Source organism: Balaenoptera musculus, chromosome 3 (genome assembly GCF_009873245.2).
Source record: "Balaenoptera musculus isolate JJ_BM4_2016_0621 chromosome 3, mBalMus1.pri.v3, whole genome shotgun sequence".
In the NCBI taxonomy this organism is placed as follows: Eukaryota; Metazoa; Chordata; class Mammalia; order Artiodactyla; family Balaenopteridae; genus Balaenoptera; species Balaenoptera musculus.
In genome coordinates, this window is record NC_045787.1 from 8599598 (window position 1) to 8743776 (window position 144179).

Genomic DNA, 144179 nt, shown 5'->3' on the forward strand with positions numbered 1-144179 from the left:
GGGGTGAAGGTTATCTGAAGGGCAGAGGTGGCCAGGGCATCAAGAGAAAGAGGTAAGGGCCAGTTAAAACTAAAGAGAGGTGGAAATAAGCAAAGATCACCCACATGAGAAAACAAAGGCTGTTTACGCAGAGCTTGCTGTTCAAAGAGTCAGCAGCCCTCCTGCGTTTGGCAGAGACTCAAGGACCGGGGAGGCGTGGGAAAGCTGCTAACAGAAAAAGGGAAGGCTGCAGGTGTGCACTGATCCGAGGCTGTTGTCCTGGGGAAGCTGGAGGCGGGCGGGAGGCGGGGCCGTCCTGTGTGATTGGCGAGGGTGGCTTATTTGGCTTTCTCTGATTGGTCCTGAATTGGAAGCAGGGCCAAAAAGTAGGGAAGCTGATAGTTATTGATGTGCTGACCGTTCTGGGTTGCTTGCTGCAGTGGTTGTGGTTTGGCTTCCTGGGCTGGTTGCAGCAGATTGTGGGTCAGAGTTCTATTGTCATATATGGCCTGGCTGTTGTCCGTTCGTATATTCAGTCTCAATGAATACCCAGAAGTTAAGACAGTCAAGAGAGTAGTCCTCATGGTCCTATTAGCAACGAAGTGAGGCACTGAGCGGTGTAGAGAGGCAGCTGTGAGTACCACCCCAGGGGAGGTGGGCTGTGGAGCATCACAGGGAGGAAAGTGAGGGAGGTGGGTGAGGTTAAACACCCATCTGATCTCAGAAATACAGGGTGCAGGGGCACCTTTGATGGAGACTCTCAGAGTCCCTTGTGAGTTGGGGATGTGTTCCTGGCACAGGCCCTAGACGCGGTGTGAGGCCCCTTCGGAGGTGTGGGATGTGGGCAACTCACTGAACCTGAGTGCTCCCTTCAGCTCTGGCCTCATCAAACTGCTGAGAATTATTGAGTTAATGTGCGTCAAGTTCACTGGACTGTGCCCAGCACTTGGCAAGTGCTCAATGTTAGATATTATTTTGCTTCAGAATAATTGGTCAAAAACTGAAATTAAATATATTGTTAGGATTGATGTCAAATTGTGTTAATGTAACTGTCAGCTGAAGTGTCGGAAACCTGGCCTCAGAGTAGGGTAGAGAAGGGTGGTGAGTGGATTGAAGGGGCCAGTAGTAGAAACACATCATTCGTGGGCACCAAGAGGGTATATGTTTGGTCCAGCCTAGACTGCATGCCCTTCCCAGGGATGGAGGAGCAAGAGAGGCAGAGGCCAGTGGAAAGCCTGGCAGTTCCCCTAAAATTCTGTGTTTGGAGTGAGGGAGGATCCGTTCTCCGAAAGAGAGGCAGATCTTGTTGCCAGGAGAAGGGGGGATGGAGAGATTTACAAACAGAAATAACACGTATGTGTAGTCATATGCTTAAAGTTTGTGCAAAAAGAAGACTTCAACCTAAGAAATCTAGAAATTCTAGTTAGGCTCCAGAGTTACACCTAAACAGTCAGAATGCTAATCATTACATGGGTTCTCCAAGTGAGGTTGTAAAAATGATTCTTTCGCAATAAAACTAGATAGTCATCCCTAATTCAGTGGTAACCTTTGAAGACAGGAATCAGGTCTTAGACATACCTGACCTGTTTATCTTTGGGGTCTAACAGCATATTCCACAAAATAAGTGCTCAGTAACTGTTTAAAGATAATGAGGGCTTCCCTGGTGGTGCAGTGGTTGAGAATCTGCCTGCTAATGCAGGGGACACGGGTTCGAGCCCTGGTCTGGGAGGATCCCACATGCCGCGGAGCAGCTGGGCCCGTGAGCCACAACTGCTGAGCCTGCGCGTCTGGAGCCTGTGCCCCGCAGCGGGAGGGGCCGCGATAGTGAAAGGCCCGCGCACCGCGATGAAGAGCGGTCCCCGCACCGCGATGAAGAGTGGCCCCCACTTGCCGCAGCTGGAGAAAGCCCTCGCACGAACTGAAGACCCAGCACAGCCAAAAATAAATAAATAAATAAAAATAAAAGTAGCTATAAAAAAAAAAAAAAAAAATTAAAAAAGATAATGAAGGCATACAAGAAGGTAACAAAAGAAATTCAGCTTCAGAGCTTAATGGTTTCCATAGGTACAGGAGTGAGGGTGCCAGATAATCCCTAAAGGTTCCTCTGGGTTCCACAAGATAAAATTTCTAGGAAGAACTTCGCTTAAGGGCAACTACACAATTTCAGGTTAGAATCCGAAATATCGGATGAAAATGTTTATTTCAACAGACTCATTGGGTAAAGAGATCGTCCCTTGGGGCCCCGGGAGCTGCCTCTGGACACTGCATGTAACCATGTGTGGCAGAGGGGGTTGACACTTGCTGGCTCTACAGCCTCTGGAGCCAGCAAGTCAATATTGAGGTTCAGATTGGTGGGGAAGCGTGAGTATTAGTTTGACTGCTGTAACAAATTGCCACAGACTGGGTGGCTTAAAAAAACAGAAATTTCTCTCTCACAGTTCTGGAGTCGAGAAGTCTGAAATCAAGGTGTTAGCAGGGCAACATTTCCTACAGAGGCTCTGAGGAGAATACATTCCTTGCTTCTTTCAACTTCTGGTGGTTGCTGGCGTTCCTTGACCTGTGACTGCATCACTCCAATCTTTGCTTTCATCTTCACATGGTCTTCTCCTCTGTGTGTCTCAAATCTCCCTCTGCCTCACTCTTATAAGAACACCTGTCATTGGATTTATGGTCCACCTGGATAATCCAAGATGAGCTCATCACAAAATCCTTAATTACATCTGTAAGGACTGTTTTTCTAAATAAGGTAACATTCACAGGTTCCAGGGATTAGGGCGTGGATGTGTTTTGGAGGGCCACCATCTGGCCCATGACACTGATCTCCCAAGGCAAGAACATTAAAAAGTTCATAGTTCACTCCTGAAAATGCTTGTTGATGGCCACGGAGCTCCCAAGACGTTCTGGAGCTGAGCCAGTGAGCTCACGTGGGACAGCCCGTCATCCATCCACCCTTGGAGACGGCATTTATTGCCAGCCTGCAGCAATCTGACATAGCTGGGATAGCCAACAGAGCTTAAAGAAATTCCTGGGCTAAAGGATCCTCTGCACGTGGAAGTTTTCATGGCCAACGTAGATACTTTTCTAATCGCAAGGGTGGACCTCTTGGTCCATTTATCCTTGGGGTCCTTGGGGCTTGTATAGTTTAGCATTTTTCAGAGTGCATGCCCAGGCACTCCAGCTGTGTGAGATGGCCTCTGAGAAAAGAGTTCAGTGACCAAGGACATGCGAACAACACTGGGGACCATATTCCCTCTTGTGGATGCTCAACACATTTTAATAGATTAAAGGCACCCAGAAATCCTATGGTAGAGAAGACCAGTATTTCCCAACTTGCCTGCAACTCTTTACAACTCATAAATCATACTTGGCTTTGGAAGGGAAATCTACTGGAAAGTAAATGTATGAGCGTGTGTTTGCACTGTGTCTTCTGTGTTGGCAGAATGAGGGAATGTCAGATTATGCCTCCTTTCTGACCTTATTTGCAATCTCAGAGCTTGTGCCAACCACTGACTCTAATGGGCTCTGGTCTCTGCTCAGCACCAGCTCCCCTGCTGACACGTTGCTTCATCCCAGGATTCAGCTGTGTTTGCCCAGGACTTACTGACTTGCTTGATGTTACAGCAGAGAGCACAGAACTCTCTGTTATGCCAAGTCCTCTGAGGCCCTCCTCACATTCTGCTCCTTTACCATAGTTGAGGGACATGTGGGTGACCTTTGTGTACATGGCACCGAATAAAGCATCTTCTTTATCTGCTTCATTGAGTAGTAAGTTCAGATGTGGCAACTCAATCTAAATTTGTGTGGCTTAAGCCCAACTTCTCTTTTTCTTCCTTTGGTCTCTTCAGAAGGAACTCTCAAGGCCCAGTTATATCACATGGACCGACAGTCAGGACGCTGTCACTTGGGAAGAAACAGCAGGCATCAACCGTGATTTGCCTTTCTCTTTCTCCTTTCTTTCCTTCCTTCCTTCCTCTCTCCCTCCCTCCTTTCTTCCTTCCTTTCTCTTCTTTCCTTCTTTTTCTTTTCTTTCCTCTCTTTTCTTTCTTTCCTTCCTTCCTCCCTCTCTCCCTCCCTCTTCTTTCCTTCCCTCCCTCCTTTCTTCCTTCCTTTCCCCTTCCTTCCTTCCTTTCTTCTTTTTCTTTCCTCTCTTTCTTTCTTTCCAAGAATTAGGAGATTGACACAAACAGAACAAGGTTTTATTTCATTGGAAAAATTACAGGAGACTTTTCTTTTTCTTAATGGCCATACCACACGGCATGTGGGATCTTAGTTCCCCGACCAGGGATCAAACCTGCACCCCCTGCATTGGAAGCGTGGAGTCTTAACCACTGGATGGCCAGGAAAGTCCAAAAATTACAGGAGAAGTTTTTAATAAAGAGCTTAGAAGGTTTTGTAAAATACACTTGTCATTACAAATATCAACAAGAATGTTTTTAATGATAACATGCACTTTCAAATTTAAGAATAATTTAAAATTTTGGCTGTCCTACTTCGTGAAAAAGATATAAATGAAAGAATATGAAGGACTGTGGCTTTCATGTTTCACTCCACAGATTTTTTTTTTTACTTAAAAAAATGTTTTTTTTTTGGCTATGCCACAGGAATCTTAGTTCCCTGACCAGGTATCAAACCCAGGCCCCCTGCAATGGAAGCATGGAGTCTTAACCACTGGACCACCAGGAAAGTCTCTACTCCATGTGAGTAGATTCATGATTAATGAATGGTGAGACTCAGTAGCCAACACTTTAACCAAGTGATCAAACTCGGCATCAGTAATCATGGTCCAACCTGACATTTTGGCCTCCTGATTTGCTACCATATGAAAAACACATCATCTATGAAATATTCTTGCTAAAAAATGTTTAACTTGAGTCATATCAAGCCTCTAGGCTAACTTCCAGTTTATAGGAAATACAGGGGTTAAAGGAACAGTTAAATGACACCAGGACAAATCAATCAGACAAATCTAGAATGAAGGACATTGTATAAAACAACTGTCCTGTGATTTTCCAACAGGGATAGTCATTGAAAAATGAAACGTACAAGGACTGTTTTAGATTAAGGGAGACTATGTAGGCTTAAACCAGTGGCAATGCATGAAGGTCAATTGAACGCTTGTTCAAAAAAAATTCAAAACAAAACTATAAAAGACATTCTTGGGACAATTATAGAAACTTTAGATTCTACATATTGTTATGGTGTGGCAATGGGTTTAAAGGATATTATTCTAACTGTAGGAGATACATGCTAAAATGCTTAGAGGGAAAGTTGTTCAGACACATACTTTCAAATGACACAGAAAAAAAACTATAGTTAAAATACATATGGCTAAATCTTAATATGTTGAATCTAGGTTGAGGGCATATAGGTGTTCATTGTACTATTCCTTCAACTTTTCTGTATATTTGAAAATGTTCATAATAAAATGTGCAGAAAAAAACTGGTCTTGAAGGCCTTCATCTCAGTAACATTTTGGCTTAAATTGCAAGTAATTTTTATTTGAATATTGTATCTGAATATGTTAGGGATAAGAAACACTTGGTACTTTGTTTTGATGATTTGATTTGATTCAATGTAGCTCCTTGTTGAGACTATCTGCCTGAAGCATTGAAATTGAATTCATTATAACTGAGAAGCGCACATGTAGAAGTACAGACACACCAAACCTTATATATCACTGTTGCTCAATTGATATTTCAGCTACCTTATGAATGTGTCTCTTGCTAAGAAAGGCATTCATACACATGTTGCTATTTCAGCAACAAAAAGTATCTCCTGGAAAATTTTGCTTTGTTTATTCAGCCAATATTTATTGACTTACTACTACATGTCCAGGCCTGTGTTGGCCTAAGGGAAACATCAGTAAATGAAAGGGGGCCACGGCCGTTGAAGATCCACAGTCACTGACTTCCAAGTGCGCAAGGACAGATGTAGCCTCATTCATGCTAATGCAGAATTCTCTAAAGATTTTGCTTGTGTACACCCTAAAAAATTATTACCTTCATTTCTTTTTTTTTTATATATATATTTTTTTATATTTCACTGCCTGCAGTGTTGGTTTTTTTTTTTTTAATTTTTTAAAATTTATTTTTTTTAATTTTATTCATTTATTTATTTATGGCTGTGTTGGGTCTTCGTTTCTGTGCGAGGGCTTTCTCTAGTTGTGGCAAGCGGGGGCCACTCTTCATCGCGGTGCAGGGGCCTCTCACTGTCGCGGCCTCTCTTGTTGCAGAGCACAGGCTCCAGACGCGCAGGCTCAGTAGTTGTGGCTCACGGGCCTAGTCGCTCCGCGGCATGTGGGATCTTCCCAGACCAGAGCTCGAACCCATGTCCCCTGCATTGGCAGGCAGACTCTCAACCACTGCGCCACCAGGGAAGCCCTACCTTCATTTCTTGATAAAAATTTTTCATTGTATGTTTAAATGGCAGCAAAGATGTAATTCTGGCATAAAATTGATATTTTAAAATTGTTTCATCACTTTTTTTAAAAAAAGGTCCTAGTAAGTATAATTTCTTTATAACCTTTGTCTGGTAATCCCATATATGAAGTCTTTGTAGGATGGTTTCTGTTATCTGTTGTCTGTAAGTTCTTGTTTATATACATATATATATATCCCAGATATGGGATTACCATATTGTATCTGCCAGGTACTTAGGGGTCCCAGTAGTTCAGGATCATTTTGAACTAAATTTATTGCTTGAGATTATTTGGTTACTGGCGTGTCATGAGTTTGAGGTGCAATCCATGCCAGGGTTGGTTCCTGGGTATAATTTAATAAGGCTCAGCAAAACCAAATTTTCCTAAAAGTTTCAGAGAGGGGTCTACTTTTGGTTCACATTTGGTTCACTATTCCTCCTGAGATCGCAGTTCTGGAGGCCCTGGGGGAGAATCCTGGTAGAAGGTCTCTTAATAGATGTTTCACCGTGGGCAGGCTCTGGGCTTTGACAGTTGTTATTCTTGCCCCTGGAAGCCGTCAAAATTCAGGTTCAAAGTTTGCCTGTAATCAGCAGAGCAAAAGCAACTGCCATGTTCCATTTATATCCCGTCCTTAGATTCTGGCCTGCTAGTTGCTTTACTATTTTTGTCAACTCTTCAGTGGTTTTACAAATATGTTTTTAATATTTTATCAAGTATTTTCAACTGTTGGTCTAAATAACCTAGCCTGCTATATTCTTGGAAAGGGAAGTAAACATCATCATTTTTCTCAATACTTTAAATGAGAAGCTCTTTTAACCTGAGGTTTCTGCCTGGACTTGAAGGCAACCATGAACTCCTGGAAATTGTATGCAACATTTTGTGTTTATGCAGTTTTCCTGGGAAAAAAGCCCACAGATTTTATCAGATAGTCAAAGGTGCTAATGACTGAGACTCCCCAGATCTGAGAACCACTGCTTTATAGTTCCATTAGCACGTAGCAATTTTAATTTTAAAAAATGATTTCAGAATAATTTCAGACTCACAGAAGAGTTGCAAGTACAGTCCAAAAAAACTCCGATATTGCCTTCACCCAGATTCACCAACTTTTAACTTCTCTCTCTCACTCTCACACACACACACACACACACTTAGTCTTTTTCTGAACCATTTCACTACAAGCTTCAGACCTGATTATACATCACCTCTAAATACTCTAATGCGCATTTCCCTAAACAAGGACCTCCCAAGAAGTCAGGAAATCAACACCGATACAACACTACCATTCAAAGAACCTATTCAAATTTTAATTTTGCCAACTGTCCCACAGATGTCTTAGTTTTCAGGTCTAGGATTCCTTCATACATTGCATTTAGTTGTCACCTCTCTTTGGCCTCCTCCAATCTGGAACAGTTCCTCAGTCATTCTGTCTATCATGTCCTTGAGAGTTTAAGAGAATACAGCCCTTATATTCCGTAGGCTGACATTCAACTTGATTCCACTGGATGTTTCCTCATGCCCAGACTCAGGCATGCATTCCTGACAAACTTCACTTTTCTCGTTATGTCAATCTGTCCCATCACTGGTGATGTTGACCTTGATCATCTACTCATGTTGATGTCTTCACTGTAAAACTACTATTTTTCTTTTTAACTGTTGGAAAATGTTCCAATAATATGCTAAAATCCTGTTCCTCATTGAAACTTCACCCATTCTTAGCCTCCACTGACAACTCCAGTCTGAACCACTGTCAGGTTGGTAAGTGATTTTCTGTTTATATCATTCCTTTTACATTTATTGGTTGGAATTATACTGCAAAGTGATTTTCTGTTTTTATCATTCCTTTTACATTTATCGGTTGGCATTATACTGCAAAGGAAGAGCTTTTTTCTCTCCCTACTGATTTATATCATGGTGAGCTCATGGATTCCTATTTTACTTAATAGGTTATAATCTGTTACTGTAATATTTATTTTCATGCTCAAATTGTCGTCAGCATGGCCAACGGGAGCCTCTTTGAGCCAGTTTCTTTATCCTTTTAGCATGGCCCTATCAGTTTTTGAGCCTTTCCTTAATTTCTGCACAAGATGTTCTAGGCTTATCTTGTAGTTTTCCTGCTCCAGCCCTAAAATCTGACATTTCTTCAGAGAGTCTTGGTTCCTCTTTTTTTCCCATATAAATATTTTTTGAAAATTTTGAACTTTATTTTGTTTTAGAGCAGTTTAAGGTTCACAGCAAAAGTGAGAGGGGGGTACAGAGATTTCCATATACCCCTACATAGGCTCCCCCATTATTAACATCCCCCATGGTATATTTACTACAATTGATAGAATTGACACATCATGATCACCCAAAGTCCATAGTTTGCATTACAGTTCACTCTTAGTCTTGTACATTCTATGGGTTTGGACAAATGTCTGATGACATGTGTCTATCATTATGGATCATACAGTCTTGGTTCCTTTTAGTGGAGCATGGTATTAGAAACCAAAATCTGTGTACTCAGTGTGCTCATAGCTACTGAGATATCACTGCATGTCTATCCTCTCAGAGGACAGAACTAGGAAATGTATATAACGTACACATAATATTAAATAATATATATTTCCTAGCGTATGTATTTAATATCTGATATATATTATATATGATATTTACAGACATACATATATAGTTGAGCCTTGAACAACACTGGTTTGAACTGCATGGGTCCACTTATACTCAGATATTTTTTCAATAAATACGTACTACAGTACTACACCTTCTGAGGTTGGTTGAATCCAAGGATGTGGGACCACAGATATGACGGCTGACTATAAAGTTATACTCAGCTTTTCAACTGAGCAGTGGGTCAGTGCCTCTAATCCCCACATTTTTCAAGAGTCAACTATATATATTTCTATATTTGTTTACATTTTTAAAAATGAGTTCCTAATGATACCTATATTTCCAATCCAACACCTCAGGGTTTTTTCTAGCCTTCCCCTTTTCCATGTTAGTATTTTCTCCAACAGTGGGAAATCTGGTCATCATTATTCAACATAATCAATTGTCCAACCACACCAGTCTTCTCTCTCTGCCACCTGCATGTCTCTCCCTTCAGCATCCATGTTCTTGCCCACATTACTGTTGTGTCTCATAGCAGGAAGGGAGGAGAAATGGAATAGAAAAATGGAAGGGAAGGGAAGAAGAGATGAGAGGGAAAGGAAGATAGGAAGGAAGGAAAGAGTTTAATGTTAAGATAATGCCATAAACTGCCTTCAGTAATTTATAGACGTTAACGTTAAGCTTATAGTAAGGCACTTTACTTAATTATCATACGTATACTTGGTAAGCAGCAATTCTGTGCAACTTCTGTGCAACTGTTGTAAACTCTTGGGCTTCTATCTAAACATGGGCTCATGGTAAAAAGTTGAGAGTTTAGTGGCAGTGTTAAGAGTGTGGCTGCTGAGACTTCCCTGGTGGCGCAGTGGTTGAGAATCCGCCTGCCAATGCAGGGGACACAGGTTCGTGCCCTGGTCTGGGAAGATCCCACATGCCGCGGAGCAACTAGGCCCGTGAGCCACAACTACTGAGCCTGCGCGTCTGGAGCCTGTGCTCTGCAACAAGAGAGGCTGCGATAGTGAGAGGCCCGCGCACTGCGATGAAGAGTGGTCTCTGCCTGTCGCAACTGGAGAAAGCCCTCGCACAGGAATGAAGACCCAACACAGCCAAAAATAAATAAATTAATTAATTAATTAAAAAAAAAAAAAAGAGGGTGGCTGCAAATGGTAAACAGGTGAGGTTTAAAAATTAGAGGTCTGGAGTCAGACAGACCTGTGCTTTAATTTTGGTTCCTCTTCTACATATGGCCAAAAGCAAGTTACTTATCAGCTGTCTCAGATTCCTCATCTGTGAAATGGCTACAATATTTGCTTTGCAAGATTGCTATTAACGTTCATTGAACATAATAGGGAGTTAGGTTAATTATTGTTATTGTTAGTTTGTTAGAGTTGGTGCTCAAAAAATTATACTGTTGTCTTCCCACACATCCCCTGTTGCTCCTTTGATTGCTATATGGAAACCCAGAATTACTAAGCTATAGTATCCTCGTGGCACAGTGCGCGCGCACACACACACACACACACACACAGAGGCTGTGTATGCTATACCTTTAAGTGTCTCTTTTGATCAAAATAACTTTTTCTCAGGTTGAAATTCTGTATGAATTCTAACTGGTTTCCTTGGATAAGTTTGGCAAATAAAAATATTTCTATATAATCTTGGTGTCCTTGTTTGAAAACAATGAGAATTCTAATTATAATGCATATCTATTGTTTTGTCCTCCCTTTTCTTGTGGGACGTGTTCTTTCTGCACTTCAGTAATGTAGTTCAATGGCGGTGTACACGTTATGTTCTTACAGACCTTCATCATTTGGTTCAGGGATGGGCACCTAGCTGGACCAATGAACTGTCCTTCCCTAGGAATTGTTGACTTGAGACCAGAGATCGTCACCCTTGGCCTGTCTGATGGTGAGGCTGAAGATATGACCTTGAGAGCTATCAGGGGCCTTGTCCCCAGCCATGTGGAGGAAACTGGTGTGACAACAAGAAGCTGATGTGCAGAGAGAAGCAGAGCAGAGGGATGGGGGCAGAGAGGGGACTCTGGTTCCAGCAATTCCTGAGGCCCACTGGACCACTACCCTTGTCACAGTTTGTTCATGTCGACAGTCCATTCCTCCCTTTTGTCTACTAGCTTAGTTGGTAACCAAGAGAGGTCTGACTGCCTTATGTATCTCAAAGGGTTTGTTGTGAGGACCATTGCCTGGCACATAGTAGGGACTCAACAAATATTGGTTGATTACTCTTAGGTTTAACCTCCAAAGGCTGAATGAAAAAAGGTTGGGGCAATTCTCAACTCTAGAAGTAACCTTCCTTTGAGCATCACAAAGGAAGACACAGAAAGACAAAAGGAGGGAGCCCTCCACCCGCACCGCATACACCCACATCCCTCCAATCCTAACCCAGGTCTACCGCCTGAAGGTTCACATACCTGCCCGGAAAGACCACTGGCACTTCCTTCAGTAAATCTCGAAGTCTACCTCTCAGAATCCTTCCCGCTTTTGCTGTACAACCCGAGGCTGGGTCTGGTGGTCCTGAACTGTGACCCTGGTCTGAGTTGAGTGCTCTGCCACAGGCCTTACAGGGGGTGTGAGTGCTTGTCCGGTTGGGCGGGAGGGGTGGGGACAGGGGTATGAGCCTCCTTCAGATTCCATTTCTTGGGAGATAATATAGTCTAAACATATTTAAGAAAAAGCTTAAATATGCTCAGTTCTCAAGGTCAGCCCTTGAAATCAGCGGGCCTCCATTATCGTGTCAAGACTTTGAATTCTCTCCTACCTTGGGTAACATGAGTGACTCTGGTCAAATCGGTGACATTAGTCTTCAAGGGCTGCTCTCTCTACAGAGGATTCCACTTCATTATTTTTTTTTCTTTTTTTTTATTTTAACAGTTTTTAATGAAAGTTGTATACAAGATTACTTCATTCCTGCATCTTCTCAATTGTTTCTTCCTTATATTTGCCCTTTTCCTTTCCTACTAGGCGAGATTTGGCTTTACGTTCGAGGATCTTTTTGTGGTCTTTGTCCAGTTTTAGTCTGGTGATAACCACCTTGCTGGGGTGAATGCCCACATGGACAGTCGTGCCATTAGCCTTCTCCGGCTGCGCTCGTTCAATGTAGACGACATACTTCTTCCTGTAAACCTGGACTACTTTGCCATTTGCTGCCCTTTGTAGTGCCCTCGTACAACCTGAACTTCATCGTCCTTCCAGATGGGCATGGATCGGACATTGTACTTCTGTCTCAGCTCTTTAGAAAGAGGGGAAGACATAATCTTCCTGCGAATGTAGGAAGGCGCATTGAAATGCCTTTTCGGGTTCTTGCTTCGGTCAGAAGTCACAAAGGGATTGAACTTCATTTCGGCCGCTGGCGCTTCAGCGACGGCCACAAAAGGGAAAAGGGCCCACTTCGTTATTTTTATTCTAAGTCTCATTCTGATTGATGAGGCTTGGGGGAGGGCGTCTTCCCAACTCCTTCACTCACACAGATGGAAAAGAGATTGCTAGCATTCCTGAATGTATCATATATCTAATCTATATGCAAGTCATTTGCATATTCTTTAAAATAGATTTCCTTCGGATTAGAGACAACTTTAGTTCTACTCAGGTGATTCTAAAAGTGGTGACCTTTCTAACTTGTTATTTTCTACATAGTTCTTCTTTGAGACAACAAGCCAGGGATTACGGTGAGGAAAGGTGCTGTACTGATGGAAGCAGAGCTCAGTCCGAAGCAATTTAGCTCCGGCCAGGTAAGCGTCCGACACGCAGTGTTATCAAGCCCTGTCCGTATCTGAACCGATTTCCCTTACAGGAGGGTGTTGCAGCCTCCAGCCTAAGCAGGTTATTGAAGCAGTCCTTCCAGGCAAATGAAGTTTCCCTGGGAGGGACTGTGGTAGAGTTAGAGCTTGCCTTTTTAATTTAAGTGACATTTCAGTACTTCCTCAAAACGTGCATCAGAAGTGCCCGCGTGCGGAACAAAAATGCATATCCCTGGGCCGACTCCAAACACGCGGCACCAGAATCTCGGGGCGGGAGGGAGGGGGGGCGCCGAACTTGTATTTTCACAGGCGCCCAGGTAACTCTTCAGCTCTGAGACCCGCCTTAGTCTGCACCGCGCCCGGGCCGGCGCTGGGCTCGCCACCTCGCCGTCAGGCGCTCGCTCCCGCTGCTCTCCTCCCTCAGCTCCGCGCCTTCTTTGTCGCCTCCCTCGGGGTCATTAGAACTCAGCCCCTTCTAAGGTTTCAGCCCCATTGCCCCGCGCAGCCCTGGGGACAAACCCCGTGTAGTCCGCCGCCCACGAGAGTAACCACCCACTGTCCGCGAAGGGCGCCGCAACGCCCCCGCGGCCGCCGCCGGAAGTGACGGCACTTGTCGTTGACGCGCCCCGCCCCTTCCGCCTCCGCGCCCCGCCCAGGCCTCTCCCCTCCGCTTTCCCCGCCCCTCCCCCTCCCCTCTCTCGCCCGTTTTATGTCAGCCTTTCTCCCTCTCCCTGTCCCCCTCTCTCCTTCCTCTAGCTTCCTCTTTCGCACCTGAGCAACGCACCTGCCCGGGCCCGGCTCCGCTCCCTCCTCTCCTTCCCTTCCCCCCGCCCCGGCCGGAAGGCTCCGGCCTCCGCCGCGGGAGCTTGGCGGCTGCGTCACCGCCGCCCCCCCGCCCCAGACAAGATGGACACCGCCGAGGAAGGTAAGTCGGCGGCGCCCGCGCCCTTGCTCTGGCGCCCGGGTGCGGGCCGGGCCCGCGCCCGGTCCACGGCGCTCGAGGCGGGCGGCGAGGCCCAGGCGGAGCGGCGGGGGCGCCTCGGCTCGGGGCGGGGGCGCGCGGTGACGGCGGCGGGACCCGGCGGGCGGGATCGCGGCTGGGCCGGCGCCGGGGCCGTTTGCCCGCCGAGCGGCGGGCTCGAGGGGCGGCAGGGAGCAGGAGGTGACCCCTCGGCGCCCCCCGCCGTTTCCCGCGCGCGCGCGCGGAGGGCAGGACCCCTGCCCGGGCCCGGGGCGTCGGGCTGCGGCGGCCGCGGCCGGCGTGGCTCCCCGCCCCCTCTGTCCCACCAGTCCTGGGTTGGGGGTGACGGCGCCGTGGTCGCTGCACGAAGTTTGGGGGCGTTTTCCACGCCCTTCCCCCACTCGGTTTTGTCTTTCTTTATGTCGCTTTGCCCCTCGCTCTCCGGGCCCGACCCTTTCACGATAAAACTTCTTTGTTGACTGAAACTTCGCGAAAAATACCCCGCCAGGTGACGGCCTGGTGGAGTGAACTGACCTCGTATTTAAAAACCTTGCCCTCTGCTTGCGTGGTCCCTAGTAGTTTGTTTACTAAGCGAGGCAGAGGCAGGGCCACCGAGGTTATTCGAAGCAGGAAGGCTCTTTGTTTCGGTGTAGTTTATTTTGTGCTTAGTCTCTGGCACCAATAAGCAGAGTTTTGTGTGTGTGTTTTGCTTTGTGAGTGCGTGTGTTTCGGATGTGGCTGTTCTGGAACAAGCTGACTCTTGTGAACTGAATACAGAAGTGAAGACATGACTGAACATCTGTGACTAGTGAAACGCATTTGCTAATCCGTAGAAGGTAGTTAGGTTGTTTTTAAGCAGTTTTATCTTTTTAGAGTTTATCGAATAATTTCGTGAGTCTGTAGAGGAAATTCCTAATCGCTTTCCTGTTGTTGCGGTTATCGGTGAAGATACATTTATGCTTTGGGTTTATTATGTGGGGATATAAGCGTCTTGCAACCTTACGGGTTGCGATTTTGATGATTTTAAATGAAGATCGTTAGGGGTTGTCGTGGTGTGCAGTAATGGGTGATGAAAAGTTTGATGTTGTCTGTATATGTGATGCGTGGAGGGGATCAATTTATCATTTTTTTTAAAGAAGTCTTTCGATAGGAAAACCTCAATTGTAATGATAGTTGCATGTTATACTTGACAGTTTACAAAGCATAGTTACATGCCTTCACATTTGATCTAAGATCCCTATGGAGTAGGTAGGTATTATTATCTTTTATAGGTGTGGAAGTTAGTTATTTTAATAGTTTGTCCAAGTTTCACACCCTCGTAAGAGAAAGATTTGAACCTAGGTATCCTGATTACACAGTTTTCCTTTCATTATGCCTGAGTTGTTTTTATTATATGCTGTGAGTGAAAGGTAATCACCACAGGAGACTCCTTTGGAAAAAATAGTAAAGTGAAACTGCTGAGGAGGTTAGGAATTACTTTCTTTTTGACAGGTGGTCCTAGTGTGTAAATTTCCATCTACATCCATACATCCTTTTGGATTCAAATTTTAATGACTCACTCTAGTAATGAATGTGTTTATTGATTTATCAATTGATATATACTGGCATGTTTTATTAAATTCCCATTCTTTGAGCTTAAGCACTTAGTACTTGCATACACTTACCGTATGATAGTGGTGATTCAGGAATTGCAGAATCGCAAAGGTGGAATCATGAAAGAAATATTTTCCGAGTGCTTCTAATGCACTGCCCACCCCCCTCAGTCGGGGTGAAGTACAAATGATATTTATCTACTGACTTGAACACTGTTCTCTATTGAAATAACTGACATTTACTGAGGACTTGATGGATGGCATGTACTTCACTAAACATTTTATACACATCTCATTTAACGCTCTTAAGACTTTTAGGTAGGCACCATTCCCTTTTTACAGATGAGGAAACTGAGGGTTAGTATGATTAAGTAACTTGCCCAAGGTCATACAGGTAACAGATGTCAGAGGCAAGATTCCAACTCAGGTCTGACAGACTCCGTGGTTAAATTTATAAGTGGATACCCAGTGCCAGTGTTGAGATGACTGTATTTTTGTCACTCCCTTTATAAGATGAATTATCTACATAATTTGACAAAGCTTTACTTTGCATTTGTTTTACGACACTGTTAGTCATGAAATGAAAGTGAATCTTAATACTGCTCATGCCTAATTTTGCATAATTCCAAATTGGAAGTCTTCTGAAATTTTCAAAGTTAGTGTAAATTTAACTTGAAAAAATGCTGGAAGGAAAAGGAGGATTACAGAAGATTTCAGGATAAAAATGACAAAGTGAAGACACCAAAAAGCTTGGAGACAACTTCTGTTTGCTGAATGAGTTATTACAGGTTATTTCTTAAATTAAAAAAATGCAATTGGGTTTTTATTTGATTATAAAAGAAACATTTTTTTTTTTTGGTAGGAGACTTGGAAAATATGGCTAAACATAAAGAAAATAAAAATTTTTTAAATCTTTAAATTTTATCACTCGTTAAAAACACTGTTGATGTTCTTCACTTATCTATTTTTTAATATGTTAATCTGAGCAAACAGAAATCTGAAATACCAACCTGCAAAGAGATTGTTAAGCTCTTCCATCTCTTTTAAAAGTTGCATGTTGCTTTCCTTCTCATGGTACCATATATGATGTTATAATGCTCAGAATGTTTCATATTTGTAGTAAACAAGACTGAATTCTATTAGAAAATGGGTTGTTTGCCAGATGGATTTTGACCCTTCATATTATGTGTTTGCTAGGTATTAAAGATCTCTAAAGTGTTCAGTGTATTAAGTTTTATTTTTGTAAAATCAAGTTTTATAATCCATTCTTATAATACAGCCATGCCTTGTTTTATTGTGTTCACTTTATTGAGCTTTGCAGATATTAATTTTTTTTACAAATTGAGAGTTTGTGGCAACCCTGCATTAGGTCTATAGGTGCCATTTTTCCTGAAGCATTTGCCCACTTCATGTCTCTGTGTCACATCTTAGTAATTCTTTCAAATATTTCAAATTTTTTCATTATTATTATATTTGTTATGGTGATCTATGATTTACTGTTGTAATTGTTTTGGGACACGATGAACTGTGCCCACAAAGACAGTGAACTTAATAGGTAAATGTGTGTATTCTCACTGCTCCACCAACTGCTGTTCCCGTTTCTTTTTTTCTCCTTGGGGCCTCCCTATTCCCTGAGGCCCGACAATATTGAAATTAGGCCATTAATAACTCTGTAATGATCTCTAAGTATTCAAGTGAAAGGAAGAGTCGCATGTCTCTCACTTTAAATCAAAAGTTAGAGATAGGTAAGATTAGTGAGGAAAGCACGTTGAAATCCGAGATAGGCTGAAAGCTAGGCCTCTTGTACCAGTTAGCCAAGTTGTGAATGTAAAGGAAAAGTTCTTGAAGAAAGTTAAAAGTGTTCCTGCAGTGAACACATGGATGATAAGAAACATCCATATTGCTTATGTAGAGAAAGTTTTAGTTGTCTGGAGAGAAGATCAAACCAGCCACAACAGTCCCTAAAGCCAAAGCCTAATCTAGAGCAAGGCTCTAACTCTCTTCAATTCTGTGAAGGCTGAGAAAGTTGAGGAAGCTGCAGAAGAAAAGTTTAAAGCTAGCAGAGTTTGGTTCATGAGGTTTAAGGAAAGAAGTTGTCTCCATAACACCAAAGTGCAAAGTGAAGCAGCAAGTACTGACGTAGAAGCTGCAGCAAGTTATCCAGAAGATCCAGCTGAGATAATTCTTGAAGGTGGTCACACTGAAAAACAGATTTTCAGTGTAGATGAAACAACCTTATATTTGAAGCAGATGCCACCTAGGACTTTCATAGCTAGAGGGGAGACGTCAATGCCTGGCTTCAGAGCGTCAAAGGACAGGCTGATTCTTGCTGGGGCTAATGTAGCTGGTGACTTGAAGCTGAAGCCATTGCTCATTTACCATTCCAAAAATCCTAGGGCGCTTAAGAATTATGCTTAATCTACTCTGCCTGTGTTCTGTAGATGGAACAACAAAGGCTAGATGACAGCACATCTGTTTACAACATGGTTTACTGAATATCTTAAACCCACTGTTGAGACCTACTGCTCAGAAAAAAAGAAGGTTCCTTTCAAAATATCACTTATTGACAATGTACCTGGTCACCCAAGAGCTCTGATGGAGATGTACAACAATATGAGTGTTGTTTTCATGCCTGCAAACACAACACCCATTCTGTAGCCCATGGATCAGGAAGTAATTTCAACTTTCAAGTCTTATTATTTAGGAAATACATTTCATAAGGCTATAGCTGCCATAGATAATGATTCCTCTGATGGATCTGGACAAAGTAAATTGAAAACATTCTGGAAAGGATTCACTATGCTAGATGCCATTAAGAACATTTGTGGGGGCTTCCCTGGTGGCGTAGTGGTTGAGAATCTGCCTGCCAATGCAGGGGACACGGGTTCGAGCCCTGGTCTGGGAAGATCCCGCATGCCGCGGATCAACTAGGCCCGTGAGCCACAATTACTGAGCCTGCGCGTCCGGAGCCTGTGCTCCGCAACAAGAGAGGCCGCGACAGTGAGAGGCCCGCGCACTGCGATGAAGAGTGGCCCCCGCTCGCCGCAACTAGAGAAAGCCCTCGCACAGAAACGAAGACCCAACACAGCCAAAAATAAATAAATAAATAAATAAAAAAGTTAAAAAAGAATATCAGTTTCTTAAAAAAAAAAGAACATTTGTGATTCTAACACAACATTGTAAATCAACTATACTTCAATAAAAAAAATAAAATTTAAAAAAAAGAACATTTGTGATTCATGGGAAGAGGCAAAAATATCAACACTAATAGGGGTTTGGAAGAAGTTGATTCCAACCCTCATGGATGATTTTGAGGGGTTCAGGACTTCAGTGGAGGAAGTAACTGCAGATGTGGTGCAAATAGCAAGAAAAATAGAATTAGAAGTGGAGCCTGAAGATGTGACTGAATTCTGTAATCTCATGATAAAATTTTAACAGATGAGGAGTTGCTTTTTATGGTTGAGCAAAGAAAGTGGTTTCTTGAGACAGAATCTACTCCTAGTGAAGGTGAAATGAAAAGTTGTTGAAATGACAACAAAGCATTTAGAATATTAGGTAAACTTAGTTGGTAGGGCAGGGGCAGGGTGTAAGAGGATTGACTCCTATTTTGAAAGAAGTTCTGTTAGGTAAACTGCTCTCTATCATCAAATATTTGAACTTCAGAGCTTGAGGAGATCTTAGATCTTCCTCATTTTATCGATTAGGAGTCTGATCCTGCAAAGCACTGATATTTTTCAGTTTCAAAAAAAAAATCTGTTCTTTGCTCAAGGATATACATATTTTAAAAGTAAAAGCACTGCAACATTGGAATAAATGTTGCAAGTATTGATGTATGAAACTCTCATTAAGATATTAAACGTTTTGCCATAGTAGTGTGCTCTCAGTGCAGCCCAGTGATATATAGAGCTGACGTTTTTCTTTTTCATTTTTCTAAATTACTGCTCACACTAGCAGAATGTAATATAAAATCTCATCAGCCTGTTTTTATGGACTGCCAAAACAATTGATTTTTATGCTTTATGAATTATATTCATTGGGAAGGGATGAAGCTGAACTTTATCATAATTGATCATGTTCTGTATCTATTATGGTAAAACCTTGAGGTGACTTAGATTTGGAAGTAATGGGTTAAAAGGATAGGAAGTTGTCAGAACCAGACAGCTAGTTACTGTCTTTCTAGAACCACATGGTCTTTCACCTCTGCTTCCAGTAATGCCTGCTTCATTCTTCTTGCCACAGATCAACTTTCACTGCTTTGGCATGCTTATGGGCAAGCATACATGCACTTATTTGACAAGTGTTTATTGAGCACCTGTTACGAGCCAGGCACTATTTTATGCACTTGGGCTAGGCTGGTAACAAAATAGACAAAATCCCTTCTTTCATAGAGCCTATGTTCTTGTTTTTGGCTTGGTAGAGGAGCAGGGGAGGACAGAAAATAAACATGTAATAAATTAGATGGCATGACTAGATGGTTATACGTGCTGCGGAGAACAGTTAGTTGGGAGGGAACAAGATGGGTGAGAGAAGGATGAGATGAAGCTGGATTACAAAGGAGCATGAGTTAATTTTGGTGGTGATGGATATGTTCATTATCTTGATTGTGGTGACAGTTTTACCAGTGTCAAGCGTTATCAAGTGATATCCTCTAAGTAAGCGTATTTTATTGGCTGTCCGTTATTCCTCAGTAAAACTTTTTAAAAATCCATTGTTTTTTACTCATGCATGGCTTTGTAACCTCATGTATTGATCATTTGGTAGCTGTTGAATCAAGTTATGCAAATCTTCCAAAGCTTGACACATTTTCCTGTGTAACATAAAAGTCACATTCATTAAACGTCACCACTTATCTCTCAGAAGGGCTTTAGGTATTGGAGAAGCTGTCGTTCTTATTGTGGTGGATATAGGTTTTCTAAAATCCTAATATTTGCTTGGAAGTTTTATTTTTGTCATTGGCAGCAAATATTGTCAGTGTTTTCCTCGGTTCTTAGGCTCCCTTCATTCTTTTGTGACACAATGCCTGCCGAATACCCAAAGCTGTCTGAATAATTGTCATTTTGTTGTTGTTGTTTTGTTTTGTTTTTTTTATAGTAAAAATGGTGTTTCGTGGGAGGTGGAGGTGGGGAAGCAGTTCAGCTGGTAACTCCAAAGAATAATACAAGTGCTTTTTCTTGAGACAACCACTGCTGTTGAGCCTGAGTCCAGGAGTGAGTCCACACTCTCTGTATTTTTCACTTCTAAAATTTCCACTTGGTTCTTCTTTAAATCTTCTTTTTCCTTTGCACTTTGGATCCAGTGAGGAGGCAGAAAACACAGTAACTTAACTAGAGAAAGTTGAAAGAATTATTAACCTTTGATAAGAGAATAATTATAAAGATGTAAGGACTACGGTAAAAGGTACCCTGGACCTGAGGGAAAATGTCCAAGTTGGGACAGACTGGGGAGGGGTGAGGGCCCCTCCTCACAGCTGTGGTTCAGACCTCATTGGAGGAGTATGGAGTTGTCCAAGCCAGAGCTCGTCCACAGTTTCCGGGTGAGCAGGAAACAACCCTCCAGGGTGCATGCAGGAGACTCAAGGTTGACGGGGAGGCACGCAGACAGAGTTAGGGTACCACTGTGGGCGCAAGGCCTGGAGTGTGTTGAGCTGATATCAGTGGGGCTGTGAGAAGTTGGTTACTAAAGCAAACCTGACAGTGCAGCGGGAGCAAGGAGTGCTCCAGTCCTCCTGTGTTGTTCCTCCAGCACCCTCTACCGACAAATTTATTTTTAAAAACTGTTTAAAAGAGTCCAGTTTCTTATCACTGAACAGGTGGTACTGAAGGATGAATTTGGAGCTGAGAGGAAATATTCAATACATTGATACTTGGCACACTCCTACTAAAACTTGGGAGTTATTGCCTGTGCTGCTGAATTTGCATTTGTCCACTGCTGGCAGAATCCTTACCACGAACTCTGTAACTACTGCAGGAGTCCACAGTACCTGCAGTTAGCTGCCACTGCTGTTTTTAGAGCCAGAAGTAGGAAATGGCTTTACTCCTTCCCTCCATCTTATGATCCCACAGAAGAGCTTCTCATTGACAGCATGTAACTCAAGCCTAGTCAGCAAGGCAGATGTAGTTTTCAGGCTTCCAGGAGCAGTAGTATAGGTGAATGTTAGTTTTGTAATGATCAGTAATCTGGAGAGATAAGAAATAACTAAGCTTTGGGATATATGGAGAATTGGAATTTAAATGTATGCTTTCAAGGCCTAATTACCAAATCCACATTTAAAAAAAAATAGGTATACTTTCACAGTCAAAAAGGAAGTGTTTTTCCACAGAATTTTAGCAGTTAAAAATTTCTTTTTCTTGTAATTGTAGAAGTAGCAATGAAACAGTAGAAACCGGGAAAATGGGAAGAAAATCACCCGTGTTCTCATCTAACCAATATAATGGCTATCATTTTTTTGTATTTTCTCTTTTAGGCTGTTTTGGGTTTTTTCCCTAGTTGTAAGAACAGTGTGTATTCATTTTTTTATTCCTGCTTTGTTTACTTAACATTATGCATACTTCCATATTGTCATATAACTGCTATTTTTAAGGGGCTGTAGACATTCGTGTAGTGAATGTACCACAATTTATGTAGTCACACTTCTGGTTTTAGCTATATAGGTTATCCACAGATATTTTGAATACTGTTTTTTAATGTATTTTTAATATTTGTTTACTGTAATCGTAGCTACTAATTATAAAATTTTTGTTGATAATTAGCTATTAAAAATCCTTTGTTACTACAACCAGGTGAATCAAGGTCAACATTAACAGTCATAAAAATCATGTTGATAATGTACCGTTCATATTCTGTGATGAGATGGCACTTTGCCTATGTGATTTTCCTCCCCAGAACCCACAGCCCCACTCTAATCATGAGCAAAAACATCAGACCAATTCTGGGGACTTCCCTGATGGTGCAGTTGTTAAGCATCTGCCTGCCAATGCAGGGGACAGGGGTTCGAGCCCTGGTCTGGAAGGATCCCACATGCCGCGGAGCAACTAAGCCTGTGCGCCACAACTACTGAGCCTGCGCTCTAGCGCCTGTGAGCCACAACTACTGAGCCCGCGTGCCACAACTACTGAAGCCTGTGCGCCTAGAGCCCATGCTCTGCAACAAAGATAAACCACCACACTGAGAAGCCTGCACACCGCAACAAAGAGTAACCCGTGCTCACCGCAACTAGAGAAAGCCCGCGTGCAACAACGAAGATGCAATGCACACAAAAAATAAATTAATTAGTTTAAAAAAAATCGAAGTCATCAAAAACAAGGGAAGTGTGAGAAACTGCCAGAGCCAAGAGACGCCTAAGGAGACATGACAATTAAATGTAATGTGGATTCTGGGATAGAAAATGACGTTAGGTAAAGATCAAGGAAATCTGAATAAACTGTTGACTTTAGTTAATGATAATGTGTCAATATGGGTTCATTAAGTGTAATAGAACTACCATCCTAATGTAGGATGCTAATAAGAGGGGATACTGGGTACTGTGTACGGGGGAGCATTGTCCTGTCTCCTTATATTTTCTGTAAATGTAATCTGTTCTAAAAAAGTGTATTAAACCCTTTGTTTATTAAACTATCACTAGTTTATCACCAGAAGGAAAGTGGAAACATTTTGAAATCTTATGTGAAAGAACTTTCAGGGTAGAGAATGGCTTAAGAGTTAAGATGTACCCAAAACTTTAAGAGTTGTTTTGCATTTTTTCTCATAGTAGATACTTAGAATATGTTTGGATTGTTGGCTAAAAAAACTAATGGGATGGGCTAGCCTTGAATGGGTGTTGACTTCCACAGCTGGCACCAACTTGATAACCTCGCACACTATTGGGTGTTCCCCCTCCCTTTCATCTCATGGGCTGTCTCCATATTCAGTCACTAAGGACTTGAAGGTTTTGTTCAAAAAAAACTTTACTGAGCTAGGTTCTGTGCTAGGAACTTCTAAAAGGTATGCTTTGTGAAGATATTAAGTATTCAAAGAAAGCAACAAAAGTTGCCATAGGATTTAACAGAAGAAATTTGCCCTTTAAAACCAGGAAGAGCTTTGTTTTATTGTTCTAGGTAAGTTTGCATTCATAACCAGCAGAGTGCGTTGATTTTACTTTGGCCTGAGCAAGATTTGGAATTTTACTGCATGTTAACTTGGTGGGGCCTTACTCCACCACAGAACATTATTTCAGTTTTAGTGAAGGGCCTCAGGCTGCGCCTTTTGTAGACTGCACTCTCCTTTTGTACCCTTGGCCTTGTTATTCTCTTGAGGTTTTGGGTGGTGGGATTGATCCTAGTAAACAAAATAGATAATTTTTTCTTTGACTCCTCCCCCCCCCTTTTCCCCATTGAGGCATTTTATTTGCACATTGTTACATACTCCTAGGAAAAAAATTCCAGGATTTCTCTCCTATGTGTTTTTGTCTTGTTTCTTCATGGTCCTCATGCCAGCTGAGGTTGTCAGTACAGTGAAACCAAGCTAGCAGAATGGAAGTAGGTTATTTTGACATTTCTCTAGATTTTTGAGTTGCACTTCAAATCTGGGCCTGATCACTCCATGCTTGTTTAACTTGCCTGTGAGGTTCACAATAATTTTCCCAGCTCTGTGATCATCTGTGATTTGAAATTTGCCAATGTGAGCATGCTTCATCATTACAGTTAGAAACCAGATGATTTTGGAGCATGGCCTGACAAGAACCTGGCATTTGTCTCTCTTTTCAGCATTGTTAATGCTCTTGAGAGCATCAGCCAGGTCATTCATGCACACCATTGCGGTAGCACGGAAAGATGGTGAAAAGAGTTTTCTTTGACTTTCTGTGCTGGTGGTGGTTGTGCTTGTTTTAGTTTTAGTTTTGTGAAGCAGCTAAGATCCTTTATAAAACAGGATGGACTGATTTATGTCTTAGTCACAAACTTCCCTCAAACCTGAGCAACAGAGGGTTGCGTTAAGTTTCTCACTGACATCACGTCCAGTGTGGCTGGGGAGAGATCCTCCTGCTAATAATGCTGGTCACTTGGAGATCTAGATTGGAGACCATGGCTTAGCACATGATTCCACAGTCGTTGAGGCAAGAAAATGCAGTGTGATGGATTGTGTTCATTGGTGCCCAAAGACTTCTATGCAGAAGTGATGCACATCACTATAACTCACATTTCATTGACTAAAGCAAGTCACATGTTCAGGTATAATTTCAGAGGTGACAGGGGAGTGCAGTACTGCCACATACCCAGAAAGTAGAATGCCAGAAATATTTGATGACCAATGCTGATGATTTCCACGGTCCCTAGCAACATTAATTCCTACCTGGTCGAATGAAATAAATGTGCTCATTGGGATACATTTCAATCTACAACTTCATTAGAACACATTTTAGAGAGGGAACTAATTTTTTTTCATGTCGTTATCTTTTCTCATTTGTTCTTTTTTCCTACATCTGTTTAGACACCAGTACTGTAGAAAACTTTTTGATTTTATTAAAATTAAAGTGTATTTAAAGTTTTCGTTATTTAATGTCTGTGAGTTTTTGACAAATGCAGATAGTCATGTAGCCACCACAATCAAGATATAGTTCTTTCACTCCCCAAAATAACTTCGTGTCTTTTTATGGTCAGCTCCACCCCCAGACCCTGGCAACCACTGATCTGTTTTTGTCTGTATAGTTTTGTCTTTTCCAGAACATCATAAGTGGAATTAAACAGTATGTAGCTGTTTGAGTCTGGCTTCTTTCAGCTTAACATAACGCATTTAAGATGTAGTCACATTGTCGCCTGTATCAGCAGTTTGCTCCTTGTTATTGCTGAGTAGTATTCTGTTGTAGGGATGTGCCACAGTTATCCATTCCCCAGTTGTGGAATGCTTGGGTTGGTTGTTTCCAGTCTGGGAGAATTATGAATGAAATTCACATAGGTTTTTGTGCAAACATAAGTTTTCATTTTACTAGGTTAAATACCTAGGAATAGGATTGCTGGATGTATGGTAAGAGTATATATGTTTTTATTTTTATTTTAATAGGTATGTAGTGGTAATCTTACTGTGGTTTAAACTTTGTTGTTAATGTAAAAAATACATAACAAAATTTACTATTCTAACCATCTTTAAGTGTCTAATTCAGTGGCATTAAATATAAGCACATTGTTGCACAGTCATTAGCATCTTAACTGTGTTTTTAATTTGCATTCCTTAATGAGTCAGCATTGTTTTCATTTGTAGACCTTCTTTGCTGAAGTATCTGTTCAAATCCTTTGCTGAATTTTTTTGGACTCTTCTTATTGTTAAGACCCTAATTAGTAAGCTGGACGAAGAATTTGAATAGATAGTTCACAAAGAGAACGTGGCAAAATGTGGAAATATCCAGCTTCACTAGTAATAAAACTACTTCTTAAAATTAGTTGTTGTACTAGTTATTTTTACCCTTATATTTCAGTAATGTGTTTCATTAGAGGGAGCAAATCTACTGTTCAAAAGGAAGAAAATTATAAATTTGGAGCGGTAGATATATGTAGGATATTGACATTAAATTATGAAAAAATAAAACATTCAAGAAAACTTGATCACATAGCCAGGGTGTGTATGATAAAGTCAAAAAGTTGTCTTTTGGAATTGGGGGTTAGGTTTTAAATCCTCATTTCCTCATTAACTTGCTTGATAATATAGTTGGGCTAGGATTAGAAATAGAGTTTGCTAATCTTAAATCTACTCCCCACTTGTTCTTGACTGTCAGAGGTGGTGGTAGGGTCGAATTTTTTTCTTGTACTGTTTGGCTGGGGTACAGCAGCAGTTACTGTCTATAAAGTTTTCTGTCTTGCTGAGTTGCCCTTTCCTGGTCCTTTGGCTAGAGAGAGCAAGCTTTGGGGGGAATTTTTTTGTCTGTTCTCATTGGTGTTTCTAGCTTGCCAGCTTCTCCACCTCAGGCTCCAGTCCAGGATACTTGAGGCAGAACACAAATCCAGAGAACTCACTGCCTTGTGGTTCCTTGGCGTCCCAGCTTCTTTTGCTGATCTGCCTTCTCTTCACCTTTTCGAGTTTTCTTATGTTTGTTTTGTATATAATATCCTGGGTTTTTAGCTGTCCTTGGCAGGAGGAGTAGGCAGAAAACTACTATTTCATCTTGATCTAGAATCTTCATTCGTTTTCTAGTCTTTATTGCTGCCTTTCTCTAGAGCGAACCTTTATCCTTATTTTCTAGATGATATGTGTTTTACATGTTTTTGAATTTTTTTACATGTGGAATTGTATAGGAGTAGCTACTCTTTGTGTCTGGGGTTCTTTATCACTCAACATCATTTTGTGAGATAAATCCAAATTGTGGTTTGTGGTTTTGGTTGGTTTATTCTTTTTGCCATGAAGTATTATATTAAATTATATGAATATACCAAAATTTATCCAAATTTATTTGCCAAATTTAGGCAATTTGGGTAGTTTCCATTTTGGAGGCATTATTACGAATAGAGCTGCTATGAACATTCTTGTACATGCTTTTGGACATAAGTATATAGGGAACTATTAATTTTAAGTAAGATACTAGCAAAATACTACACAAATATATACAGTTGATACTTGAACAACACTGGTTTGAGCTACTTGGGTCCACTTATATGCGGATTTTTTCCAGTACTTTTATGGTGTTGGCCCCCGCCCCATTCGTGGGTGTCACATCTGTAAATTCAACCAACTGCAGATCAGAATTTTCATCTGAATTTGCTTGAATCCGTGGATGTGGACAGAACCTGCAGATGTGGAGGGCCAACTATGGGACTTGAGTGCCCTGGAGTTTTGGGATACATGGGGGCTCTTGGAAGCAATCCATCCATGGATGCTGAGGTACACCTGCACTATAGGCAACATACACTTATAAAATAAGGAAAGAACTTATTTCCCCCAACCCTGATCCCCCAAAGTAGCAACTGTTAATAGTTTTTTACGTATTCTTCCAGAATAAATGTTTAACTATGACCTTTATATACCTGTGCCTTGTGTCAGATTTTTCTCCTGGAATATAGATTGGCAGGGAAGAACCTTTCATTGCTTCTACTCCATGCACACGGACTAGCTAAGGAAATTGAGTTGAGGATATAGAGCAATGGCAGCTGCAGCCTATCTCTTAGGTAGCTTTTCCTGGCCTCCATTTCCCTGATAAGGGGTAAGCCACTGCGAATCAGGTGTGGCTCGGGGCCTGCTAAACAGCTAAGTGTTTGCCTTGAAGAGTTTTATAGCTGAGGCTTATCGCCATTCTGGTTGATTTATAGCAACAATCTTTGCCTTTCCATTTAGGGAAATATTTATTCATAAAGTACTCTTGAGCAAAACTCAGTCACAACTTCATCATGTGGGGAAAAACAAGAGTCAGTACTGCAAAAGAGATTTGTGATGTTGTTTCTTGGACCAAGTTCTGTATTAGAGTCATTTAGATGAAATGGTTTTAAGTTAGAAATGGGTTGTTGGTTGCATAGTAGTAGGCTTTTAGGAATGTTGAGACAGATTATTTAGATTTTATTTTGCCTTCTTTCCCTGATGAAGATAATAGCCAGTGAAAGTTTTAACACATTTTAAAAAACATGGTCAGTGAAATAGGAAAATTGCTAACATGAGTTTTCACATTTGTGTGTGTATGTTAAATAAACCACATGCAAAGACCTCCTGCTAAAGAACTTCACTGATAAAATTGGACTTGGTGGGTTTCCCTGGTGGCGCAGTGGTTAAGAATCCGCCTGCCAGTGCAGGGGACACAGGTTCGAGCCCTGGTCTGGGAAGATCCCACATGCCGCTGAGCAACTAAGCCCGTGCGCCACAACTACTGAGGCTGCGCTCTAGAGCCCGTGCTCCACAGCAAGAGAAGCCACCGCACTGAGAAGCCCGCGCATCGCAACGATGAGTAGCCCCCACTCGCCGCAGCTAGAGAAAGACGGCGTGCAGCAACGAAGACCCAACGCAGCCATAAATAAATAAATAGATAGATAGATAGACAGATAGGACTTGGTAGTGTTAGTAAAGTTCAGCTATTATATTTACAAATTGCATGTTAACCTTTGATTGTTTTTTTTAAAGTTTCATTATACAAAATTTCAAACTCACAAATAGATTAATGTAATAAACTTCCGTATAACCAGCATCTAGATTCAACAGATACAAGCTTATGGTTGATAATTCTTTTATCTCAGCCCTTTCCCTCTTGCCTCCCCACACTTCTGCTGGATTGTTTTAAAGGAAATCCCAGATACGATATCTTTTCATCCATGAATACTTACGTATTCTAAGAGATAATTTTTTTAAAACAAATAACCGCAGTACCAGTATCATACTTATTGTCTTTATCCTCCAAGTTTTAAAGTAACTATCAATGTTATTACTATTAACATGATGATTATTGAATTCTCTTTAGGATTTCTTTATAGGTCCTTCTGTCTTTGGATATAGCCTACTTGGGGATATATGATCATGTTTTAAAGTCTAAAGTAATTATTTTCTGTGATTAAGCTTGATATACACAGGTTTATTTGTTTGATTTGTTTTTGGTTTATTTTGCATTTGGATTATTATATGATTTCCACTTTTATTATTATGTAAAAGATATCTATGGTTCTAAAACAAAGTGATTCAGAAGCCTAATGTTCCCTTCCCTTTCCTTGTTCTTATATAATCAGTGGAGCTTGTGAAGTCCCTGATACAATAATGATAATTTTATGCATATGTGTATTTTGAGAGAGCCATAGTTATTCTCTGATTTTTTTCAGATGTTCCATGAGCAAAATCTTTGTCTATCTATCTATCAGCATACCTAAACATACCACTACGATAGAGCAGTGGTTCTCAAACTTTTTTGGTCTCAGGATCCCTGTAAATTCTTCTAAAAGATTCAGAAGAGCTTTTATTTGCCGTATAAGAGAATAAAAAAATTTAGAAATATTTATTCGTTTAACACACCCATTATGTGTTAATATAAAATTTTTTTAATGAAAATAACTATATATTCTAAATCCAAAATACTGGTGAGAAGAGTGGATTTGTTTTATATTTACGTACCTTTTAAATGTCTGGTTTAATGGGAGGCAGTTGCATTCAAACAGGTGTCTCATGTAGCCTCTGGAAAACTCCACTGTACAATGGCAAGACAATGAGAGTAAAACACTCTTAGTGTTACGGCAAAAATAGTTTTGACCTTGCAGGGCAAGGTGAGTCCAGTCCTGTACTTTAGACTGTCGAGCAGAGCTCCGGGCCTTGATTTAGATTTGTTGTGTTTGCTTAGTTTTCTGTTTATTGGTTCATCCTTCAGAAGGATGGAGTCTACTGAAGATCGGTGTCTGGTCGTATTCACGTGTTTCTCTGTCCTGCTAGTGGAGGTGCTGTCTCTCCAGTCCCACCCCACTCAACCCCACCCGCCCCTCGCGGTCGTGCTGTGGGAGTGTGGGGAGACATGGTGCCTCCTGCGGGTGGGCACATCCCTCAGTCTCCTGCTGTGACGTCCTTGCCACGGCTCCCTGCGCCACACAGGTCACCTTGTGGGGCTGGTCCCTGTCTAGGAGGCGCCCGGCTGGCGATCAGCCGTTCACACCCGTGTTGATACTGTTTCCGGTGTTTGTCCCTGCGTCCCGCTAGCCGAGGTGTGCCCACAAAGGCTGTCCCTGCCCCACCCCAGTCCATCCCCGTATAACTGGTGGCTGACCAGCCACCATGTTGGTGGAGGGTGACGTGGCGACCCTCGTGGTGACCCTTGTTCGTGTAAGCCCAGCGGTGTCTCTTGCTGCTTCCCTCTGCACTGTGTCTTGCTTATGGGACACCCCTTGCCGCGCTGTGGCTACTGCGCCCTACTTTCTACTCCCGCAGCTGCCTGAGAGCTGGCCGGGGAGACAGGATGAGGTGGAACCACTTTGCCCTATGACTGCACCTGTCTCCTCACACTCGCACTCAAACCCACCCTGAGTGGTTGATCCTGCAGTAGCCCTTGCCTGTCACTAAAGTTAATTCACGGGCGTCTAAGCGCTTCTGGCTTCGATACCCTGATGTTGAGAATGACTTTGAGTGCTTGTTTGGCTCCTACCTACAGAACTGTGGTAATTCTAGAACTAATCCATGCTCATGGGCATCAGCGGCTCTGCTCTGATGATTCTAGATGACCAGGATTGCACGTTCTGTGGCCCTATTAAGGAGTCGTTTTGCGTACCATGGCAACCACCGTGACTGGGAATTCGGGTGATGGGAAATCCGGATTCGATTCCATAGAGAAGCCTGGTAATCTACTACTCCAGCGTAGGAAGGTAGCAGATTTGCCACTCACGACCCGAGGGTGGGGAGGCAGTGATGAAGAACAACACTGGACACTTTCGAGGTCCAGTAATTGGAATGAGTCCACTTAAAATCCTTTAAGGCAGATTCATTGTGTGGCAAAGCTGGTACCGGCAGCTGAGGTAATCCCCAGCTTCAGTGGCAGGGTATTGAATTCGGTGCAGTTAAAATGCTGTATGATCTGCCGCGCGGGTTTGTGGATGGGGAGCCTCCGTTCCTATCCCTACCCCCTGCTTCTCGGCACCCTCCTGGCTCCTAGTCGAGTTTCTGTGGGCTGAAGTGTGCACTTGAAGAAATTGAAGTACTCAAAGCAGGCGCGAGCTGCCTGCACACTGCTGCTGGAAATCCTGGAATGGGAGCGTGGTTCTATTTTGTTTGTGTTGGAGGTTGATTGTGGAGGCCGATCAGACGGGATGGCTGGGATGCTCGTACTGCACCGCTAGAGCTCAGTCTTAGATTGATGCAGGACCGACCAAAGCGAAAGCTTTTGCCGTGGGTGTTTTCATTACTTAAGGAAGAAGGTGAAAATGGGAGGTTTGAAGAGATTCTGATTCCATGTTGTTCTGACCATAAACAATGCCGACTGCCCTCCTTATTTCCGGTAATGTGCCGGTAGCTTATTGCTGGCAGCTTATGGGAAACCGAAGTCCTTCGGATGGTGGTAGCTGGAGTGTCTGGTTCCAGAGCTGAAATGTGAAGGCACAGTGGTGTGATCTGCGCTTAGTTTGACTCAACCTGGACAACCCTACGCGACTCCATCACAGCCAGGATTGGCACTTTGATAGCTCTTACGTGGGTGGTGGTGCGCGGCCTTTCTGTGTTGCTGGAGCGATTTGTCTGGCTTATTGATAACCGGGAGACTAGTGTGCTCACCACTTAGGTTACCCCCAGTGCTTGATATCCCTAACTTCGACAAATATTGCTTAGCCACCCAGGATTGAGCATTCACAAGTCTGTGATGCTCTTAAGGGGCCGTAACTGCGCCACACTTCTCAACATGTGCGTATCCCAGTCTGACGGGTGCTGGGGATTCATTATTAAATCTATTAGTGCTGGGCTCTGGGTTGCAATTATTCCTCATTAATAAGGAGTTCCCTGTAAGAGAGTAGATCAGAAGCTTGCATTAAGTCCCTGCCCGTTGTTCATACTGCCCATTGCCCCTCAGATTGCCCACTTGGGGTTGGCATTTGGTCTTGGTGGATCACCGAGAAGATGGTCTAAATGAAAATCACAACTAGGTGTCGGTAGGTGGTCCTGCGGAAAGACCGCATTAAGGACCGAGCAAGCGAGCTTGAGGGATAGCTTTCGACCATCTGTATGTCACCTGCCACCCCAGGCAAGACTGACAGTAGTGCCATGAGAATCACTTGGGGCGGGGGTGGAGGGAGTGAAGGAAGAGCTGCTGCCCTTTGGTGGCCGACCCGTAGCCCTGAGCTTCCGTAGTTTCTGCTTAAGGTGGCCTCTGGCTCGCCTTTCTCTGGCCTTCGTGGTCTTGGGATGCCCCGTCCACACTCTATTGTGTGTGTGTCTGTTCCTGTCTGTCTCTCCCTCTAGGGCCGCCCTGCTGTTTCGATGTGTTTTTGTGAAGTTTAAACTTAGGACCGGACTTAGGACTTCAGACTTTAAACTGTTAGGACAGGAATGGTGAAGTGATTTTGCATATTTCTATCTATAATCTGTTGGTTATGAGGAAGTACAGTTTCAAAGAAAACCACGGTTTCCGTTATTTTCAATTTTGATTTATTTACAGAGCTCTCATACAAAGGAACAATTGACCTTTTTACATAAAAGAAAATTTTTAAGTTTCAGATATACTAGATTATCATCCTGATCACACTTTTTAGTTCTCCATGATGTTGATTAATGTTTTACCTAGTGATAGAGTCTTGCTTTAACATGCAATATTTTAGTTTTTGGTGGCCTATTATTTTTTTAAAAGTTATAACCAAAGATAATTCAATTTTTTTTTCATTAATAGATATATGTAGAGTGTGTCGGTCAGAAGGAACACCTGAGAAACCTCTGTATCATCCTTGTGTGTGTACTGGCAGTATTAAGTTTATCCACCAAGAATGGTGAGTCATCCTTTTAGAAAATTTTTATGTCTGAGCTTTACTGTCATCTATATAATAAGGGAGACTGTTTCAATGAACTTTCTCTGTAACTAGTTATTTCTTTAAAATTTTTATTGTGAAAATTTGGAAATTACCCATATTTCTTATTACCATGCCGTGTCATTTTGGTATATTGTCTTTCAGATGCACGTGAGTACCCATTTGTTTATTTCTACCATGGAGAGCTAATGTTCATGGGAAGTGTTATGGTGTTCTAGTTTTGCTTGGCATGATTATAGTTTACATTTAGGAAATGCTTTGTGTAAGGTAGTAACTCATTGCTTGTATACGTTTTAACTCATTTAATCCTTAAAACTGCAAGGTGGAGTATAATTATGATTTTATGATTATTCAGATGAGGGAACTGAAGCATTGAAAGGTTAAGTAACTTATTCTAGGTCACACAGCCAGCCAATTAGTGATAGATCTAGCCACCAGGTAGCAGTATCATTAGACCAATATTAGAACTGATGTTGATGCTTGGAGATTCTTCTATATTCAGTTATCTTTGAGGAGGTTACAATTTACTTTGATTAGTTAATTGTTCAGTTAATTGAAACTGCTTTTTAATAGAGGAAATACATGTCGTTTTTATCTTTATCTGTTATAATTCTGTACTCAGAGGGCATCAGTGATAAAAAGTTAATTGTAAAAGTTCTGTGATTTGTAAAATTTTAGTAAAGCAATATTAGTTTTCAATGAAACCTTAAAAGTTTTTTTGTTATAAACACTATACTTATGAATGTATTTGTAATTGCAGCTTAGTTCAGTGGCTGAAACACAGTCGAAAAGAATACTGTGAATTATGCAAGCACAGATTTGCTTTCACACCAAGTAAGTTCTTTCGAAGTTTTCACTGCATTTCTAGGTTATAACTGGCCACATAGAGGTGTTTAAACAGTTTTAAAGCAACTGTGTTCAGCTTAATTTGTTTTTTATGGTAATAGAAAGTATTGCTATAACATTTTGGAAAATATTTTTAAAAACTACACGTCCGCTTTTAACACACCACACGTCAGCTTTTAACACACCACACACACGTGATTTAATTTGTGGGATATTTTTTCTTCTGGACAAGTTCAAACGTGTACAAAGTTAAAATGAGCCTGTATGTATCCATCACTCAGTTTCATCCATTTTCAACTCATAGCCTTTACATGTCATTCCCTTTGCTCTTGTTCGCACCTCTCCATCCTTATTAAAGCAAATCCCATCATTTATGATTTCATCTGTACATATTTTAGCATGTATCTCTAAAGAGTAATGTTTTTTTAAAAAAAAATATAACTATAATACCATTATTTACCCAGAAAAATTATTGATGCCTTGAATTTGTCAAATATCCCATCCCTGTTCAAATTTGGGATATCTTTTGAGTTTAAATTATGTTGGTTGGAATAATAATAAAGACAAATACTTAATTCACTTTTTTAAAATAAGACTTTTTAAGCTCAGTATTTTGTAGGCTTATGGTAAATATTTTGCAGATCTTTAAAATTCTAATTATAACTCCTTTACCTATTGATTGATATTTAATATTGTTCATCTTAAATAAGTAGAGGTTTATACTGGCAAGTTATCAAGAATTTGAAGCACATTTTCATTCTGGGATCCTAGTATATTGCTCTCCCCTTCCCCCAAAGATTTTTTTATGCTTTAGTTTTTGTTTTAAGCATCTTGAGCTGCTGAGTGTAAATTCTATAAATTAGTGTTAGTTTTACTTTGTCTTTTTTTTTTTTTTTTTTTTTAAACTCTAAATAGACCTTTAATGACTGGGGTGTGGCTGGACCTAAACGTTGAATGGTTTAGGGCACTGGGAACTGAAGTCAAGCAATCAGTAGGCCGTCTGAGACTGCTGCTGGCGGTAACCACCCCGGCGCATGTAGCCCTCATTTTTGCGGTAGCCATCCTTCTGGTCTCGGAAGTAGCCACCATAGGTACCCTGCTTGTGGTCAAACACCCGCTCATTGTTTTCCACCAGGCTGCCCAGCTTCTCAGCCAGCTGCAGGGCCAGGTTCTGCTGGGCAGTGGGCTCAGTGCGGTGCATCACCACTGTCTGTGTCGGCTGGTCCAGGGAGGCCATCAACTCCTCGTTAATGATCATCTTGCTGATGATGGAGTGCACAGTGGGCAGTGTGATGAGTGTATATAATTAAAATCATTACAGTTTCACTTTTGAAGCTTTGTATTCATTGTGCTCAAAAAATGTCAATTCTGTTATTTTGTAGTCTTTATTTTCTGTAGGGCATAAAAACTGTACAGCTTAAGGTTTATTGCAAACTGCAAGACTAAATAATTGAATGTCATCATGAAGTTTGATTGATAAGAAATACTCATGTGAGCTTCTTTATTCTGAGGCCAATAAAAGCTTGTGTTTGTACCTTTTAGTTTTCATTTGACAGTCATGTGCTCTGTTTATCTTTTCAAAAACTCTGTTTACTGGTTTAATGACTTGCTCCTGTGTATCAAATATCCTCTTAAAGTACCGATCTTTGTAGGTGTGTTGTAAAAAGTTGCTGTTTGTTACTTGTTCGTTCACTCCTTTGTGTCTATAGCTGTGAACAGTTTTGTAATAGTGCTCTCATAAATTTCAGATCACTGATTTTAAAACTTTATTTATCATAGCTCTTTGTTTTGGCCTTACTGGAGAAAGAGGCCTTTCTTCCTTCTGTATGTTCTTTCTGAGAAACCTGTGGTAGAGCAGTGGTTTTCACTGGAACCATTTACAAAGGAAATCTTTCTAAAACGTGTGTACATAGGTTCTGGTACCAGTTCCAACATGTGTGTGGGGTGGTTTTCCCTACACCAGTAAGCAGTTCTGCAGGACACCAGCTGGGTGTCCTACAATTTAACTCAATTCTGATACTGTCTACTCCAAGATAACATTCGATTCCACAGGTTGAGGGCTCAGTCCTTAAAGGACTGGGATCCCTCAACCCCCTGCATATGCTAGTCGCAAACCCAGGCTGTTAGTTTTGCTTTTGACTTTCTGACCAACTGACTTAAAATCAGGGGTTCCCAATGACCCCTTCCTTGATTTGATTAATTTGCTAGAGTTGCTCATAGAACTCAGAGAAACATTTTACTTATTAGATCATCAGTTTATTATAAAAGGATATAATTCAGGAACAGCCAGATTGAAGAGATGCATAAAGTAGGGTATGTGGGAAGGGAAAGTGCACCATTTTCCCCAGATCTACTTGTTTTCACCAGCTGGGAAGCTCTCCGAACCTGAGGCCTTTCGGGTTTTTATGAAGGCCTCATTACATAGGCGTGATTGATTAAATCATTGATTGTTGGCGATTGGTTCTACCTTCAGTCCCTCGCTCCTCCCCAGAGGTCTGAAGGGTGGAGCTGAAAGTTCCAACCTTCTAATTACTTGGTTGGCTCCCTTGGAAAACCCGTGCCATACTCTTTCTCCCCACCCCCGCCCCAGACAGGTTCAAAAGTCATCTCATTAACATAACAAAAGACACCTTTATGGCTTACGTTGCTTAGAAAATTCCTAGGGTTTCAGGAGCTGTGAGCCAGGAACTGTGGACGAAGACCAAATGTATATGAGAAATATATTTTGGTCATCTGAACGACCAGATATGTATTTTTTATAAATCACAATATTACCTGTGGCAGAACCTCTTTTTCTGAGTATTGAACCACACTTTGCAGAGAAGTGGGAAGACCTTAATTTACCATTTGGAATGTTGATTATTGTGCTAAAATGGGGTGGGGAGTGGCTAACAGACGTCAGTGGGCTGTTTGCTCTTACAGCAAGTGGGTCTGCTGCAGATTGTTGTGCATTTTGAGTGCTATTTCTGAGGCTGGCATGGGAGGAGGGTTCTTTCTTGATGACATCTGTCAGCTTCACCTTTTGCTCCTGTTTGCTTTATGTGATCTTTTATAATTTGAGAAACCAGATAATTATAGTGTTTGAATGCTGAAATATGTGTAAATTAGCCTTACATAAAGTTCCTGGCTATGAGTGAGGGATGTGTACTTCTCTTGAATCTTTTTTCCTGCTCAGGGGCCTGTTTCGTTGGCTTCTACATTTCTTATGTGATTTGCTCTCATAAATGACTTTTGGGTAAATGTAGTATTTTATTGTGATTATTTGATTCATTTTTCTTACAGGAAAAAATATTTAAGTACAATTGCAAATGTTGAAAGTTAAGATAGTGCTACCTGCCTAGAAAATAACCTATTTGAATCTTCATGAAATTATGTGAACTTTTTCCCCCTTATAGTTTATTCCCCAGATATGCCTTCGCGGCTTCCAATCCAAGACATATTTGCTGGACTGGTTACAAGTATTGGCACTGCAATACGATACTGGTTTCATTATACACTTGTGGCCTTTGCATGGTTGGGAGTTGTTCCTCTTACAGCATGTGAGTATTCATTCTTCTGTGGCTGGAGTTATTTAAACATTGCACAACTATTTAATATTATAAAGTAATATGGCATCATAGTTTTGTTCGAATGATATTTAATTATTTGATATTATAATGTCATGTATTAGGAAAACTTCATTTAGGAAACATTATTCACCTGAATTAAAAACCATTTTTTAACAGGTCAGTTTCTTGAATGAATATGGGAAAGAAAAACACAGCATACAGAGGCTAATAATGAAAGTTCATGAAAGAATTGAAAAAGCAAAATCAAACCATAATTAGAAGGAAATAATATTTTATTCCTTGAAGTTTATTAGAGCTCTCAAGGATGACAAAAGATGGGTTCTTTTGAGATTTTTTTTTTTAAACCCCTTTTAAAAAACACATATCTAATGGTGATGAATAATTGGGAAGCATATCTTTCAAATATAGGAGGCTCTTTGGGAGATTGGTATACTAACTCTTAGTTGATTCTTTTTAGGTTCTTTGTGTTCTTAAAGACATGGAGAGGGGTCGATAGTATATGGTGCCAGAGTATATAGATAGGATTCTTTAGAGTTAACCGCAAACAAGATTTTTAAATAAGTATAATAATATCCTCATGTCTCCTTAAAATAAAGTAAAATAAACTTGATCAGTTATAAAAATGAAAATCTTATGAAAGCAGAATAGGTACTATTCACTTGAAGAGTGAATTAGTGAGCTAGAAGATTGGGCAATGAGTTCTCCAGGATGTAACTCAGAGACAAGAAGTTGCAAGTATGAGGGAAAAAACTTGAGAGATGGAGGCTACATCCGATTGTTTCAGTATCTGTCTAGTAAGTAGTTCCAGAGGGTAAGAGATTGAAAGAGAGAGAGCTGACTGTGATAAAGGAAAAAGACAATCCTAGACACATTCTGAAGTTTTCCAGTGCTGAATAGGGTGGTGTATAGATGTTATGCTTTCAGATTATCCTACAAAATCATGAAAATCAGACTGGCATCAGACTTAAAATCAGCAACACTGAATGTTAGAAGACAGCAGAATAGTCAACATGTGGCAAAATTTTTGAACCCAAAATCTTATTATTCTCAGATAGAAGGACAAAATACAGACATTTCAATAGATGCAAGGACGTGGAAAGCTTACTACCTCAAATTATTTATGAAAAAAGTGTTTGAGAATATATTTTACTAAAACGAGCAAAGAAACAAAGACAGGGGAAAGTGTGAGCTCCAGAGAAAAAGAAACAAGTGCTTCTTATAGCTAAGTCATAATTGTTGTTAGTCTACAATAATTAATAATTTTTTAGGTATCAACTGGAAACTAAAATTCTAGATGATCTTAACGAGAGAAATTGTGAGGGGAGTATAGAATTGAGAGCTTTTTAGGCTGTCTTATTTGTGGTGAAATTTTAGATGCTTTAGATAAAACAGGAAAATACAGTGTAATTACGCATTAAAAATACAGGAGTAACCAAGTAGAGTCCAGAACTAGCAAAGGTGATTAACAGCAAAGGTGCCACTGCTGTTCAGGGGAGGAAAGATGGTCTTTTCAATAAATGGTACAGCATCAGCTGGACGGGCATGTGGAGCTAATGACCCACACCATTACCTCCCACCTGACACAGGTTAATTTTAGACGGTCATAAACCTGAATGTGAACATTAAAACCAAAAAACTTCTAAAATAAAGTATAGGAGAACAACCATAAAAGAAAATACTGAGAAATTTGACTTAATTAAAATTAAGAACTTTAATTCATGCTCAGATACCTTTGAGAGAGAAAGGCAAGCTACAGAGTGGGAGACAGTATTTGCAATACACATATCCAGCAAAGGACTTGTATCCAGGATATATAAAGAACTATATAAATCAGTAAGAAAAAGGAAAACAAGCCAATTAAAAAGTGAACAGCAGATTTGAACAGGTGTTTCTGGAAAGAAGATTAAATAGCCAATAAACATGTGAAAAGGTGCTCAGTATCATTAGTCATCAGGGAAATGCACAAGAAGATGCTGCTCCGTACTCAGAAGAATGGCTGAAATTAAAAGACAAGACAGTGCCAAATCCTCCTTAGGATGTGGAGCATCTGCAACATGCATGCATTGATAGTAAGAGTATATAAAGTATAGCCACTTTGGAAAGCTGTTTGATGTTATCTGTCAGTGGTAAATATTATAAATACTTTATGATCCAGTAGTTCTGTCTCTGGGAATGTTGCTAACAGGTATAAGAGCCTTGTGTCCACTAAAAGACGTGTGTAAGAGTGTCGTCACTGCAGCTTTGATAATAGTAGTCTAAAACTGGAACCAACCAAACAACTATCAACAGTAGAATGGTTACAGTGTGACTTATCCCTATAATGGAATACTACATAGTGGTGAAAAAGGAGCGGCTAGCGTGACATAGAATAACATGGATCAACGTCACTTCTTTGAGAAAAGGAAGCCAGGCACAAAAGAGTACGGACTGTAGGATTGCATTTATGTGAAATTTTAAAATAGGCCAAATTGATCTATGGTGATAGAGATCAGAATAGTGGTTACCTTTTGCTGGAGATATTGACTGAAAAGGGGCTTGAAGGAGCCTTCTGGGGAGCTAGAAATGTTGAGAATCTTATCTGGGTGGCAGTTACTTGGATATATACTAATATAAAAACTCACCCAGACACACTTAATATTTATATAAATTTTATCTTAATAAAAAAGTAACAAAACTTAAATTTAAGTAACTGTTAGGAGAATAGAAATAGGATGATGAGTTTTCATCCTAGGGAGCGGGAATAGGAAACAGTAAAATTTGTAAAGTCTGACAAAAGACAGGAAAGACAAGAAGGGAGGGCTGAGGAAGGGGAGTAAAAGAGAAGAAAAGATAAGATTGCAATATCTGTGATCATAGGGTTTAGATAGAGCCTCATAATTGTGTATGTATGAAAGTGTTCCACTACAAGAGATAAGTACGAAACAGCCCAGGTTAATGCTAGAGGGATTTGTTAACAAAGGCTGACAAAACGCAGGAACAGTATTCACCAGCCAGATATTATTCAAGATGAAACACTTTAAATGAGGAACAGCATTTTATTTCATATTAATAAAAGGCATAGTCCACTAAGAAAACTTAAGAATTTCTATGCACCAGCAAACAGGACTTAGAAATATGTAAAACATTCATAGTTGTAGTGGAAGACTAACACTTCTCTGAAATCAGTAGATCAAGTAGTCAAAAATTAAGTAAGGACTTTGAGGATTTAAGTAACAGGTAACAAGCTTGATTTCTGTTCTGACTTGTTTACACACACTCACACACAATTAAAATCTAAATTATGTCACACATTACACATTCTGTAACTTCTTCCTTTAAGTTAGCAATGTACCCATGGCTGTCTTTTCCTGTAGGAATGTGTTGAGCTACCTTATTTTTAAGCACGCTAGTAAGGAGGCCTTTAATTAATGAGTCTGTTTTCTTATCTACAGACAATTGGCTGTTTGTCACTTTTACTTGTTACAAGCATACTTGCTTTGAATGTTTTATACATATATGTAAGTAATTTCTGTTACAGAAAATCTTTTCCTGTCTTTCCATTTTGACTTGGCATTTGAAAACAGCCATTGAAGTCACTAAATTTTTGGTACAAGGCTATAGGAAATGCTTAAACTAATACACACGTACTGGTTTGAAAGGAAACCTCAGCTTTTGGGCCTCATTTCCAAATCTGTTTCTGCCTTTTCTGACTAAGAGGATAAGGGGATGGCTGTGTATTTGCCCTTACTTCATCTTTTCCCTTCATGGCCAGATTTAAGATTTTGTCCTTTTGAGGACCCTTGGATCTGTTTGTCAAAAATTGGTTGTTAGTTTGCTATTCATAGCATTGAAGCATGTACTCTACTGAAAAGTCCTCTTAATGTCAAAAATGTGTACCCCCAAAACTTTATTTTCATGAGCAGACTCAATGAATTTTAGAATTCTAGGTTCAAGAAAATACTCTGTATTATCATTTTGGAGATCTTTTCTTGAGATTGGTTCCCTCCCCGCCTTCAAACATCTAAGCTCATTTAATAAAAACAAGTAAATCTAGAGAGAATCAAAACTTTAAACATTATTGTGTAACATTTACTCTTTACTGTCACTATTTTTAATGCTTGACATTTTTTTTCTTAACTTGAGTATTATGAGGCTCAACCTTGCAAAGACTAAATGTTTATTTCAGTGGCATTCGCAGTGTTCCACTTTACCTCTGTTTAGTTGAGCGACTGTATGAGTTATGATGAGAGTTGTGACTATATGCCATCATGCCCTTTCTTGGTAGGCCGCATCTACAAGTGCTTGTTTACTGGCTCTGTGAGCTCCCTACTGACACTGCCACTAGACATGCTGTCCACGTAAGTATTGAACCTCGTGGTGGTAGAAGGCTGCACATTGTGAATGGTGCTCATTTTTTCTTCTGCATACTTGTGTTTGTTGTAATTTGAAAAGTCCTCCTATTCCAAGGACAAATAATACCTTATGTTACCTATTCTAACGTTACAGCTACAGTGGAAATAGCTGACATATATAAATGTTTTAAAACATACCCATCTTAAAGGACTGTTTGGTAACGGTGGGACAGCTAGTTAAATAAGCTGTCGTGTAGTGCAAGAAATGTACTGTTCCATATAGTGATATGCTGGGGGTTCATTTAAACGTGTGTTTTTAACAACACAGACATTTGAAGTCAAATTTCTTTTTTAAATGTTTTTTGTGATTGTTAGGAGGTGGACTGTAAAAACTTGTTCACTGTGGTGGTTTTACTGTATTTTAATTTGACATAAAGCTTTGTAATTGCAGTTTCTTGGGAAAGACATATATGTGTTTTCAAAATTATTTATGTTAGAAATGCTGTAAATCATTAACTGTATCAAGATGATTAGAATATTAAGTTTGCAAAAGATTGCACCTCTGTTTGCTAAAATCTTCTTTTGTACCCAGTTGACCTTAGGTTTCTGATCCCTATGTCAGTAAAGGCAAAGAACAATATAAGACTGTCTTTTAGAACAGAAGCACGCGGAATATATTATAAAAATAAGCCAAATGGCAGTAGAAGAGAGCAGGAGAGCATGTTACATTTCTGATAGAAAAGAAATCGAGGAGGTCTTTTAAGTTGCTTGTGTCTGCATCATTGTTTTGAATCGTGGCTGAAAATACTTAGAAATATTAGATGTGTTTGCAACTTGGTTTTCCTACTTGCTAGTTTTACCTTTTTTGGATAGAACAGGCAAGTTATTTAATTTATGTGTTTCTTTGGCAGTATAGGGAATAGATAAGGTAAAAGGTTTTGAACTTGAACTTTCTTTACATTACAACAGCCTTCGAAGTAATGTTTATAAGTAGACAAGGATCTTGAAAATAGGGCACTAATAGCTGTGGTCCTCATAAAAAGGAGAAGCAGTAATTTGACGCACTTGAGAATTTAGAAATAGTATAATAAGGTAACCCTTTGTATGAAAATATTGACCTTCTGTGAAGTGATTCAGTGAAACAAATAGGACAACGTTACTATTTCTGGACATCAGATTTTTATATCAGCCATCCAGAACACAGTCTTAGTATAGAGACAAGAAAAATCAATCTTGGCTGAAGTGTCATTCATATGTCTCCACGTATATGATGTAGCTCACCTCCGGCTTTCATTTAGGAATCGTATACAAAATAAAGGCGCATATTACAAGTAGCGAGGGAGGTCAGAAAAAAGCAAGGGGTGAGTGCTAAGAGTGATGGAAGTTATATTTTAATATCTATGAACTAATAAAAGAACCGTCTCAAACAGGGCAGTCTTGTTCCATTTAGCGTGAGGCTAGAGTTGTATTTATCATTGTAATTTTTGAGAGAACAGTGTAGTGGCCAGTCATATCTCAGTTGTTTAGAAGAGGTGACTTGAGGTCCCATCTGTGCTGTTCAGTAAAGTGGAGATGTGTTACTTCTTTAATGGTTTCTGTTTTATGTGGCTAAATATGTTAATGTTTACCAAAGCTTAAATTGGTAGGCTTTGGCTTTGTGAAAAACAGGTGTTTATGGAAGCCATGTCAGTGAAAATTTAGTATTTTAGTCTCAAATAAGGCAGTATTTTACTTGCCTACCACCATTACTTCTTGTTGGCGGAACCATTAAACATCTGGTTGTTTGACAAGTGTGATCACTTAGGTGATGCAAAGACGTAGCTGGTTGTAACAGAAGGAACCCTGACATTGGAATTAAAACGTTGCTGCATCTGCAACTTTTTGGTGACCTTGGGCAAATCATTGGACAGTTCTGAGCCCCTGTTTCCTCATCTGTAAAATGAGGAAGATCATGCCTCAGGGATTTGGGTGGGCTGTTCAAAGATTAAATTCACAAACACATGTAAAAACTGTATGTGAATTTTGAGCACTGTGTTAATACATAGCAAAATTATCACCCAAACTCAGAGCTGTTGCTTGCCTTCTGTTGGCAGGCTCTCCTTTTCTCTGTGACCTGATTGGTTAGTGGGCCACACCTGAGTTGCCTTCATGAGCTTCCTCATTGACATGGGAAGAATGCTGAAAGCTTGGTGGGGATAGTGGAAAGAAATTGTAAGCGTGGTTTGCTTTTATAATCTCATGCTGCCTTTTAGAATTTGAAGAATTGAGCCAGTTTTTCTGAAAGCACTTATAAGTAAATCACTTATTTTTTCTGAGTAATGTTTCATTTTTCTCTATAGAATCCATTTTCTGAAATTTTACTTAAAATTTCTTAATATCTTAGCAGCTGCTACATATTCTGTAGCTCAGTTCCTCAGCTTCTCTAGGCGCAGCCTATCAGTTAACTATTGCTGCAAAACATGCTGTCCCTAAAACTTAGTGGCTTAAAACAACAAACATTTTATTTGCTCATAATTCTGGGGGTTAGCAGTTTGGGCTGGGCTCAGCTGATCCGTTTATCTGTTGGGCTTGCCTCCGTTACACATGTGTGTCACTGGGGTGGGGTGGTCTCAGATGGGTACATTGGTTCTTCCATATGGCCTCTCGTCTTCAGAAGGCTAGTGGGGCTTCTTTACACGGTGGTCTCAGGGCAGCATTCTAAGGGGTTGAGAGTGGAAGCCCGAAAGCTCTCTTCTAGGCTTCAGAACTCAGGACATTGGCTTCCGGTTCAGACAGTTCACAAATCAGCCCAGGTTCAAGGTGCGAGGGAAAAGAAAAGGGTTCTGCAAAGAGTTTGTCACCATTTAAAAATCTACAATAAAATCTGCAATGAGCAGTTGCTGTTCTTATTGCTAATGACAAGGAAGGAGTAGAAAAGGGGGTATTTTAGTCCCAACCTATCAAAATTTTAATGGTCTGGAGGGGTCCTTAGCAAGGGGGTGATCAGTATTCCTCTTTTGATTAAGGTATATTCCAGATAACATCTGAGGGCCACATTAGTTCAGTTTGGAGCTACCAGGCTGAGGTCTCCCAAATTGACCCTTCCTTAAGTTCTCCATGGAGGGAAAAACGTCCATTATGGTAGTGAATTTTCCAAAGGCTACCAAGATTCTTGAGTTACCTTTGAATTACTCTGAAATCAGACATAGACCAGGGAAGGATATGCTCCTTCAGAGAGGAAAAGAACAAAGAGGTGTTCAGTATTATTATACTCTGTGTATTTTCACGTGAACCATACTTGATCTGTCTGGATTTGTTGAGAAACTAATATACTTTTGGTATATTTGCAGTTGGCGTCAAAATTTAATCTGCGTTCTAAATGAGGCATTTGTAAAGTGTACCACAGGCTTCTTTGCCTCACGCATTGTGTACTGTGTGTCTCTCAGCCTTCCTTTATGTTGTCTTTAGGCCTTTCTAGAGGCCCTTCTCCGCCTTGCTGATTTGCTGATTCTGTTCATTTTCATGGGTTTTTAAGTATCAGCTAAGTTGGTTAAACTTGTGTATAAAATAAGGATAAGGATATTCTTAGTAAGGGTTGGACAGAGTCATGTATCGTTAGGAAATTACATATATTTAATATTTGACCTTTGTCAAGTATTTGGCTACTTTCGGTTTTTTGCTTGCTGCCTTCCTTTTTCTCAGCTATGTTCAAAGAGAGGCTGGATAGCCGATTTATGTAGTTCTGATGTTCTTCTTTGCTTTCCAAAATATGAACACATAGTAATACAAATATATAAATAAACATATTTGGCCAGCTTGTAAGATAGATAAATTGCCACCATCCTCAGAAATAATTTTTTTGAGAGACTGATTTTTCACCAGAAAGTTATGACTGACTTTTCTTGTTCTTTTTGAGATTTTTATGTAAAGTGAATGTCGTTACCTTTGGTTTCTTAATTTTAAGTGTTGTTTGGAGTAATTCTATGTACTTTTTTTTTTTTCTAATAGGGACAATTTGTTGGCGGATTGTTTGCAGGGTTGTTTTGTGGTGACGTGCACCTTGTGTGCGTTCATCAGCTTGGTGTGGCTGCGAGAGCAGATAGTCCACGGGGGCGCCCCGATCTGGCTGGAGCACGCTGCTCCGCCCTTCAACGCTGCTGGGCACCACCAGAATGAGGTAACGCCCTCTGTCCCCAAATTCATTGTATTTGGGTAGGACATAAGAATTATTGTCACCCTCTAAGACCCAAACCCTTGACTCCCGTGTCCCTCGTTGCAAAGCAGGACAGTGACAACGTTTGGGGGAAGATGGAAGGAGATGTGAGAAATCAGGAGAGTGCTGTTGTTACCCGGGAACAACACTGGGGGTATACTTCATGCGCTTTCATTCCCTTGGCCTGGGTTAACAGGTTCCTGCCGGCCTGGTGGTTAATATACAGACCTCCCGCATGGGCTTCTGACGTGCTGCATAACATTAAGGAAGCCCCCTTACCCTCTTTGTTCATTAGTTTCTTCATGTGTAAAATGCCTCACCTTTGTTGCTTTTAGTAGAAACATGACCAAAAGTAGAAAAATTGGAGTACTGTTGATAACAGTCTTGTACACTTTTACTTTTTATTTATGAGATGACATGCTTAGATACAAGAGCGTCTGCTAGAGGCATTAAGAAGAGGAAGATATGATAAATGATTTTTAGTATCTTGTTTACTGAGAAATTATAGGGCTGAAAATGTAAAGAAAAAAAAACTGGCTACTTACAATACAAAAACAATTTGCCCTTTGTAAAATTTTATTATGAAAAAATTGACTATAAAATTAACTCAAAGTAATACTTAACGATACTTAACGACTTAATTTTTCATTTAAGGCCCTTTGGCTTTTTTTAGTGTGAAGACTGATTTCATCAAATTCTGCCATACCCTTTTTTCTATAGAATTAAGAGTACAACTTCTCCTTTGAAAACCACACGTATGAAAAATGGGACTATTCAGCAAGGGCGCTGTTTTTAACCTAGTGTTAATACTTTTATCATCGTACCTCATATTTTGAAGCATTTTAATACAGTTCTTTTAGAATCTTCATTAACTCCATAGGAGTTCAGTGTTTTAATTAACTACAACTAGGTCTTTGCATTTGGTGGGTAGCAGAATTCAGGAAGAGCCAGAGAAGCGTGCTTGTGGAAACTGATAAAGTTCATATGGACAGGCTTACCCTCCTCAGCAGAAATGAGAAACCTTTCCTCAAGTGTGAACTGATAACTGAGCATTAAGTTATATATCAGTATGTGTGTAAACAGATACATAAATATATTTTCATCCCTGAAGTGGTCAGTAAAGATAAGAGATGCCTTATAAAGAAGGATTATGGAATGATGTATTCAAGATAGCCAGATTTGTTAACCTGTTTTCTATAATGCTTTGTGAAATGTTAATCTCTAAATTATATTGAATGAATATATACACTGTTAAATGAGTTTATGTTCTTATATACCAAGTTGATCCAAATTCAGATACATTTAGAAGAAATGCCCTTGAGAGGTAGGTTTTTTTTGGAATTTTAATGGAGTTTGTGTCTGTTTTCTAGTTTTGTTTATTTTAGAAGGGAGGGTGCTATTTGAAAATAGAGCAAAACTGAGACAAGTTAGCCAAGTTTCTGGTCTCCTCTGTCATTTTAGGCTCCAGCAGGAGGAAATGGTGCTGAAAATGTTGCCCCCGACCAGCCTGCTAACCCACCAGCTGAGAACGCAGTGGTGGGGGAAAACCCTGCAGCCCAGGATGACCAGGCGGAAGAGGAGGAGGAGGAGAATGAGGAGGAAGATGACGCGGGCGGGGAAGATGCAGCTGATGCCAACAATGGGGCGCAGGGTAATGGCCGCCGGCCTGTGCTCACCCTTCCTCCGTGACCATGAGTCCACTCCCAGCTCACCTTGGGGAGGACTGGGGTTTTCAAAATTTAATGGGTTTGAAGTTCTATTTCTAACCTGTTTTTACTTTATTTTGGCAGACTTGCATTTATGGATATACATATGCATACTTTTTTTTTCTATGAAGCAGGGCACATTTTGTGTTTTACAGTTGTACTTTAGGGACTTCCCTGGCTGTCCAGTGGTTAAGACTCCGAGCTTCCACTGCAGGGGGCACGGGTTCAATCCCTGTTTGGGGAACTGAGATCCCACAGTGCCACGCGGTGCGGCCATAAAATAAAATAAGATTAGATGAGATAAAAGTAAAATAAAATTCTGCTTTACACAGGACTTTTTATAGGATGGATAGGAAGAAATTATTTGTAAGTTAGAATAGATCCTGTTTTTTTAAAATGGAACTTGATACAGTTTTATCTTATTCCTTTGCCATTTTTATTGAGTCAGTGCAACTTTTATTATCAAAGAAGAATTGTTGAAGTGTACTCTGCAGGCCAGATAGCACCCAAAGAAACCAGTTTCTCATTTTCTGGCGGTATAACTCCAGAGGGGTAAAGAACTTCTGAGACCAGCCTGCCAGTCAGCTGTCAGTAGGTCACCACCTTCTTTTCTTTCCTCTGGCCCCAGAGTTTTCCTGTCAAGTGCTGCGCTGTCTCTGGGTCCACTTATCACTGCTGATACCTGAGTGTTTCTTGTGTGCCAGGCACTCAAACACCAGGTCCCTGCCTTCATGGAGTTTCTGGTCTAGTGACGAAGCAGAAATATCCAAGTGAACAAGTTTGTTATGACACATTGTGGTAAACGTGCACGTTGCTCTGAGGGTGCTACTGAGGAGAGACCTACTTTAAATAAGGTTCCCCAGGTATCTCAGATTCAGTGATACTCGAGCTGAGACGTGAAGGATGAGGAGAAGCCAGTTGTGTAATGGGAGCAAGGGGCCTTTGCAGGGAGAGGTGGGTATATGTTCAAAGGCTCTGAGAACGCGGCTCCTGTACCCTAGTGCTGGCCCTTGTTTCCGTCTGTTTGTCTAATGCAGTAGGTCCTGCCTGGTCTTCCTTCTTCCATTCTTGCTCCACTGTATTAGTGTTTGTACTGCTCTCTGCCCTTCAGATCTGTCAGTGATTTCCCCATTGTGTTAAAGAACAAAATAAAATTTGGCTTCACATTCCTCTTGTATGATCTGACCCCTGTCTGTCTGTCATACTGCATCTTCTGCCACCCTCCTCCTCACCCAGAGAATTCTGGTCCCCTGGCTTCTTCACTTTTCTCAAATCCACCGTATTCATTCTTGATTCAGAGCTGTGGAATTCCTCTGTTTCACGTAACCCTGCTTATTTCCTTTCTAGCACTTACCACAATCTAGAATCATCTTATTTTGTATGTTGTATTTATTTATGTTTTTAAAAAATTGCCTAATAAGCAGATACTCAGTTTGGAAAACTTTTACGTGTGGTTTACCTTCTCAACAACAGTTATAAAACACCAAATTAAAAGAGTATATTTATTATTTATAATTCAAGTTCTATCAGTAATCTTTAAACTACAATTATATTTCCAGATGACATGAACTGGAATGCTTTAGAGTGGGACCGAGCTGCAGAAGAGCTTACATGGGAAAGAGTGAGTAAGACTTCTTTCTATCAAGTATCCTAGTGTTTTAATCCTAACATATCTTAAAGTTGGCCATATTTAGATGTATACACTAATTTTCCAGTTACATTTAGTGAAAACAATTACCAGAACTTTAATTTCTAGGGAAAATTAAGTAATGTATTATTTGTGATGAAAATATTAAAAATATTATGATAAAGGTCTGTTGATACCTTTTTCTATCTTCTGGCCTTTAATACAAACCTTGCTCCACTTACAAAATCTTTAACTTGAAATTGTGGACTTTTGAAAATGAAGTAACAATTTAAATTTAAGTATTAATCTGATGCTTCAGTTGACAAAGTAGTACTGTTGTATCATGAAATCTTGACTGGCTCCATATCTAATGAGTTGAAACCCAAGATGGAAAATTTTAACTTTATAATCATATGATTTGGATTAAAAGAAGATCCAAAATATAAAACTCCCATGAACAGAAGTTTTTCCTTCTCTGAAAATGATAGGCTGTATTGGAAAGTAGTGGGTAAATATTATGTTTAAAAATATTGAAAGGAAAATGACCTTTTTTCATAAATAGAATAAAAAATCCTGTTGCATCTTGAATTAATGCATATTATTTATTTTAGATGCTAGGACTTGATGGATCACTCGTTTTTCTAGTAAGTAAAGCTAATTTTTTTTTTAATGTATTTATTTATTTATTTATTTTTGGCTGCGTTGGATCTTCATTGCTGTGCGTGGGCTTTCTCTAGTTGCAACGAGCAGGGGCTGCTCTTCGTTGCGGTGTGTGGGCTGCTCACTGCGGTGGCTTCTCTGGTTGCAGAGCATGGGGTCTAGGCATGAGGGCTTCAGTAGTTGTGGCACGCGGGCTCTAGAGCGCAGGCTCAGTAGTTGTGGTGCACGGGCTTAGTCGCTCTGCGGCATGTGGGATCTTCCCGGACCAGGGCTCAAACCTGTGTCCCCTGCATTGGCAGGCAGATTCTTAACCACTGCGTCACCAGGGAAGTCCAAGCTAATCTTTTTTAATAACAGAATTGCGACTTAATTATTTGTCTTAGTGATTCAGTGATTTCAGATTTACAATATGTTCTGGCTTTTTATATTAAAGGTCAAAATGCTCTGTGATTTTTGATGACTTGATATGTTGAAGAAAGTCTGTTTTGTGCATTGAAAATAACTGGCAAAGCATAAAAGTAATATTATTTACAAAGGAAATTATTAAACATATTTGATTTTTAGAAAATGAAATTCAAAGTTGATGGTAGTTAAGAATACTTGGCCTTCTTTTGAAGTCCCACCTTGTGGGACTTCCCTGGTGGCACTGTGGTTGAGAATCCACCTGCCATTGCAGGGGACACAGGTTCAATCCCTGGTCCGGGAAGATCTCACATGCCGTGGAGCAGCTAAGCCCGTGTGCCACAACTACTGAGCCTGCACTCTAGAGTCCATGAGCCACAACTACTGAGCCCGTGTGCCACAACTACTGAAGCCTGCACGCCTAGAGCCCATGCTCTGCAACAAGAGAAGCCTACACACCGCAACAAAGAGTAGCCCCCGCTCGCCACAACTAGAGAAAGCCCTCGCACAGCAACGAAGACCCAATGCAGCCAAAAATAAATAAATAAAATAAATAATAAAATTTTTTAAAAAATGATTAAAAAAAAAAAGTCCCACCTTGCAGTGTTTAATGCCTGAACTGGTGACAGGTAGCCAAACCCCAGCCGACCAAACCAATAACACAGGAGGAAGTCCAGAGGAAGGATGGGCTTCAGGTGTGCTTGATCCAGGGGCTCAGCAATGTCATTGAAGAGTCAGATAATTTCCATCTGTCTCCTCTGCTGTCCACAGTGTTGGCTTCCTCTTCAAGGCCAGAATAGGAAGTTGAGGTTAGTAGTGTGAGGATTTTGAGGAATGTATCTGATGATAATTCACAGATTAGTAAGAAGGTGATATTAGTGAGCTCCTATTCAAGGCTTGAGTATGGTCAGTATAGAAGGTATTATGTGGCTATATACTCATTTCTGTCCTTTACTTTATCAGTCCCTCATAGATGAGTGATAGAAGTCGTTGAGGCAGTGGTGTTAACTCAAGTCCATTCTAATTTTTAGAAAAAAACCACAGGACGACTTCATGCATTTGTTGAAAATTATTTAATATGTACCATGTGCCAGCTGTGATAGTTATTGGATGATTCAGAAATGAATGAAATAGGGTACCTGTTCTCAAAGACTCTTTATAGTTTAGTAGAGAGAAATGAACATGTAAACAAGGAACTTTAGGTAAAGACTCTGACAAACGGTGTGTATAGGACACGAGAGGCATAGAAGAGGGCTTAGTCAGGCCTTCTTAGCAGAGGGGAGTTGTCAGCAGGGAGTTTTAATAGAAGATAACTAGAGGTTGAGGCACAAAAGATGTTGAGGATAAGGACAGTTTGGGAGCCCTGAAGGCAGAGAAGCTGAAACATTCAAGTGATATGAGCCCACATGCTAAGTAGGAACGTACAGTAGTAGTCCTCTCTTAAACAAACTTATCATCCTCTTGCCACTTGGATTTGTGGCAAGTTGGGAACTGATTAGAATCATCTTTCTAAAAAGAAAATCTTACCATGTTAAGATTCGTAAAAAAAAAAAAAAAAAAAAAAAATTCGTGAAAATCTCTCCATGGCCCCCTTGGAAGGATCATTTAACTTGATGGTGGGGGGAGGTAGTGGGCCTGGGCAAACGGGCTTGGGTGTCCCGATCGTCAGCGTGGTGTGTGACTGAGCACACGCGGAGGAATGGGTGGGCCTCATCTTGGACGCGGTAGTACATAAGCGTGGAGTGTGTCAGTGGCCAGGTGAGAGCGCATATTCTGAGACTTGAACAAAGAAAGCCGTGGGGACAGAAGGGACCAGAGAAGATCAAGTGACCTTAAAGAAGGCAGGAGAACACACTGGACACTGAAAGAAGTGCTGTGCAGTTTACATTGATATGTTGTTCAGAAATAATGTGGTTTTCAAATTTTTCTTTATTTAGAATTTTTTAGTGTCATATGACTTAAATGAAACCTGGCGATTATTTATGAGAATCTGTGTAGTTTGTGGTAGATTATTAATTTCTGAAGAGGAAATGTTTATGGATTGATTTCTTTGATTTTTTTTTCATGTAGACATTATGAACTTTAAGTTTCATTAGGTTTAGTTTTATGAGCTATCTAATGAAAAATGAAAAGTTACACATAATTTCTGAACAAAATCTCAAAATTATAGTAAAAATTTCAGTCTTCTAAATAAATGGATTAAACATAAATCAAAAAGGATATGAATATGTTTTATTAATGCTCTTTTCCTTTAGGAACATGTCTTCTGGGTGGTGTCTTTAAACACACTGTTCATTCTTGTTTTTGGTAAGTGGCGTTTATGCTTTTATTTATGGTATTATGGTAGGAGTTTAATTTTCTAGGAGTCTTGTTACAAGTTTTGTTTTGTTTTTAAACTTAGGAATATATGAAACAGTTTTAGACAGTCATCTGGTATAGGAAGACCCCAGGTATACAGTTACTTTCTTTCCTAAGCAACATTGGCTACAGTTATTTACCAACTTTGCTTCTGTTGGGCACTTCTGTCTCTCTTTGTAGAAGCCAGTTTTAGACTGACTTGAGGATATATAATATTCCACATCTAGAATTAATTTTGTGCTGATTATCTGTGTGTTCTTCCCTATGGCAGAAGATCTTGTTTTCATCTGTTAAAATCCTGACCAAGGCCGTACCAGAGACCTTGGCTCGGGATCTGTCGCAGAGATGGATATAGGAGGCTTGAGGAAAGTGTAATTCCCTTCAGAACCAGATTCCAGCAAAGTTTACTTCCAAACACTTTTAACAACTGTAGCTATGCGGATTCTGTGACAGCACTAAGAGTCCCTCCCATTGGGAGTCATGAGAGTAAGGAAGGCAGGGTTGAGATATAGCTGACAGGTTTTTCTGCTTTGGGGAAAGGTAAGGGAAACAGTTGAGTAAACCAAGGTTTTAGAATTCAGTTCCTCAAGGTGGAGTCTGATAGAATTGGGTTATTGTTAGACTGTACTATTGGTGTCTCATAGGGAGACCTCAGGCTGCAGATCTCTGTATAGGGAATATCTTTGAGAAATTCCTTCCTTAGTGCATATGAGTTACTCCTAAGAAGGAGGAATATTTTCCAAGTTTCTTCCACTAAATTCCAAGTTATTTGCTCTGTGTTAGGGACTAGAAAGCAGTGTTTTCATCAGGAAACAGTTGTCTTCAATAGGAAGCCATATGGTCAAAAAAGACACTGAATAAGTAGATCAAGGATGAGACAAAAAAATTTTCTGAATATTATCTGTAAAAGAGCAAAAGAAATTTATCTGTATCTTGTTGAAACATAGTATCTTTTAAAAGTTCCATTCATTCTTAATTTTTAGTAGATATTTAAGATGGTGCAAATTAACAGGAAGCCCATTCTTTGTTGTTTTCCCTTGCATATGGGGGTGAAAATGTGTCTGCAGATTATTCTGCATTTATTTCTCATTATGTAAATTAATTGATATATAGAGAGTGTGAAACTCTTTTGATCTTGACCAAATTTTCTTTGAGAGGAAAAAATCTATATAGACTTTAGTCTTTGTTCTTGCAAGAAAAGCTTAGTGCTAAATTAATGTTTAAAGGAACAAGTCACCTTTAAAGCATGAATTATAGAAATAAGAACTCTTGTTTATATAAAGCAAATCTCAACTAAGTAAATGTTTTTCTAATCCAACTTCCTAAGCTTATACTGTGAAAAAAATTTTTTTTGTCTTAGCATACACATTATACTTAAGATCTTTTGAAATGAAACAAGAAGTTGTCCTCTATTTAGGAATATGCTTTTCCTTTTCGATGAGCATAGTCATTGGGATTAAGCAACACTCTTGTTTCTTTCTGACTTGGGTTGCTTTACTGCAGTTCCCACTGGCATTTTTGGACCTTTGTGGTCATGTATTATATACTTTGCAGAAATAAAACCTTGCAGTGCCGCTGTCTCAGTAGAAGGGAACAGTCCTAAGAAACTGATCTTAATTTCAGGGTACCTATCTAGTAGTTTCTGCGTAATGGGGTAGAAATTGATTGTTAAAATTGGTGCTTTAGGTTAATATTTATATATATAAATAGAGTTGAAATTTGAAAGTTTGCCTTTCCCAGGGGCCTGCTTGAGTCGTCCTCAGAGTTGGGTGTGAGAATAAAATAGGAAAAATTCTGCATATAGTTATTTCGCACGCTTTAAAATTTTCTTGTGCTTTATAATACACATAATATATTAATAAAATAGTATATGTGTGTAATTTATAAAGAAATTTAAGTGTATTGGGAATACTGTTAAAATTTCTACTTACTAATACTTGGTCAAAAAGGTTTGGCAGCCATATCCCTATAGATTCACTCTGACTTTTGTCTTCATGATTGAGTCTCCCTCTCCCCTTTCCTAATAATCTATACTGTTCAATTATTTTTGCCATAAAAAAAAAGATAATTAAATTTTATTACTGAGAATGAATTACAGTTATATTAACATGGCAAGAAAGACTTGAGGAAAAGAGACTATCAAAATTCTTAATATGAAAATTTTAAGGCTATTTTTTTTTAAAACATCTTTATTGGAGTATAATTGGTTTACATTGCTGTGTTAGTTTCTGCTGTATAACAAAGTGAATCAGCTATACATATACATATATCCCCATATCCCCTCCCTCTTGCGTCTCCCTCCCACCCTCCCTATCCCACCCCTCTAGGTGGACACAAAGCACCGAGCTGATCTCCCTGTGCTATGCGGCTGCTTCCCACTAGCTATCTATTTTACATTTGGTAGTGTATATATGTCCATGCCACTCTCTCACTTCGTTCCAGCTTACCCTTCCCCCTCCCCGTGTCCTCAAGTCTATTCTCTACATCTGCGTCTTTATTCCTGTCTTAAGGCTATTTTCTTATTTAACCAGAATATCATCACACTTTACAAAATTACCAGAATTTAATATTACCTAATAATAGATCATATTAAAAATTTTAGATTGTCTCCTTAAATATCATCTTATAGTTGCTTTATTTGAATGAGAATTCAAATAAGGTCTACCTGTTACCTTTTTTTTTCAGTTTTGGACAAAAATTTCATTAAATTGCGCTAAAGTTCATCTATTTTTAAGACATAGCTGAGAATAGTCAAGGAGATTTTGAAAGAAGTATATTGAGGGAGGTTTACCTTACCCAGATACTGAAATTTTTTTAAACCTACAGTAATTAAAAAAAAATTTTTTATTCTTTTACAATTTTTAAAGGTTACTTTCCATTTACAGTTATTACAAAATATTGGCTGTATTCCCCTTGTTGTACAGTACATCCGTGAGCCTGTCTTACACCCGCTAGTTTACTGTTACTTTTGGTTGTTAAATCTTAAGTTTTTCTGATCTAGAATATTTTTTATTTGCTCCCCTCATCTACCCCCACCCTATTTTGCCATTGATTTGTTGATGACACTAGGTCAGCTGTCTTCTACATGTCTCACTTTCTACTATCTTCCGATGACTTCCTGTTGATTCTGCTACCTTGTTCCTTTGTCTCCATATTTCCTTTAAACTGGAAGTTAAATCTGTGGCCTGATTAGATTCAGGTTCAGTAGTTCTGGGACAAAATTTTCACTGGTCATGCTATGCCTATTACTATGACATATCAGGAGGTACATGATGTCTGGTTATCCACCTTTGTCTGTGGTTCAGGTGATAGTATCTTGAAGCCTCTATTGTTAGGTTTCATTTTGCCTTTAAACATCAGAAAGTAATCTGTGGGAGGTGGTATTTTAGTATTATGCAAATATCTAGTGTTCCATCAACATTTTACCAAATATGTTTATTATCCATTGATACTTGCCTGAATTAATTTATTTTTATTAGGCATTACAGAATGGTGATTTTCAAATTCTGTCATTTTTATGCATTTATTGGCTGGCTTTTCTGTAAAGAAGAGCTTGATCTTAACAGCTAGAACTATTTAGTTAACCTGAATTTGTTTGTTTGGAAGAAGCAGGACAGATGTGCACTTCTTTTCCTTTAATTATTAGTTTTCAGGATAAGGAATTGATGTTATAACTACTTCCCTTAGTGATAAGTGTTTTCTATTATGTTGCTTTTTTCCTTTTGTGGTTTTCGTTTCTGGCTTTCCCTGTTTTGAGTATTATGAACTCATGAATTTGTATGTATTCAGTGTGTTTTCATCAGTTTTGGTTTTGTTTTTTTTTTGGATGCTCATATCGTCTTCTCTTCTCACAGGCCTGTGAGTCTGTTTTCACAATAGTTCTTGTGTCCTTTCACCATGAGTGTATTAGGAGCTTGGTAACTTTTTTGTTCTCTGGTTGTAGAGAATGTCACAGACAGTACATTTTTGGTTCTGGGATCTTCCATTTCTCCAAGAAGCCTTTGTTCCTTTTAGTGGGGTTGGTAGTAGGACTGTTTGTTGTTTTGATTTTGAAGTTTTCATTGAGTTTTCCCCCCCTTTTAGCGTTTTGCCCTTACCACATTGGCCACTTCTCCCTTGTTGGTTTGGGATTTGAAGAACACGTGAGTATGATACTTTTGCAAACTTAATTTTATTAATTACCCCAAATTTGATATATGTTGACTAAGTAATAATATTGTAAAGAGTTACTTCATTTCTCAGTCTGCCTTATACGAAGGAATAGTTTTCCAACACCATCTCGTTCACCTCTTCTAAGCCAGAAGTGGCCTAAGACGTAGTAGGACATGTTGCCAGCTGTGGAAGATGTTCTCTGAGCCCCATGATGCACTGTCTTCCTTCCCGTTGGACAGGCCAGAGACATACTGTGGGAAAGTTTTCTTACAGGCTGATTTTTGACCTGCTCCGTTAGCCTGTGTGCTCCTTTCTCTCCCTTTTCCCTAGTTGCCCCATAGTGAATTCAGAAAGGTAATGATATATTAATCAATTTTTTAAAATGTTGATCTGTGTTGGAATGATGGACTGTGGTATTTTCTACAGAAATTTGCTTTAATTTTGACATTTTATTGCTGTTTTTCAGAACTAGATAAATATTTGGATGGACAACTACTACTATTTTCGGGGGTCCCCAGAAAGATTTAGTCTTTTAAGAAAAGCTGACATAGCTGGAATATTCTGGGCAATTTGTATATGTGAATCCTGAGAGATCACATTCTGAAGTTTCTGAAATGGCAAAGAGACATGTTCTGATATTGAATACAGCTCTCCAAATTCTCACTAGTTGAATGCAAGAACTTGGGCAGTTCAGATAAATGCTTTGATAAATTTTGACTTTGTAAACTATCACCACTTGCTACCTGAAATTCAGGAACCAAAAGGTGATGGTATCTTGGGCAGTATATGTCACTATCCAAACTCTTAACTCTTTGTAAGTTGATAATGAAACAGATTTGGCGAGCAAGGGAACCTGAAACATTGTGGTTAGGAGATAGGGTGGCTAAGATGTACCTGGCCAGAGGACGGCTTGGACACTGTGCTGCTGTTCTCAGCGCTCAGCCTTGAGCAGGTCCACTTCAGAATGGACTGGAGTGCAGACGATTACAACTTTTTTCTTATTTTTGTAAAATTTAATTCACTCTACTCTTATTATTTTGTCTGCTTGAGTAAAGTGTTATTCTTTAATTTTTCCTCATCTTTTCGTAATAAATAGCAGTCCATGGGAGAATCTGGTTTGCAGAGGTGTCATCCAGAGGGGATTTTATAGTTGTTTTTTTAGTTGCAAATTCCTGAGATAGTTCACATTTAGTCTACGTGGATTGTTTAATAAACTGGGGTGTAGGCCATGTGGTGAAATTACATTTTGTTTATTTATTTTCTTATTTCTAGGTCCAAGCATCCCATTTTGAAGGCCTAATCACGACCATAGTTGGGTATATACTTCTAGCAATAACACTGATAATTTGTCATGTATCCTTTAATGAACCAACTTAGTGTTCAGTAATGTTATTATGCTTACCCAAAGGTTGTTCTTATTAATGACAAAACTATTTCTCTCCACTTGTCCTTTTAGTAGAAGTTGTAGGTATTTGTAGTGAGGATGAGAGCTGAAAAAATATGGAATAAATAAATTCTGTCTGTCAAATAATATTAACTGTTACCTAAATAGTTACCTATTTCACTGTATCTTTTTTTAATTAAAAAAAATTTTTTATTGAAGTATAGTTGATTTACAATGTTGTGTTCATTTCTGCTGTACAGCAGAGTGATTCAGTTATACATATATATACATTCTTTTTTTTAATATTCTTTTCAATTATGGTTTATCATAGGATATTGAATATGTTTCTCTGTGCTATATACAGTAGGACCTTGTTGTTTTTCTGTATCTTTCTTTAAATGTTCAGGTTTTCCTTGACTACATGCTGTAGGGCTTGGCAACTCTTGTTAAATTTCATAGGTCTCGTCGCTTGCTGGGAGTCTGCTATATTGTTGTGAAGGTAATTCCTGTTATAACTTAAGACTGGAAACGATTTCTCCCCATTTGGGTGATATTGATGACCTTTGTTTTTACTTAAGGTCTCTTTGTTAGTGGTGGTAGAAATTGGAGTGTTCCCTCTCATTTGCGGCTGGTGGCTGGATATCTGTTCCCTGGTGAGTTTATTATTCATTGTCATACAGTCTAATAATTTAAAGGCTTTTTAAAAAGTGGTCTTTAGGGTGGGTTCCTTTAATGTAAAGTCAATATTTGATAATAGTTTGTTTTTTCTGAGAATGTATCATTGTAGAGTCTTAATGTTGCAAATTTTTCCTGAGTACCTGATTTTTGTGAGGCTCTGTGCACATTTCTGATGTTAAGAGTATTTTGACTGGAACCTTCCTGATAACCAGTGGAGAGTTCTCTTCCTCGTTTAACTCTTTTGAGTTTTATGAAGATGCCAAGACGTTGTGTATAAAAAGAGTAATTCGAGGGAGGTCCTGGTGGTCTACTGGTTAGGACTGGGTGCTTTCACTGTTGTGGCCTGAGTTCAGTCCTTGGTCGGGGAACTCCCGCAGGCAGCACCATGCGGTGCAAAAAAAACCGAAAAAGAGTAATCTGAAAAGAAGACTGCCTTTGTAGTAATTAATTCAACCTAACCATTTGTTTTAACTATGGTGTTCAGTCTTGATTAAAATCTTTAATGACTGTCAGTGATCATCAGTTTTTTCTTTTCTTTTTAAATTTATTTATTTTATTTATTTATTTTTGGCTGCATTGGGTCTTCATTGCTGCGTGTGGGCTTTTCTCTCGTTGCAGAGAGTGATGCTACTCTTGGTTGTGGTGCACGGGTTTCTCATTGTGGTGGCTTCTCTTGTTGCGCAGCACGGGCTCTAGGCCCGTGGGCTTCAGTAGTTGTGGCACGCGGACTCAGTAGTTGTGGCACGCGGGCTCAGTAGTTGCAGAGCGCAGGCTCCGTCCGTAGTTGCGGCGCACGGGTTTAGTTACTCCGTGGCATGTGGGATTTTCCCGGACCAGGGATCGAACCTGTGTCCCCTGCATTGGCAGGCGGATTCTTAACCACTGTGCCACCAGGGAAGTCCAGTTTTTTACTTTTCAAAAAAATTTGAATGTAGAAAAGCTGCCTTTGGTTCTGAGATAACATTTTCTCCCATACCTTTCTATTAAAACTTGTCATGAATTCAGACCTGTAACCAAGAAAGGAAAGTATTATGTTAACCAAAAATGGTTCTTTCACAATAGCAATATTGGTAAAGTTCTTATTCACCAACTGGTTTATCAGTATTGCCTCTGTAAAATTTCTGAAGTGTCATATACATCTTTGAAATGGTATCCAACCTATATCATTTGTATTTCTGTGATACCATGAAATGGCTTTAAGAGAACTGTAATTCTAGAAACATCAGAACCTACATGCATAGTGATTCATTCACTTCCTAGAATATGAAGATATTAATTCAGCAGATGTAAGCAGTCTCTCACGTGTACTGTTTTGATTTAGGAAATGTTTGATGCTACTCTGAAAGATCGAGAACTGAGCTTTCAGTCGGCTCCAGGTACTACCATGTTTCTGCATTGGCTGGTGGGAATGGTATATGTGTTCTACTTTGCCTCCTTCATTCTGTTACTGAGAGAGGTAAGTTCTACAGGGAAGTTGCAACACTGTACATTTATGAAAAGGACTTTTGCCTTAAGCACAAGTCATGCCTTAAAGGCTATGATGATTTCCTAGCTAAATCATTTTCTCTGTTATTTTATTCTAAGAGGGAACAGCTAATAGCCTAGTTTGGCTCAATTGCTTTAAAATGTTTTTTAGTAATTTGTCTCAAAAATTGACAAGTTTTATTACTTCTGTCTAATTAGTTTTGAGTTTGAAAGATGAATAGACTGAGGGATAAAAATTAAATAAAAACACTTGTTTTACTTGGTATATATTTTCACCATCCTCAAATACATATTCTTGGAACTTTATGTGATGTGAGCCTGTCTTGGACTTCATTCAGGGACATTTAATGCTGGAAATACCCAAAGGGTATGGTTTTGCAGGATCAAATATGTAAAATGGTCTTGAAGCAGACACCTAAAGTATAGAATTATAGTGAGGGTCCTTTATGATTCTGGTTCACTCACCAGATGGGTACTTTTACTAATCCTGTTTTCAGAATACAGTCCTTATTGATTTGGGGGCAGTGAAAACAGGGTCAGTATTTGACTAGTATACATCTCATGCTTAGTCATCTGGTGCAAAATGAAGTATAAAACTTGAGTAATTCTGATAAGTGTACTTTCCTCTGTGCATTCTTTCCCCAAATACTACTGCATGCTCACTCTATGCCAAACACTGTGCTGTATGCTGGGGTGATAGTGAGAAACAGAGACACAGTCTCCACTGTCCTTGATTTTTGCATCCTGGGAAGGGATACAGCCATGGAACAAGGCAGCTTACTCCATTGAGAGTGGTGATGGAGATGTGCAGGGCCTAAAGGAGCAGGCTGACGACTAATCCAGTGTGAATGGAATACAGAAGCACAAAGGCTTAATGCAGTTCTTGGTTACTTTGCTCTTTGAGAGATTTGAGGAGTTGGGGGTGAGCCTGGGGGCCAAAATATTCTCCTGAATCATATAGTATAAGTTCAGTAAATTCTGTTTGCAAACAAAGCTTATATCCTTGTTTTGAAATTAGTGATTGAGACTACATTAATAATGTGTTTTTTAAATTGTAATTATACCTGACCTCTAAATTGTATTGTTCAGTGATTAAGTATTTTATACTGAATGTTTTCATTTTATCAGTGTGGTGGTTTTTTGTTGATACAGAATCCTAGTATTTTAGAGTTAGATTGAACCTTAAAGGTCACATAAGAACCCCTTTGTTTGGAAGGTGAAGAAATAGAATTTGGGCAGATGAGATGCTTTATACAGGGTGGCTCAGTGAGTGTGAGCCACCCAGAACTAATCCCCAGACCCATTCATTGCCCATTACCCATAGCCTCTAGGATTGATGATTCCTACTGAGCAAGGGGAAAAGATGTAGATGGTAAAATGAAGATACTGAGAAACTGAAGGTTTTTTAATTAATATAACTCTTTTCGGGAAGTGTGAGACTGAAATCACATCTTCTGTTTAGTACACTTATAAATTGTAACCTAATCCTTTCCAGATTATACAATATAGTGATAATTTTTATAAAAATACTTATTTTTCGAGACTTCCCTGGCGGTCCAGTGGTTAAGACTCTGTGCTGCCACTGCAGGAGGCATAGGTTCGATCCCTGATGAGGGAACTAAGATCCCTCTTGCCACGTGGCGAGGCCAAAAAACCAAACAAACAAACAAACAAAACTTATTTTTCATCTTGGAGATCTAGATTTCTTGACAAATTGTACTTAAATTTTTCCACTGAATGATTAAAAGCATCAAAGGACATCAAACACAGGATAGTTTTAATAAAGATTCTGATTTAGGAACTTCTTTTCCCAGGAAAACTATATGAATTTTCTAGGGCCCATTTTATAAGATGCCAAAATAATTTTAAGAGCTTATTTCTCTATTAATGTTTTAGCTCATATACAGAGCTTGAAGACATTGGTAAGTATTTATAGCATTTAAAATATATTTGCAGGTACTTCGACCTGGTGTCTTATGGTTTTTAAGGAATTTGAATGATCCAGATTTTAATCCAGTACAAGAAATGATTCACTTGCCTATTTATAGGCATCTCCGAAGATTTATTTTGTCAGTGGTAAGCATACTTTTTTATTGTTTTTGAAGTAAAATGGGCTACCCTTTAGATTTTTTTTTTTTTGGTCGGGAGGACTGGTAGAGTGGATTGAATTAAGTTTATCTAAGCCTGTGGAAGTTGGTTATCAAATAGCTGTTTTATTGGTTACTTTGATAAAAATAAAATGTTAGTAGACAAAAATGCCTTTTGGTTCTTTAGTAGTATAATTGATTGCCAAATTATGGGTCTCTGAATTACATTTAATTTGCATTGAAGCAATGGAGACTTGTTAATAGCTTCTAAATTAAACTCTTAACAGAAGCCTGGAAGAAGAAATTACCTAGTCTAAGTTTTTCCAAGATAAAATTCTAAAAGCAATGATGTGTGTCCTTTGGAAAGTTTTGTAGCCATTAGTATGGGTCATGTCTTATTGTTCCAGGTGGTTTATTAAGATGCAGGCAATTTTGATCCTTCATTATGAGTTTCTAGCTCTCTTTTCACATACCATGCAGTGATTATCCTTTGTGGCTCCTGTCTGAGCCTTCGTGTCCTAGAGAGAGAGAGGAGCAGCTGTCCCAGGAATGCAGTCTCCGCATAGAGTGAGCCAAGTATAGTGTGCTGAACGAGAGCACTCAGCGGCCTGGGCACATGTAGCCTTGGATTGTGTGTTGGATGAGCGCGTTCAGAAGTCTGCCTGTCTCTCAGGCTGACAGTGATTGCAGTGGCGCCTGCCCTTTTTCTTGCTGCAGATTGTCTTCGGCTCCATTGTACTCCTGATGCTTTGGCTGCCTATACGGATAATTAAGAGTCTGCTGCCTAATTTTCTTCCGTACAATGTCATGCTGTATAGGTAAGTTGTTGCAATTCAGAAGCTTTACTAATTTAGCTCTGGTAGGGATTTGATATTCAGAGTACATTTATTTAAAACATTCATTTCTTATAGACATTAGAAATCATCTGATAACTAAATTTTGCCATGTTCTAAATCACATAAATGTTAGTTTAGCAGTTCCATGTTCCAAAGAAGGACTGACTTTTCTGCAACTGAAGTGTGCCTTTGTTTAGCATTGAAATGTTTAACATTCCTAATGAGAGATACCTAGTAGCATCATCTTTGTATGAAAAGCACATCATAAGTAATGTAGCCATAGATATACATCTAATTATAGATTAAAATAGGCTATATGGCTTATAAATGGAAAATCTTTTTTTGATTTAAAGACTTAAGTAACCTGGAAACCTAGTCTCCACCATTCCTCCTATAATCCCTTTTTCAGTGATTTGCCTCATCCCTTCCGTCACCTAAATATGCCAGGCAAATTGGATTTCTTCCTCAAATTTACTTGTAATTAGTCTTTAAATCTTGTCAGTTCTAATTCTGTACAGTCTCTTATCTAATTCAACGTGATTTACCACTTAATACCTTAGTTTAGGCCTTCCTGTTTTTTTCCCATTTAGAATCCATCCTTAACACACCTGTCTCTTCCTCCATAATGTACACGATAATATCTGGGTCATTTACAATGACATCCAAGGCTCGGCATCTCACACTGCCTTTCGAGCATCTTGTTCAGCATTATCTGACTTGAATTCTCCTCTCCAGCCACGCTCAGCCTCCATTGAGTCTCCCCATAAATGCCTAGCTGCTCCTGGTCTTTCCCTCTCTGTTTGGAATGACCTTCTTCCCCATGTTTGCCGGGCATGCTTCTGCTGTCTTTCGTCAAAATCCAAATCGAGGTTTTATTCTCTGAGTTTTTCCCTACCTAGAGAAAGTTGGTTCTCCCTCCTTATGTATTTGGGTTGTCACAGTGAGAACCAGGAAGCACAGTTTCTGGCTTTATATATTGTTGGAGTAGACCCATTTTTTGGTAGTTCTTTATACCTAGAATTTTAGCTAAGTTTTTGTAGCAGTGTTTAGTCTGTTCTTCCATTTGGCAAAATTGAGGGCCCATTATATAACAGGTTCTTTTCTGTGTACAAGGGATTAACAGTGAACAAAACAGAATCAAGAAAAATCTGTGCCCTTGTGGAGCTTATATTTCAGTTGGGGAGACAGCCAATAAAATAGATAAAATACATAATATGTCAAAGAGTCATAAGTGCTATGGGAAAAAAACGAAGCAAGGAAGTGACTAGTGAGGACCTGAGGAGGTGACAGGTGAGGAAGGCCCTGAAGGAGGAGGGGATGAGGGAGTGAGCCGTGTAAATCCCTGAAGGCAGAGTGTCCTTGCAGGGGAGGCGGGCACATGCAGTGGCCTGAGGTCCATTGAGGAGCAGCAGGGAGACCAGTTTGGCTGCAGTAAATGAAGGAGGAAAGTAGTTGGCTGTGAGGTCAGAGAGGTCATGGAAAGCCAGGTCCTAGAGAGCCTTGTAAGCCATTGTAAGTAAGCACTTTGGCTTTAACTTGAGTGATTTGGGGGGTTCTTGGAAAGGTTGAGCAGAGGAGTGGTCTGACAGAGGTTTCACAGGGATCACTCTGGAGGCTGTGACAAGAGCCAGGGTTGGGATGGCCAGGGCCGGAGCAGGAGGGCAGCTAGGGGTAATGCTGTGATCCCCGTGGGAGGCGAGGGTGGCTGAGATGGAGGAAGTGGCAGTGGAGGTCATGAGAAGTGGTTAGATTCAGGGTATTAGGGTACAGTCAGTAGGATTCTCTGGCTTGTTTGAATGTGGGGTGAAGAAAGGCAGTCAAGGATCTAGTATCTGTCCTGAGCACCTGGAAGGATGGTGTTGCCATTTACTAGGATGAGGAAGATTGTGGAACAGCAGGATTTAAGGGGAAGAGTGGGAATTTGATATTGAACATGATCGATTTAAGATGTGTGTACTGTGAAACGTTGAGTTGGTACTTTGGATGTATAAGTTAGGAATTAGAGAATATGTCTGAGCAGTATATAGAAATTTACAGAAAGGTGCTATTCGAAGCTACAGGAGGTCGCATTCAGCGACCTTGGAAAGGTGTTGGAAAGGTGTTCATGGAGAAGGTGTTTTGAGGAGCAATGAGCGACCAGTTGTGTAATACGCTACTAATACAGCACATGAGGTGAGGACCAAGACCTGACCGTCACTTTAACAACACGAAGGTCATTGGCAACCCTTGTCGGGAACAGTTTTGGTGATGTTTGAGGGATGTTCCTTGTTCTTCAGGGAAGAATGGATATGAGGTGATAAAGACAGTGAGTTCATTTGACTCTTCAAGGAGTTTTGCTGTCATTCCATTAAATGTCTAATATGATACAGTTATAAGGGAAAATCGAATTCACATTGTAAATTATGGCTTTTCGTAACTCTCAGTGATGCTCCAGTGAGTGAACTGTCCCTTGAGCTGCTTCTGCTTCAAGTTGTCTTACCAGCGTTACTTGAACAGGGACACACGCGGCAGTGGCTGAAGGGACTGGTGCGAGCGTGGACTGTTACTGCTGGATACTTGCTGTAAGTACAGGCAGGTGAATCGTACGTGTGTCATTTGTGTCAGTTTAATAACCTTTCTGAAAAAGTATGCCCCACTCAGGAAAAGTTAGTTTTAATAAGAGACAATTTAGTGTTATCTGCAGGGGTATTGTTTAAAGCTTATCAAAGTTTTAAATTTTTCTTATTTTTCTAATCATTGTGTATCCTTTTATGGAGAAATGTGTACATGTTTTTACCCTCTCACAGAGGGTTGCTGCTGGCCCAGCTTCTTTCATTTCATTACACAGGTAAAAATAAAATACTTTTCAGTGCATTAAAAACAAACCAAGTTACCCTTATTTTAGAAGTCCTAGCCTGATAAGTGAGCTCTTCTCAGATTTGGTTTCTCAGTCATTTAGTCAGCATGATGCATTTATGTTTTTTCAAGCTTCATATACTATATACTTATTTAGAAGTTTAATCTCGGTAGTTTAAACATTTTTTCAGAAAATATGTGGCATCCTGTAGATACCTTAATGTGAAATATAGGCATACTTTCTTTTATTGTGCTTCACAGATACTGTATTTTTTACAAATTGAAGGTTTGTGGCAACCCTGCATTGTCAGATAATTGTTAGCATTTTTTAGCAATAAAGTATTTTTAAATTAAGGCATATACATTGTTTTTAAAGACATAATGCTACTGCACACTGACAGTATAGTATAAACATAACTCTTGTATGCACTCAGAAACCACAAAACTTGATTGCTTTACTGCAATACTCGCTTTATTGCAGTGGTCTGGAACTAGACCCACAGTATCTCCAAGGGATGCCTATATGCATTTGGTTGTATTTGAACGTTTATCCTTCTCTAACCGCTCAGTGCCCTACTGTGAGCCCCCTCCTTCCCCCATCTCATTTGTGCCTTAACTGATTTGTGGCTTGATGTTTTAGTTGAGCTGCATGTCACAGCAGACACAGTAGTCATCTACAGAGAAACAACGAAGTTGATAGTTTTTTCCCTAAAATTCTTCACATAGAGTATCTTGGACATTGCACACTTTTTTTTTTTTTCAGTTACTGATTTCTTCTCAGATACTGGCTGAAGAAAACATAAAATAGATTGAATGGGTATTCTGTATGTTAATTAAGTTTAGGAAGGTCTAATTTAAAGCACGCAGCAACATTTAGAGCTGATTGAGATAATAGTAGTGCTGTGCATAGATTCTACTCGTACATTTTCTCCCCTAAGTAATAATTATCAAGAAAGTAAGTCTCGCGTCTGCTGTTTTATTCTGATCTGAGGTGAGCATTTTCACTGATGCAATTTTTACACAGGGATCTTCATTCCTATTTGTTGGGAGACCAGGAAGAAAATGAGAACAGTGCAAACCAACAAGCTAACAATAACCAGCACGCTCGAAATAACAACGCCCTCCCCGTGGTGGGGGAGGGCCTGCATGCGGCCCACCAAGCCATCCTGCAGCAGGGCGGGCCTGTTGGCTTCCAGCCTTACCGCCGGCCCCCGCAGTTCCCGCTCAGGGTAGGTGCTGCCCCGACTTAGCAGGGGTCGAGCTTTCCAACTTCTGTTGAGGAGTTTTGCTGCTGTTATCGGCGCTGTTAGTATATGGTCCTCTGTGTAGATGCATCTTGCAGTCTCCTGACAAGAACCCACATTTCAGGCCTTCATTCTGCAACACATAATATATGTAAATGTCGGATAAGCTGATCGAATTTTAGATGTAAGCCGTGGAGTCGGGAGTCCATGTGCTCTTGGTCCCTGCTGTTGGAAAGGAACAAGATAGAAGACCCTAGATCAAATAGGAGTTGCCATTCCTGATTCATTTCACCTGTGTGTCAGGAAGTGGAGTGGGCATTTTAGTGTTTTCCTCTCTCTAATCCTTGTAGTATTAATCCCAGTGCTGCAAGGTATGAGTAGTAATCTCTTGTTTACATCTGATAAAACTGAAGACCAGACTGGTTAAGGAAGTACCTGGCTCAGCAAGATTTACCCCCAAACTCCACAAAACTGTTCCTGTCAGGGGTCACTAGTGACCTTCATGGGGTTAAATTCAATGGTCAGGTGTTAGTCCTCACCTCACTTGCTATATTAGTAGCATGTCATATGATTGCTCACTTCTTGCTCCGCAAAACACTTTTTTGAAAGTTGTTCAGGAAGCTTCGTGGAGGAGTTGATAGCTTTAAGTCTTTAAAGTTTGGGGTCAGGCAGATTAAAAAATGGGAAGTGGCAAGGGCATTCCAGGCCTGTGTCAGGACAAGAGGCAGGTTAGCCATGGTAGGTATGGAACTGCAGGGAGGTGAATGTGTGGAGTGGGGGGTGGGAGGTGCAGGCGAGATGCAAGAGCTGGGGAGGGAGCTCTCAGAGATGGGGGTGGAGCTGTGAGACTTGAGGCTTTCGGACTGACAAAAGGTATTTTCTAAGCAGAAGGTACTTCTGGCCTACATTAGAGAGAGAATCACTAAGGGGTTTCTCAGGCGGCGAAAGCTGACCAAGGCTCCAGCCCCCTCTTGGAGTGCTGTCGTCAGTGCTTTCCAGTCTTCCTGCTGGAGCTCTGCCCTTTGGGCTTAGTCAGGTCGAGGCAAGCAGCACTCTGTCTTTCTGTCCAGGGTAGCCACTTCCCTCTTGTCTCAGTGTATTTCCTTTTTATCTGCACTTCTCAGTATAGGAGCCACCAGCTATAGCTACAACGGCTGTTTACTTTTAAACTTAATTAAAAATAAATAGTTTGTAAATATGTGGGGTGATGGATGTGTTAATTACCTTGATGGTGGGAATCCCTTCACGGTGTATACATATATCAAATCACATTGAACACTTTAAATATGTTACAATTTTATTTGTCATTTATACCTCAATGAAACTGAAAAAAGAAAAGAAGGTACATTTCTTGTAGACGACACACACACTCAAAGTAAATAGAATTTAAAATTCCTTTACTCATTCACGGTGACCCCATGTCAAGTGCTTAGTGGCCACTCGTGCCAGTGGCTCCTGAGTCGGGCAGTGCAGGAGTAGACATGTCCATTATCACAGAAAGTTCTAATCGGATAGCACTGTTAGGGAATCAGCTTTCCTTTCATGAGAAGTTCTTGAGAATTTGATAAAAATAAGCAAATATTGTTAGTTTTAATTAATAGTGAGGGAAAATTTAAGCTGATCGTGTTTTATTTTTGTGCTCTCTGATTCAAAATATATTGGTACTTGCTGATGTATCTGATTATATGAAAGTGGGCACAGTTTCCTTTCAGCCAAAATTATAGTTAATATTACCTAAAATGAAAATTTCCTTTTTATGTGAAATGGAAGGAATCCTGGAAATACAAATATAGGCAGATTGTTTTTACTGGGAGAATTGTGTTGATTCTTTGAGGGATGTCATAAAATGCATTGAGCACAGATGAATCCTGTTTATGCACTGCTGTGTTTTGCCTTGCAGATATTTTTCTTGATTGTCTTCATGTGTATAACCTTACTGATCGCCAGCCTCATCTGCCTTACTCTACCAGGTATGAGGTTATCCTAGCTCTCCGCTAATGACATCATGAAAAGATGCTTTGTTTTAAAAGGGTATGTCTTGCTGACATGTGATCTTTCATCACATATAAACTTGAAGTTATCCCCTCATTTTTATTGAATATGGGATACTGTCCTATATAGGGCTCTACATTTCATTGGACTCATTTGTATTGGAGCAGAGGGGGACAGAGTCAATATATAATTTATGATTCATTTTTGGAAGTAAAGTACTCGTGGTCACTCATTTTATATGGACATTTTCTTACTGCAGTATGGGTTCTCAAAAAGTCATCTGTGTGGCTTAAGTCATTTATTTCAAGCCAGTGTTTTGATGTTAATTATGTTTGCCTTCATTGTGTAATTATCTTTCCAGTCCACTGCATGCTGTTGCTAGAGACCTTTATGAAGCCAGGCTGCTTCCCTTTATCACCTGGTGATCATAAATACTAATCACTAAGTTTCAGCTAAACAGAGTTTCTTCATCTAACAAGTAAGAAGCTGTCGATGAATATAGTAGTTTGTCATCTTCTGCAGAGGTCAGGGGTAATTGGGGGTGGAGTCCAAAGCCAGTGACAAAGTGTCAGAAACAGCTTGCTGCCCCCCGGCCTCCTTAGTTAGTGTTTCTAGCAAGCCAGAAAATTCTGAATCATACTGATAGGTTAGCCACTTAAATAATCATTAAGTGGAAGATAATTTTCAGGTCTTATCAAGCCTGTACATGTTATTGAGTTAGTGTCTTGATTATAGCACTAACTCAGTATAACTTTATAAATCAAATTTGTATTAAATACTTGAGTTTTCCCATGAGGGCTAAGGCTGGGGAAGAGCAACTAGTTAATTTCAAGTGAGGTTTCTTAAAAAAAAAAAGAATATTTTCTAATTTGTAAGAGTTGTGATTCACCTTAAACTGGTAAAAATAAAGTTGTTTTGTTTTTCACTGTTTCTGCACAATGATTTTTGACCGTTAGAACTTTGCTCTTAAGTTCACTACTCAGACCTCAGCTGTTAAAATGACAAAGTCTAGTTAACCATTGGGTGCAGTGTAGTAAACATATTGTTGAGAAACTTAGCTTTTGAACTTTGGACAGCTTTACATTTGTGGTTTTTATGTTCCATTTTCATGTTTTTATCAGAAATATTAAAAAGTTAACAAAAGAAGGAAACTTAGTTTTAGTGCTTGAATTTGGCAATACAAGTACTTTAATTTCATTAAAGATCGTTAAGTAAGTATTTCCCTGTTAATCCAGTCCCAGCATCTAGTGGAAGGAAGGAATGCAGTTATGTTTAATCATAGAAATGCTTTTGTCATAGTACACATTTAAGGTGGTGAGGATGCTGTTTTCCCCATAGGTTACTTTCTTGTAGCTGCATTTTAGCTACCATTAAGTTACTGCAAACTAGAAACTAACTCTGACCTCTCAAAAACACTTTAGAAGTATGTAAAGTATGGAATGAAAAGCAGCCTTTAAATTTTCTTTTTTTCTATTTTATTTTTGGCTGCGTTGCGTCTTCATTGCTGCGCACAGGCTTTTCTCTGGTTGTGGCGAGGGGGAGCTTCTCTTCGTTGCGATGCGCAGGCTTCTAATTGCAGTGGCCTCTCTTGTTGCAGAGCACGGGCTCCAGTAGTTGTGGTGCACGGGCTTAGTTGCTCCATGGCATGTGGGATCTTCCCGGACCAGGGCTCGAACCCATGTCCCCTGCATTGGCAGGCAGATTCCCAACCACTGTGCCACCAGGGAAGCCCTAAATTTTTTTTTTTTTTCTTTCCTAAATTTTTTAAAACCAACCAAAAAAGAACAGCAAAAAACCTTGGAGTAGAAATATGTATATATAGAATGCTAGACATTTTTACCGAATTATCAGTGATATTTTGATATCTTTAACATGCACGTGTGTTTATTTCATGTAGATAAATACTTACATGTATTTGTCTTCAGAAAATGAGTTATCTTCATATCCGAGCTGTTTGTGATTGCAAAGAAGTCTGTAACGTTATCAGCATTGTGGCTTGTAAACGTGACTGTTGAGGTGGTTTAGTTTGACTGGAGGCAGTGTGGGTCAGTGGTCAAGAGCATGAGCTCTGTCATGTAGACATGAGTTCACATTCAGCCTCCACCCTTGTGTGACCTTGGTTGGGCAAGGTTCTGTTGCTGAGCCTCGGTTTCTTAGTCTTCAGAGTGGAGGCCATTGCTGCTTGCAGGGTTGTTGGGAGGATTAATGAGAAAATGTATGGAACATGTGCAGCACAGCCACTAGCTCCTTTTAGACATTCCAAGATAACAGATAAGTACTGTATTAAGGAGAAAAAGACACCGGAAATGGGGTCTTCCTCTTTTCTCCAGCCTTATTAAGATAAGTAACCGTGTAAAGAAAGTTACTATATAAATGATCTTGCCTGATAGTTAGATTTTTGTGGGTACATTGTGGAGTTTATTTGTAATAACTCTTTGTGTGAGGCAGTCCCTTAGACAACTTTCACATGTTTCCTAAGTTTTATTATATTTAGATCTTAATTTTTTTCCTAAGAAAATTAGTGTGGTATTCTTTGTTAATGTGCCCACTTCTGATTAAAATAAACTTAGTTTTCTATCTTAATGAATGACCCAATTGAAAGAAAGTTACTCTAAATTATTTGTAATGTTCCTAAATGTTAAAAGTATTGACAGCACAAATAATAGAAAGTAAATTTTCCATTTTTGCCCTGTTATGTGCATAATGATTTCATTTGATGATACAGACAATAAAAATAACACCCCCCCTCAAGTCATTTCAGTCCCCAAAGAACTAGTAATTGGCCTGGCAAGTCAGAATGCATGTCACAGGAGAGCTCATCCCCAGTGACTTACTGTGGTCTGGTTGTATCTTAGTCAAATAATTACATTCTTTTGAATTTGGGGGGTTTTGTTTTTATTTTGTTTGTTTCCTTTTTACAAAGACACTGATATATCAAAATGTGATGTCTTTTTAATAATCACTTAAAATGACTGAAATTTTTGAAAATACTAGTAGTATGACATTGACATCAAGATTAGAGTTCTCGGGCTTCCCTGGTGGCGCAGTGGTTGAGAATCTGCCTGCTAATGCAGTGGACACGGGTTCGAGCCCTGGTCTGGGAAGATCCCACATGCCACAGAGCAACTAGGCCTGTGAGCCACAACTGCTGAGCCTGCGCGTCTGGAGCTTGTGCTCCGCAACAAGAGAGGCCGCGATAGTGAGAGGCCCGCGCACCTCGATGAAGAGTGGCCCCCGCTCGCTGCAGCTAGAGGAAGCCCTCGCACAGAGACGAAGACCCAACACAGCCAAAAATAAATAAATAAATAAAATTAAAAAAAAAAAAATTAGAGTTCTCTTTACATGACTACATGTCTCATACATCAGCTTTTCTATTTTCAGTATCTGCTGGCCGTTGGTTAATGTCATTTTGGACGGGGACTGCCAAAATCCATGAGCTCTACACAGCTGCTTGTGGTCTCTATGTTTGCTGGCTAACCATCAGGGCGGTGACAGTGCTGGTGGCATGGATGCCACAGGGACGCAGAGTGATCTTCCAGAAGGTTAAGGAGTGGTCCCTTATGGTAGGTTTTTCTAGTAAAGACTGATCTTGTCTGACAGGAGGAGTGAATATTTTTCCAGTAATTTCTTTTAATCTTTTCACTTTTGTTTCTTCACTGTGTTGATAGGGTCAAGAGAGTTGATTTTTTTGAATTAGAAAAGAGTATTCATTTAAGACAGTAGTTTTCTGGTTCATTCTGAGAAACATAGTCAGATGTATTTGAGGGTTAAAAGAAAATCATGCTATTAAATGATCCAGTAAGACCCTTGAGTAATAAGATATTCTGTAGAATTTAGAATCAATTTGTTTAAGTAGAAATTTCCTATAATGCTATTTTTTCTAAAATCTGATTGAAAAAAAATTTTTTAATACATAAACTCTTGACTTCAGGATTAAGTCAGTGTTTTTCATATAAATGGGATTCCTTTAATTATAGTCTATTGTTATTCAAGAATGTCCTGGCTAGTGTGAAAGTATAGTAAGTAATGGGAATTATTACTCTCAATAAAGAACTTAATTGTCACAAAGGTGGGGAAAAAATGTCACTGTAAGATGATTGTCCAGGTGTGGTAATTTACTGATTGATCATAATGTTGGCTATGACTGGTAAATATGTTTAGGTCACTGCTTTATGCCTTTTCATTTGTATAGTCAACTCTGGTTTTGTATCTGAATTTATATCTTGATTTCACTGAAAGTTTAATAGCTGTTTAATATTAGTGTTGAAAGAAAAACATAGGAGATGCATTGTATATTAAAAATGGAGGGATTTGATTGCTGTGTGATCCATAAGATGAGACACTTACCTATATTTAAAATACAGAAACTAACTGGTACCACTTTTCATTTGATATTCTTCCATATCATATTGCCATGTAAAGAAGTAGGTACTGCATCTTAATGCACACCATTTTAATCTCTTGCTGTTGAAATGGATGTACTCACTGAGGCTACCTTAAGAAAAAGGGACATCAAGGCCACTTTAAAAACTGATTTCTTTGTCAGGATTTCGTAGTGGCTCTTGCATGTTATCTCTTCTCTTTGTGTCTACTTTATTTTCATTTTGCCACTTTGTCCAAATTCTAGAGCTGTGTTAATAGAGTAGCCCTGTGGCTAATGGCTACCATATTGCACAACACAGATACAGGGCATTTCTGTCATCATAGTAAGTTCTGTTGGACTGAGCTGTTCTCAGGGGAGCTAATTTGATCAGCTTGGTTAATTACCTTAACTGGGGTTATGCAGAGCCCTTCAACTATACCAGTCCACCTCAGGGGTCACAGGTCAGCCCGTGGGTGGACCACCACCGAGTCAGGGGCCTGGGACAACCAGTAGCTTTTCATGGACAAACAAAAGCCTACTCCTGAGACTGAGACTGAGAAAAACAGCAAAGCCACCTGATTAATATATGTAATAAAACGAATTTCTATAATTTTGTAGCAACAATGCATAGTAATCTCATGTTTTTGTTATAGCTTGAGTTTTTATAGTTACACATTCAAATTTCATTTAAACATGTAACATAAAATATAAGTTGTTTAAGGTATATATTCGTTCTGTTAGGCATCAGGTCAAAGAAGAAGAGTAAATTTCCACATGAGATAAAGAGCTTGGCTTAAAAGTCATAGAGTCTCTACTGACAAGGCTTTTCATTCCCTGATAGATAATGAAGACCGTGATAGTTGCGGTGCTGCTGGCTGGAGTCGTCCCACTTCTTCTGGGGCTTCTGTTTGAGCTGGTTATTGTTGCCCCCCTGAGGGTTCCTTTGGATCAGACTCCTCTTTTTTACCCATGGCAGGTGAGTGTGTGTCTTTTGCTCATGATATTTCTTTATGTATTTGGAATCAGAAAAATTCTTAATTGTTTAAAGTGATTTTAAGCAGTTTGTTTAGGAAGACTCCTTAATTTTTTCTATTGTAGGAACTCATATAAAATCGATTAGATAATGCATTTTAGCTTCTGAAATATGCAGGTCATGCAACACCTTTAAAATACCTTGCTGTATAGGTTTAAAATGTCACTGTAGGCTTCACCAGTATTTAAAGATACAAACTAACGTGTTGAACTTTTCACTTTTAGTTAGGGTGAGATATCTTGCTCCTTTTGGCTTTGAGACTTGAAGCAATAACTTACCCTTTTGAAAAATTACAGCACTTTTTCCTACAAAGTCACAGGCTTATTAAAAAGAGCATTCTGAGGGAACCTATGCAGGTCACACCAAAGGCCTTAAAATGCTCACGGAAAAAGAAATTTAACTTTTCTGTCATACTTAGATCCTGAAGTTAACGTCATAGACCTCAAGTTTTTAAGAGGTATTAGGGGAAAGAGCTAGGTATTGACTTCAGTCGTTCAAAGGCTTTTCAGCCTTGTTTTAAAAATCTCCTTTTAGTAGATTATGATGAATTTTTCAGAAGTGAAAATTATCCTCTACTTTCCAGATGAAGAACCGCCATAAACTTCATCTAACAGCAAATATTTACTTGAATGCTTTAATGTACATCCAAACCCTGTACTGTATAACTGAGATGGAAATGAGGCTAATTCAGGAACTTCTCGGGGACCTTAAAGGCTGGTGGGAAAGATGGTAGACTGTGCTGTGATTGGGGCAAGCACGAGGAGTGCAGCATCATGTGGGAGAGGTATTTACCCAGCTTAGGGGGCTTCAGGTGCGGTCTTCTGTAGGAGATAATGTCTAGGACAGCATAATAGAGTGCAGAGGAGTGGGTGAGAAAGGAAGAAGTGTACTCCAGGAGGGAGCGAGTGGGCAGACCTTGAAGTGAGACAGAGCATACGATATAGGGGACCTCCTCTCATCCGTTGTGCTCATAGATTAGAATCAGAGTGAACGGGAGCAAGAAAGGGAAATCGTTAAGCATATATGATGCCTTTCTGTAGGAGCTGCATTGCAGTGTAGTCTAATAGCATCAGTGATTGAAGTAAGGCTAATTTTTCACAGAATAATGCCAGCAATAAAGGTAGAAGAATTAACAGAATTAATTAGGAAAGTTTCTGTTTTGCAATAATTAACAAAATAATTGATTCTAAGGATTGTCAGTGGATTCTGAACCCATCAGGTGAAAGTTGATGGGTCTTTAGCTACTGTGCTGCGATAGCAAGTTACCTTGCAGCTCCAGCTTACTGGCATAAAACCACCATTTATTTTGTCCACAGAGTCTGTGGATCAGATATTAAGACAGGGTATATTGGCTTGTGTCTGTTTCATGTTATCTGGGGTCTCATCTGGGAAGGCTCAGTGGCTGAGTGTGATTTGACAGCCTTATTAGCTGGCATCATTTGGAGACGTCATCAGTCATGTGTGAGGGTTGGTGCTGGTTATTGGTTGCACCTTACCTGGGCTATTGGCTGGAGCCCCTGGATGTACTTGAGCTTTTTTACAGCTTGGTAGCCTCAAGGCACTTGGGCTTCTTAGAAACAGGGCAGACGCTGCATCACTTTTTATGACCTCTTCTCAGAAGTCCTGCAGCGTTGCTCTTCACTACGTTCTGCTGGGTATGAGCAAGTCACAGGTTGGCCTGGATATAAGGGAAGGGGATGTAGACCCCTACCACTCCATGGGAGAGGGATTTGCAGTCATGTTTTGATGCCACTACAATGCAGAAGTGGTTGTTTGCATGGTGACAAATTGTCACCTTACAGATTACTTGCTACCTCAAAGGGAAACACAACTTGATAGGGGAGGGGTCAGGCAGATGCTACCGTAACCCAAGTGATCACTGCAGATGTGGCAAACAGATGGTATATGCCTCCTGAGGTTGTGCAGTACGCGGCACTGAAAAAGAGCAAAACAGCCCCTGAGGTCCAGGAGCTAGGCCTCCTGCTGAATGTGAACAATTGACGGAACATCAGCATCACACAAGGCCACTCTGTGACCATGATGGATCAAGACAAACTCAAGACCCCTCCATAATCATGTCTGAACGCAGGCAAAACATGAGTATTGACCAAACCACAGAAATGCCCAAACATGCCAGTACCCTGGCTGACATGATTGGCTGCTCCTTTGTTTCCAACTACAGTTTGATTAGCCTCAGCCTGTCCCTTCTTCTGGATAAGATTTATTAAGATACCCAAATACAGATTACCTGTACTTTCTAAATAGCATCTGGAATAGAGCAAAGCCCTGCTTCCTTAAATCCTCCCCAAATCACCTCACACAAGCCAGGAAACTGTAATAAGCCTTTTCTAACACTTGTACTGAGGGCTCCAACTTCCCCATGCTGTTTGTTCTCCCTCACTGCATTGAGTGTTGATGCAGCTTGTTCACTTACACTTGTGTTCCTGGTGGTCTTGACGGTGCCCAACATTGTGACCTTGGAGAATTATTTGAAATTATTCAGTTTTAAGAGTGCTATATGTTATGACCCATCAGCTTTCACTTTTCAGAATATCCTGCAAAGAAACATTTACATGTGTGCAGGAGACATGAACAGGGTTGTTCTGCTATTATATAATTTTTTACCGTGTCAGAAAAGTTAGAAGCAACCCAGATGTCCATCAATAGAGAATGACTAAATAAAATGTGATATCTTTGCTTTTGAATCCAGTGCAGCAATTAAAAAGAAGGAAGTAGAGCTGTGTGTTTCTTTGCTTGTTTGTATTTTTGTTTTGATATAGATAGCTCTCAGACGGGTTTTTGAGTAGGGGAAAAACACAAGTTGCAAACAGAGTGTGCAGCATGGTATCCTTAATATTCTGGATAAAATCCCAAAGTTTGAGAGAACAACTTGCTTTTTGTCCATCCCTGACTCTAAGCTGCTTGCCTTTCCTGCGTCAAGTGACTACAGACCTCTGGGAGGCTGGGCTCTTCTTTAATTCTAGCAGAGGAGCTAGTGTGGTATGTCTTTTTTTGTGGGAAAGGACTGGAAAGCAGTGGATCTTGAACGAGCTGGAACCTCAGTGATCTGTGGACCTCCTCAGGCGAACATTAACCTCACTTGGTGCCTTCTGGACTCCCAAAGGCCAAGAGAAAGCTGAGTTGGTGGGTTGAATCTTCCCTGCTTGTGAGCCTGGAAGGATAGAGAAAAAAAGCAAGGAGGCTTTCTCCATGTTCTTATTTGGGAATTGTTGGCTTGCTATAAACAGAGGTCTAACAGGCTAAAAGATCCTTTTGCAGCCCTTTAGGATATTCTCAATCTGAGCCTCAAACCACATTGAGCCAACAGAGAAAAATAACACATGTTTTATGTAAGGGGGCCCAGCAGCCACAGAAAGGAAGGCCAGGCAGAACCATCAGAACACATGCCCGGTGACGGAGAACGGCTTGCAGAGCCGTGAGCATCCAAATAGAGAATAAAAACGCAGGGGTACGTGGGCATGCACGCACAACAGCAGCCATAAAACAGGGTGAAAGCGTCGGGATGTTACATAGCGTGGGTTTCAGACAAATTCAGTAAATGAATTAAAAGATGTGGCTAGTCAGATTGGAGGCCCGGAAGACTGGTGCACAGAGCAAAACTGAAGAATAGGAAATTGAGGGGAAAGGAGGAGTCTTGGAAAACATGAGGCAACACTGAAACAAAAGTAGTCGGAGACAACATTGAAACAAAAATAGGAGACGTTTTTAACTGAATTGAAGAAAGTACTGATCTGTAGGTTGAAGGACCTCATCAGGTTTGGTGAAAAGAAAACTGATGAGAAAAACACATATTTGGGCACATCTTGGTAAAATTTCTGAATTAAATCACAAGCTTCAAAAAAAAGCATACTGGCAGTGGACTTTGTACCACTGAAACCATAAGGTAGAAGGACATTTAGAGACCATTGAGGTAAAAGGGACAAAACCCAACCTTCTTATACCTAGAAAAAATGTCATTCAGCCATTCGTCTGTCAGGATGAAGAGTGATGTTTGAGGTTATGCAAGAATTCAGTGCATGCATCAACCTCCCACCCTGTTTGAAGATGTTTTGGAAGACCAACCAACCAAACCAGAAAATCGGAACAGAACAGTATGAGCAAAATCCATATAAAACTGATACTACATATTTCCTATGGGACATACATGTATAGACATAGATCAGTGCATAAGGAAACAAACGTGGAAGGTACATACCAAATGTTAGCAGTGGTTATTGCTGGGAAGGGATCAGGATTTGGGCTGGTGGTCACAGAGGACTCCGGCCTTCTCTGGAAAGGTTTCAGTTTAATGTAAGAATAGATTTAAATGTCACTTGATACTTTTAAAACATACATGTATATATATTTTTTAAGATAAACAGAACAGGTTATGAAGGACGTTGTGTGCCGTGTTCAGGGTTGTAAGCAGGGAGGTCTCCTTAAATGATCTGACTTGCGCTTTAAGAGATCACTTGGGCAGTGGGAGTGGTGATCCCTTCGGCCGCCTGGTGGGTAGCGGGGTGGGCAGGCCAGAGGCACAGTGAGGAGCTTGGTGTGACTGGGGAGGTCCTAGTAACAGCTCAGCAGAACTGCGAATGCACCTGGCTAGAAGCGCTCTGAGCCTTCAGGAGCCCAAACCAGTAACGGCCCAAGGACGGTTGGATGAAATAAAATCAGGGCACTATTTTATTTATTTGCTTGTTGAGATCTCCATTAAACACTTTTCTTAGTTCTCTTGGGAAAATAATGTAGATTTTTTTTTTTGGAAAGACACAAGAATGAGTTTTGATAGAAACATTGAACTTGAGCTGTTGGGGGAAAAATTCCCTGGATTTTCCAGTGTATTTACTCCTCTGTAAAATTGTTACTAATCCAACAGAACTTTTGTTTTGAAGTTAATAATGCAAGAAAATTGTATAGCCTCTGTGCTGGGTTTATTGCTAAAAACAAACAAAAATCTGTTAAATGATTTTTATTACCCTAGGACTGGGCACTTGGAGTCCTGCATGCCAAAATCATTGCAGCTATAACATTGATGGGTCCTCAGTGGTGGCTGAAAACTGTAATTGAGCAGGTAAGCAAGTTCGGCTTATGGGACTCTTATTTTCCACGTTCCCACTTTCCTAAGTTTTATACATTTTCTTTAATGAGCATATGTAACTTTTTTTTTTTTTTAAGGAGAAAGGCAGTTTACTCATCACCATGAATTTTCATCAGCTACTCTTAAAACTTCCCTTATCTGAAAGTTAACCAGTAGCTTAAAGTACCTAGAACCCTGACTAAAGTAAAGGCAAAATTTAGCATATGTGCTTTTTTTTAGAGGAGTTCTGATGAAGGCTTGGTAGTTGGTTTTGTAAGCCTGTAGTAAGGAAAAGAGTTTATTGTTCAAGGCAATAAATAAAGAAAATGGCAGGAAAAAATAGATTTAAAAAAGCAGAGCTCTTTGGGAATATTTTTAGCTACGTACACCTAAGACAGCTTTGTGTTATGGAGCTATCACAAAATTTGGACATTGAGGTGATAACCTTGAAAAAGATAGATGGTGCTTCTGTACTTTGATAATAAGGCTAGGAAGTAGGATAATTCATTTTAGGAAGATTTCTTCCAAAGTAACCAACATAGTAGATTTTGGTACTTTTAAGTTTTAGTTACCTAGAGAATGGACTTATGGACAGCCCTCTTGTCCTTAGGGCAGCATCAAATTAATAAGGTGTTACAGTTTTGTAGCACTGAAGGTATACCTCCTTTTGATGTACAGGAAATAAAGACAGTAGTTCTCAGCCCAGTATGCACAAGAAGCTCATCCAAAAGTTTCTGTACCTGGAGATGTGTGAGGGTGGGGAGAGCCAGGGAATTGGGGTGTGTTTGCATGCATCTCTCAGGTGCGGGCTGCGTGGCAGCATGTGCATTCACGATAGGAGAACAGACCAATCCGGCCTAGAGTTTCCAGGTGAGACTCTGACCCTTGTGGAGAATCAGCATGTAGTTACAGCTGGGGGCTGTGAAACACTGTTGATCTCTATAATATTTTGCTCTCTGATGCATTCTTTCTCATACACTTGTCTAAGTTTAAGTAAAATGATTGAGAAACACCGGGATGCCTTGCTGCATTAATTTAAATGCATTTGGGTTAAAAGGATTTTGGGGGGTCAGAAGGGGACCTGTGGAGCAGTAAGCCTGTTTGTCATTCACATTGAAATGCTTTGGCCCACTTCCGAGGGACCCGGGGATTGGAGTTGCACCACACTGTGTGACTGGGGGCCAGGAGAGGTTGAAGTGCTGGGGGAAAAACACAAACAACGCTCTGCTGTTTTGTCTCCTTCTGTATACCATCTTTATTTTCCATTATTCCCAAGATTTCCCCACTTCCATCCATTCTTTCCTCTGCAATACTATCCCGTAGAACTTTCTAGATGAGATGAAATATTTTAGAAATTCTTGAATTAAAAAAAAAAATTCACTGTAGAATTCTTTCATACTAAGTTGTTCCATAAAATACCTTTCGATTTGTTGAAATTTGATTTATACAGGCTTTTTAGAAACATGCTTCCTGTTTATAATGTATTCTTATATTCAGATAAAATGAATGCAATCTTGAGTAGTAACACAGGTCACTCTTACACAATTTATGTATGAAGTTACTTCAAGTTATGTAGTCTTCAACTAATATTATTGGATGCCATCTGGTATCGTATAGCACAAGGCCAGTGTAATTATTTTTCTATATTAGCATCTTATTATTTTATCTCTTAGCAGAGTTAACTGCAAAGTGTAAGGAACACCATACTTATGTTTGTGTTCCAGAATTTGCCTTGACTTCTGAAAAAATAACAAGTTTGAACCTTTTGGGCTGGTAGATCCAGCTCCCTGTGCTTGAATTCAGCAGAGATTGCTCTATTAACCTGGAGAAATTTGTCTTGTATCCTTATTCTCATTTTTTACCCCTATGTTTCAGGTTTACGCAAATGGCATCCGGAACATTGACCTTCAGTATATCATTCGGAAACTGGCAGCGCCAGTGATCTCTGTGCTCTTGCTTTCCCTGTGTGTACCTTATGTCATCGCGTCCGGCGTCGTTCCTTTACTTGGTGGGTAATGCTGGCTGAGAGCTTGAGAGAGCACCTTTATTCACATCACTACATTCTTGTCACTTACGGTATCAGAGGTTGCCTGGCTCCAAATGCTTTATTGTAAATATAAATGCAGCTAAAACAATGATTTTAAAAGACTGTTTTTCTTAGATTTCACTAGTTAGGGCAAGATGAGGATCATAAAACGCTTTGGTACAGTATTGTTCCCTAGGCAGGTGAGAAAGTATTGACATTTAAAAAATGACCTTTAGCGTAAAAGAAAAACCAAAGAGGAGATGATAATTTGTGACACTTTAACATCTAGACATTATCAGCTGTGTACTGAAGAATTCTCACACGCCCTTAAAGCCAGCAATATGTTCAGAATTATAAGCACAGAGTTTTCCCCTCCAAATCTTTTGCTTCTGTTGAATTCCTTCTGTCAGTTACTAGCATTATCATCCAACAAGTTGTATAAGTCAGAAACCTTGAAGGTCATCCGTGTCACCTGAGGCTCTCTGCTTTTCATACTCAGCTGGGTTCCAGGTCCCTCTTATCTGACCTCTGGAACCCATTCTCTCATCTTTGGAGCCCTTGCCCGCAGCTCACGTTGAGATGAACCTCAGCTCTCACCTTAACCTCAACCTCAGCAGCCTCTTGTCTGGTTTCCTTGTTTTGAACTCTCCACCGCTAATTCATTCTCCACACTGCGGCCACAGTGACCTTTCGGAAGAATAAATCTCGCTGTTCTCACCTTTGTGGTGAACATCCTTTTGTTGGTTCCTGTGTGCCTTGAGAACACAGTCCAGCTCCTGGGGTAGCTCACAAGGCTCCTCCTCTAGCTGGGACTGGCTCCAGCTTGACGGCACTCCTCGCCTCACTCCATTCGTACAGGATGAGTTTCCGTTAAGCGCCCCTCCCCTCTTCTTAGGAAAAGGACATACTTTCACTTCACTGTCATCCTTTATACACTTAGAGTCTTTCTTTTTTGGTTTTCCAGGTGTTACAGCGGAAATGCAAAATTTGGTCCACCGGCGGATTTATCCATTTTTACTGATGGTCGTGGTGTTGATGGGAATCTTGTCCTTCCAGGTCCGCCAGTTTAAGCGCCTTTATGAACATATTAAAAATGACAAGTAAGTCTAGCTTCATTTGTCTAGCTGCTTTTTGTTAAGATGTTTCATTTCTTAATTATTGTGTCTAATGTGATAAATCACAGGAGGGAAAAGTGCTCAGATTCTGGATGTATTTTGAGGTAGAATTGACAGGATTTGCTAACAGATTGGATGTAGAATGTGTAAAAGGGGATTATCAGGACTTGGTTGGGTCAAACAACTGTAAATATGGAGTTGTCATTTATGGAGATGAAAAAGACTGGGAGAAACCGGTTTGGGGAGGAAGAGTTTTTAATGTCCATTTGACATAATTTTCAGTCTGTTTTCAAATGTTTTGGTCTGACAATATATTAAATAGTTTTAGATAAAAATAAGAAGCCTGCTTTAGGAATTAGCAGTGCCTGCCTAAGCCCTTCTTGCAGCCAAGGGCCATTGGGTTACTCTGACCATTGCTGAGAGGAGCTGTGAGGTTACTGCAGAAGCGTTGTGGCGCCCTCTGTTTTGAGGAAACTCTGCGACCTGACCTCTGAGAAATTGAGAACAGCCAAGGAAAACACCTTCTGGGGTAGCAGCCATTTGACCCTCCATGTCCTAATGGAAGGCCGAGTCCTCTTCTGCTTTAATGGCGCCTCGCAGAGGAAGTAAGTTTGTGACTACCCATCCTGGTTTGCCCGGGAGAGTCCCAGTTTACACAGGCTGCCTGCGTGTCATTACTAACAGTGCCCCCTTTTACTCGTGAGTGCCGGCTTTGGGCGACAGATTATACAGTCACCTCGTTTACTCTGAGGGCTCTTTAAGAGTAATATTTTTAAGAATGAAATTTACAGAGTGTTCAGTCAGGGCTTCTCCAAAGCACTTAACTGATGGTAATAAACACTAGAATGCTTAGGCAGGCAGAGTATCAAGTTCTGTCAACCACGAAAGAATGGGGAGGGGCTTTCAGCGATGAAAGTCAGTTTCCCTCACTTCGCTTGTTTTGGCGGCGCAGTCAGTCCGGCAACAGCGCAAAAGAGACACACCCTCGGGAGCTGCCTGCAGCCCAGTGCACGCTATTGTCTTTCCCCACTGTTGCTTCGTGCAGAAAACCCTTGAACTCGGGCTCGACAGAGGGCATGTCTTGTTCACCGTTATACATCCACAGCATATCTGCCATGGGGCTTGATCCCAAGGAGGTGCCGAGTGTGCGTGTGTGTGTGTGCGCTGGGGGCACGAGAGGCTGCTGGTGTACTAGAACTGGCTATGGGTTCAGAGTCTCGTTTTTCTGCCCCTGAGTTACTTTTCGGTCTGGGGCAAGTTTACCTTGCTTTTCTCTCTGTGTTTGATATCTTGATGTGGTTTGTGATTACGTGTGTGTCAGGTAGTGCCATGTGTACTATCATGTCAGATATTGCTCAGTTGTCATTGTTCAAAGCGTTTACAGAATCCTCACAAGTTGAAAAAACACCGGTTGGTTGGGGGACAGTGGGATAAGGAATGATTAACTTCAGGAAGAGAATCAGGAAGACAGAAAGACAAGGGATGAAACTGAGAGCTCGTGATGAAGAAGCAGTAGGGTTAGTGGAATGTTTTAAGAAGTGAAATGTTAAGCTACTTGGCATAAACTGCCAGAGTACCTCATGAGACCTGTATGTCGACAGAAAAGTGAGAGATGGAAGTTAGGGTGGAGGAAATCACGGTGAAAAATAAAAGTTGCCACCCGGAGCCCTCCACACATGCCAGGCCTTTGTTACCGAGGCTTTTGCCTGCTTTCTGTTTCTTACAGCGATCATAGGACTGTTGTTCTCATTTTATTGAAGAGCAAACTGGGCCTCAGAGACCCCAGCTCCCTGGCAGCCCTGTCACATGCTGGCCTCTCCTCCTCTTACTCAGATGTGTAAAGTCCTGCTGGGCATGTCTTGGTCTGCACTGCTGCCCCAAGTGGGTCCCCGTGCCCGCTTGAAACCGTCACCCACACCGCCCCCGCCCCCCGCAGCTTGTTGCTGGCAGCGTTGTCGCCCACTGTTCCCCCGGGTCAGCCTCTGGGCCCTTCCCCCACGGTCAGCGCGGCCCAGCACTGCTGCTCCCCCAGCTCCTGCTGGCGTCACGGGGACGCCATGTTCTGGTGGAGGACCTCCCGCCCTGTCGTCCCATCCACAGGCACGTCTGTCTCCGTTTCTGCAGTCCTGCTCCCTTTACCATCACCTCTCATAGGTTAGGAACACTTAATACTCTTTCTTGGACCATAACCTCCTACCTTCTGTCAGTCACTTGCATACAATCATTTCTGTGCCATCTCCCTTTGACCTCCTTGAAATCTTTGTCCTTTGATTTCTCCTTTTCTTTAGAACTAGAGCTTTTCAGGTTTTACTCTCCTCCCTACCCAGCTTTCTGATTATCATATTTCCAGTCCATTTCTTCAGATCTGTCCACTTACCTGATTTGTAAAATATGATCCATAACAGATAAATCCCCTGAATAAGTTTACTCTACCTTACCTACCTCTGGCCTCCAACAGTCAGTTTATGAGGGCCCCTCACCTGCGGACCAGAGCCTGTACTCCACTGCACAGCATCTGAGGCCTTCTGACCTGTGCTGCTCTCATGTCTTCCCGTAAACCCATACCTTTGCTATGAGATGCCTGCTTTTGTGCTGTTTGCCGGTATTCATTCTAGACTCCCGTTCTACCTACCTAACTATTGAAGGGTTTTAAGTGGGAGTGAAGTGATCTGATTTACATTTTTAAAAATGTATCACTGGCTGCTCTAAGGAAGAATGTTTTAGTAAGTAAGATCACATAAGAGAGTAACCACCCTGTTTTTAACAACCTAGGTACCTTGTGGGCCAACGCCTCGTGAACTATGAACGGAAATCTGGCAAACAAGGCACATCGCCACCGCCTCCACAGTCGTCCCAAGAATAAAGTGGTTGTCTCAACTACCTTGACCTTCCCCTGCCTTTACGTGTCCTTTTTTGTGGACTTCTCTCTTTGGAGATTTTCCCCAGTGATCTCTCAGCGTTGTTTTTAAGTTAAGGGTGTTTGACTTGGGTTTTCAGCATTCAGCAAGCAGCAGTGCGAGGCTCTGCTGCCCTTCCTGCATCTTCTGACACCATTGCTGTCTGAGGTCTGTGTATGTGTAAATAGAAGCTCCTGGATACCCTGAAACCTTGGATTAAACAGAATGTGCATTGTACATCTTCAAACAAAATGTATATTAATTTATTAAATCTAGTTGTCACTTTATTTTGGACCTGCTGTGATCCTGACAAGAAATGTGCCACAGAGCCATAGTGCAGAGGCAAGACTTTTTAATGACGTCTTTTGGAATGCAATGTCCTGGTGTTCCTAGCAGTTCTTATTAAGTGAACTGTACATTCTGTCTTGGCTGTTCAGACCTTACCAAGAACGTAAAAGGAAACAAGTAGAAATCAACAGTGGAGTGTCTGTTGTAAGAAAACATGAACTTGTGCTTCACTGTCAATCGTTTTTGGAAGTTATTTTGTATAACACCAAAGCTGTTGTACATTTTCTACTGCTTGATTTTTTTTCATGTGTCTGTGTTTGTAATATTGTATAGTATCTTGTGCTAGGTGACGAAATTATTTTTAATTTTGATAATTTAATATTCCTAGTGATCAGCATTGGGAGTTGGGTTTTTGTGCTTGTTAGGGGCATGTCTATACTTAGAGAAAAGAAAAAGTCCAAAAGAAGATTTTTCCTCCAGCCCCCTTTTCCCACACACAGCTGTCTTTTCGTCAGCAGTGGCCAAAAGTCATGCAAGATCATAAATCTTAGAGAATAACATCACCAGTGATACTGCATCTTCCTGGAATAAGGACATACTGAAATGTTTGTCAAATGTAGATGGGGTTTGTGGTCTTAGATTGACAGCATTAGAGAAGACAGGTTAGAACCCCTGGTCCTGCTGGTTAGTGCATCATTGCGTGAGGATTAGGGGCAGTGCATTTCTCCAGAGTTTCCAAAGCTTTTTGTTTACAGAATAAAACTATAAATAAAACCAACTTGATTTTATTTCACCAGAAGGAAGCTGGCTGAGCTGGCCTTTTAACATAGGAGTACAGAATGTATTTCATTGGAAACATGCTGTAAAATCTCAGAAAGCAGAACACTTAGAAACTTGGTTTTCTTTTATAACCAAAGCTTCAAGTTAGAAGTTTAGAGAAATAGAATGGTTGGGCACGTGATCCAAGTGTTTAATGGTGATGGTATATTGTAAGGGTAGTGTTTGTTTTTGAATGATAACTTAGTTCTCAGAGAAAATGGACAGCATAGATCTTAAGAAACCATAAAAGAATTTCCATATAGTATTAAAACCCATAGGCTTAAATCTGAGGATTTTTAAAATATGAGAGTCAGCCAAACATAAGTTACCAAAATCAAAAGCAACACGTTCTGGTTGTTTTATATTTCAACAATTTTTCCTGAAGTGGTAAGTAAGTACTTTAAAACATCAGTATCAAAAAAAAAAAGCTCGACATAGGATTCAGTGTTACAGTTTTTGGCACTTTGTAGTAGCCCTTTCTCATATTTGAAGTAAGGTCTTTGCTAGCCCTACCTTTACTTAGAAATTTAGTCCTACTGTAAAAATTAGCATTTTAAACATAATGCCACCTGTCATGGTGTATGTCTATATCAATTGTTCTCTTTGGGAGAAAAATATTATGAAATTGGGCATATAACTTGATCGTGTTAATTTAAGTTTCTTTTTTAATTTTTCAGAGAATTTGTAGATCTTGATATAAAATTACTGGAACACATTTATCTGTTACCAGAAAGAGATCTAGGCAGATATCACAAAAGATTAAAAATTGTTACTCTACAAAATTTTAAGTGAACCTTATCAGATATTTTGTAAAAAAAACAAAACAAAAAACAACATATAATATACATATGTGTGTGTGTGTGTGTATATATATATGTATATATATATATATATATATGAATGGCCAAAAAATTGCCCTCCATTTCACTGGCAGATAACTTTATCTTGTCTTACTTAAGGATTTCCCCTGGTTTTTCAGTTGTGCTTTGTCCTGTTTTTTTCAATAAGGTGAATACTTTCATAAGGAAAGCATTTGCTGGCATACTATTTACTTGGGTAGCGTCAAGATTTTATTATTAACCAACAGTCTTATAAATATTTAAAACTTCTAGTTCAGCAAGTGCTACTATTGCTGCCCTTCATGTAGAATTAAAAAAAAATAATAGTGTAGTTTTGCTTCATTTTACATTGGGCTAAGACTGTCTTCAAGGAAGGTAATTAGGAAAGAAGACCTTTTTGCTTTATTTTTACTATTTATAAATTGAAGACAAATCAACATTTGGGGTTAGTTTTACATGACCAGTTATCAAATGGTCATAGTATGAAGTATGCAGTTGTTCATTATTAGCAAATTCTGTTTGATTTTTAAACTATTAAGTACTAATAGTTGAGATGAAAACAAGAAAAATGCCAATGTGAAGTTTGTGTATAGCTAGCCTTAAAGAAGCTCCATGTTTTTAGGTGATTTTTTTTCCTGTTCTCTGGAGAAACAGTGGAGATTGGACATCTCAATTCCAGATGTAAATGAAAAGTAATTTTTATTTCAACATTTAATATAACTGTTATTACTGTGGATTCTTGTCTTGTGTTTTTTCTTTCCCTTATTCAAGTAATAGAGAAGAACTTTTTCTCAAATGATTTATCTTAGATGATATGTCCTTTCTGTATTGGCAAAATGCTACTACTAAAGTGTAATTCTTGAATTTAGGTTGAATTGATGACTTTTAAGACAAAACAGTGAAGCACTGGACATTTCTACATTGTATTGCGTTTGGAAACACACACACACACACACACACTCACCCACTCACTCACTCTGAAGAATGTTGCACCAGTATAAGAACACTAGCACTTTTTTAAATGTTGCAAGTGAGCTGCTTACTCTTCATTTTCAGGATTGAGTATTTTAAGCTCTCTACTTACTGTGATAAGTTTTTTATATTGTAAAATTAAATGATGATGTTTAAAATACTCCTTTAGAAGGTTACCTATCAGTTGCCATCAAGAAGAAAACAAATGTCCTACCACAAAGGTATTACTGGAAGCCTCACTTGTGGAGATGCTCTGACTTCCTTGTATCTACTTAATTAACATGCCCCTCAATCAGATGTTTTCCTTTCAGTCCATTACTGCCCTGTGTCATTTTTTTAATCAATAAAACAGCCATCACGAGTAAGGGCTTCTTTCAGGTAATCCCCAACAATATCTTTGGCATTTAATACAACATAAAGATAAGACAGGATACATCTGTTTTCATTCCCATCTATTTTGTATGAGTGCCTCATTTTGTAGTCATGAAATTAATATAGTACCTTAAATGAAAATGTAATGACCATAAGGCCTAGAAATGACTGTTGTAGAAGCTCAATAAATAGAACATTTACTTAGTTGGGATGTTAGTTTTCTATTAAACACCTTATATCCCCAGACCAACTTTATGTGTATATATTCTAAAGTGCTCCCTTTTTTATGTGGTTGTTTGTTGCCTTCTGAGTTGAGAGAAAAATTGAATAAAAACGTTAGTTGTAGCCTAGTTTTTTTGGTTTGTTTATTTTTGCTTTGTTGCAAGATTGCTTCAGAATTATGAAATGTGCATTATTAGTTGGCATAGGCAGATAATCCAGATTGTTAAAAGTATAATAATTATGGAAGAAAAAACTCAAGTTACATATGATTATAGCCCTTCCATTCTAAGTAGGAACTTGAAAGTATAGTTGCAGAAGACGCACCTTCCCCCTCTCTCCCTCCATTGTGGTTATAGCCCATCCTCACTGGGAAGAGCGAAGCCCTTCTTGTGCCACAGGCAGTATGCCACCCAGCTCTGCGCCTCCACTGCAAGATCTGAGCATAAAGTTTCACCAGGTTGTCTTTTAGATGGAGATTTGGATAGAGTAAAAGTCCACTTCACATACTGATCATATGTATCAGAGAAGAAGGAAAGGATTGCTTGAGGTTTTTAAAGTGCCCTTTGTGAAGAGATCCTTTTGTTTCTAATTTTTGTTTATAGGTTCAAAGCTTTTTCTGTGATTTTTTAAAAAATCAAGTGCATTTTTAATTATTTCAAATGCAGTGGTGGTAGGTGAAATGCTATTTGATCCATAGGGCATGTGTAACCTGTGAAGTTGAACTTTATAGCAAAGGAAATTGTACGGTGAATCTCAGAAAGTGGCCATGAATTCCCTCCTCCCACCGTGCAGTTTGCAGCCACTCTTGTTGGGAACAGAGCCAACATCACGAGTGAAATGAGGGTCTGAGGAGGTGATTTCCCCCCAGCCCCACCCTCATTTTTTTTTTGGTGTCTCTTTTGTTTCCAGCACTGTACTTGGTACTGTAGTAGAATGAGGTATGGGGGTTTGCCTTCAGGGAGCCCAGGTGGAATGGAAAAGAACAGAAAAATGAGCAAAAGCTTCCACTGTAGGTATGAGTAAAATGCCACAAGGAACACAGAGAAAGGACCCACTTTGGGCGAGTCTCTGATGACCTGGTGGTGCTCAAGTCCTGTTCTGTGTATCCAGGCGCCCCTCCCACACACCCACACCACGGTTCCTCTTTCACCCTCTTGCAGTCTACTTCTGCTCAGTCCCACACGGCACTACAACTGTCCGTATGTCAACAGCAGTAACCCACTTTACGTTGTCAAATCATCTTTTTGAAATTTCTTCCTTTACATACATAACAGTGCCATGTCTTTCTGCTCCTCCATGTTTGTTCAGTAACTTTTCTCTAGGACGAGAAGCTTCATACCCAAGAACCCCACTCATTCACTCCTTTCTTTGCTTAAATGGAGCAGTCCCTTCTGCTAGCTGCACAAATCCAAAGGTGTGATGGAGCAGAATAGAGAGTCCAGAAATAGACCTACACATATATAGATGGCTGCTTTTTGACAAAGGTGCAAAAGTCAAATAGTGCTGGAGTAATTGGACCTCCAGATACAAGATTAAAAACTGATCCATATCTCAACAGTTGTAAAAATTAACTCATGGATTACAGTCCTAAATGTTAAAACCGCAAACTAACTTCTAGAAGAAGAAAAAGGGGAAAATACTCAACCTTGGGTTATAACCCCAAAAGCACAATCCATAGAAGAAAATTTTGATGAATTGGGCTTTATCAAAATTGAGACCGTCTGCTCTTTGAAATACAATGTTTAGAGAGCAAAAAAGACAAGCCATGGAGTTGCAGAAAATATTTACAAAACATTTCTGATAAAATGCATTCGGAATTAAAAAGTCTCTAAACTCAGTAGTGAGAAAACCTATTTGCCCATTTTAAAAATGGGCAAAATATTTAACATACTTCACTGAAGAGGATATATATATATATATATATATATATATATATATATATATATGGCAAATTACATGAGAAGATGGTCAACAGAATTAGCCATAAGTAAAATGCAAATTAAAACCACAATGAGATACCCGTTCATACCCATTAGAATGGCTAAAACTAAAAATACCATAGCACGTGGTGGTGAGGATGTGGAGGAACTGGAACTCGCATACCCCGCTGGAGGGAATGTAAAATGGTACAACTACTTTGGGAAACAGCTGGGCAGTTCTTAAAAGGTTAAAATCTGTTTACTTACCACTCCTAGTTCTTTACCGAAAGAAAACGTGTAAGTCCGTATGAAGACTTAAACACGTGCTTGTTCATAGTAGCTTTATTTGTACTAACCCAAAGCTGGAAACAATCCTCGTGCCCGTCAACTGATGAATGGATAAATGATTATCCATATAATGAGATACTGCTCAGCAACAGAAAGCAATTCACTATCCGTATATACAGCTTGGACAAATCTCAAAATGATGCTGAGTGGAAGTAAACTGAAAGTGTACTGTGTGCTTTTCATTTATATAGAATCCTAGAAAATACAAAGTAACCTACAGCAATCTAGAAAGCATATCAGTGCGGGTAGGGGTTGGCAAGGAGGGACGTGGGGGGATTTCACAGGCATGTGAAGAGACGGGGCGGGGAGGACGCATGTGTGTGATGGATGTGTTCACTATCTTGATGGAGCTCTGGTTTGAAGTGTCAGGGTTTACCAAACTGTACAGTTTAAATTTGTGCAATTTACTGAATGTTAATTACACCTCAATTTTAAAAAGTAATATGTCCATACATTGTCTTTAACTGACCGTTTCACACCTTCTCTTCCTCAAAGTGCCACCTTCTCCACCTTCCTGACTTTTGGCTGATGATTTTTATTCCTATTTCACTTAGAAGATAGAAGCAATCAGAACAGAACTTTTCACAAGTTCACACCCTCTGCCCCATCACCCCCTGTGTTTATTGTGCTCCAGGCAGCCTCCCCTTTTCCACAACAGGTCAAACCTCAGGGCCTTTGCATATGCTGTTTGCCATGCCTTAATATTCTTCCTCCAAGCTCTCCCCAACCTCCTCGTTTCTATACTAAAATGTCTTTCTTAGGGAGGCTTATCTGAAATTGTAGCTACTTGGGCATTCCTGTCTCCTGCTATATTTTTCTCTTTCATATTAACGTACTGTACAGTTTACCTATCTTGTTTATATTTGCATGTTTTTCCTTCACTTGAATGTAAGCTCCAGAGATTGAAAAAAAAAAAAAAAAAACGATTTGGGGATTACTACTGTATTCCAAAACAGTCCTGGGACATATTGGGCGTTCTATAAATATTGTTGGGTAAGTAAATGAATGAATCAGAATCAAAATAATGTATATATGGTTAAAATAAAACCTGAAAGCCATCCACCAGAGGTGAGCACTGTCAGCTTGGTGTTTGCGTCCAGACTGTGCTCTGCATAAGCATTCGTTCACTGATGCTCTTATCAACACGGGTGGTACGTGCCCTGGGCTGCTCTGCAGGGGGCTTCTTTGACTTTATATTTCTGAGCATCTTTTTATGTCAGTACATAAGTAGCTATCCCATTTAAAACTTTTAGCTGTATTGTATTCCATTGTGTGGATAAGATTATGATTAAAGTTTTCTGAAAGGCAATTGGTTAACCCATTTTATTACATGCTATAGTAAACATTTTTGTCCATATTACTTTACTAGTATTTCTGTAGGATAAATTCCTAGAAGTAAGACTGCTAAATCATCAAACATATTTAAAGTGCCAAATTGCCCCCAAATGTAATAACACTCCTCTCATCAGTGTATGAGATTCCTCGTTTTCCCATATCGTCATCAACATTAAATAGTGCCCATTTTCAGTTTTGCTAATGCTGTTAATTTGGAAACGTGTGTGTCTTCATTTGGTAGGCAAGTTGCCCACTAGAGAAGTTGTGTTTGGGGCTTGATACCTCTAGGGAAGGAAGGAGGGCTTGTCACTGGCCCCTCCTGGAGACAGCTCATTCTAGTACTTCACCTTCGTGTCTAGAGGTGAGCAAGGGGAGGTGGGTCTCAGGGCCTGTTTCATCCAGTGTGGGTGTGAAGAGCAGCTGCAGCAACCAGCCAGGAGACCCCTAAACCAGGTAGGGTTCACACGTACGCGGCCCTGGTCAGCATCCACCAGAATGGAACAGCTTCTCCTACCCTTGGACCCAAAACTATTGTATCGGAAAAGGTAGCTTATCTTCTCCTAGACCCAATTAGATTGGCTCAACCGTCCTATCTTACTTTGGAAAACAAGTTAAACAGAATCTTCTTTTAGCTGGAAACTGCCCACTGTCTAAACTCTTAAGTGGCTTTTGAACTGCCAACTGAAGAATGAGTTCACTAAAGTGGTGCCGATTGGGCCACGGGAGCAGCGCGTGCGAAGGCGTCGAGGTCAGACACGCCTAGGACAGACGGACAGGGGCGTGTGCAGGATGAAGGAAGCAGTCTGGGAAGGCGGGGCCCAGATTCCTTCAGGGAGGCCCGTGCTGCGCGCAGACCAGCCTCCAGGACTTTAACGGCTTCCTACCTTGGAGGACACGAGGCATCTCGTTCCAGAGCTTCACGGAGGCCGTGCAAAGGAAAGGGGGGGGGGTCCTTTGTGAATTCGCCGCTCACATTTGGCAGTCGATCAAAAGGCCCTTTCCTAACGGAAATGTTCCGCTCGTGCAGCTGTGAGCTATCTGTTCATGCAAAGGGGGCGCCGAAGCCACACTGCTCAGGCGCGTTCAGCCCCCTCCTCCAGCACCGTCCAGAGGCCGGCTTCGGCTCGGGGCCTGTGCGCGTGCGCGACGCCAGAGGGGCGGGGCCCGCGAGTGTCTCGGTTGCCTGGATACCGCCGCGAAGCAGTAGCGGCGGCTTGCGCGCCAGTTGCCGGGTCGCGGCCGTTGCTAGAACTGGCGGTCGGTCCTCATTTTCCGAGGAGCCCGAGGAGGAGCGGGTAAGAGCCCTCGTCGGCCATCCGCGCCTCACGAAGCCGGCCTCTCGGGCCAACCCCAAACCTAAGCTTCCGGCCGGGCCCTGGCCCCGGCCCCACCCCAAACCCGGGGAAAGGCGGGCGGCCCGGCCTGGCCCCGTTTAAACCCGGAACCCCGACCTGGTTCGGGATCCCGGACCTCGGTCCCGCCCCAGACCCCTGTCCCCGGCCAGGCTCCAAACTCGGGACCCGGGACCCCGGCCCCTGAGCCCCGTGGCCGCCGCGTCTCCCCCGCGCCCCAGGCTGACCAACCCGCCCTTTCTCGCTCCGCAGCACACCTTGATTCTTCCCAGCTTGGTCCTGGTCTGCGGAGAGCGATGCCGCTTCCCGACACCATGTTCTGCGCGCAGCAGATCCACATTCCGCCGGAACTGCCGGACATCCTGAAGCAGTTCACCAAGGCTGCGATCCGCACCCAGCCCGCCGACGTGCTGCAGTGGTCCGCGGGGTAAGCGCCCCAGGGCCAGCGCCTGGGAGAGCCGGCCCGTCCCCGTGCCCAGTCGTGCCTAGTGAACCCTCCTTCCTGGACCAGTGGTCCAACGCTCGGGACACTCAGGGTACCGGCAAGACTTTCACTTTAGCATTGGTGGTATCTACACCGAAGTATCTATCTAGGAAACATCATGGTTTATTGACCACGAGACCAGAAATTACTGCAAAATGCTCATTTATCTACAAAGCAATGACAGCTCCATTGTTGGAGAGTGGTATTTATGCAGGTAGACTAAAATTTATAAAGCAGTTACCCTGGGTAAAAGTTTCTGCATTGTGTTATAAAGTCAAACTATCACAGTTTCTTTATTTGTGAAATGATTTTTTACAAGGAGGAATCTTATGATTATGTTCCTTGTCTTCAGAGAATCCTCCAGGATTAGGTACCTGTTGAGTTTATTGGAACCAGAAGGACTGGTTCACGTTGGGGTAACCATCCCAAGGCTGTTATAAGGTTAAACTCTGCCCAGCTTAGTTCACAACACATGAGCCTTCGCAGTTTCTTGCAGCAAACATTCTAACCATTTCCAGGAACAGGCATTAATACTTTAAAAGTCACAACTCAACAGACCTTAGAACCATTAAAATAAACCCTGTTGATTTCATAGGAAAGCTCTTTGTCCTTTTTCAGTAAACAGATTCAGACTCGGAAACTCAATTTTGTGGTCCCAAGAATCAGTATAAATTTAACTTAATTTTTTTTAGTAACTAGTGTGTCAAATTTTGCTGACCTTCCCTAAACTGTATGATCAAAGTGAATTCGTTTCCTATGACTGCTGTTAACAGATAACCACCAAACATGTTGGCTTAAAACAAGAAACGTTTATTCTCTTACAGTTCTGGAAGCCAAAAGTCCAAAATCAGTTTCCCCAGGCTACAGTCAAGATACTGGTGGGACTTTGCTCTCTCTGGAGGCTCTAGGGAGAGTCTGATCCCTCCCCTTGCCTTTTCCAGCTTCTAGAGCTGCATTCCTTGCATTGTTTGGCTCATGGCACACCTCCATCGCCAGTACTGTGGCATCCTCACATCTACCTCTGCCTCCCTCTTCTAGGGACACTTGTGATTGCATTTAGGAACCATCCAGATAATCCAGGATGATTTTCCCATCTCAAAATCCTCACTCACATCTGCAAACTCCCTGTTACCGTGTAAAAGAAGATCCACAGCTTCCAGGATTAGGACCAGGATATCTTTGGGGCCCTTATTGCACCTACCACAAGAGGCTACTGGTTAATCCAGCACTTTGCCTTCTGACAAATGCTTCTGTCTATTGCTTCTGAAAGACTCTCTCAAGGTTCTTGCCCAAAATTGTGGCCTCTAGTATTAACCATTATTCAAGCCTAAATAAGAGATATAACTGATTCATAAGAGTTTATTTGTTCTCTATCAAACATTCCAAGATTTAATCTTTTTTTTTTCTTGGAACATTATATTTGGTAACCCTTTAGAGACAACTATTTTAAGCTTCACTTTAATTTAAAAGGCTTAATCAAGAAATTTCTGAATGTTCCATGCAGCTAATTTCTCTTAAGAGCAGTTTTGGAGTTTAGGAGAAAAAGCAAGCATTAGCCACGTGTCCCAACTCTCTCAGAACAGAATCTGTTAGGGAGAGATGTCATTCAGAAGAGGGTGAATTGGTCTTTGAAAGATTTTGTAGTGATTGGTGTTAAGACAAGGCAGAAGAGGAAACAGCATATAACACGAGGGCCACGACAGGAAGGGAAAAGCAGCGGAAAGCAAAGCAGAAAGCCAGGGTGCATCTGGAAGTGACTGCTGCGGAAGGTTCCAGCAGGCATTCAGGGGAGGGTTCTTCTCAAACGAGCCTCACCCCCAGCCTCTGCCACGATGCAGCGGCTAATTGGCTGTACATAATTATGTCGTTGAGTCCTGAAGGCTTGGGCTCACGTGCGCCTTATACTCGAGGGCATGTGACACAAGTTGGCCTGGCCACTCAGGCAGGCTTCCTCCGCCTCGGCTCTATTGCTGCTTTGGAGCGACAGCTCTTTGGGGGCTGTGGGGCTGTCCTGTGGATTAGAGGCTCCTTAGCGGCCTGCTGGCCTGCACCCACCAGGTGCCGCAAGCACCATCCGCCCCAGCTTGTGGCAACAGGAGTGCCTCCAGATGCTGCCAGTGCCTTCCTGGGGAGGGGGCGCTGCTCTAGAGGCTGGGCCGAGCCTGGTGATTGGCTTGACGGGTGACGAGGAGTAAAGTCTGCGAAATCGTTGAAAACCCTGATTAGGAACAACATGGCAAAGTGAAGCACCCCCCGCAGCCTGGCCCTTTAGGTCTTCAGGTCCACGTTTGTCTAACTGCCTGCCTTGTAGCTTTCTCTCAGACTATTAAATTCACGAAATATGACTGGACTTGTCCTAAAAGCATGAAAACAAAGTCGAATTTGAGGTGTGGAGAGAGAAGAAGGGGATGAGATATAAAATTTCTGTTAGCCTAACAAATACCTATTTATCTACATTTTGTTACATCAGAGATGTTTCTATTTACTCATATCTTTTTAAAAAATTTTATTGGAGTAGAACTGATTTACAGTGTTGTGTTAGTTTCTGCTGTACAGCAAAGTGATTCAGTTCTACATATACATGTATGCATTCTTTTTCAGATTCTTTACCCATATAGGTTATTACAGAATACTGAGCAGAGTTCCCTGTGCTCTACAGTAGGTCCTTGTTGGTTATCTGTTTTACACAGAGTAGTGTGTATGTTCATCCCAAGCTCCTAGTTTATCTCCCCCCCCCATTTCCCCTTTGGTAACCATCATTACTCATATCTTTTAAATTATTACCTGTGGCCTTGGATGATTTAGTGTTTTGTTTTCCTGGATATGTCATTTCTTTGATGGAGGTAAAGTCATGGGGGCAGCAAACGATGTGGCTTCAGCCGCCGGCCCCGGCTGACACGTGCCCAAGGGGAGTGAGTTTCGCAGAAGGACCCTGCCTGGCACCCTGCCCCACTCCAGCCAGAGCCCAGGTGTACACCCCCTCCTGACTTGTTGCCCCAAACTGTCTCTGTGCCCCAGCTTATTCCCAATTTAAGCAGTAATATCCGTGTCCCAGAAAGGAACAATTAAGGGAGAAAATACTAAAAAACAAAACAAACAAAAAAAACCAGACAGGAAAAGTGAAGGGTAGGGGGAGGTTGGCACCTGACTTAGCCAAACAGTGATTTCCCTGCTCCGGGCGCCTTAGAGCTGAATAGGCGCAGAGATGCTTGAAATCAAGCCCCTCAAAAAGCAGGGCCAAGCCCCCCAACTGTCAAAGTGGCATGACGGACCATGACCTTGCACTCGGGTCATGCGGGGCCCTGACCTCCACCTCCTCCGGCAGTCTCAGGACTCTGATGGCGTTCGCTGAATAAGCGTAGCACCTGTTACGGGAGCCCCAGGAGCGCCGGGGGTGGGGGGGCCCTGAGACCGGGGCTGCCACTGTCCACGCTGTGCAGACAGAGAAACTGAGGCACGGGTGGAGGTGAAGTCGGAGAGCTGAGTGGAGGGGCCGGGACAGGAGCTGGGCCAGGGGACCCAGCTCTGTCCTCCCTCATCACTGTCGCCCTCTGGGTTCATTGACAGAAGGGCATGAATTCAGGGGCTGATTGTGTGCTGATGAGCCTTCAGAGATGTCTGTCGTCGTTAGGTATTTTTCAGCTTTGTCAAGAGGAGATCCACTTCCTGTAAAAGACAGAATCGAAATGCCCACGGCCACTCAGAAAACAGACACAGGCCTGACTCAAGGACTCCTTAAAGTTTTGCACAAGCAGGTATAAGAGTTTGCTATCAGTCAGCTGAACTTGAGATAAAGCGCCGCAGAAAGCTCCACGATCGTCCATGCAAGCCCTGCCTCCTCTGCAGTAAACCTTCAAGGTTTATTCCAAGAAGGAATCTGGGATTCAGGGCCTTTCTCTGGTTTAAAGAACCCAAGATAGCTATTCATGATTATATAGAAATATAATTTCTTTTAAATACCGAATTAAGATGCAAGAGGCTGCTAGACTAAAAAAAAGATCTGAAAATACGAAATTTTAGACATGGGAGTTGCAAGATCCTTCTTGAAATATGTGTTTATAAAAACGATGCTAACGTGATAATCCGCCACCTTCTTCATCTGAAAGACAGATTGCCCTCGGGCGTCTGGCTTCCAGCCCTCCTGAGAGCCCTTGAGACCCACCATCTCACTTGGAAAGTTCATAGAAAGTGTATTTTATCTGAATGATTGGCTGTGTTGCTAAAAACAACATCGGTGGTATAACCCTGAGTTTTAAAGCGACTCGTCCCCATTATACATCTCGAAGTCCTGTGTTCCTGTTCGGCGTGCGGTGACTTCTGGAGACGAGATTTTCCCATTTTAGTTTTTCTAGATTTTCCCATGTCTAGTTTAAGGGAAAACGAATAACCACGGCAAGGGGTAGTTTGGGAAAAGACACGCTAAAGTTGCTCAAACCTCTTTCACGCAGAATATTGCTAGCAGATCACAGGAGTTACCAATTTTCATAAAGTTGTCTAAAAGTAGAAGGAATACATTTATTTTCAGTGTTGAGATTTACCCCATTTAACTGTTAGCATGTTTCAGGGTTGGATTTTATTTGATTTATTGAAGTTTTATTTGTATTGTGAAGTATTTCAGGCAGACAATAGAGAATCATGCACCCCATGTCTGTGTGCCCATTTTATTAAGTCATAACATTATGCCATGTTTGTTTCCCAGTCCTTTTTTCTCTTGAGAAGTAACTTGTTGCCAGTCTCTAGTTCCCAGTCCCCTTTTCTGCCTGTGCACCCCCTGTCCCCAGACACACACATCCCCCCCTCCCCTCCCCAGGGCTAATGGTGCAGTGAATTCAGAGTTCATCTTTGAAAGGGGATGGGTGCTCTGTTTAAGTCTTCAACAGCGTTATATTACTTCTTGGGGCTTTTAAACTTACGTAGATTGTGTCATGCTGTGTTTTCTAAACAGTGTAGCCACAAGGAACATGTGGAATTAGCAGATCTTGAGCAGAAATGGAAAAATCTGTGCCTGCCAGTAGAAAAATTCAGAGCTCTCTTGCAGTTGGATCCTTGCGAAAACAAAATCGAGGGGATAAAATTTTTAGCGCTTGGATGCAGCATGCTTGGTGGGGTACGTACCTATAAACAGCATATTAATAATTCTGTGTGATCATAGGCCTGGCTTAAAAATAATTTAGGTGTTTCAGTAACTGAAGGAACACTTTCATTACTTTAGTAATCCTGTCTTAGAAAGGCAATTTTGTTCAGATGTTTATTGTATTTTAGGCTTATAGTTACTTTAGTTTACAGAAGTTAAGTACTTACGAATGCCTCAATTTAAAAGATGTAGGGCTTCCCTGGTGGCGCAGTGGTTGAGAATCTGCCTGCTAATGCAGGGGACACGGGTTCGAGCCCTGGTCTGGGAAGATCCCACATGCCACGGAGCAGCTGGGCCCGTGAGCCACAACTACTGAGCCTGCGCGTCTGGAGCCTGTGGCCCGCGACGGGAGGGGCCGCGATAGTGAAAGGCCCACGCACCGCGATGAAGAGCGGTCCCCGCACCGCGATGAAGAGTGGCCCCCACTTGCCTCAACTAGAGAAAGCCCTCGCATGAACCGAAGACCCAACACAGCCAAAAATAAAAAATAAAATAAATAAATAAAGTAGCTATAAAAAAGAAAAGTGTTTAAAAAAAAAAAAAAAAGATGTTAACAGTAGACAAACCATATAGATACTGTTAAAATGTGTTTAGTTTTTAGAAGAGAATGCATCAGTGACTTTTATTAAACTACATGTCACTTGGTAAATGATAATATCTGTTTCCCTCATCTGTGCAAACAGGCATAAAGTTACTTTCTATTTTAGTTAAAATCTGTTATTAGTAACTAATACTGTAGATACCTTGCTGATGTTAAAAAGTATAACTCATACAACTTAGGATTGAAGACACAGGGAATTCCCTGGTGGTCCGGTGGTTAAGACTCCACACTTCCACTGCAGGGTGCATGGGTTTGATCCCTGGTTGGGGAACTATGATCGTCCCACAAGCCAGGTGGCTCGGCAAAAAAAAAAAAAAAAGAAGACGAAGAAGAAAAAGGAATGAAGACACAGACGTTCCTCAAGTTTGTGAACTAAGGGAGGCGGGTGTGGTAGGGAGGGAGTGGAAGTCTAGAATCTCTCTTTAGCCCTAGTATTTGAGTCACCCTGTGTCTCACAGGGGTCAAGTGCAGGGAAAGTCACCACTCTATGTTTGTGAAGAAAGGGGTTGAGAAAAGAGAGCTAGCTCCCTTTACTGCAGAGACGAGCAAAGTTTGCTACCGTCTCCCTTCAGTCTTTGGACCCCAGAGCACGTAACTGGCTAACTCTTAGTCCTCACTTCATGGGGTGCCCTCATCTCGGGTCCACGCGTCAGCCTCCTCAATTCTGTTTTAACTTTTAAGAATTACTTTATGTAACACTACCTCGCATGACCACTAACACAACTAACCACCTGCAACTAACCTCCAACCCGTCCTCCTGCCGCCCACACCTGAAGCATCAGCTCCCCTGATCTCACGCTTCCCATTGATCCCATATGGACCCCAAGAAATACATCATTTAATTTTAGTTGGTTTTAACTTTACGTTGTTACTAATCTTCTGGAACTTTTTTTCATTCCCAAGTAGATTTCTCTTTATTCATCTGTATCATTACAGACGCTGTGGTTCATTCATCTCCTCTGCTTGTGTGAATATAGTGCAATTTACTGGTTCTGTTAATGGTCCCAGCGAGAACCTCTGAAACCCCAGTAAAGTCGGGTGTTAGGCTGGTTGCTCCCTTTTGCTGTGTACCTGCCCACAGGCGGTGTTTCTGGTCAGCCACAGAGAGAGCGGTCAGCCCTGGGCTGGACATCTCAGACCAAGTTCCCTCCTCTAGGCTCAGAGGCCACCGGGGAGAATCCCAGCGGGGTTTTACTGGAGGAAATTTTTTTTTAAATAAATGTATTTATTTTTGGCTCTGTTGGGTCTTCGTTGATGCACGTGGGCTTTCTCTAGTTGCAGTGATCGGGGGCTACTCTTCATTGTGGTGCGCAGGCTTCTCATGGCGGTGGCTTCTCTTGTTGCGGAGCATGGGCTCTAGGTGCACGGGCTTCAGTAGTTGTGGCACGCAGACTCAGTAGTTATGGCTCACGGGCTCAGTAGTTGTGGCACACGGGCTCAGTAGTTGTGACGCACGGGCTTAGTTGCTCTGCAGCATGTGGGATGTTCCCGGACCAGGGCTTGAACCTGTGTCCCCTGCACTGACAGGCGGACTCTCAACCACTGTGCCACCAGGGAAGCCCTATTGGAGGAAATTTTATGTTGCTTCATCTGGAACTCTGGAAGCAAGATTTTAATAATATAAAATTAATAACTAATATTTGATTTTATGGTTTGCTCCTCTAAACTTAGTTGTGAAATTTAGATTTTTATAATGATGAGAAATTAGACTATTTCATATTTGGGGATCCATCTTTGTAATTTCTACCTCCCTAATCAGGAGGATCAGCCACTAGATTTCATACCAAACCAAGCCTGTTTTGCAAGATAAGACCTCTTACCATGTGTGGGGTGTGACACTAGATGGAGACATTTGTTAAGGATGGAGCTTCCTTTCTGAAGTGACTACTGGGGAAGGGACAGGGAAACAGCACACATGCTTCTCTATTTTTCCTATGACGTGTCACTTATCCCCGTCAGCCAGCGTGGGGCCCTGCCCTGTCCCCTGAGTAAGCCACCTCTGCCGGGAGTCTTTGCTGTTGGCCTTTGACTCTCTCCTGGTGCCAGTGGCCCCCTTCTCACTGTGGAAAGCGGGGAACCTTTCATACTTTCATATCCAGGCGAAGTTCACAGCCTGAGGTGCCAGCTCTGCCCTGGCCTGCCCACCGCCCCCCCACCCCAAGTGCAGGGCTAACAGCCGTGCTCTGGGTCCACGGGGGCCAGGAGGAGCCAGGCCCAAGGCGACACTTGCTTTGTTGATGCACCGAGTGCCCGCATTGGCGGGGTAGCTTGGAGATGCCCCCAGAGCACAGTGCCGTGACTTCTGGGAGACGCTTCTTCATGTAGTTTGGCATCTTAGCATTTGTCTTTATGCTTAAAAAAGAACACCTTCAAAAAGGAGCAGATGAAGAAGTGAAGCGAGATGAGGAGGAGGAGTTTCTCGTGTATCACGGCTGTCCAGCTCGTCGCACGTAGGATTGCTGTGAAATTGGTCTCTGGTCGCTGTGCCTGGACGTGTCGTCGCGACTCCTGCTGCCCCGTCCACTCCACGGCGTCTCACGGCTTGTGGCTCTTCCGTTGGTCTTCAGAGCCACTCTAGTCAGGTGAACCGAGTTCTCTGCAAAGACTGGAACCCCAGATGTCTGAGCCACACGCGTCGTTCGCCCTTCGTTCCTTCCACGGACGTTTGTCGGTGTGGCTTCGTGGGGGCCTCGCCCTGAGTGCTGAGCATCCCGACACCCCCTGCCCGTGGAGGGACGTCTGGTACATCCTCGAAGCCCCGAGCGCTGCTCTGGGTCTCACATCGAAGCCGCAAACGGGGTGGAGGAGCGTCGGGGACTGGCCGTGTCTGTGGGCGCCTCTCCCAGGGCGCTAGTGCTTGCCGGGCGAAGCGAAAACAAGTCTGTGTTGTGACCTTCACCTTAGGTTTCTGCAGCCCCATCAGTGATCCTAAGCGGTAAAGAGGTGGATCAACATTTTTCGTCTGTTTTTTTAAGTATGGAGATCTGTTTTGTAATGTAAAAACGTTGTGGCCTGAGTCCCCCTTGCACCCACACACGACTGACAAAGCCCGTAACGACAGACTACCCACCTGCCTCTGGTTCGGGTTTGAAAAGCCTTTGCACTTCATCATTCACGAGAGCGTCCCTCCGTGTGTACAGCTGCAGACATACGCGCGTGTCATGTAATTTCCCATCGGAACGTACTGCTTACGAACGGCCCGCGTTGCCAGGGTTCTCACCACGTGCGGGAATGTTCGGAGCCCTTTGTCTGTTTTCTCTTTAGTCCTCCCAGCGGCCCTTGGAGGAGAGTCCTCTTCTCCGAATCGCAGGGTGGCGAGCTGTGGGGAGAGGCTCGGCGCCGCAGGTGGAGGTGGTCGGGCAGGATTCGGACTCAGACCACGGGCTCCGGAGATGCCGCTACCGGTAGCCGCGGGGGACGGAGGGGCCCCTGAGGACGCCCCTGTCGCCCGGGGAGTGCGCCGCCCTCAGGCTGGGACACCACGTCAGAGTAACAACTCCTAGGCCTTCCCACTGATACCGTTTTATATCCTCACGTGATCCGCACCCCAAAAATCTTTGTGTCAGCCTCCCAACAGCTCCGGCTCTGGAGATCTCAGACCGGCACCCGCGCCCAGCTGGATTCCGGTTGCTCTGCCTGCACGTGCCGGAGCGACTCCTGCTGCCCCGTCCACTGCACGGCGTCCACTCCGCCCGTTGGGTCTGGTGTCTGTGACCCGTCGAGATGCCCTGTGCGCTGCAGGCAGCACCTGGCTCGCTCCCGGCCGCTCTCCCTGGGGCCCCCCCGTTCAGGTTCCCGCTGGGCCTCTCGAGCCCATTCTGAGATGCCCACCCCTGCGGCCAGTGCAGAGATGTGGCCCTGACGAGAGTGCAGGCATCCAGCCGCAGGCATGTTTAGTAACTGCCTCTGCTGACGAGGCAGCTGATCGTGGGCCCCCGGGCTCACTGCCCCCCAGGCTGAGCGTCTCCTCTGTGGGGAAGGGGGCTGGGGTCGGCGGATGCTGGGCCTGGTAGCCCCTCCGTCCCTTCATCCTGATGGACTGGCTTCACTCCAGCACCATGTCTGGCCAACCGGAGAATGTGTGTCTCCCTCCCGCACCGGCCATAAGCCCCAGGACCACGTTGTGAATTAGGAAAGCTGCGAGGATAAGGAAACGAAAAGGGTCACAGGCGTTTTATTCTTTGGTTTTTTTTACATCTTCATTGGAGTATAATTGCTTTACAATGGTGTGTTAGTTTCTGCTGTATAACAAAGTGAATCAGCTATACATATACATATATCCCCATGTCCCCTCCCTCTTGCGTCTCCCTCCCACCCTCCCTATCCCACCCTCCCTATCCCACCCCTCAAGGTGGTCTCAAAGCACCGAGCTGATCTCCCTGTGCTATGCAGCTGCTTCCCACTAGCTATCTATTTTACATTTGGTAGTGTATATATGTCCACGCCACTCTCTCATTTCATCCCAGCTTACCCTTCGCACTCCCCGTGTCCTCAAGTCCATTCTCTACGTCTGCGTCTTTATTCCTGTCCTGCCCCTAGGTTCTTCAGAACCATTTTTTTTTTCCAGATTCCATATATATATGTGTTAGCATATGGTATTTGTTTTTCTCTTTCTGACTTACTTCACTCTGTATGACAGACTCTTGATCCATCCACCTCACTACAAATAATCCAATTTCGTTTCTTTTTGTGGCCGAGTAATATTCCATTGTATATATGTGCCACATCTTCTTTATCCATCCATCTGTCGATGGACACTCATGTTGCTTCCATGTCCTGGCTATTGTAAATAGGGCTGCAATGAATATTGTGGTACATGACTCTTTTTGAATTATGGTTTTCTCAGGGTATATGCCCAGTAGTGGGATTGCTGGGTCATATGGCAGTTCTATTTTTAGTTTTTTAAGGAACCTCCATACTGTTTTCCATAGTGGCTGTATCAATTTACATTCCCACCAACAGTGCAAGAGGGTTCCCTTTTCTCCACACTCTCTCCAGCATTTATTGTTTGTAGATTTTTTGATGATGTGGCCATTCCGACCGGTGTGAGGTGATACCTCATTGTAGTTTTGATTTGCATTTCTCTAATGATTAGTGATGTTGAGCGTCCTTTCATGTGTTTGTTGGCAATCTGTATATCTTCTTTAGAGAAATGTCTATTTAGGTCTTCTGCCCATTTTTGGATTGGGTTGTTTGTTTTTTTGATATTGAGCTCATGAGCTGCTTGTATATTTTAGAGATTAATCCTTTGTCAGTTGCTTCATTTGCAAATATTTTCTCCCATTCTGAGGGTTGTCTTTTCGTCTTGTTTATGGTTTCCTTTGCTGTGCAAAAGCTTTTAAGTTTCCTTAGGTCCCATTTGTTTATTTTTCTTTTTATTTCCATTTCTCTAGGAGGTGGGTCAAAAAGGATCTTGCTGTGATTTATGTCATAGTGTTCTGCCTATGTTTTCCTCTAAGAGCTTTATAGTGTCTGGCCTTACATTTAGGTCTTTAATCCATTTTGAGTTTATTTCTGTGTATGGTGTTAGGGAGTGTTCTAATTTCATTCTTTTACATGTAGCTGTCCAGTTTTCCCAGCACCACTTATTGAAGAGGCTGTCTTTTCTCCACTGTATATTCTTGCCTCCTTTATCAAAGGTAAGGTGACCATATGTGTGTGTGTTTATCTCTGGGCTTTCTATCCTGCTCCATTGATCTATATTTCTGTTTTTGTGCCAGTACCATACTGTCTTGATTACTGTAGCTTTGTAGTATAGTCTGAAGTCAGGGAGCCTGATTCCTCCAGCTCTGTTTTTCTTTCTCAAGATTGCTTTGGCTATTTGGGGTCTTTTGTGTTTCCATACAAATTGTGAAATTTTTTGTTCTAGTTCTGTGAAAAATGCCATTGGTAGTTTGATAGGGATTGCATTGAATCTGTAGATTGCTTTGGGTAGTATAGTCATTTTCACAATGTTGATTCTTCCAATCCAAGAATATGGTATATCTCTCCATCTGTTTGTATTGTCTTTAATTTCTTTCATCAGTGTCTTATAGTTTTCTGCATACAGTTCTTTTGTCTCCCTAGGTAGGTTTATTCCTAGGTATTTTATTCTTTTTGTTGCAGTGGTAAATGGGAGTGTTTCCTTAATTTCTCTTTCAGATTTTTCATCATTAGTGTATAGGAATGCAGGAGATTTCTGTGCATTAATTTTGTATCCTGCTACTTTACCAAATTCATTGATTAGCTCTAGTAGTTTTCTGGTGGCATCTTTAGGGTTCTCTACGTATAGTATCAAGTCATCTGCAAAGAGTGACAGCTTTACTTCTTCTTTTCTGATTTGGATTCCTTTTATTTCTTTTTCATCTCTGATTGCTGTGGCTAAAACTTCCAAAACTATGTTGAATAATAGTGGTGAGAGTGGGCAACCTTGTCTTGTTCCCGATCTTAGTGGAAATGGTTTCAGTTTTTCACCATTGAGAATGATGTTGGCTGTGGGTTTGTTATAAAAGGCCTTTATTATGTTGAAGTAAGTTCCCTCTATGCCTCCTTTCTGGAGAGTTTTTATCATAAATGGGTGTTGAATTTTGTTGAAAGCTTTTTCTGCATCTATTGAGATGATCATATGGTTTTTATCCTTCAATTTGTTAATATGGTGTATCACATTGATTGATTTGCATATACTGAAGAATCCTTGCATTCCTGGGGTAAACACCACTTGATCATGGTGTATGATCCTTTTAATGTGCTGCTGGATTCTGTTTGCTAGTATTTTGTTGAGGATTTTTGCATCTATGTTCATCAGTGATATTGGCCTGTGGTTTTCTTTTTTTGTAACATCTTTGTCTGGTTTTGGTATCAAGGTGATGGTGGCCTCGTAGAATGAGTTTGGGAGTGTCTCTCCCTCTGCTATATTTTGGAAGATTTTGAGAAGGATAGGTGTTAGCTCTTCTCTAAATGTTTGGTAGAATTCACCTGTGAAGCCATCTGGTCCTGGGCTTTTGTTTGTTGGAAGATTTTTTTTTTTTAATAAATTTATTTATTTATTTATTTTTATTTTTGGCTGTGTTGGGTTTTCGTTTCTGTGCGAGGGCTTTCTCCAGTTGCGGCGAGCGGGGGCCACTCTTCATCGCGGTGCCTGGGCCTCTCACTATCGCGGCCTCTCTTGTTGCGGAGCACAGGCTCCAGACGTGCAGGCTCAGTAGTTGTGGCTCACGGGCCCAGTTGCTCCGCAGCATGTGGGATCTTCCCAGACTAGGGCTCGAACCCGTGTCCCCTGCATTGGCAGGCAGATTCTCAACCACTGTGCCACCAGGGAAGCCCTGTTGGAAGATTTTTAATCACAGTTTCAATTTCAGTGTTGTGATTTGTCTGTTTATATTTTCTATTTCTTCCTGGTTCAATCTCAGAAGGTTGTGCTTTTCTAAGAATGTGTCCATTTCTTCCAGGTTGTCCATTTTATTGGCATAGAGTTGCTTGTGGTAATCTCTCATGATCCTCTGTATTTCTGCAGTGTCAGTCGTTACTTCTCCTTTTTCATTTTAATTCTGTGTCGCAGGCTTTTTAAAACTGAGATTTGGAGTCAGTGCCGCTTTGCGACCCTGAGCTCAGGCCACAGGGCGGGAGAGAGACCCCCACGGTCCTGACTCTATTCAAAGGGTCAGTCAGGATATTGTCCACATTGCTATTTTCCTGCAGCTAAAAGGGACGTGGTGGGAGCTGTGAGGTGGCTCATGGTGTCGTCACGAGAGCAGCTGTAATTCTGAAACTGGAAAAACCCACGGAACTGGTGCTGGAGATGTTAAGGAGGCCGCAGCGCCCGTGTTTCTCACGCGTCTCCACTTGGATTTGAGATCCGGCTCAGGCGTGCACGCTGGGCTGCGGATACTGTAGCCACCTCCTCCTGGACGAATTTCCAACCAGAGAATAATGGGCAGGCGGTTGGAGAAGGGGGCGCTGGCTAGGGAGGGGTCCGTCCTTGTGGCTGGTGAGCAAGTAGCCTGACAACCCACCACCCTTGGAAGTGAGAAATCTGTTGTAGGAAACAGAGTCTCCAAACCAGGCAAGGTGCCTCATGAATCCTTTTGGGTGTAAAAATTGCTGCAAATCTTTTTGTCAGAAACGTCAACACTGGTAATGTCATCTCGCCTTTGCAGAGGGAAGTGATGGCAGAACACTTTGATGTGTTTTTTTCCTTAAATAGCTCTTCCTCGGAAGCGCTGGAACGTCAGTCACCCAGCGCTCCTGTGCAGGCTCCTCGCCAGCTGCCTCCCCCCACCGCCCCAGGCTCCGCGGTCCCACCCTCGTGACGACTGCCCCCCGCCGTGTGGGCTAAAACAGCAGCATCTAATGTAGCAACGCATCCCTGAGACGTTTCAAGCAAGGAGCCAGTAAAATACACAATTTTGTTTTCACCAAGTCCTCCCTCGGGACAGCCTTTTGGGGGCCCGGCGTGGGCAGTGGTCCTTGGAGAAATGAATGCCATCATTTTTCTAACTAGAGCATCGTTCTGCCCGCAGAGCTGGGCTAATGTCAGGACTGCACCATTGCCCCACCCCCACCCCGGTGCATTCTGTCTCAGCAGGGCCATCGGTCAGGGTGGGGCATGGCTGGTAGCTTTGCAGATGCCCCGAGTGCCAGCTGATGGCAATGGGGGAGATGTGCTCCTATGGTCCAGCTGAACACCTGGAATCCAGGCACATGTAAGCCCTGTCACTCGCTCCCAGAGCCAGCCCAGCGACTGTTGGCGGTGGTGGAATGTGGTGGTCACAGCCGAGCCCAGGAGGTCGGCTGCCTGTGTCCCGTCCCAGCTGGCTTACCTGGGACAAGTTACTCAGCCTTTCTGGGCCCCCTTGGCCTCATCTCACGAGGTTACCGTGACGAGTAAATGAGATGCCAAGTCAGGCTCTCAGAGGGTCCCTGGAACATGAAGGGTGCCAGCCATTCGCAACTTCTGTGCGAGAACCTCATTTCGGTCCCCCTGCCTTTCCCCTCCCGCTGCCGGAAGCACACGTGATTTTTCTCTGATATTGACCATGAGAACCTGGTCCAGCTCCTGGCGCTCGAAGAAGCAAGCTGCTGTGTTGTAAGAGGACCTCAGGGAGACCCCCGTGTCGGGAACTGCAGGCAGCCTTTCAGAGCTCAGGGGGGTCTCCGGCCAACAGACGGCAAAAGGCCAGCCCCCTTCCAGTCCTACAGCCCCAGAGAGTGAGATCTGCCCTTCCCTAAGGGCGGCCGCAAGTGGATCCCTCACCAGTCGAACCTCTGCATGAGAACCAAACCCTGGCTGCTACCTGATTGGAGCCTCACAGAGGGCCCGGCGAAGCAGTGCCGAGGCTCCTGACCCGCAGAAACTGAGAGAAAATGAATGTGTTGTTTAAAATTTACACAGAGCTGGCTCCAGCCATTTGCGTGTACTTCCCCAACAGTCACTGTTCTGGTCAAGCAGGTCTGCGTGCGACTTTCCCTAAACCTGCACCTTTCCCCTGGGGACTGTCCTCTGTAGCCATCCCACTGGTTTTTTCTTGCTCTTTCTCCTTGTGAGTGCAGCCCAGATTCACTCCCACGGGAGCTTCTCTGGAGGGTTCTAGTCTGTCTCCTAGGCTTGCTGTCTGAGCTCTGTCCTCCCGACAGGGGCAGCCGCTCGAAGTTAGCGCCACCAGGGACGTCCCAAGTCATTCGCATTTTAAAAAAAAATTTAAAAATTCTTTTAATTTTCTTCCCATTAGATTTTTTTCTATTAAGGTATAGTTGATTTACAGTGTTGTGTTAATTTCTGCTGTAAGAGTCATTCGCATTTAACATAAAATAAAATCTGGGGGCTTCCCTGGTGGCGCAGTGGTTGAGAATCCGCCTGCCAATGCAGGAGACAAGGGTTCAATCCTTGGTCTGGGAAGATCCCACATGCCACACAGCAACTAAGCCCGTGCACTGCAAGTACTGAGCCTGCGCTCTAGAGCCCATGAGCCACAACTACTGAGCCTATGTGCCAAGAGCCCGTGCTCTGCAATGAGAGAAGCCACCGCAATGAGAAGCCCGCGCACTGCAATGAAGAGTAGCCCCCGCTCGCCGCAACTAGAGAAAGCCTGTGCTCAGCAACGAAGACCCAATGCAGCCAAAAATAAATAAATAAAATAAATAACTCTATTTAAAAAATAAATACATAAAATAAAATCTGGGAATCAAATTTTTTTCAGGCCAATTACAATATATCCCAATCAACCCTTTTCTTTTTCTTTCTTAAGGCAATTATAAATTCCCCTAGTTCTTAATTCAGACCAAGAACGTACTTTTGAGAGAGCTTCTGTAAAATGTACTCAGGTGTTTATTCTGCTGCTGTCTTTCCTTTCAGTTTAGTGAATCCCGGTAGTAACCGTTTCTTCACCTGGTTTGTGGTGTTTCTAGTCATTGAACACTGCGATGAAGCACCTGTGTGAGATCCTGACCGCTGACCCCGAGGGGGGGCCTGCGCGCATCCCCTTTGAAACTTTCTCCTACGTCTACCGTTACCTGTCGGGACTCGACTCGGATATACCTGCATCGGACACGGAGTCCTACCTCTCCTCTCTGAAGGACAGCGTGTAAGTGCTCGCGGGCCCAGGAACGCAGGTGTCTCGGTGGCGGGACGACTTCCTTCTTCCCATTCTTCTCTGCTCTCATATAACGTGGTCCCCGCGAATCCGGCCTTTTGTAGAAGGGAAGGCAGCACACGCTGTGCCCCGAGGTGTCACTTAGTGAAGCCGAGGATACCCGGGCCTCGGGAGGCTGTGCCGGTCTCTGCAGACTTCAGAGGGAGACAACTTATCCCGTCCTTAAGAAACACGTATCCAAAACGCATCTTGATTTTTAAACACGGGGTGTCACATGGTTTAAAACCGGGTCATGTTCAAAAGTAAGAATTCATTTCTCTACAGTGAAACACCGAATGGGTCCCTGCAGGTGGAGGGCGTGAGTGAGGAGCGACCCCGTGCCCTCCCCTGCCCCGTGCTGTGCTGCCTGTGTGTGTGTGTGGGGGGAGGACGCGGGGGGAGGGCCGCCCCTCTAAGGGGGGGACGCGGGGGGAGGGCCGCCCCTCTAATGGGGGGGACGCGGGGGGAGGGCCGCCCCTCTGAGGGGGGAGGACGCGGGGGGAGGGCCGCCCCTCTGAGGGTGGCGACGGTGCTGCTCTGGGCAAGCCGAGCGGGAGGAGGAGGCGCGTGATGAGAGCAGCTCCCCAGGCTGCCAAGCCTCCCGGTGCCGCCTCTGTGCCGGGATGTAGTCAGGGGTCAGATCACGAGAGAGCCAGGCCTGGGAGCTGGTGACGGTGACGGTGACAGCCCCGCCGCCTGGCCCCTGAGAGCCCACGCCCGGCAGGCCCGTCACCACCTCCCAGGCTCGGTCCCCTCCTCCGTCCCCAACCGCCCACGTCTGGGGTGCCCCGGAGCCGACCTCTCGGCCCTCCCTGTCCCTGCCTCCAAACCCCTTCCTCCCCTCCCCCCTTCAGAAGCGCACCCCCTTGAGGACCCCGCCACCGGACTGGGCCTCCAGACCCCGTCCTCCCATTTTTCTTCCCTCTTGTCCGTCATCCACCGACTTGGCAACCTCTCCCCTCCTCCTTGAAGCTGCGGCGCCTCTCCACGCACCCTCGGCCGGCCCCGCACTCTGGCCTCTCGGACCTCCATCTGGCGGCCGCGTTCCTTCGTCCTCCTGGGCCTCCCCGTCTCCCCAGACACCACGACTCCCTGGCCCTCTCCTCGCCCGTCCCCGGGGAATCTGCCCGCCGCCAGCGGTCGCCCCTCCCTGAGCCTCCTCTTTCCTGAGCCCCCCACCCCCCCCGCACCGTGCCGCCCGCTCACCGATGACAAGCCCGAGGAGGGGGCCTGGCGTCCTGCTAAAGCCGCCTGACCTGGGGACCGTCGCCTGCTCCTGCTTCCTTCCCCATCAGGCCCCAGAGCGGCTCCCACTCACACACTGACCAGAGCGCTCCTGTCCCCCTCCCTCTGGCCAGCCTCCGAGCCCGGCCCTCCGTTCCCCTCTCCTGTCCCCTTCCCGCGGGGACCCCAGCCCCTCCTGGCACGCGGCCTCTGTCTGGCCTCTGACCTCCACACTCGGATGTCACAGCGCCCGCTCGCCCTCTCCTCGGCCGTGTAGGCGGGTCCGCTGCACACGTCAGGCTTATTAACACGTCCCAAGAGAACTCCACGTCCCCCCGGACCTTCCCCTCCGCAGTTCCGCTCCCCCGCTCGTGGACCGCGTCACCGTCCCCACACTAGGTCAAGACAAGACGTGGGTGACCCTCGACGGAAGCCCCTTCCCCCGACCCCTCCCCCCGGGACCCGCTGCTGCCCCTGGTTCTGGCCCCACCGGCCCTCCCGCCTGCACCGCCCCAGCTCGGCCGTTCCCCAGACGGCGGCCACCGTCCTCGGGCATGATGACTCGAGTCACGTCCCCGCCACGCCTTCCCGGCCTCTCGCCCGCCCGCAGGGGCTGATCCCTGCCCGCCCCGCCCCGCGTTTGCCTGCTGAGCGCTGCCTGTGCGTCGCTCCCGCCCGCGGCACTTCAGCCACGCGCCGCCCTGGGTTTGGAGAAGACAAAGCTCGCCCCAACTCCAGGCCTTTGCCCTGGTCTCAGACGCCCCGCCCATCTGCACGGCTGCCGAGGGTCCTCAGCTCGGCGAGGCCTCCCCTGAGGGGCTCTGCCCATAAGGCAGCACCTTCCGCCGCCGGTCCCTCCGTGAAGCCGTCTTCCGTGCTGTGCGTGGAGCACAGCCCTGCGGCGGGTTCAGCAGCCTGGGGTGGCGTCTGCACGCGGAGCGGTGCTGGGGGGGCATGGGTGGGTGCACCCCACGGGTGGTGATGGAGGGACACGGGGCCCTCTAAGGGGTTCGGGTTATGTCTGGTGGCACTAGGGAGCCACAGAAGGTCTTAGGGAGCGTGGTGGTGAATTTTGGTTAGAAGACCCCTTGAGTAGCAGATGTAAGGAGACTAGCTAGGAGGCTTCTGCGAAGGTCCGGAAAAGAGCTGACAAAGAAGGGAGAGGCTTTTTAGTGCTGCTTGGATTTGGTGGCTGACTGGAGGTGAGGAGTGAGGGGAGAGAGCCTTCCAGGACTGCCCAAGTGGCTCCCGCCCGAGTGGATGCTTGTGTCTCTCCCAGGAAGGACCCGGGGGCGGCAGGACTTGTGAGCTGATGGGCCTGTGGCGGGGTCGGGGCGGGGGGCCGCAGGGCGTGTCAGGGAGCTCAGACCCGGGCTGGGGTCCTCCCAGGGGGACGCCGGGCGTCCCAGTGTGAGGAGAGCACCAAGGGTGGGGCAGCGGGAGTCCAGCCTTTTGGAGGCGGGGGCAGTGAGTAAGGGGGACCTGAAGCAGGAAGAGTGAAGCGGGGGAAGTGATGCCAGGAAAGGCTTGGGGGGGGCGGGCAGTGAGGGGCCTTGTCCAGAGCGGCAGACCCCGAAGCTGTCCCTTACGCTGGCCACAGAGGTCACTGTGCCCCTGGCACCGGTGATTTCCGAGGAGTGATGGGGACAGAGGAGCTGAAGTGTGGGCGGGGTACAGCTCACACTCCCAGGGACGGGGAGGTAGGCTCGACCTCCACAGGGAGGGGCTGAAGGTAAAAAGAAGGGCATTTAACTGCCGGCTGGGAGGTCGGGGTTTATAACCTGGTGTTTGAAATACAAAGACAGTAACCGGATTCCCCTGCTGCGGAGCAGAGGTTCGGCTCCCGGCAGCGGGGGTGGGGGGGATGGGGGGGGATGGGGGGGCACCGGGGGCACCCGCCCCCAGGAGGGCAGGTGCTCAGGGAGATGGTCCACTCCCCATCCTCCCCGTCGCCAAGCGGCCACAGTGGGAGGCTCTCCCACAGGTGTGGTTCCCCTGGGCCCGTAAGAGGTGGTTCCTTTTCACGGTAAAATATGTTTTAGAACCACTAACTTGTGTTCCTTTTACTTTAAAATATGAGCTCTCAAGACAGTTCTCATTTTCCCACTGAGGTCGGAAATCAACATTGTTACAGTTCAGTGTTTTTACATCTACTAAGTTGCTAGTAGAAATTTACTAATGTTCACCATCTTTTATCTATAGATAAAAAGTCAAAAGATACACTGTTATCAGTGCCAAAGTTTCATAGACTTAAGACAGTCCTTTGAGTTTTACTGGACCAATGCTTAAAATAGAAAGATACAAAAAAAAAAAAAAATAGAAAGATACTTTTGTAATACAAGTGACTAAAATTTGAGTTGTCAATAAAGAAAAAACTGCAAACATAGTACTGAGTTTTTCACCTAGAAAGATATGTGCGTTTTTTGTAAAAGAGAATAGAATGCTTTATTTTTAGAGGTAAGAATTACTGATTTGAGACCATGAATGATCAATTTTTTAAGGTAAAACTTATAAATTATACTGTATTCCATAAAAATTGTATTGTGTGCAGTAAGAAATTACTAATAAGTGTCTTTATCTGTTTCCAATTTAGAGTCTCTAGAAAGAATGGCATGATAGGACTTTCAGATTTTCTTCGTCCTAAAGAGGAAAATTTAGAAAACCTCGAAAAGAAAACTCAGAAGACATAGGCCATTAATACAGAGAAGAACACATTTTAATGTCAAAATAGTGCTTTTTAAAACCTTGGCATCAAATACAACTTGTCATTAACCACATGCATATGCAGTGTGAGTTTTTCTTGTAATGGAATGTGACCAGTGCATCATGGGGCCCTATTTAATGATTATTCTTCACCGTGTTCTCCTAAGAACCTTAAATGCACAACATTCATAGCAGTGAAATGATCTGAGGAAAACAATGTTTGGATGCTGCAGAGTAGGGAGGGGAATGGGCAGTTTAAAATCAGTTGTATCTCTTCTTCTTTCAAAACTCCTCAGCATCCGAAGGCAGATGCCCTCTGCTCCCTGGCGGCCACACCTACGGCTCCCTGGCGGCCACACCTACGGCTCCCTGGGAGGAGGGTCTTCCGCTGAAGCTGGGTCTTCTCTGTGACAGGAGGGCCTGGAGGACTCACCGGCTGGAAGAGCATCCGTGGCTGGGAAGCAAACTGGACCATCAACTTGGACCAGCACTTGGTCCACTGGACAGAGAGAAGCATTGAGATCCTTTATTTGCTTTCTTGATATAAAGTCTTCAAAATGACAGTGTCAATGAATACATCTCAGATTGTTTTTCTGAGAACTTGGGAATGGTTTGGCTTGTTGGCTCTCTGCAGATTTGTTACCATGCTAGCAAATTTCATCGGTGTTCAAAGACTTGTGAAAACCCAAAGTTAGGAGATGCAGTTGTTATCTAAAGAAGTGTGTCATTTTTTGCACTGAAAGGTGTGAAGCATATTTTTCATCTGGACACTAAGCTACTGTATGTGAGATGATCTTTTTCCTGGACTTAACAGTCACCCTTGCAGTGAACAGACGATATAGAGAGACTATTCGTAAAATTACAAGAAACTTTTCAGAGTTGGCGTTTTAAGAGCTTTTGCAATTTTTGAGTTGCTTTAAACCTTCTCAGAGTTTGATTTCCCCAAAGAATTTAAGTATTTTTCTCCTTCTAATCATAAAGCCTCCATGCACGGGGTTAAGTGGAAAGACACCTTAGGTTTTGTATGAGTGCAGTGGTAAGTCGTGTGGAGTGACCAGATGTGTGCAGGGGAAGTACTGCAGCAGGAAGGGGCATGCAAAGGAAGCGGTGTGCAAAGGAAGACACACAAACGGTGCTTGGACATCCCGTGCACCTGACACAGACCCGACAAAGGCGCAGAGGGTTTTGTGTTTTTTTAAGCCAGACAATCAGCCACCTCAGGAGGCACACGTGAGGCAAGAGAGCACAGGACATTTGCATGTGACAAAGAGAAGAGATGTTGGCCTGCTATCAGGGGACAAAAAAGGGACAACTTAATACGATGGATTCATAGCCGCTCCTCAGAGGGCACCACGAATGGATGGAGGACTTGGGAGAGGCTCCCCACCCGAACTGGGGTGGGGGCAGCTCTGGAGAGTGACCTGCCTGCAGGGTTTGCAGGGACTGAGCTGCCTGGAGTGTCACTGGACCCATTGGAGGTCGGCAGGGTACCCGGGTGAACAAACTGCTAGACTGCCGTCCAAGTTGGGCGTGGAACTGACAAGGAACATTGAGGTATAAAGGCCGCAAAGTAGCATCCTCAGGGAATATTGTTCCAATGAACCCTTCCTGAGGAAGCTGCTAGAGAGTTTCAGACAAAGAGATTGGAGAGGTCAACGTAAGGACCAGTGTATACGGAATGTATATCTCTCCATAGAACTGAGACTAAATGATGGTGATAAAGGATGTGCTATCGTGTATAATGGCTGTGCGTGCTGACAACATAGGGACATATCATCTATCGAATATCGGAGACTGGGGGGTCTATGTGAAAAGAATCAGCTGATTGATTGTCATATAATTATTAACCAGAAGTAAACCAACATTCATATCAGATATCTGGGGGATGGAGAGGGAAGAAGAGTTTTCTAGCCAATTTCAATACTGATCATTGTAGAGAACCAACACACATAGCCTGAAAAGAAAAGACTAAGGATATTATCTAGAGATACGTACGGTAATCATTACAGCAGAAATACAAGCCTTCCTGAATACCAATATAAATAGACAGGTAGGTAGGTAAAAAGAGAGAACCTCTGAAAGCTGAACCAAAAAATAAAAAATGTTTACATATAGGAGGGAGGCCGGGAGGGAACAGATGGAGGAGGCTTGAAGCTGGTCTTCTCTGAAAGTCCCTTTTTGTTGATTTTGGACTCCTGTAAGTACTTTACATAATTATAAAACAAAATTACATTTTAAAAAATCCCTGAAAATTGAAAGTAAAATGAAACCAATGAACTTGACTGTGTATCAAGTCGGTGGTGTAACCACAGGAACTATTCCAAGTGACTTTACAACAAGTCACTTGAACATTCCTAGTGGAATATACAGTAACAAACAAAAGTTACAAAACAGTTAAAAATCCTAAATTGTTTTCAGTGATCAGTGTTGGTAGTAATGGGATAAGTGAGTATTTCGGTGTCAGTAAGAACCTGGATTTTTGTCCAGGAATGGAAGAATGAAGAAAGAAAGATAAGGTTAAGTCAAAATCCTGTGGTCCTGAGTTAGAACTGGAGCATCTGCATGAAATCATCATCCCTGTGCACTGGAAAGGCCTAGAAGCAGTGATGCATGCAGTCATCGGGGAGTACACCCAACAGCCAGCTGTGGTCCTTAAACCCCTCTATCCACGGAAAGGAGCTGGGGCTCCTTGAAGCAGAACTGATCCGGGTCTTGGGTAGGGAATGTTCGAGGTGAAGCCCAGGACAAAGTGTCGTACTAGCGACAAGCTGTAATGGACTTTCGGGTTCGTGTCCAAAGTCAAGTTGAATGAACTTCCGCTTGCCCTGCTCTTCAGGGATCCTTCCCTATGACCGTCCTCCAGCAACACAGAAGATTCCTTGCCACTTGCCAATGGTTACACCATTTTCTCCATTTCCCTCTAAAAATGTGCTCTCTGGAGTGGACCGTGAGTCTCTAAACAGACCCCACGTCAGAGAGGAGAGGGCCCCTCCCGTGCGGTCGCTCCCCAGGAGCCAGGCCTGCTGCTTCCCGGAGGACCCTGCCGCCTGGCCCAGCGGGAAGGCAGGTGCTGAGCCATCAGAATGGCACCAAGTTGGCCTCAGAGCTGCTTAAACAAGGTGCCCTTCTAGGGGCCTGAGGACCGAGAGTGGGCCCCTCCCAAGCCTACAGGGGCAGCGCCCATGACTACTTTGGGGCCTGTTTGCTAACAAGTGTCTGTCCATTGGGCAGAATTTGGGGTGAGACTTGCTTTCACTGTAAGTGTCTAGTGGGGGGGGGCTACGGGGGGACGTAGAGCCCGCACCTCCTTTTGTCACTGGAGGCCACCCCCTTCACCAAGAGAGCCTCGTCAGATTGCTGCCCAGCCAAACTGGCTTAGGTCAAGAAGATACATTTGGGTGGAATTTTATAAGACTGAGAATAGATGAATATTGCCGTAAATAAACTTGCTAATGGGGACATCTGAACTCAAAAAACATAAATTGGGGATACTGTTTCATTTTACCAAAAAATCATGTGTTAACACAACGCTGTAAAGGAATTATACTCCAATAAAGATGTTACAAAAAAAATCATGTGTTTCAGTAATGAAAGAGAATGAAGTGGGTAAATGGATAAATAAACTATGGTCCATCCAGACAGTGGAATATTATTCAGCTCGAAAAAGAAATGAGCTATTAAGCCATGAAAAGACATGAAGGAACATTAAGTGCATATCACTAAGTGAAAGAAGCCTATCTGCAAAGGCTACATGCTGTATGTGGGACATTCTGGAAAAGGCAAACTATGGAGACACTAAAAACATCAGTGGCTGCCGGCGGGGCGGGGAGGAGGGGGGCGGCGATGAATCGGTGGCGCACAGAGGATTTTTAGGGCAGTGAGAATCCTCTGTATGATACTATAATGATGGCTACACGTCCAAACCCATAGACTGTACACCACCAAGACTGACTCTAAGGTAAGCTATAGCCTCTGGGTGATAAGGATGTGTCAGTGGAACAAACGGACCTTGGTGTGGATATGGATGGTGCAGGAGGCTCTGTGTGCGTCTGTGCAGGGGGCACACGGAATGAAGTACTGACTCCTGCTGCGGCGTGGGTGCGCGTAAACCATCCTGCTGGCAAACAGGCTCTGGGGTTTGTCCCTGGTCTTAAAAAGCAGATCTTTCTTAAGAATGACTTTGTCGTGGAACTGGAAATGGCGTTCTCTCAAAAAATTTTCAGTCCCCGAAATCGTTTTGGTCAGAGTTAAGGCTCTGTCAGGGCCCTAAAGTTCAAACAAAAAGAACTTGACCCAGAAATATGAACTTGCCTTTGTCTCGTTGACGCCACCTGAACACATAGGTCATCTGCTGGGGGCAGGGCGGTGGGGGAAAGGGGGTGCCGGGAGGGGAGTTTTGAGACCAAAATGCAAGTTCTGTTTCTGAGGGTAAAGGCACATCTCAATAGCCAGACCCAAGCTGGGTTTCCAGAATGTTCTTTAGAGTTGACTCTGGATCAGCAGAGTTGAAGGTGGATATCCCTCTAATGATGGTCCATAGGATGTCCCAGCAAAGGATACTGAAGCCGATCCCACAACCGGACGATGGTGCTGTGCCCCTGTCCCTCCGCCATCAGGCTGTAGGGTCTTACTCTGGGTCACTCTCAGCTCGGCTCCGGCCCCTCAGAGGCTGGGCCCCTCGGTTGCCTGCTGCCGCTGGGGTCCCAAGTGCCCAGAAAGGCTGGGCCCCATCAAGGTGGAGGGTGAACTAACTTTGCAATTAACAAAGCATAAGGGGAAGCCACTTTTCTGTCCCATTTTTGCCGAGAGCCTCAAGTATCATGTTCCAGCACCTAATCCAGCCACGTGCTGCTGGGCTTCCACTCCGGATGGTCTGCTCCTCAGCGCCCAGCTTCCTGGCGTCCAGACAGCCTGCCTCAGCTCCTTTCCTGTCCTCGGGCTGATGTGGACTCTTAACTATGACACAGCTGAATCATCGTTATTCTCCTTCATGCCCTGCAGTTATTTCTTTTTTAAAATAGCCGTAGGAAGATTAGCTTTCAATCAGATTGTCTTTGGAGGGCTCACTCAGATGGTTTAATTAATAACTACAAGCTTTGTTGCAAGTATCGTTACGTGTTGGATAAAATAAACTCTTCAAGCGACTGGAATTTTTGAACTAAGGAGCTGTAGACAGAGAAGGAGCCTGGGCTGCGGTCCAGGAGGGCCCAGACTGTGAGGGGCTGAGGGATAAGGATGCAGATGGCCCCGTCTGGATTCAGCCCCTCGAGAGACAGAGAAGATGTTTCCAATTAAAGTCACTTAGAAAAGAGACTTTGACAATGATGGAGAAGCAGCATTCAGAAAAAAACAACAATCCCTGGCATTTGTGAGCTGTGGGTTTGCAAAAAACCTGCTCTGCCTTGATTTCAAGGGAGTGGCTTGGGGGAAAACAGGATTGGAAAAGCCTCAGATTCAAATCAGCCAAAGGTGACTCTGGCCTTAGGACTTCCAAACTGTCTGTCCCATTGAAACGCATGTCCCTGTAGTGCAACCGGCGAACTACTTGGTTTTCAACCTGTTTGTCGGCTTCTGTATTTTTGACCTTTAAAGAAACTGGGTTTGGTTTGGTTTGATTTTCTTTCGGGTGGTATTCATGATGTATAAGAAAGAGAAAAGGTGGAAGTAGAGATGATTCTGGAAATAGGCCGTCACCTGGCAGGATGGAGTTCCCAGGCCATTGGGCAGGACCAGTGATTTTGTTCTTAAAATGATTTAGCTTCAGGAGTTCCCTGGTGGCCTAGTGGTTAGGACTTTGGGCTTTCACTGCCATGGACTGGGTTCAATCCCTGGTCTCAGAACTGAGATTCTGCAAGCTGTGCAGCGTGGCCAAAAAAAAAAAAAAAAAAGATTTAACTACAAATCACTCATTTAACTTACGATTAGCTGTTTATTTCCTGGCAGTCACTGACATACTTGTGAATTCTTGTAACGTGAGAAAATCTAGCTTTACAAATGGTTTTCAAATGTAGCGAGAATTTGATGTATACTCAATTTAACAATTAATGAAGAGTGAATATATAAATTAATCATTTGTTGAGTTTGATTTTTCTATTTCCATAATTTGCAGCCTCTAACTTTTTTCAAGACTTAAACGTTTTCAAAGGTCCTTGAAACCCTGGTTACCTGAGGCTCTGTGCCTCAGCGTCTGGAATGATAGCTGTTCAGACACTCCCTAAGGAAAATCCCAACTCCATTATGTCACTTTGCAGAATTCATTCTCCTTGGTTATGAAGCCCATGAGGTGGGCTGCAAAAATATAATAAACCCCTTTTCTAGGGGACTGAACCCTAGAACTAAGAGGCCAGGGTCATCCCAGGTCCTCCCCCTGCCCCCCTCTCTCAGGCCCACCCACTTAACCTCACACTTCTGTCTCTCTCGACTTTTCCCACATCAACCAGCATTTCTAATATCTGCCCCATTTCCCTGGTGCTGGCTTTCCATGAGGTCAGAAGACTCAACAGGAAAAGTAAACTGAAAAGTTTTCCCCAGCATGGCTGGGTCCTTCCAGAAGCCTCGTGGACCGCTGGTATGTAAGCCCATTGAGATGGGGCAGGGGTCCCTTACTTTCCTGCGTGGAGATGGAGGCACTGACCCGGGATGGAGAATGTCTCCCCTCTGGGCACACGTTCCACTCAGTTACCATCCCAAACCCAGCCCGAGTTTGAATCAACGTGACCAGGATGGCCAGACAGGACATGAAGAACCCTGGCAAAGGCTGTCCAGTGGGGCCTCAGGGACATTTGGGTTGGGGTAAAACCTGGCTTAGATGAGAAAGCATTTAACCAGCACCTACTAAGTGCTGGACCCTGTGCTAACGGTTTTTTTCACAGCTCAGTGAATTCTAACACCAACTGCAGGAAGTGGGTACTTACCATTGCCCGTGTTTCACAGGTGAGGACAGTACCTTGCCCAGAGTGACTCAGGTAGAAAGTGGCAGAGCTGTGACTAAACCCTGGCAGTCTGACTTCAGAGTCTGGGGAGCCCCTACTCTAAATAAAAGGTGAAGGGGAATGTGGCTCTTGGGGAGGGGACAGTAATGGGGGGAGAATTCATTTCTTGATTTTCTATTGGAAAAGTGCGTAGAGTGTGCTATCTGAGAGGGACACGCAAAGAGGGTTGGAGAGGAAGGCTTCACAGAAGACTGTTTACCAGTGCGGGGAGGGTTTAGGGGAACCCACAGGGGAGGGTGCAGGGCCCTGGGCCAGCCATGGTGGCGGCTTTATGTGGTAGAGGGGCAGCTTGCCTCTGGGGCGCAGAGAGATGGCTGGAGCTGGGGAGAGGGCTCCTGACAGGAGCTGTGGATTTAGTAGAGGGGTAGCCATGCCTTGGGACCCCACAGGGTGGCAGCTGGGGGAATAAATATCCCCTTCTCTATTTGCCTCCCACCCTCTGATCTTCTGCCAGGGCCTTAAGTTGGCCAAGCACAACCAGAAGCAGGGGCAAGGAAGGCCCCAGGCCACAGAAATCAGTGTCTCTGGCTCCGGAAAAGGGCAAAGTGAGGAGAGGAATGCTCAGGGTCAAAGAAGTGGAAAACATCCAGCACACAATCATTCGTGTGAAAAACAGATGTGAGAGATTTGTATCTATATCTCTATGCATTCATATGCTTGCTTATAGATGCATGAATTAACTTTGGAATGTTAACACACACAAAAGGCATTGGTAGAAACTTCTGAGGAGAAGTGGCCTACTTTCCATGGTGTAACTTTATCTACTGTTTGGTTTTTATCCTGTGTATTTATTATATATTCAATCCATCCATCCACCAATCATTAACAAGAATTGATGTTTTGGGGCTTGGGATGCAGCCAATAGGGGCATGCCTGTGACCTATGCTAGACCAATCATAACACCCCACCAAGGCCACGGTGATTCGTGGAAGGAGTTGGCACATGACCCAAGCTCAGCCAATCAGAGCCTCCCATGAGCTTTTCATCCTGGAGCTGGGCGGGAGAGGTCCTTTTCCTTTCCTGTGGTTGCAGAGTCATCAGGAGGTGGGTCTAGAGCTGTAGGTGGTAATAGTAGCTAACAGTTACATGATACTTATATTCCATTGAAACCTGCAAGTTACAGATGATAGGCTCCATTTTTCATCCCTGAATGGCAGTTTCGGCTAGTTTAACCTAGTACACGCCAGGCCCTCCAGGAGAGGGGGCTCTGCAGGGCACGTTCACCAGCATAGTGGGAATTTTGGAGCCGATTAGAATTCTGCCTACTTTACCTACACTGACTCATTTAATCTTCATAACAACACGCCCATAAAGTGGGTGTTACCGTTATTAACCTCATCCTATGGGTGTGACGGCTGAGGAGGAGAGAGGCTGGACATTTCATGTGAGGCTGCAGAGGACTCTGGTGCTTCCCTGCCTTCCCTCTGCTGGGGCCCCAGTGTGGACGAGCCTCTCTGCACTGGGGGCCGGGGTGCAGAGGACAGGCAGAGCGGCAGCGTCCCAAGGGGTTAGGATCCTGGCCCTATGCCTCTCCAGGGGCACACCACCTCGGCTAGGCTCTCAATTCCATTAAACTCACCAATCAAGGCACCTGCCACGCTCCAGCAAGACCAAGGGGAATATCTGGTCCTTGCAATTGATATAACCGGACTTCTAAATCAGCTTCCCCATGCAATCGGTTGAATAATGGCCCTCCAAAAAGATATGTCCATGTCTTAACCCTGGAAGGTGTGAATGTGGCCTTGTTTGGCAAAAGGGCCTTTGCACATGTAGCTAAGAATCTTGAGATGAGATCATCCCTGGTTTAGGGTGGGCCCTAAATCCAATGACTGGGGTTTTTATAAGAGAAAGACAGAGGGAGATTTGAGACACAGGAAAGACCTGTGAAGGTGGAGGCAGAGGTTGGAGTGATGCAGCCACAAGCCAAGAACGCCTGGGGCCACCAGGAGCTGGGAGAGGTGAGGAAGGAACCCCCCCAGAGGCTTTAGTGGGAGCACGGTCCTGCCAGCACCTTGATTTTAGACCTCCAGCTTCCAGAACTGTGAGAGAATAAATTATTGTTGTTTTGAGCCCCCCAGGGTATGGTTATTTGATACAGCAGCCTTGGGAAGCTAATACGCCCCATGACCTCTTTTCTTGCCAGCTGTGTCCAGAGGGGGTGTCAGAAATGGAGCAGAGCTCTGGGATGGTCCAAAGCGAGATCTGGATTTGGTTTTCTACTGACCCCTGAAGAAAGTGGTCAGTAGATCCCTTTTTTTCTGCTGAAGAAAGCCCTTTAAGGATTCCAGAGGTGGGGAGGGGTTGAGGATAGGGGAAGTTGAAGAGTAGTGAGGGAATCTTGGCTCATTTAAAAGATCAGAGAGATTTCTAGAATGCGGAGAAGCTAGATTTGCTCTAGATAATTTTCTGATTTTCTCAGACTTTCTATGAGTCTCCATGGCAGGCAGAATTCTGAGACGGCTTCCAAGATTCCCACACTCACCCCCGTATGTACTCGCTGTATAATCTATAATCTCTGTATAGTCTCATGTCCTTGAGTGTGGGTAGACCTGTGAATACAATCGGATAGTTATTCCCTTGGTTCTGTTACATTATATAAGACTCAGAGGTAGCTGACTAGAGAGAGATTTCCCTGCTGGCTTTCAGATGTTAGCTGTCATTACGAGAGGGCCCGGTGTTCAGGACCTGAGGGTGGCCTCTGGGAGTTGAGAGCAACCTCCTGCTGACAGCCAGTAAAGAACTGGGGACCTCAGCCCTCTGACCGCAAGGAACTGAATTCTGTCAATGACCCTGATGGTTTGGAAGTGAGCCCCGAAGGGAGCCCCGCGCGTCAGACGAGACAGCGGCCTCAGCCCACACCTCGACGAGGTGTCTGCTAGGTGAGCAGAGACTCAGCCAGCCTGTGCTGGGAGTCCCAACCCTTGAAACCAGCACGATAATGAACGTGGACCGATTGAAGTCACTAACTTTGCGACCATGGGTGATGTGCAATAGAAAACGAACGCGGTTTCTGACCAAAGTTCCTCCCAAATTGTAAATGAATGAACGCTGCTGAGCCTTGATTTTGTGGGGTTTTAAAATGATCCCATATTAAAAATGGATGTATATTTTTAAGCTGTATTTTTAGATGAATCACACATTCGTTAAAAAAAAAAAAAATTGAGGGCTTCCCTGGTGGCCCAGTGGTTGGGAGTCCGCCTGCCAATGCAGGGGACACGGGTTCGGACCCTGGTCCGGGAAGATCCCACGTGCCGTGGAGCAACTGGGCCCGTGCACCACAACTAGTGAGCCTACACTCTAGAGCCCACGAGCCACAGCTGCTGAGCCCGTGTGCCACAACTACTGAGGCCTGTGCGCGTAGAGCGTGTGCTCCATGGCGGGGGGCCACCGCAATGAGGGGCCCGCGCACCGCAATGAGGGGCCCGCGCACCGCAACGGGGAGTGCCCCCGCTCGACGCCACTAGAGGGAGCCCGCGTGAAGCAACGGGGACCCAGCGCAGCGAAAGACAGATAGGTAAATTAAAAAAAAAAAAACAAACAAACTAAAAGTCTCTAAAGAAAATAGAAAAAAGATGAGCAACAGATAATCATTGCTTATTCATAAATGTGCTCTAAATGTCCATGGCAGTTGCCTCTCATCAGCCTCTGTGTGGCCAGCAGCTTCCCCCAAAGCCCCTCGGGTGGTTTCAGAGCAGGGAGATGTCTCCCATGAACAGCTTTCCCCGATTCCCCAGAGGGCTTGTGTCTGGCAGGTTCTTCCAACACAGAACCACAGTCACTTTTCTGCCATTCCATCAGCCACAGCCGACGAGACCTGGATCTCAGCCCTGGCGGTGGGAAGGGGAACGCTTTTCCTTGAGGGCCCCATCCCAGTCCTGGGGGTCATGAACGCTCCTTACACTTGCTATTCATATATTCTTTAGAGTTCTCTTTACTTCTTTCCAGCCAGTTCCTCATACCCACCCCTGTCATAGTGCCTGATTCTTATATTGCACTTTACCTGTAGTTTGTAGATTCTTACACTGACTGACCCTGTCATTTCTCTCTCTTGATTGGACCCAGACTGACGCACCGTTCCCCAGCAGCACGTGGGCACCATGTGCCAACAACTGGGTGGATTAATTCCGAGGCCTGAGGTGACATGGTCCTGTCTCCAAAGAGCAAACATAATGCCCGTGTTAAGTGGACAGAGCACAGGGCTGCAGATTAAGAGATTGGTTCCAGACCTGGTTCTGCAGCTAAGTGTGGGGCTGGAGAAGGTGGGGGGATCATCCAATCACTCAGTTTCCTCCTCTGTCTCTGTAGCCTGAAGGTAGTGGGCTGCAGGGCCTTTGTGTTAGGGTAAAAGCTAAGCTGCTGTGACAAAGTGACTTAAAGAACACAGACATTTATTCTCTCTCAAATAAGTCCTTCCATGAGGCGTCCAAGGTGGTAGGGCTGCTCTGCCCCATGTGATCACTCAGGGACCTGGCTTCTGTCCATCTTGTTGCTTCATCATCACTTAGGGAACCATCCTCATCTGCGTGAGTGCAGTTCTCGGGATGGTGGAGAGCGTGGAGGAGCAGACTCAGAAGTGTGCTGTCACCTCCATCTGCATCCCAGTGGGGCGCACTTGGTCACATGACCATGCGGACCTGCACAGGAGGTTGGGAAATGGAGCTTCCAATGGAGCGGCCGTGGGTCCAGCCACAACCCGATTACATGGAAGATGGGGGATGACCATCAATGCCCACCTCCTCTGTTCCAGCTGTTCCAGACTCCTCCACGTGTCACCCAGCCACTGACAGTGAAAGAGGGAAAACATCCTGTCCACACGGGAAATCCATGCCTCATCATTCTATGTCGCTAATAAAGTCAAGATTTGTAGAGCTTGCAAGAATGTCCTTTATTACTGAAGAGTAAGAAAGTGGCAGGTGTGCCTAACAAAACATTCCTGTGCATCTGCTGGGGAATACTGATTTTTTTCCTCCAATGTAACAAATTAGAACCCAGCTGGTATTGAGAAGTCTGAGCTAAGGTTTCCTGGATCTGTTTGCATATGGAGCAATAATGAAAAGTGAAGGAAATGAAGAAAAGGGAAGAAAACGATGAGTTTAAAGAACCCCCCTGTGTCAAGTAAAACGAAGGCTTGGGAATTTTTATTCATTTTACTCTGGTGTAGGATGGTATAGGATTTAGGGAGAGGGAGGATTAAAATGGAGACCTGAAAGTAACTTAACCCTTCTATAGCACCTCTCTGTGCCAGGCACTGTTCTAAGACCTTAGAGTGATAATTCATCTAATCCTCACAATAATATTTTGAAATAAGAACTTGTTGCCCATCTTAGAGATGTGGAAATGAGAGCAGAGAGAGGAGAAATAACTTGCCCCAAATCACACAGCTAGGAAACAGTGGAACTAGGATTTAAAGTTAGATAATTTGGCTCCAGAGTCCACGCCAGGGACCAGCAAACTTCTTCTGTAAAGCATCAGCTAGTAAATATTTTAAGCCCTGCCAGTCACGCAGTCTCTGTCACAACTACTCAAGTCTGCTGCTGACGAGTGAAGGCTGCCACAGCCATGTAGAGACCAATCAGCATGGCCGTGTTCCAATAAGACTTCACCTATGGACACTGTTGAATTTCATGTCATTTTCACATGTCACGAAACATTCTTCTTCTCTGATTTGCTTTCAGCTGTTTATAAACGTAACAACGATTCTTAGCTCAGGCCCTGTTTTGCCCCCCACTGGCCTGTGCAGTTGACCTTGACCGACTGAACCTTAACGATGTGAAGCATTTCCCGAGCGCTGGCAGCACCAGGCACTGTGCAAAGGGCTTTCCGTGCCCTGTTCCCTGTTCCAGGAACTTGCTGCCTTCAAGGCAGCAGTGAGGAAGGACCCATTACCGTCTTTCACTCTTTATAGCTGAAGAAAGCGAAGAGTCCCTAGATAAGGCGGAGGAGGATGTACAGCCAATGAGGACCGGTGTGGAGACCTGATCACGGCGCGGCAGGAAGGGCTCGGACTGGCAATCAAGGCACTCACAGGATCTGAAAACAATGGTGAACGGTTCTCTTGATCAGTCTTGTTGGAACGAGAGGAAAGGGAGAGCATACATGCAGAAGCATGGGCGGAAGGGACACGTGCCTAATCGTCTCGATCGTCTCCCGTGGGAAGAAGGCACAGCTGAAGGAGGCGGTGGTCCGAAGTGAGCGCTGGAGAACACACGGGCCTTTCGCTGATTGGTCAGATGAAGATCCTCCTCCCACTGGTACAAGCAGAGGTGTGTGTGCGAGAGGAGGGGCTGGCCGGTCGGGATGGGCCGGCAGAGAGGATTGGCATCAAGCTGGCTTCGTGGCTGCATTTTCTTGGTCCCCATAGCATTTGTTTCCTAGATGGATCAGCGGGGACCAGAGGGGCCCTGAGCCTCCTCCAGGTGCCTGAGTGGCAGCCCCAGAGCATTCTCGAAGCCTCCATGAGCTCCCTTCTGGGCTTTCTGGCTCCCAGGTCCTGGTCCCCCTTCCTTGTTAGTTTCCTAGGTCTGACGTAACACAGTACCACAGTCTGGAGGGCTTAAAACAAATACAAGCAAATGTACAAATACAAACAAAATGTGTTTTCTCACAGTTCTGGAGGCAGGAAGTTCTAATCAAGGTATTTGCAGGGCTGTGCTCCCAAGACTCTAGGGAGGGATCTTTCTTTGTCTCTTCCAGGGTCTGGTGGCTGCGGGCAGTCCTTAGGGTTCACTGGCTTTGCGGCTGCGTCACTCCAGCCTCTGCGGCTGCGTCACTCCAGCCTCTGCATCCCTCTGCACGTGGCCTTCTCCTCTGTGTGTATTAGTGTGTCTCCTTCTGTTCTCATTAGGACAGCAGTCATTGGTCACTCTACTCAAGGATGACCTCATCTTAACTAATCGTCTCTGCACAGACCCTATTTCCAAATAAGGTCACATTCAGAGGTTCTGGCTGGACATGCATTTTGGGAGGGGACATTATTCAATTCACTACAGTTCCTTACCCCAATATTGCTGGATTCTCATGTCTAAAAAAAGTATTAGTTGGAGAAAATAAGAATAGTTTTTCCCCTTCTCGCAGGAGTGAGGAAAGATGGTAAAATGACTGTCAATTTTGGAAAGAATACGCAGTGCACTGGAAAGATGTGTGATGATACAATGACGATGTTTTCATATATTAGCCGCCTGCCATCCTCGCAGAGGCATTAAGAAGATTAATGCCTTGGAAATCTCCTATGTTCCAGCGCTGTACTATTACTGTTATTATTATGATTATCCCACTGGTCCCATTTTTGAGGCGGCTGCTGTAATTATGGTAACCGGTTTGGGTATTTTAGAAAGATACCACGAATGATTAAGCTATGCATTAGTCACTTGGACTGTGCAGTAGCTCTTCCAAGTTCCACGAGTATAACCGGGTGGTGAGGGAGCTATAATTGTTATTCCCACGTCATCACAGAGAAACGGAGACCCACAGAGTTCAAAGACTTGCCCAAGTCCTTGGCGTGGTCAGCGTTAGACAACTCTGGAGCCCAGCACGCCCGTTGCAATGACTATCCTCTTTCAAATATTTTTACAGGCTTAGAATGGGGGTTCAGGGACTTCCCTGGTGGTCCAGTGGTTAAGACTCCACGCTCCCAATGCAGGGGGCATTGGTCGGGGAACTAAGATCCCGCATGCTGCACGGCGTGGCCAAAAAAATAAATGAATAGAAGAAAATAAACAGGAGAAAAGTTTTTTTTTAAAAAAAAGGAATTAAAAAAGTATTAGAAAAAGAATGGGGTTTCATCGCGGCTCACACGCCCCAAATTTTTCAGTGAGTGGCTTATAAACAGCCATTTGGTCCAGTGTGCTTGGCCGAGATGCAAATGCAGGGAGGAGGCTCCAGAATTAACACCTTCTCTCTGGAAGTGGAAAGAGAACAGGCGGGGCGGAGGAGGGCCCTTCATACCTGACTCCCTGGAAGCTTCAGAGAGCAGAGAGTCCACAAAGGCCGGAGGAGCTGGCACTTTTGCTGGAAGACTGCTTTGGGGACAGCCCTGTGACACTTCCCGGCCACTTCTGTCCGCCTTTCTTGCCTTGTGAATGTTTAAAATTTTTTTTTTTATTGAATGAAAGCTTCTTTAAATTCTACAGTGGTTTACAATTTTCAGATGCCTTGTGAATATTTCCTGGGGGCTGGGTGGACCTCATCCTGAGCTGCTGCCCCACTGTTTCCCCCTGTTGAATGCAGGACATGACTCTGCAGTTTACAGGCTGAGAGCTGTCAACTTTTTAAGAGAGCTCTAGGGAAAAAGAAAAATCCACGCTTGTGCCCGGGAGGTGCTAAAAATAGGAAATTTCTAGCTTCCTGAAGAGCAGATCAATGATAATAGGCCATAACAAATGTGGTTATTTCTGCAGGAAGTTTTCTTTTCTTTCAATTGTTCCCAGGGGCTACACAAACACAGATTGATAGGTTTGTTTTCATTAATTCAAAAAACATTTCTTGGACCCCATCTATGTGCAGGGTGATGCCGCAGCTGGATTTCTGAGAGGTTGGAGGTTGCCTGAGGCGAATCCTCCTGGGGATGTTAGGAGAGGATGGAGGTCAGGGCCATGCTGAGAACCCCCTCTTCTGTTCCAGAAAATTCCTAAGATCCTCTGGGAGTCGCAGCCTCCAGCGCCCCACTGTAGTTGCTGAATTAATCCACACGTTGGAATTGAAGCTGTGTGTGCCGGGGAGGGCTGGGGGACAGCAGGACTCAACGTGGGACAGTGGTGCAGGCGGTGGGCCTGAGAAAGTCCTCCGTGCCGCATCCTCCAGGCGCACCTGTAAACGCGGTCTTCGTGTTGGGTGTGTCCGTACGGCCCTGCCTCCAAGTGTGGTCCCAGCATTGGCATCCCTGGGAGCTGGCAGAATCTCACGCCCTTGCCCAGACCTCTGGGACCAGAGCTGCATTGTCACAAGCCCCCTGGGGGATTAGAGCCTGAGAGGACTTGCTCTGGAACTCCATAGCTGGGACTGGCAAATCCCCTCTGGCCTCAAACCTCCCTCCACCTTCTGGAGGAGCTGGAGAAACCGTCTCCTTTGCCTCCAGATCTTCTAGTTCTTCCTTCCAACACCACAGCTCTTAGGAAACCCATCGCACGCAGTGCAGGCCTGGGTCTTGTCAGGACTGTGAAGGGCCTGAGATTTTGCCTACTTCCAGGCTCACAAGGCAGTCTGTCAGTTTCATGGAGGCTGCCAGATGACAGATGCCAGATGACACAAGATTCCTGGGTCGGGGACAGAGGGCTTTATTACTCGTAGCATAGCAAGGAGCACGAGATTGTAAAATATAGTGTATTAATAGAATATCTGAGACAGAGCAAGGCCCACAGATTGGGAAACCACGGCCACTGAAAAGACAGTTTGTTACTCACAGTTCCCAAGAGGAGGAGGCACACACCACACCTTGGGGGCCACACGGGGAGGCACCAGGGTTGATCGGGGCAGAGGGAGCGAGGGGAACATGGGCAGAAGCCTTTGCTCCACAGGAAGGAACGAGTGAGGCAGGGTAGCAGCTTGGGATTCGCTGGTTTGAATAACTTCCATGGGCTCTGGGTGTAGGGGTGACCCTAGTGGTCTGGTACCTGGCCCTGGGTGATTAGGGCAGGGGAATTTGGCCTGGTGCGTGAGGGCCCCATAAAAGAGGCGGTCAGGGTGTGGATTCTGGATTGGTTGGTTTGTATTGAAAACCACACTCACAGGACAGTCACCACATGTAGGTACTGGCTCTGCCTGGGAGGGCACAGTCCCTCCGGGGTCAGCAAGGCCCCAGATGTCAAAGCATCAGAATCCTGAAAATATAAGACACGGTTAGTACAAGCTTAGTGTTGGCACTGGTTCTTTGTGGGTCCCACAGGGGCGACATGGAGGGCTCAAGGGGGTGCTGCCATGCGGTGGGTCTGCACCACAGCTGGTGGCCCTGTGCTCAGGGAACGTGCATGTTTTATAATCGGCAGTAAAGAAACACACTCAGCCTGTGCCCCAGGGGTGACGTTATTTTACTGGACAATAACCAAGCCACCCTTCCCTCTGCAGGGAGACGCCTCCTCCCCCTCCCCCCTCCCCCCCCCCCCCTCCCCCTCCCCCTCCCCTCCCCCTCCCCCTCCTCCCTCCCCCTCCCCTCCTCCCTCCCCCTCCCCCTCCCCCTCCCCCTCCTCCTCCCCTCCCCTCCCCCCCCCCCCCTCCTCCCCCCCCCTCCCCCCCCCCCCCCCCTCCTCTCCTCCCTTCCTCCCCCCCCCCCCCTCTTCCCCTCCCCCTCCCCCTCCTCCAAGGCCGTTGGCTGTACAAACATCCTTGACAGATGGCCTGCAATGAAAAAGCAGTCCGTGCCTCTGCTCACAGGATGCAGGTACGTGAGAAATACCCCCTATCAATCAGCTTATGCTCTCACCCTCCTTCAGTTCATTTCTTGTCAAGAAATACCCACTGAGCGCCTGCGGTATGCGGTGCACTTTCTTACCGTTGGAAACACTGCTGTTAACAGGACAGATGAGCTCTCTGCTCTCAGGGGTTTACGTGAAGGAAGTGAAGGAAGGTGAGGAGGGAAACAAGTGAACCGGAGACACAGCGCGTTCGGAGAGTGACGTGTGCTGTGAAGGAAACGTGACAGGTGGTGTGATGGAGTGGTAGGGGGTACAGTCTAGATTGGTGGTGGGGAAGGCCTCGCTGGTGACCGCGAGCTTTCCTGAAGTCCAGTGATCCTCAGAGAGTGGTCCCTGGACCCGCAGCGTCGGCATCACCTGGAAATACTCTCAAAAGGTAGATTCCTGGGCTGCCCCAGACCTGCTGAATCAGAGGCTCTGGGGTTGAGGCCAGCGCTCTGTGTTTACATGCCCTCCAGGCATTCTGGTTCGCACTCAGAACCAGTTGAGAACCACTGGTATAAGCCTTTCTCCACACAGTGGCCTGGTGATGGTTTAAAGGCCTCGTTAAGCCCGCGGCCAGGCCTGACCCGCTCTGGCTCTTGCCCACCCTTCAGGCCTCTTTCCCGCTGGGCTGGCCCTTCCTGTGCTCCAGGAAGCATGCCTCAGCCTCTGCCGTCACTCTGCCCCCAGGGATGCTCCCTGTCTGCAGCCAGACCTCTCCGACCCTTTGGGCTTCAGCTCAAATGTCTCTCCCAGAGAGGCCCACCCCGACCCCATCTACCTTGGACCCCACCGCCCCCCAGGCACTGTCCGCATCACTGTCCTGCCTGTTCCCTGTGCATCAGCTGCCAGGCTTCACGCTTGCCTTGTTTACTTCCCAAGTACTGTCTTATTGGCCATCTCCGACAGGGTGTGTCAGATGTCTCCAGCACGGAAGTCAGCCCCGGAGATTTGATACAGGAACAAATGAATGATGTTTCATCCTCCCTGTGATGCCCACATCCTTCACCCGTGAGCAATTCAGACGCTCTGAGTCTCCAGGTGAACACAACGAACGTGGGTGAGCTGAGGGCCGAGTACCAACCCCTGCTCTCTGGCGCAGGAGGACCAAATCCTGCCCACCATCTGCTGTTATGAATAAAGTTTTATTGACACACAGCCACAGCCACTCATTCACATCTCCTCCGGCGGCTTTCCTGCAGTGGCTGTGACAGAAATGGTATGGTTCTGGCAGCCAAAAATATGTGCTATCTTTACAGAAAAAGTTTGCTGTCCCCTGTCCTGGGCCTTGGAGTCCTCTAGGGAAGCGAGGGTAGGGATGGAAGAGCAGGGATACCCACTTCCTCCCTGAGGGGGACGCACGTCACTTCCGCCGCATTCCACAAGCCCCACCCCTCCACAAGGGTTGCTGGGAAATGCAGCCCCTGGCCCGAAAGCGCCGTCTGGCAGCGTCCCTGCTCCGCGGACGAGGAAGTGTATTTGGAGCCACGCCTCTTCATCACGCTTCTGGTCCCTCCTTCCGAGACGAAAGGAACCGTCCCTCCGTCCTGAGCCCTCAGAGTAGACCTCACCCCGGCAGAGCCAGCTGGGTGGGTTTCAGTGAAATCCAGCGCCCCCTCGGTCTTTAGAGATGCGGAAGCAGAGAGTCAGAGCACGGAGGGGGGTCCCCGAGGCCCTCCGGGAGCGCGGGTCGGAGGGCGCTGGGGGAGGCGAACAGAAACGCCAGTGATAAAAGTTGTGTTATTCATCCTCGTAAACTGACACAAAACTGACATTTTGCTCAGCGTTTGCACAGTTCCGGAAAGACTTGGTTGCCAAAAATGTTCTGTCTGCTCATTCAGCAGTTCTTGGGCTCTGCCTGGGGGAGATGGGGCCTCCCTTTCCTCCAGAAATCTGGGCTTCACCGGAAGCGCAGGGGCATGGGTGGCTGGACTGTCCAGCCTGCTGTGGTTCTGGCCGGGGACCCGCCAGGGCCACGCGGCATCCGGACTCCTCCTGTGCTCGACAGCCTCCCGTGGAAACAAGCACTGCTTACAATTGGCGGCCCTTCTGCACCGAAGAAGGCTTAAGAGCTCTTCCAATGAGCTTCCCGTTACCCCTGAAGTCAGTCGAAGCTTTGTCTTTCAACGTCTCCTTGATTGCTTTCGCCAGTAATTCTGTAAATTGCACATTTGCTATGTGTAGGGTTTTTTTTTTTTTTCCTTTTGTAAGATTCGAAAGTGATGCGTCACCTTTCCTTTAGTAAGATATTAAAAAAAAAAGTTCTAGAATTCCCTGCCCACGGAGGTCAGCCTGGCATGGTAGTCAAGAGCACAGGATTTAGAAGGTTAGAGCTGGATGTGAATCCAGGCTCTTGGCGAGAATTCACGGTTTAATTCTCTGAATGCTGTTCCTATGTCTACAAAACAGAGAAATAGGAATACCTGCTACAGGGTTGTTGTGAGGACTGACCAGATAATGGGGGCTCCGCAGAACCTGCCACCCAGCAGCGGCCAGTGAAGAGTGGCTGTGGTTCCCCGCCCGCATCATCATGTCCTCCTCCCAGGCGCTGGTCTCCTGGCTCCACGATTGGGCAGCCCTGACTTCCTGGGGTTGTCTGTTACTTAAGCCCCTGCCCAGGGGGACCATCCTCTCATGTCTCCGCATGTCCAAACGCTCAGTTCCCTGTGGGTTCTGTGAAATGCCACCTTCTTGGATCCTGGTGAGAGGTCCCTGCCAGCTCCTCAGGGCACCCAGAGACCAGTTTGTTCTCAGTGCAGGCTGCCCTATGTGGACCTGGAGCTTGGGGTGCAGGACTCACCATGCTGGCATCCCCGGAGCTCGAGGCACACAGAAGAAGTGGGTGCCCCTCACACCTGTGAAGATGGCCACTGTGAAAAAAGCAGAAAATAAGTGATGACGAGGGTGTAGAGAAATTGGAACCCTTGGGCACTATTGGTGGGAATGTAAAATGGTGCAACCACTGTGGAAAATAGTTTTGTTGTTTCTCAAAAAAACAAACATAGAATTACTATATGATCCAGCAGTCCCACATCTGGGTATATACCCAGAAGTACAGAAAGCAGGATCTCAAAGAGATCTTTATACACCCACGTTCTTTGCAGCGTTATTCACAACAGCCATCAGGTGGAAGCAACCCAAGTGTCCATCAGTGGATGAATGGTTAAACAAAATGTGGTCTCGCCATACGATGGAATGTCAGCCTTAAAAAAAAAAAGGACATTTTGACACAGGGTACAACATGGATGAACCTTGAGGACATTATACTAAGTGAAATAAGCCAGTCACAAAAGGGCAAATGAGATATGGTTCCACTTACATAAGGCCCCCTAGAGGAGTTCTTAGAAACAGAAGGTAGAATGTGGTTGCCAGGGGTTGGGTGGGGTTGGGGGATGGGAAGTTATTGTTTAATGGGTATAGAATTTCGGTTTGGGATGATGAAAAAAAGTTTCGGTTTTGGGTAGTGGTGATGGCTGTAAAGCAGTGTGAATAGACTTAATGCTACTGCATAAACTGGACACTTAAAAATGGTTAAAATGGTAAATTTTATGTGTATTTTACCACAATTAAAAATCAAAACAAAACAAAACCCCTAAAAGGCAGACCTTTTCAAATGCTTCTTTTCTTTACTATAAACAATTACTCTTTCTGCTGTATTAAAGACCCGCTTCAAAGGGGGAAAAAAAAAGCAGCAGGTGTCACTTCCTGGACCTTTGGATAACATCAGTATTATGTACACTTCTTTCCCATAAATTCTGGGAATTTTTAAGTAGTTTATAGGAGCCCTTGGAATAGGAGATCAGGTTTTTGAGGCACAGTGACCCTGGACCTTACCGACTTGACTGCTGGGGCCCTCGGGGCATGAAGACAAAGGCTGGGGATGGTGGGACCAGGTTCCTGGGGGCACAGGAAGGAATGGGGCATTGTAGTGGTTTGAATTGTTTCCCCTCAGAATTTAGGTTCACCTGGAAGCTGTGAATGTGACATTATTTGGAAATAGGGTCTTTGCAGATATAATTAGTGAAGGATCTGGATTTGAAATCATGTTCCTATAAGAAGAGGAGAGAACACAGAGACACACACAGGGGAGAAGATGATGTGAAGACAGACACAGAGATTGGAGTGATGCGACCACAAGCCAAGGAACGCCTGGAACCACCAGGAAGAGGCAGGAAGGATTCTCCCTGGAGCCTTCAGAGGGAGTGTGGCCCTGCCGACACTTGGATTTTGCACTTCTGGCCTCCAGAACTGTGAGAGAATAGATTCCTGCTGTTTTAAGTCACCGGTCTGTGGTAATTTGCTACGGCAGCCCTAGGAGGCTAACACAGACATGCAGGCAGGCTGGAATCCTGGGGGAATAGGAGGGAATGAAGAGGGGAAGGGATGTAGTTAGGGTCTCCTTGTTAGGAAATTCCAGCCTAACCCGTTGTGCAAAAACAAGAATTTATTGGTTCCTGTACTTGAAACAACCAGCAGGTGTCAGCTTCAGAAGCGGCTGGATCAGATCATTCAGAAAAAGTCACCTAGAACCTTCCTTTCTCCATCTCTTGACTTGGCTGGAGATTTTGGCAAGCTCAGGGGACCTGCCCATCCAGGCTGATCACAGCAGCGGGAAGGTGGGCCTTCTGAGTGCCCAGGCCTGGGTCCCACTCAACCCTTGGACCCACACAGGGACAGGGGGCCTCCCCAAGGAAATTGGGGTGCAGACAGGGATACAGACAGGCAAAAATAACAGAAACATGCGACCCAGAGGTCCTCTGCATCTCTGCTGCTATGTCCCTCCTGATGGCAGCTCTTTCATCCACGAGTGACAGCACAGAGTGTGGTTTTGAGTGCTCAGTGTGGCGGGATTCAGCTGAATGATCCAGCTGTGAAGAAGCAACATTCTAGATGTGCTGTCTGTTGCTGACTTCGGGGGTCCACCAGGGAAGGCCCCCTCCCTGCCTGATGCCCTGATTCTGGGGTCCAGGGCTGTCCACTCAGATGACAATTTAATGATCTGCCTGGCCTCTCAGAGAGTAAATCCAGATGGTCGGCACTGACTACTCAAATGTTAAATTTACTAAGTGACTCTGGCTTGGGGGATACAATCATCGGAGAGGAAAGTTATTGTGCAGAAGAAAATGCATCTTTTCACTTTTCAAGGGATCTTCCTCTGGGGCCGGGAGAGCATCCTGGAGCCAGTGCCGATGGCTTCGGACATCGTGGCTGCCGCAGGTCTTAGGCCTGCTGAGCCCAGGAGATAAACCGAGGATTATGTCTGGAGGATGAGGACTTCGGTGCCCTGGGTCACCTGGCCGGAAGTAGGCTCTAAATTGGGGGTGGTGAGGGGGGATGGAATGAAGCAAACAGAATGGAGTCAGAGGGGTACTTTTTTCTATTTAGGGGACATCTCAGCAGATCTCAGCTGCTGGACAGCCAGCCCCAAGCATTTCCCATGTCAGGGGCGGGTGCCAGTGGTACCCAGTAACCCCTCTGCTGAGAGACAGGGAACAGGGGGTGAAGAAATGACAGGAGAAGACGAGGAGAAGGTGAGAGAAAGGAAGAAGAAGTGGATGGGGAGAAGATGTAAATAATACAATTTAATCCTCTGAGATGCTTCCTGGAGGCCAGACACCATCCTAAATGCTTCATGGGCACCAGGATATAGGAGCTCCTGACAGGCCCATGATGTAGGAGCCATGATTTCCCCCTTTTTACAGGTGCGGAGTCTGCAGCACAGAGGGAGTTTGTGGCCTTTCTGACTGTACGGTTGTCCCCCCTTATCCACCGGGGTAAGGTCCAAGACTGCCAGTGGATGCCTGAAACTGTGGACAATCCCAAATCCTATAGGTACTAAGTTTTTTCCTATACATATGTATCTATGATAGAGTTTAATTTGTAAATTAGGCACAATAAGAGATTAACAATAACAACTAATAATAAAATAGAACAATTAAAATAATATGCTATAGTGAAAGTTATGTGAATATGGTTTTTCTTTCTCTCCCTCTCTCTCAAAATACCTCATCATACAGATTTAATGCTTTTTCCATATTAACTAAGCATTTATGATGCACTGTGGCTGTAACTTTTGTAGCTTGAGATTCCACAGCAAAACTAGCAGGAATTTTTTTTTTCCTTCACAATTTCACAGATGGAAGATAGGCTCTTATCATAGATCTCAGCAACCTCAGCATATGATATTTTTTCTTTCCTAATTAAGTCAAGAACTTCCACCTTTTCACTTAAAGGAAGCAGCTTATGGCGTCTCTTTGGCAGATCCAAATGGCAGCATCTTTACCCGTGTACTCTGGGGCCATTATGAAGCAAAATAAGGGCTACTTTGAACACAAGCACTGCGATACCACGACAGTTGATCTGATAACTGAGACGGCTACTAAGTGACTGACAGGCGGGACACAATGGACAAAGGGGCACTTCATGTTCCGGGCAGGACAGAGTGGGATGGCTCGAGATTTCAACATGCTACTCAGATTGGCTCACAGTTTAAAACTTAAGAATTATTTCTGGAATTTTCCATTTAATGTTTCTGGGCTGTGGTTGACCACAGGTAACTGAAACTATGAAAAGTGAAACCTCGGATAAGGGGGAACTAACTCAGTTTATGAACATTCACTGACACAGAGTTCAAAAGCCACATGGAGTGGAGTGGAGTTTGGATGTCTGTCCACAGTATTGGCTAAGCATGTTCTATGATTCTGGAATCCACTTATCCCAGGGCTGCAAGGCCGAGTGTACCTCTAGGATGCTCACAGCCTAACGAGGGGAAACGCAGATGCAAATTATTGCAGTGCAATGCGATGCTGCTGTTGTCCAGGTGCAGACACGGAAATATTGGGAGGAAGCAAAGGGCCTGGAATTTCCCTGCAGGTGCCCACACCTTTGAAGAGTCCGAGTGCAGGGGCTGAGTATCTATGGGAGTGAGTGACGGACCCGGATTAGACTGGGAGGGTCTCTCCATGCCAACGTGAGGTGTGCGACCCTGTCCCCTGGCATGGCAGCCATGGAAAGCTTTCAGGATGCGAAGGCGCTAGTTAGGACTTTTCAGTTGCAAAAGACAGAAACCACATTCAAACTAGTTTAGGTGGGAAAAGGAACGTGGTAGAAAGACTCAGGGGAAGTGGCTCTAATGTCCTCAGGACTAGAAGGGGGCTTTGGCGTGGAGCCAGGAATCCCTCTTCGGTTCGACTCTGATCTAGGCTTCTCTGTGCCTGGCGCAATTCCTTCCACTGCAGATGGGCATTCTCCATGTGGCAGGGAACCTCTGTAGGGCAGGGCACCACGAGGCAGGTGTATCCATGTGGTTGGGTGCCATGCGACAGGTACAGTCAGCCCTCTGTATACATGGGTTCTGCATCCACGGATTCAACCAACCTTGGATCAAAAACATTTTTTTATTATTTTTAATTAATTAATTAATTTGGTTTTGGCCATGCTGTGCAGCTAGCGGGATCTCAGTTCTCCGACCAGGGATTGAACCCGGGCCCCCAGCGGTGAAAGCACCAAGTCCTAACCAGTGGACCGCCAGGGAATTCCCCAAAAATATTTTTTAAAAATTCCAGAAAGTTTCAAACAGCAAAACTTGAATTTGCTGTGCACTGGCAACTATTTATCAATTCATAGCATGTACATTGTACTAAGTGTTATAAGTAATCTAGAGGGGATTTAAAGTATAAAGGAGGATGTGTGTAGGTTACATGCAAATACTACATCATTTTATACAAAGGACTTGAGCAGCCCCTGATGTCGGTATCTGCGGTGAGTCCTGGAACCAGTCCCCTGCGGATACTGAGGGATGACTGTACCTTCACGTGGCAGGCAGCTGTAAGGGAGTATCCTGGTGCAGTCATACTCACTGACATCATTCCAGTTTAGAAATCCCTCAAGAACAGAGAGAGACTGTTTCCCAGCTTCAGTATGAAAGCCCCCTGGGAAGAACTCTGGTCTAGTTTCAATCACATGACCAACATTGGACCAATCCTTGTGGCCAGAGGCACAGAGTACTTTACGGAGGGAGATGTGAGTCATGTGATTACCATGTAACTTGGGTCATGTGACACGTGAAGGGAGGGAAGTGAGCCTGCCATGATTGGCCGCCCTCTCCCACAGGAGGAGACCTTTGCTGAAGGAAAGGGAGAAGGTGCTGGCGGACAGACGACAGATGTTCTCGGCAGGCAGGGCCTGAATCGGATTGGTTTTAGGGATTACCGGGCAGGTGGCCATGGGGCTGCTGCTCTGAGAGCCTGGATGTGGGCTGTCAGGAGAAACGTCTTTCAGCTTGGTTAAACACAAGAGCACCTGCCCCACTTCTCTATAAGAATAACAACCCAAGTCAAGCTGTAGGATGTTATTTGAAATTCAAAATAGATTAAGTCTCAGGAAGATAAATAAACCAAGTGCCCACTGCTTTGCTTCCAAACCACTCCCCTTCCCTAGGGAGCCAGGTGGCCACACTGTCCTGCTAGGAAGGAAAAGGCAGCAACTTGAATGGGGCGAGCTTTTGTGTTGGTGACAAGGGCCCATCCCAGAGGTGTTTAGACCCGTGCTTCTCTCACTGTAATGGGCCCGGGAATCCCCTGGGGATCACATTAGACTGCAGATTCTGATCCAGGAGGTCTGGGGCAGGGCCCGAGATCCTGCTCCTCCAACGAGCTCCCAGGTGACGGTTGATACTCTGGCTCCCACACCCCGCTTAGAGCCGTGAGGACCCAGAGTGTAGACTCTTCGGGACAGGATGAGTATTGGACGAAGCTGTGAGCGGGCTGCCATGGAAACCACCAAGTCGGCCAGCTGGTGGTTCATCTCAGACAGGCAGAGCTGAGGTGCTGCAGCCACGCGGATGGACTGACCTTCTCTGCCTGCACCCGTCTGAGCTCCCCGGGCCACTCAGACCCGCTCCTGGACAGACGGAGAACTTGGGAGAGCCAGTGGGGAAGGAGGAGTAGAGCCTCGGGGGGAACCCCTGTCCAGCCACAAGTCAGGACACCCCAGAACCTCTTCCCAACAGCATGAAGGTGAGCCTTGGCTTGGAAGAGACGGTGGCGGAGAGGAGGGAGGGCTTTACCAGCCCCAGGGAGGCTGTGTTCATTTCCCACGGCTGCTGCACCAAGTACCACAAACTGGGTGGCTCATGACGACAGATACATGTTCTCTCACTGTTCTGGAGGCCAGAAATCTGAAATAAAGTGTCCGAGGGCCGATCTCTCTCCAGAGGTCCTGGGGGAGAGCCTGTCCTTGTCTGCTCCAGCTTCGGGTGGCCCCTGCTTCCTGTGGGCCTGGCCCTCTGCCACCTGCCATCTGCCATGGCCAGGCCCCCAGGTGGTGACCCTCTTTCGTCCTTGACACTCACAACACCCTTCCTGTCCTGTGTCTGAAAATGGGTGACCACTGTTGGAAATGGGGTGAAGGCAGGCATTAGACAAAGGGAACTTGATGACTAGGAACCTGCTTTTTGACAGAACCACTATTTTTTTGTGTGAAGCTTTTGATTTTATTATTTGATTTTATGGAGGTATAGTTGATTTACAATATTATATGTTTCAGGTGTACAACATAGTGATTCACAATTTTTAAAAGTTATACTCCATTTATAGTTATTATAAAATACTGGCTATATTCCCAGTGCTGTGCAATATATACAGCATACAATATAATACAATATATCCTTATAGCTTATTTATTTGATACATTATAGTTTGTATCTCTTAATCCCCTACCCTTATCTTGCCCTCCCCCAGTGGTAACCACTAGTTTGTTCTCTATATATGTGAGTCTGCTTCTTTTTGTTATATTCATTAGTTTGTTGTATTTTGTAGATTCCACATGTAAGTGATATCATACAGTGTTTGTCTTTCCCTGTCTGTTTTATGTCACTAAGCATAATACCCCCCCAAGTCCATCCATGTTGTTGCAAATGGTGAAATTTCCTTTTTCTTCATGGCTGAGTAATATTCCATTGCATATCTATATACCACATCTTCTTTATCCATTCATCTATTGATGAACACATAGGTTGCTTCCATATCTTGGAAATTGTAAATGATGCTGCTATGACTATTGGTGTGCATATATCTTTTCAAATTAGTGTTTTAATTTTCTTCAGATAAATACCTGGGAGTGAAATTGCTGGATCATATGGTAGTTCTGTTTTTAGTTTTCTGAGCACCCTCCATACTGTTTTCCACAGTGGCTGCACCAGTTACTTTCCCACCAGCAGTGTAGGAGTGTTTCCTTTCTCTACATCCTCACCAGCATTTGTTATCTATGGTCTTTTTGATGATGGCCATTCTGACAAGTGTGAGATGATGTCCCATTGTGGTTTTGATTTGCATTCCCCTGATGATTAGCAATGCTGAACATCTTTTCATGTGCCTGTTGGCCATCTGTATGTATTCTTTGGAAGAATATCTATTTAGTTCTTCTGCCCATCCTTTAATCAGGTTGGGTGTTTTTCTTTTTATGTTGAATTGTAAGAGCTATTTATATATTTTGGATTTTAACCACTTATGGGTCATTTCATTCGCAAGTATTTTCTCCCATTCAGTAGGTCTGACAGAAGCACTTTTGAGCAGCTCCAAGCTTTCCCCCGTGCTGCTGTCCTTGCTTAAACCCGTGTTGGGACTGTCGTAAGGTGCTGTCTTAAAACCATGTGACAATGCGCACCAAGAAGCCAGGAATGTCACGTTGTGGCCACAGTGTGGATTTACCTCCTAAAATGGAACTGAGTTTGGTCACCACCTCAATCACCTGACTTGGTTCTGACTGACTTTTGGCTGTTTCCAAAAATCAACTCCAGACTGGGAAGGTGAAGGCTTTCCTTTAAGAAGACATGTAGACAGCGGTCACATTCCTCTGACCACTCACCTCAGGGCTACCTCTTCTGACTTATCAGCTTTGTCCTGCAGCAGTCTGTGGCTTAGAAGTAGAGGAAATTGCATTTCCTTTTGGTTAATGCCTTTCTCTTATTTTATGGTCTCACCACGAGGCTGAAAGTAGCCCATCCTGAGAGAGGCAAAGGAAGTTTTATCCCCGGGCATGGGCTAAATTCCTGGTTATTCTTCCAGCAGGAATGATCCAAAATTTCCCACCGAGCTTCCCCTCCGCTGTGTTTCTTGAGTCGCCACACCTGCAGGCGCCCAGTTATTAGATCTTTTTCATCAAAGAGCCGGTGAAAAATGCACCTTGTTTCTGTCCTATTTTTGTATTTTACTAATCCCTACTTCTGCTCTCTTCTTTCTCCATTGTTGGGTTTTGTTTGGTTTTGTACCTGAATTAAATGTAAGAGGAGAAGGACATTTTATATGTTGCCTGAAATCATAATAAATGAAAAAAAATAAATGGTCTTTACTGAGGTCATCAAATGATGGAAAGAAGACATTTGGATGGCAGCCCAGCACGAGTTCCTAGGACTTTCTGTATTAAGTAGCTGTGGCGCCCTGTGTCCTGCCCCTGTCCTCTCTGGACCTCATTTCCCATCAGCAAATAAAGGCTTTAGGTTGGAGCAAACAGTCTCAAACTTGAACATGTACTTGACTCACCTGGGCCTGGTTAAAATGCAGATTCTGATTCATAGGTCCTGGGCGGGGCCTGAGATTCTGAAGGTCTAACCGGCTCCCAGGGGATAACCATCCAAGGACCACACTTTGCTCCAAGCCCTGGAACTTGCCCAATATGCAGAATCTCAGGCACACCCCAACCTCCTGACTCAGAACTTGCATTTTCCCCAGATCCCTGGACCATCTGAATGCACATGAGAACGTGGGGGCACTGTGCTTCATCACAGAGGAGGGAGCTGGCTGTACACAGGCATTGCTGAAAATCCTGGGATCCTGATTTAATTGGTGGGAGTGGCCTGGTCATCAGGAACTGTCCCAGCTCCCAGGTGACTCTGATGCACAGTGTTGCTTGAGAACCACTGGAATGGAAAGTCCTTAGGTTCCAACCACGATGCCATCGATTTTATT

General features: G+C 43.5%; 2 protein-coding genes and 2 pseudogenes across 3 annotated transcripts; 2 read left to right on the forward strand and 2 right to left on the reverse strand.

Annotated features, from left to right (window-relative positions):
- Window positions 1–11873: 11873 nt before the first annotated feature.
- Window positions 11874–13281, reverse strand: LOC118891701 (annotated as a pseudogene).
- A 138-nt stretch (window positions 13282–13419) lies between these two features.
- MARCHF6 (membrane associated ring-CH-type finger 6) lies at window positions 13420–89108 on the forward strand. Its single transcript, XM_036846439.1, has 26 exons — window positions 13420–13674; window positions 32581–32677; window positions 33477–33550; window positions 36958–37101; window positions 41396–41468; window positions 45450–45618; window positions 47116–47305; window positions 48920–48981; window positions 49599–49631; window positions 52305–52356; window positions 56491–56549; window positions 57832–57912; window positions 58374–58442; window positions 58522–58596; window positions 59943–60077; window positions 62063–62182; window positions 62911–63011; window positions 65453–65590; window positions 66889–67093; window positions 69009–69078; window positions 72482–72663; window positions 74305–74439; window positions 79481–79570; window positions 81452–81584; window positions 82567–82702; window positions 85490–89108. The coding sequence occupies exons 1-26, from the start codon at window positions 13656–13658 to the stop codon at window positions 85578–85580; spliced, it is 2733 nt and encodes a 910-aa protein (XP_036702334.1). The 5' UTR covers window positions 13420–13655; the 3' UTR covers window positions 85581–89108.
- LOC118893157 lies at window positions 23695–24092 on the reverse strand (annotated as a pseudogene).
- Window positions 89109–93508: 4400 nt separating the features above from the next.
- ROPN1L (rhophilin associated tail protein 1 like) lies at window positions 93509–118310 on the forward strand. 2 transcript variants are annotated; one of them, XM_036845419.1, is made up of 6 exons: window positions 93509–94023; window positions 94333–94507; window positions 98196–98319; window positions 99510–99671; window positions 110683–110858; window positions 115248–118310. In XM_036845419.1, the coding sequence occupies exons 2-6, from the start codon at window positions 94377–94379 to the stop codon at window positions 115351–115353; spliced, it is 699 nt and encodes a 232-aa protein (XP_036701314.1). In that variant the 5' UTR covers window positions 93509–94023; window positions 94333–94376; the 3' UTR covers window positions 115354–118310. The 2 variants fall into 2 exon arrangements, with proteins under 2 accessions (XP_036701314.1, XP_036701315.1); XM_036845420.1 differs by lacking the exon at window positions 115248–118310 and adding an exon at window positions 114724–114895.
- Window positions 118311–144179: the final 25869 nt, after the last annotated feature.

Excerpts from the sequence above, each read along its gene's own strand:
- ROPN1L (XM_036845419.1), top strand. The coding sequence starts at position 94,377 with ATGCCGCTTCCCGACACCATGTTCTGCGCGCAGCAGATCCACATTCCG. Across the intron at positions 99,672-110,682 it reads GATGCAGCATGCTTGGTGGG|TCATTGAACACTGCGATGAA; the intron begins GTACGTACCTAT and ends TGGTGTTTCTAG. Across the intron at positions 110,859-115,247 it reads TCCTCTCTGAAGGACAGCGT|GAGGGCCTGGAGGACTCACC; the intron begins GTAAGTGCTCGC and ends TCTCTGTGACAG.
- MARCHF6 (XM_036846439.1), top strand. Across the intron at positions 57,913-58,373 it reads TAACACTGATAATTTGTCAT|GGCTTGGCAACTCTTGTTAA; the intron begins GTATCCTTTAAT and ends TACATGCTGTAG. Across the intron at positions 79,571-81,451 it reads TGAAAACTGTAATTGAGCAG|GTTTACGCAAATGGCATCCG; the intron begins GTAAGCAAGTTC and ends CCTATGTTTCAG.